At 38.2% G+C, this 144179-nt stretch overlaps 1 protein-coding gene across 3 annotated transcripts; it reads left to right on the top strand.

Moving 5' to 3' along the window:
• Nucleotides 1–32144: 32144 nt before the first annotated feature.
• On the top strand, nucleotides 32145–131842 carry GOLIM4 (golgi integral membrane protein 4). 3 transcript variants are annotated; one of them, XM_074298143.1, is made up of 17 exons: nucleotides 32145–33112; nucleotides 97174–97248; nucleotides 98763–98812; nucleotides 100744–100797; nucleotides 102134–102284; nucleotides 104466–104548; nucleotides 107238–107321; nucleotides 110505–110660; nucleotides 113605–113952; nucleotides 118072–118313; nucleotides 119404–119486; nucleotides 121232–121335; nucleotides 121766–121933; nucleotides 122256–122324; nucleotides 127032–127112; nucleotides 128338–128485; nucleotides 131706–131842. In XM_074298143.1, the coding sequence occupies exons 1-16, from the start codon at nucleotides 32926–32928 to the stop codon at nucleotides 128479–128481; spliced, it is 2079 nt and encodes a 692-aa protein (XP_074154244.1). In that variant the 5' UTR covers nucleotides 32145–32925; the 3' UTR covers nucleotides 128482–128485; nucleotides 131706–131842. The 3 variants fall into 3 exon arrangements, with proteins under 3 accessions (XP_074154244.1, XP_074154243.1, XP_074154245.1); XM_074298142.1 differs by lacking the exon at nucleotides 131706–131842 and having other exon boundaries at nucleotides 128338–128727; XM_074298144.1 differs by lacking the exons at nucleotides 107238–107321; nucleotides 131706–131842 and having other exon boundaries at nucleotides 128338–128727.
• The last annotated feature ends 12337 nt before the right edge of the window (nucleotides 131843–144179 follow it).

The raw sequence follows: 144179 nt of genomic DNA, 5'->3' as shown, positions 1-144179 counted from the left end.
GGCATCTGGCATCTCAGTTCCAAGGAACTATACAAGGAAAGGAAAGAAGTATCCTTTTAGCTAATGTTCTCTCTGTTTCTTTGTCTTTCTCTGTCTCTATTCCTCTCTGTCTCTCTCTGCATCTGTGTCTCTCTGTCTCTCCTTGTCTCTGTTTCTGTCTCTCTGTCTCTGTCTGTTTCTCTCTCTCTGTCTCTCCCTGTCACCAAGCCCTATCTCTGAGTGTGCTGTTTCTCTCTGTTTCCATTTTGTCTCCATTTCTGCCCATCTTTGTTTTTCTTCTCTTTCTGTTCTGTGTTTTTCTATCTCTACATTTCTCTTATAATAAATCTGATTTTCACCTAAGTCATGTGACACTAATTGCTTATTGGCAATATCTAGAATTTTTTTGTCATGTCCAATTTTTTTTTCATGTCCAATTCTTCATGACCCCATTTGGGGTCTTCTTGGCAAAGATACTGGAGTGGTTTGTCATTTCCTACATCAGTTAATTTTACAGATGAAGAAACTGAAGCAAACAAGGTTAGGTGACTTTCTCAGAATCATACAGCTAATAAGTATCTGAGGCTAGATTTCAATTCAGGAAGATGAGTTCTCCTGATTCCAAGCCAAGAGCACTATCCACTGAACCACTTAGCTACCCTTCTCTGTTAAAATACTAAACTTGTTATCACTGGGCCACTTGACCTCTCCTACATGCAATGGAATCATGGGAAAGATATCATAAGATCACATATCCAAAGGTTGAAAGGACCTTATAGTTCATCTAATTCACGCTGCTCATTTTATGGATGAAGAACGTAGAGAGGGCAAGATTTAGGAAGGTCATGATTTCTCTCTCCACACATGAATGAATGAATGAATGAATGAATGAAAAAGGTTTTAGTAAGTGCTTCCTATGAACCAAGAATTGTACAAAGTGCTGGAGATACAAATGGAAAAACAGTCCCTGCTGCCAAGGAGCTCACCTCTAATAGGAGAAGATAATTCATCAAAGAAAATTCACCTGCAAGGTAGATAGATGGGACTAGGAATCCTAAGGGTTTTTCAGGAGCACCTAGTCCAAGGCTCAGAAGTTCTTATGGTGGGTTGTCATGTGGAAGAGGGATTATATTACTTTAGTTTGCAGGATTATTTAGTGATAAAAGTCACAGATACAGTTGGAACCCATGCCCTCCTGCTGCCAAATCTGAACTTCCATTCTTCTCCTCTACCTTGCTTCTCAATGAGTGGCTGGAGTACAGGTTCTCTCCTCCCCTCTCCCATGTAAGGAAGACAATTCCTAACAAATAAATCTACTAAAGAATGGAATGGAGACAGGTGGAAGTTATGGATACCTCCAGAAAATTTCAAGGAAAGATTGGATTGTCAATTATCAGACATGCTTCAAGTAAGAATCTAGACCATGGCTATAATTTTAAGGCCATAAATTCTTCATTTGTAAAATGAAAATGTTATACTAAATGGTTTCTATGGCCCTAAATTTCTGATCTTGATATCCCAGGTGATCTTTGAGGTCCTTCTGGCTCTGAGAATCTGAGAACAAAATTCAGAGAGAGGAAGTGATTTGCCCATTATTTTTTTCTTTTTTTTCCCCTAGGGGGAGTCATCTTTTCCTAGGGTAAAAATAGGTCTTGCTCTATATTAGTAAATTTTGAAATGCCAACTGTCTTTCTTTCCCACAATTCTTAGAATGGAGGCTATAAAATCCCAATTGATTCCTTTTCCTGAACTGCTACATCTCTGAAATCAACAGGGTAAGCCTCCGTGCCCTTTGCAAAAGAAGCTGTGCCTTGTCAGCCAAAGAGAGCCCAGAAGGTTCCCAGCAATAGTTCTGGGGAGCTCATCCAGCAAGAACCACATATCATAAAAGAACAAGGGAAACCGTGTTTCATTCACCAAGGGAATTCTGACAAACAAGACAGAGGTGACTAATCTGCTCTAAAAATCAATGAGGCAAAAATGGGCCAGCAGGAATAGGATCTGAAATGTAATTGTATCTAAAGTGAGCTACAAAATGAATGCAGCAGTATTTCAATCTGCACTACAGCGTGCAGTCGTATTGACATCATTCCCATAACAAAATGCCTTTGCTACCCCTATCTCTCAAGCCCTGCCACTTCTCCCCAAGATTTTAATGCCTTTTTAAAATTTATGTTATATTGAACTTAAAAATAAAACAAGCATTTCTATAACATTATAGAATAGGGGAGAAAGGTGATTATACACGAAACTGCAAATCTATTTTGTACAATTAGCCATGTTTAATTATATAATAAAGTTATCATGCAATATTATTTTTTTCTTTTTGCTTCTCTCCCCATTCCCCCAGAAGTGACTACCCTTAGACACAAATATGTATGGATGAGTAGATATGGGTACATATATGTGTGTGTGTGTTGTGTGTTTATATATGTATACATATACAAATATGAAAACTCATTCTATAAATACTTCTATTTGTCAGTTCTTTCTCTAGATATAAATACCATCTTCCTTTCTATGTCCTTTGTAGTTAATTTCAGTATTTATAATAGTCATAATGGCAGCCACTCAAAGCTGTTCTTAAAGCAATATTCCTGTTACTGTGCACAAATTCTCTTGGTTCTGCTCATTTTTGCTCTTCATTATTTCATGCAAGCCTTCAATGTTTTTTCTAAGATCATCAAGCTCATCATTTCTTATAGCATAGTAGTGTTCCATCAGGAATCATATACCACTTGTTCAGCCATTTCTCAATTGACAGGTATCCCATCTGGCTTATCCAGTCCAACTTAAAAAATATAAAAAAAGATGGTTGCAAGTTTGAAGTTTTCTCTGTGAGTAGATACACATTTTTATTCCAGATTTGTCTAGGCCTGTGATGTCATTGGCATAGGTATTGGCATTGGCATTTCTAATGTAGAAACCCTTTTCTGTTCAGCACATCTACTTGTGCTTTCAACTCAACTCTGAGAGGCAAGCACCTTTCCTGTCGTAGGTCTTACCAGTATGTTTCCAAGGAGGGAATAAAACCAGGCCTTCTTAGCAATATTTCTTCAAATCATAATTAGGCTATATGATCAGTTGGATCATGTTTTGAAAGGGCATTTTAGTATGGAGATATAAATACAAGAAATACAACTATTGGGATTTAGAGAATTTTTTAGAAAGTGTGGCAACAAGAGAAATGGGGAGAAAGAAATGGACTTGGAATCATTAGATTATAAACTCCTTGAAGATAGGGACTATTTTTTGGTCGGTCTTTGTATCCCCAATGCTAAACAGAGTACCTGGCATATAGCAAGCTTTTAATAAAAGCTTAATAACTAACTGAAATTGAGAATGTCATCCAAATGCTGAATTTGACATTTACTAACTCTATGGCATGGGCACAACTTTTTAACCATGTGGAACTAAAAATAATAATATCACTTTATTAAGCACTTCACAAGATTGAAGTGTGTAAAATGATATATTATTAGCTATTATAGTAGGAGAGAGGGCACAGATTATTTATTAGTATGGAGCAGAAGTAAATGAGGCTCATTTGGATTCTTCTGTTCTGAAACAGGTAAATTTGGGGCAGCTGGGTGGCTCAGTATATAGAGTGCGGGACTTCTAGTCAGATAGACTCATCTTCCTGAGTTCAAATCTAATCTCATATACTAACTAGCTGATCAAGTCATTTGCCTCAGTTTCCTTATCTATAAAATAAACAGGAGAAGGAAATGGTAAAAGACTCCATTACTTCTATTAAGGAAACCACCACCAATGGGGCCCTAAAAAGTGAAACAATTGAACAACAAATTTGGAGCCAGTAAGCTAGCTTGCTCTCACTACATGATGGCCCCATATTTTTCATAAATTTTATAGATTGAAAACTGAAAGGGACCTCAAAGATCATTTAACCCAATCTCTCCATTTTCCAATAAGGAAACTGAGGCCTAAAAATATCAAATGACTTGGCCAGAGTCAAACAACGGAGAATAGAGAGTATAATAGAAAGCCCAGGCTGTTGTCCAGTGTATTCGATCATAAATGTGGAGCTGTAAAGGACTTCAGAAGCCATCTGACCTAATTCCATAATTTTCCAGATGAGGAAATTGATGGCCAGAAAGGTCAGAACTGAGTCAGTGGACTTGGATTCAAATGCAACCCCTTGTGGCATTTAAAAAAGCTCAACAGGCATAGTTTCTGGGTAGTGTCATCATTTTAGTAATCAGGCTAGAATATTTATTAATAAAAGGATGGTCATTTGGCCATCTCTTAGAACTAATGGTGGTAGGCTCACAGTATACATATTCTTGGAAGAGCAGGTGTTTCTCAGAGTAGCAATCAACTCTGATTGTAAAGTAATCAATGAGAAAATTAATATCAAAATAAGAGGCAACAGTATTACAATGAGGGTTTGGGGGTACCTAACTTGGATCATCCAAGTCTTGGTCAAAAAGTCATTAATTTCCATATTGCTCATCTGACTAAAGGGAGAATCTACATTTTTCCAGGTCTGTTGGAGCAAACAGAAAGATCAAGAGTCCACTCATTAGCCCAAACTTAGAATTTCTCTTATTCTCTGATTTGATCTTGACCTGGTAAATCTCTGTCTAAGATTTCCCATATTGGTTGATTCTGGATGAGGAAGTAGAAAAGAAGAACAGCTTTGGCCATAATATAATATAATTAATATAATATAATAATATAATATTGTATTGTATTATAAAAATAATAAAATAATAATAATTAGCTATTAATGTCAGAGAGAAATAATCATTTCTCCCATTTTGCCACTTAGACTACCAGTATGACCTTCAGCACAGAGTTTCATTTTTCATCAGTAAAATGGGGGAGTCAAAATACATGATCTCTGAGAGCTCTTCTACCTCTATGCCTAGAATCTGAAATGGCAGATCTGACCTGTAAACCCAGGGCCTCTGACTTTAATCAACCAATCAATCAATACTTATTAAGTGCCTACTATATTCCAGGCACTATGCTACAATGCTCACTTGCACAGCTTTCTCCCATCATGCATTTCTCTGATGACACCCTTTAAGGCACAGTAAAGAGAGTCCAAAAATAAAAACAAAAACCCTTTCTTACGGATGACAACATAGCCCACGAAGAACTAAAAAGTGACTTTCTTCATTGCCCCAGTCCCAGAGTACAAGTACAGTACATGTGTTTTCCCACATACCCTTGGCCTAAGGGTATCTTGTCTTCCTGTTTCTTCCTCCTGAGGCTAAGACTTTAAAGTGAACAAAGCTCCTGGCAGTTTTCTCTGCTCCCCAGAGTCATTATTAGTCTGCTGAGCTGGGCCTGAAAAGGAGAAAGCTGCTCCACCCTACAAGGAGCAGGTCTCAATCTCATTCTTGTTTCATCTTGCAGTCATGATGGCACCTTTCCAGGCCAGCAGAAAACACGGGCTATTAAGCCGAGCACTTCAGCAAAGAACAACTTATTAATAAACACAGAGAAGAGGAGCTGGGAACCAGAAACAATATACCAAGGAGGGCAAACTCTTTAGGCTTCCTTGTCAACAATGAAGTTCCTGTTCCCTCCAGCCCCTCAGAGACAAAGATATCTTTCCCACTGGTCTCTAGCCTCTCAAGTGTTAACATCCTCTTTTAGCCTTGGTTCATTCCTAGGTGAACAGGCCCAGATTGTTGTCTCTGCTTCCTTTCCCCCAGAGGAGAATGGCACCACAAGAGAATAGAGTGGAGGAAGGCTGGATGGTACTCACTGAACTGAGCCCCAGCAGGTTCCCTGCTCTGGAGATAGCAAGGGAGTTAGAAGCAGCCTCAGCCTGCTGAGCTCATAATATAAATTAGAACCTTCCAATAAAGCAATAGGCAGCCTGGTGAGTTGGGGAGCTGAAGGCAGAGTCTACTCTGCAGAGGCCGGAGGATATGGAGCATATACCTCAAGCTGGAAGAAATTTTAGAGACCATCTTGTCCAATAAACTCATTTTACAAATGAGGAAACTGAGGCCAATGGAGCTCATCAATCAACAAGGATTTATTAAGGTCTCACTCTATGCCAGCTAAATGTTGTGGATACAAAGAAAGAGCCCAAAAACTCTCTTCCCTCTAATGAGTATATATGGGTAGTGTCAAACTCAGAGAACTGGGGCCACTAAATGACATAAAAGAATCCTTATGGGTCACATTTTGACTTTGAAAGCCATACATTAGTATAATCTAGGCTTTTATTTATTTTGTTAATTATTTCCCAGTTACACTTTAATCTGTTTGGGCCTCACTCTGACGAGTTAAGAGCTGATGCTGCCCAAAGGTATTTGATATCTCTGGTGTATATTCAAGATACTTTGAATAGACAGAAGGCGCTAAAAGGGAAGGAAGAGTTCACAGACAGTGGAAATATAAGAATCAGAATCTGAATCCAGAGCAATCAAACAATCAGGGATGATAAAAAGAATCCAGCATGGTTGGCTTTGTTTGACCTAAGATATTCTTTGATTCAAATATCTTAATGATATTAGATATTGAAATCCCTCCCCTCTTTTATCTTCATCATAGAAGAATGATTCACAGGAGTGAATTTCCCACATCATTTTATCTTTTCCAGATCATATCTTAAGTTCCTCTTTCAAAATTTTTGGTAATGTGAACTTTGTAAAAATTATTAATTAATCGCCACTGATCATTGATTTAGCACTTCCATGTCCCAGGCACTATCCTAAGTATTGGCCATTCTTGACTCATATTTTCCCACTGGATTTCCATAATTCTGGAGAAAAGAATGACATTGATGGCCTTTTGCAGCTCGGTCTCCCCTGAATCCAGTTCATGACATCACTCTCCTGATTTCATTGATCTTCAGGAACAAAGGGCAAACAACAACAAAAATAAAAGTCCCTCACCTCAAGAACTTCCATTCTGGAGGAGAAGAGATAAATGCAAATGAATGTATGCAACATAAGGCAATGTATTAGGAAGAGGAAGCACTAGCTAAGGGAAATCAGAAGAAGCCTTATGTAGGAGGTAGCATTTGAACTGAATTTTGAAGGAAACCAGAAATTCTAAAAATGGGAGTTGAGAAAGAACCATATGCTAGACATGGAGGATGGTCTTAGCAAAGATGAAAAATGGGGTGGAACAAGAAAATACACTGGTCAAATTATGTAGAGTATGGGAATCATGGATATCACATGTTTTTTCACAGAAGAAAATCTTGAGCTTAATTTAATTTCTTTTTGGATGACCATAAGATATATCAAATGTCTTCCTATTTCAAAGTTTTTAATAGCCTAATGCCACCTTTGCTATATTGGCCCATATTTTCTTTTAATGCAACATGGGGTGAGGCAGCCTGCATATATACAAAGCATCTCAGAGGCTACTTGCCATATAGAAAAACTAGAAAGTTGTATTCTGGGGGAATCATGAAAGAAAGAGAAGTAAAGAGAAAAGAAAACGAGAGAAAGTTTAAAAAACAGAGAGAAGAACAGAAAAGTCAAAGTATCTTAGAGAGTTTTGGGCACATTTGTATACATTCTATAACTGCTTCCAGTCTACTAACTGGATAGTTTGAACAAGCTCTTTGGATTAATTCCTGGATCCAGCCCATTCTCAGAACTTTCTCTTTCTTAGTGGAGGGGAAGCGAAATACCTGGGAAAATAAGGGCAGAGAATTCTCACTACAATAATATAGTGGAAAGAATATGGAGTTTGAAACGGTAAGAAGGGGGTTAAAAAAATAAGACGGGAACAAGAAATCTTTAATTTTGTATATCCTCTATAATTACAAGGCCCGCTTTCTTCTCTCCAACCATTAATTCCATAGATCCTATATAAAACCTAACTTAAAAGCTGCCTCCTCATCCTCCCAACTCGATTGCTAATGAACTTTAGCCATTAAACTATTGTCAGTTGCACATAAAATAGTGTGTTTCTTATACCTCCCTAATACTTATGCATTGATAATTTTTCTTCTACTTTTTTTTTATTTCCCAATTTTCCCTCTATTTTAAAAATTCTTTTTAAGTTCTTCCAGGGAATCTTTTTGGGCCTGAGACCAATTCATGTTTCACTTTGAGTCTTTGGATGAAGCAATTTTGATTTTGTTGTTGTCTTCTGGGTTTCTGTTTTAATCTTCTCTGTCATTATACTAACTTTTATGGTTAGATTGTTCTTGTTTGCTCATTTTCTAACTTGTTTCTTGACTTTTTATTTCATATTAAAGTGGGACTCTGCTTCTAGTGTGGAGGGGGCACTGCCCCAAGCTTCAAGTTTTTTGTGTAAGTTTTGTTTTGTTTTGTTTTTTTCCTGAGGTAGTTCTGTGGATCTGTAAGTTTATAGTTGTCCCAATGGAATGTTCTAAGGAGAGGTGTGGTCACTATTCTCCTGTTTTGTGCTCTGATGTGTGCATAACCCTATTCATTTCTACCCCTGAAACTTTGACCAAGTTCCGAGTTCCCCTGCAACCACAGCTCTGATGTGATAGTGCTCCTCCACTTTCTGGGATTGTGACCCAGGACCACAATCCACATATGGACAATGTAACAGAGTCTTGCACCCAGTTCTAGCAAAGGAGCCTGTATAATCTCCTTCTGACCAATGTCTTATCCCCTTATCATCTGTAGGCTGAAACATGATTGCCATTCCTTATTTGGTCATTCTCAAGGTCTATTTTTTTTCCCCTATGGCTCAGTTTACTATGGCACAACCTGCTACAGGCTGTGCTTCTCACTCTGGTACCAAAAACCTTTTCTGCTGACCTTCTAAGTTGTGTTAGGCTGAAAAGATGTTTTGCCAAGTCCTTTTGTGGATTCTGCAACTTTAGAATCTATTTTGAGGCATTATTTAAATTTATTTAGAAGGGAAATTTGGAGAGCTCAGACAATTCCTTGCCTTTACTCTGCCATCTTGACTGTGCTAGGTTGTTCATTTCTAGTGCATTATTATGGTTTTGAGCTGATTCTGGTTTCTCAAAGGCTATGTTTATAGAAGTCAAGGTTCAGCAACTCCAACCAAATCTGAAGAACTTCAAGAATTCTCCAATTTGTGATGGTCGGTCCCTTGCCCAAAGATCATTGTAGCAACATCACCGGGTTGGCCATATGATGATGACTTTTTAGTCACAGATTCCTTAAAACTAGTGAGATATTGCAGTCAAGCAAACAGAGCTGATCTCTGGCTGTGAGGTTATTATCCATCTATTTTATATGTATGGTATATGCACTTATTTATGTACATGTTTCCCTGATTCAAAAGTAAGCTCCTTCAGAATAGGACTTTTTTTTTTTTAATAGCACACTGTTTGGCATATAGCAAATGCTTAATAAATGTTTATTAAATTATTGATAGGAAAGTGATGATCCTTATATAAACCATGTGTGGACTATTGTATCTTGGTACTAATTTTTGGAAATGACATTACATAAGCTTATTGAATAAACATCTATTAAACACTTACTCTATGCCCTCTAGAGCAAGGCTTCTTAAACTTTTCCCACTTGTGACTTTTTTTTCCAAAAAAATTTTATGTGACTTCAGGTATATAGATATATGAAATATGTATACAAATCAAACATTTATTAATAAAGCATATTTTCACAAACCCTTTGTTCAATTATGAGACTCTTTTATGTGGGTCACAAAGCACAGTTTAAGAATCTAGACTCTACAGGAGGGCAACCATAATGAGAAAAGTTCTAAAGTGCACATCATATATTATAGAGGGCCTGAACTCTGGAAAAGTATACTTGAAACAAGGATACTTACAGTAGGGTGTTTACTCAGTGTGATTGATAAGATAATGATTCTCTAGTTTACATATTCTTGGTACTTAGTATAGTGATGTAATGGTTCTACAGTTGACACATGCTCAGTGTGCTGTAGTAATATAATTGTACTAAGATATGTAAAGGCTGAGAAGACTTGAAATAAGCAGAGTTAGAGTGTGTTCGAGTGAGAGTGTGCTCGAGCTCAATTTCAGACTCCAAACTCCAGAGAGATCCTCAAGAAAGCTAGTCTGGATATTATAATATATAGCCTATAGTTTCTTATTGGTTAAGAGCTCCCCAGAACAATCCCTTATACATAGGAGAATCATTTGAATAAACTGGAATTATTACATAATAGCTTGTAATGTCCTGTTGTCTCTCAAGTTAGCACCTTGTAATCCTAACAATAGCTAACATATATATATATATATATAAAACCCCTACTATGTACCTAGCACTGAGCTGAGTGCTTCACAATTATTAGCTCATTTGATCCTCACAACAACCCCGGGAGGGAAGTGCTATTATCCTGATTTTACAATTGATGAACTTGAGGCAAAAAGAGATCACAGAACTAGTGTTTGAGAACTTGCGTCTTTCTGACATCACTGAAAAGAAAAACCTTGAAGTAGGAGGACATGTTAGTGGTTTACAAGTATTTTAAGGGATGACATATTGAAGATTAGACTCATTCTATTTGGCCCATTGATGTAGAATGAGAAGTGGGAAATGGAAGTTATAAAAGTAACTTTTTTAAAAATCAGTTTGATATAAAATAAATATAAAGTATGAAACATTTTTTAATAATTAGAGCTATCCCATAGTTTAATGGAGTATCACAGTTTCTTCTCTATAGAAGGTCCCTAAATAAAGGCTGGATTATCATGCCTTAGGTATATTGTAGAACAGAGGAATCAAACAAGCTGCCCATCAGTCCATGTAGCCCACAACACTCCCACATAAGACAGGAATTAAATTAATATTACATGGGAAATATTTAACAAAATAAATAAAATTACAATAAAGCATAGAGAATGTCACATTTAATACTAAGGCAATGGACAGCTTTTTTTAAATTAAGATTTTTAAAATATTTTATTAAATTTATAATTATAACATTTTTTGACAGTACATATGCGTGGGTAGTTTTTTTTTTTTTTTTTTTTTTACAACATTATCCCTTCTACTCACTTCTGTTCTAATTTTTCCCTTCCTTCCCTCCACCCCTTCCCCTAGATGGTAGGCAGTCTTAAACATGTTACATATGTAATAGTATATAATGGACAGCTTTTTATAAGATTTTATGGCTCCTATTTCTATTTAGGTTTAACATTACTATTGTAGATATTGGAGGGTTGCCCTCAAGCTCACGTATAGGGTAGGATGAATGTGCTTTGAGATCCCTTCTAACTTAGAGTGATTATGTGATCATTGGATAACAGATATGTTACTGGAAGGGGCTCTGGAGGCCATTGAGTCTAGGCCCTTCATTTTATGTTTGACTAAAAGTAATTTGTCCTTTGTGTCATAGAAGAATTGCAATTAGCACCCTTCCCCCCTCCCCAAATGAGAATATTCCAACTGGCGAAGTCACCAACCTTTGGCATATTGAAAAAAAATTATATCCCAAATTTCATCCTTTGTGGGTTGGGGGAATCAACACTTAGAATATACTTTTTAACTAAAAATCAACAATTGGGAACTATTTAGTTCAGGTGATGGTGAGGTCTTGGATTGAATGGTTGAGACACGTAGCTCCATTGTTTTCCTTGATGAGAAAGGGAAATGATAAATGGAAGCAGCAGAGAAGAAGATTAAAAAAAAAAACAAGTATCAGCCCTTAAATCAGAGTTCCTAAGTTTAAAATTAGATACTGAATATGTGATCTTGCATAAATCATTTCATCTCTATGGGTCTTAGTTTACCTCATAAAGAGAAAATCAGAACAAATGAGAGCCACTGTCCTTTCAAACTCTAAACTTATAATCTTATAAAGATGAAAGTACAGACTTTATCCTATAAAGATAATTGATCCAGTAATAGACTTAAGAATGCTCATATATAATTAACTGACCCAATATTTTGCTTCTGAAAGTGACAGTAACCTGTGATAACCTGTGATGGTTATCTTCCTTTATGACTGCTTCAGATCTTAAACATGTATATAAAACCTATCAGCTTCCTTTAATGTCTCAACATGACGCTGTCATCCATGCATTTATCTAAACCTGTCTTGACTAAGTCCAGAGGTGTAACCCATATATCATGTCTTGAAATAACAAATTCCTCACTTTTTAAAGAACTTGCTATGGGAAGCAATGAGGGGTAATCTGACAAAGTAATAGAGTTATTTGGAAGATCAGCATGATATGGGTTCAAGACCTGTCTCTGATATTCTTCAACCTGTGATTGAACGAGTCACTTCACCTTTAAATGTCCCAGGCAACTTTTTAAGACTGTTAGATGAATTGCTGACCTTCATCGGCTTTGGAAATTTCCATTCTGGGAGTTCTCAACATACATGAAATCACTGATGTGGACACTCCCTCCCTCCTCCCCCAAAAGAGAAATAGTTTTTCTTTTTTCTTTTTTTTTTGGCTTTAAGCCTTTCTCTCTTCCAAGAGCAATCCCTAGCTCTGGTATCCTAGGCCTGAGTGAGCAAGCCTGTGCTGACCCCATCATTCCACTCATTATATAAGAACCTCTCAGGAGGCCTCCTCTGCTCGCCTTTGCCTTAATTAGGAGAAAGCTGCCCTTTGGGGGTTCCTCCTGTTTCTCTGTTTAGCAGCACACCTCTACATGCCCTGGCTTGCCCATTTACAGCAAAGGCTATAAAATAGGGCACAGTGCAAATAGCTTCCTGCCTAGCAATAAAACATAGTCTGGATCTCCAGCTAATGAGAACTAGCTCTGGCTCTTGGCTTGTGGACTCTAGACACCGAGGATTAATGGAAAAGCCTTTAGATTTGCAGTTAAGATGAAGTGGTTTGAATTTCAGTCCTTCCACTTATATACTGAAGAAGATACAATCGGAAGGGACTGCAGAAGGCACCATCTCTGTCTGGAAAAATCTCCCTCTATAATTACCCAATGAGCGATCGAATCAAATCAACAAGGATTTAATAATCATTTGCTATGTGTCAGAATTGTTATCAAGTTATCAAGACTTTGCCTGGTAATATCTGATGTGAAAAAACAACCTACTTGTTTTCAGGGCATCCCAATCTATTTATTATTTATGAATCTTCAGAAAATTATATCTTTTATTGGCTCCTCATTTTGCTCAACTAGATTGAGAAGAAATTAAGACTACATCTCTCTTATTTTCTTTCTTTCCTTCTATAGTAACTCTGCCCAGACTCTTAAATCTTTCACGGCCTGACATGGCTCTCTGATATTGCCAAGCTTATCTGCCTCCCAGAAGCTTTGATATATTGCCTGCCTAACCTGTCCTGATAAAAGTCAACACAGCAGAGGGGGGAGAGAACTAACCTTGACATCAGGGAGACCTGGGTTCAAGTCCAATTTTTGAGACATCCTAGTTTTGTGACATTTGTGAGTCATTTAACTCCTTCATATTTCAGGGTATTTTCTAAAAATTTTAAGTAATAGAATTGTGAAAGGAATCTATAAGGGCAATCTCTTTAGAATTCCAACTGACACAAATCACACCCATGTACCAGCTAGAAGAATTATATGTTCTTGGGCACCAAAAGAAGTGACAGGTATGACTGTTGATCCATGGGAAATCATTGATGAACAATCAAGGAATGGGAGAAATGTCTTAGAACCTAAAAAAATGGTCTAGATATCAAAAAAGGGAAGAAAAAGGTACAAAATAAAAGACTAGTGAGCTTGACTTGAATTCCTGACAAAATACCAAAATGGGTTATTAAAGATGTGAGTAGTAGACATCTAGAGAGGAGAACACTGATCATGAAGCGTTAAGGGGCAGGTCAATTCTCTGAGAGCCTCCACAGCTGGGAATCATAACATCTGAAGGAGTTGCAAAGCAGCCTTTTGCTGACACAGGAGTTCCAGACTGGGAATGAGATAAATTGGAGGCAGAAGGAAGAGGAGAGAGGTCAGAGAACAGCAACTGCCTCTGAGTCTTCTTATATCATCCTCTCACAAAAGGAGATCCATTCTGCAGGTCTGGGTGGGATCTCCAGCAGCTACTGTCAGGTAGCTCCTACATATTCCAATAGCTCCCTTGAATCCCAACAATGAAGAACTAGAACGATTCCTTTGAGAGCATGCCAGACTAATCTTATTTCCTTTTTTGGCAAGATTGGAAAGAGGTAAATATGTGCAATCCTTTTAAATATATTTCCATGTTTGTCATGTTGTACAAGAAAAATCAACCATGTTAAATATATTTCCACATTAGTCAGTCTCATGCACTTATTGTGGGAAAAAGATAGATTGGGGTGAGATAATAATAGTGTGTTTGGCTTCCTATATCTTTGATGTCCAATTCGTCCTCCAAAAAGCTATCAAAATAATTTCCCTAAGGCAAAGTTTTGGCCATATCCTGAAAATTCTTTAATGCTTCCCATTGCCAATACTATCAAATATGAACTGTTTCCTTGGCATCTAAGACCCTCTATAATTTGGTAGGGTGGAAGGAAATAAATAGTAATTGTAACTGCAGAAAAATGCACAGAAAGTTTCTCTGATAAAGGCCTCATTTCTCAAGTTTATCGAGAACTGAGTCAAATTCATACAAATTCAAGTCATTCTCTAATTGATAAATGGGTAGAGGATATAAACAGGATATAATTCAGACAAAGTAATCAAAACTAGCTATGACCATATAAAAATGCTCTAAATAACCATTGATTTGAGAAATGCAATTTTAAACAATTCTGAAGCACCACTCTATACCTATCAAGTTGGCCAATGTGATAGAAAAAGAAAAAGTCAAATGTTGGAAGGGATATGGGGAAATTGAGACATTTGATGCATTATTGGAGGAGTTGTGAACTGATTCAACCATTCTGGAGGGCAATTAGGAACTATACCCAAAGGACTATAAAACCATTTTTGACCTAGCAATATCAGTACTAGATCTATATTCCAAAGATATTTTTATAAAAGAAAAAGACCTATATGTACAAAAATATTTATAGCAACTCTTTTGAGGTAGGAAAGAATTGGAAATTGAAATAATACCCATTAATTGAGAAATACCTGAATGAGTTGTGGTATGTGATTGGGATAGAATACTTTTATGCTATGACAAATGACAAGCAGAATCCTCTCAGAAAAAAATCCTGGAAAAATTTGTCTGAACTGGAGCACAATCAGGAGAACATTGTACCCAGAAACAATAAATAATGACCAACTATGAATGATTTAACTCTTCTTAGTTATAAAATAGCCCATGACAATTCCAAAGGATTCATCATGAAAATATTCTATCCACCATCAGAGAAAGAACTATGGAAACTGAGTACAGATTGAAGCATCCTTTTTTAAAACTTTATTTTTCTTGTTTCTTGTTTGTTTTGGTTTAAAATTTCTTTTACAACATGGCTTATGTGGAAATATGTTTTGCATGACTCCATATGTACAATCTATATCAAAATGCTTGCTTTCTAAATAAGGAAGCTGTAGAGAGAGAGAAAAAAAAGTGGAAATCAAAATTTTGAAAATTAAATTGTTTTTACTTATAATTGGGGAAATATTTATTTTATTTTATTTTTTTGCTGAGACAATTAAGTGACTTGCCCAGAGTCACACAGCTAGGGGAATTTTTTTTTTTTAATAAAAAATATAGTTTACTGAGTAAGGGCTGGGTTTGGACTTGATTCAACAGGGAGTCAACTATTAAAGCTTTTTCTGAATTATTTTATAATGGTTCATTAAAAATTGATTCATATGCAATTCCTTTGATGACTCATTGTTGACTGGGCATGACCTGGGTTTTCAAAGGCTGTGTCAGTGTTATGCAAACCACAGCAGGTATGGAAATGCTTCAAGGTGGCCCTGAATAAGTAGCAGTGTTTATCTTCAGGCTACTTTGGGAGGTAGATTCCTTCCTAGATTTCCATATAGGGATCCACACCCATGCTAGAAGCTTGCAAATTCAATGGGTATGTAGATGCCAAAACACATTTATGATATCTTAGGTCACCTTAAGAGACATTCAGCTTTAGGAATAAGTTCTATAGTTCCTTTATACATATACCTGATCATACCATACCCAGAGCATTGTGTTCAGTTCTAGATGCTACAGTTTAGCAAAAACTGGAAATCATCCAGGAGAGGGTCTTTATTTTATAATGTTAATTGTTGCTAGTAGCATTTATGTAGCACTTTAATGCTTATAAAGTACTTTGCAAATTCTGTTTCTATCATGATCTTCAATTTACTTTACACAAGAGTAAACTGAGGCTGAGAAGTTAAGAGACTTGCTCAGATATGTTTAAGAGAAAGAATTTAAATTCAGGTCTTCCTCATTTCAAATTGAGTGCTCTGTTCACTGCATCACCTACTTGCTTTTCTAGTTTATGCTACCTAAAGACTTCTTAATGAAGAAGAGAAGACAGCAGGTTGTGATAATTGTCTTCAAGTATTTGAATGGCTATCATGGAAAGAGAAATTAGGGAAATTGAGTTTGGCTCCATAAGGCAGAACTAGGAGTAAAGGGAAGAAAGGAAAAGATGTAAAAGGGTAGAAAAGAAAAGGAAAAGATGTAAAAGGGTAGAAAAGAAAAGAAAAAGATGTAAATGAAAAATTATTGCTGACTATCACACAAATTCGAAAGCAAAATAGTGACCTTGAAAAAGAGTAAGTTCCTCCTAAATGGTGATTTTTAAGTAGAGGTTGTCCAACCATTCATCATCTTTATAACAGTATACATTCCTTTCTGGTGTAGACTGGGCTAGGATGAGCTTAAACTTCCCTGGTCAGTTATGTCCTACTCTTTGTGACTTCATGGAGCATAGTACACCAGGCAGGCCCTTCTAACCTCCAGTACCTAACAAGATCTATCCAAATTCATGTCTGTTGTTTCCATTAAATTTTTTCATCTTATCCTCTATCTTCCCCTTTTTCTTGCAACTTTGAAATTGTATATTTCTCAAATTATGTGTTTGGGGCAGGTTCTCCAAAGTGTTCTGGTACTTATTGCCTTTGTGATGTTGGGTTACTCAAGAATTGGATTTTTAACTGATATTTTGGAGGATGACATCAAAATTAGATAAGTATAGATGTTGAGAAAGGACATTCCAGGAAAGGAAGCAGCAGCTTGGACAAAGGTACAGAGTCAAGAAAGCACAAGATATACCTGGCAAACAATAGGGCCACTGATTGGAATGAAAGGGTTTTTTTGGAAAAAAATGATGGCTGATGTAGCTAAAAAGGCAAGTAGAAATGAAATTGTAGAACTTCATGAGAAAAAAAAGACTGAAAAAAAAAAGAACTAAGAGTTCTATAGGAAATGGAAAATGATTGAAAATTTTGACTGTGGGGGTGAGGAGAGAAGAATGCTCAAAATATTATTTTAGGTAAAAAATGTATGGCGGCTTAGATGGACTAGTGGAGAAGAGTCTGAGTTAAAGGAATCTGTTAGGAGAAAGCTATAATGCTTTAGGATGAAGTATCATAGACTTGGTTGTGAATGATGGGAACAGACAGTAATGGAATTACAGTCATCATTTCTTAAGCACTTCTTATGAAATAAGCACTTTACTAAATGTTATGAATAGAAACTAAGAAACGAAACAATAAGTAAACTAGGCATAGGTCAGGTAGGATCTGCCATATAGGGTTTTGCTTTTAAAAATTCATTCTAATTTAAAGAGAAAACATATTAATAGAGTTCAGTTGATAGGTGGATGGATGGGTCCCAAGGACATTCGGGAAGAAGAGATCACAGTGGGATGTAAGAGGGCAAGGTGTGGAATAAAACTGAGGGAAAAACTCCTATTAGTCTAGCAGTCTCCTGTATGGTCTTTGGGCAGGTGGGATTCAGACAGGCTATTCTGAATGAAGAGACAAATGAGAAAAATTATAAAGAATACTCTATGAGCAAGAGGGCAGAAATGTGATTAATCATAAAGTTTAAGTATGCTAAACAAGGCCTATATGGAGAAGATGTACTGAATCATGTCTCTGTCAAATCCAAAGAGGGCCAGACTAGGAGTCAGAGAGTCTAGGTAGAAATCATGGCTCTTGCATTTATTACCTTCCCATCCTTGGATTACTCAAATAATCTCCTCAAGCCTCAGGCTCCTCATATATAAACTGAAGTCAGATTAGATGACCTCTTCTATCCTTCACACATTATTTCCATGATCCATATGCATCATTTAAAGAAAAAAGGAAGGCAGAGACATTTTAAAAATAGAAAGCACAACCTTTTATATTTTCTAAACTGCTTCAAGTATAAATCGATAATGTGTAAGGCCAATTAAAAGTTAGGAGATTGAATCCGCTAAAGGTAAATGGGATGTTGCTCCAAAGTATCGCCATCAAAGGGAGTTCATTTCCTTCTTATGGTAACTACTATCTTATGCAGGTCTATATCATCATGGAGTACAACCATCCACTCCCAGAGTTCCATCATTATGGTACCCTTTCCCATGCTGTACCACCAAAAACCAGCATATAGTTTCCAGGAGTTGAGGATCCCTGTCCAGAGGATCCCTTTCCCAGAATGCATATATCCTCTTCAGCCTAACTTCTGAATGTTACATATTTATCCGCCTCACTTCACCCAACAACTATTTTTTCTCTAGTTACAACTCTGTTAAGAATGAATGGACATCAATATTTTCCTAACAAAAACCCTCTTTATATTCTCTAAATATTCCAGTCAGAGAGACTTTCAGTAACATCACAAATTGGAAGAGGAATAAAAGTTTCCCATTAGAAGCATTCAGGGTAGAATAAGAGGCCATCTGTGGCTCTTTAAAAATGTTGTGTTTACTCTAGTCTGAAGGTATTTTTCTCTTCAACCCATTTGCTAAAATTTACCAGCTGGGAAAGAAATAATTTGCCAAACCTGAATTAATTCATTGTTTTTCCAACACAGCTAGCCTGTCCACTTTGACGCTTACTCTTAGCCAGGTAATGCCAGCAGACTGTCCATCTGGGGATGTGACACAACAATATCCATTTGTCCAGGCTCGACAGACAGATCAAAGAGATACTCTGAGCCAAATGTCCGAGCAAAAATGTTATCTTGCCTGAATTACCCAAGTAATTGAGTTAACATTCTGTTCTGCAGCAGCTGCAGTAGGAAACTTCCTGGGCATTGTACCCATAACATATAATAATTTAAAAGAACAATGCATTGCACGTGTACAGGCCTCTAGAGTTCACAAAGCCTGTGCATGTATAGGCTATTGTCTGATATATACAACAACACAGGGAGATTGACGTGTTCCCATTCACAATCTAATACCACTTTTTTTTTTTTTTTTTTGCTTCCTATCATCTTTATTTAAATAAATGCATCAGGACAACTTTTTTTGTTACTATTATAATCAAAAGAATGGAAATCTGGATTAAATATGACAGGATAAAAAAACTGTCTAATTGTAAATCAGTTATGGAATGGTTTACAATCAGATACAGTCAGTCAACAAGCAGTTATTAAGTGTTTATCATGTGCCCTGAACTGTGCTAAGTACTAGTGATTCAAAGAAAAGCAAACAAGTCATAAGGAAACAAGGAGAAGTCTCACAAACTGAGGAAGAAGACAATATGCTAACAAACAACTACATACAAATGATGCGTATGCTGGAACAATTGAGAATAATCAACAGAGATAAACACTAGTCAGGAAAGGCTTCCATTAGAAAGCAGTATTTTAGGAAGGTAGAAAGGAATAAAGGAAGAAAAGGAAGAAAGGGACAAAGGAAAGAAAGGAGGAAAGGAGGGAGGGAAGAGAGAAAAGGAGTTAGGGCGGAGGAGGAAGGGAGGAAGAGAGTGAGGAAGGAATGAAAGAGGGGGAATGGAGAGAGGAGAGGAAGGAAGGGAAAGAAAAAGAGGCAGGAAGGGAAGAGGAAGCAAAAAAAGGAAAGAGGAAAGATGGAAATTTTTAGTAAGTGCAAATAGTTTCTCATTTTATCCTCACAATAACCCTGGGAAGTTGGTGCTATTATTATCCCCACTTTACAGTTGAGGAAACTGAGTCAAGGAGAGGTTAAATGACTTGTCTAGCATCACCAAGCTAGGAAGTATCCAACATCAAATTTGAACTCAAGTCTTCTTGACTTCTAGCCAAGATCTTTTTACTCACGGGGGCCACCTAATTGTGCCTCAGTGCCACAGCTTTTCCCTTTTTGTTGTTGTTTTTTGCTGAGGAAATTGGGGTTAAGTGAATTGCCCCGAAATATTAAAGTATTTGAGATCAAATTTGAACTCAGGTCCTCCTGATTTCAGGAGTAGTGCTCTATCACTACACCAATTGCTTTTCCTATTTCTATATTCTACTTCAAATAAAACTAGAAAACAGGTTTCAATCTGGAATAGAAAATCAGTTTAATTTTAATGATTTAATCATCTTGAATCAACTGAAATGTTAAAGGAGAGAAAATGAAATTAACTGAAAGAAAATCTTAATACTATATAAATCTAGTCTCATCAAATTTTGACTGCTGCACATGGTAAAGTAGATACAAGTCAAGAAGGCTTGAGTTCATAGTCTGTCTCTGAGAACCCTAGCTGTGGGACCTTGGTGCCTCAGGGAGCTCCCTGGGACTTGCTTCTTGAATTCTACTATGACAGAGGGAATTCCCGACAAGAAGTTCTCCACACTGACAAAACCACAGACCCTTCTAGCATTTCTTTGTGCAAAACCACTTTTACAATTAGAATGAATACAGTGTGATCAACAGGCCACTATTCCCCCAAATATCATATATCTCCATTATGTGCCTACACTAATTTCAAAAATTATGTCATTGGAGAGAGATATTAACCTATTGCCAACTCCAAACAGATATCTTTAGAAGAGATAATATGTTATATATCATTACCACTTGAGTATAATTAATTATTTCCTCTAATTAAACAACTAGCTGAGAAAAGGAAAGGAGATAATTTGGGAGTTTGAGTGAAAAAAATTGAGGATGAGGAGTTGAGAGAAGAATCCATCTTGATTATGACATGCTGCCTTGAGAAATGGTATGTTAGGTAGAAAATTAAGATATGAAGAAATAAGTGAAAGGGAGAAAGAAAAAGTAGGAGATCACTAAGATGTTCTGCTAGATTCATAGTTTTGTCTAGAGATGACTTTAATACTGCTCAGTTCTGAAGAGCTTTGGGATTTTAATGACAATTTTGTAAGAGATCATTTGATTTTTCTTTTGCCTTAAATTTTATCCACTTTAATAAAACATGTTTAAGCACCCCAAGGATTAGCAATAATATGATCTTAGAAGTCCTCTATAAGAAGGTCCCCTGTAAAGTAGAACAGATTTTTCCCATAAGGATAATAAAATTATTTGGGGAAGAAGGGTTATGTTACTGACCAAGGACCAGAAACTGAATAAATTAAAGCCATGACTGGCAATGTGTTATAAGCATAATGAAACCACTCTCTGTTTCTAAATCATTTTGAATGGTATAAGTATTTTCCAAGTACAAAACCATGTGGATAAATGAACTCTGTTCAGATGACTAGGATATACATATATAACACACAATTCAACTTATGTCATAAATTTTACTTAAAACTAATATAGCATCTACTGTAAACATTTCACATTTGATGAAGACTTTGCTTGCCTTTTTAACCTATGATAGAGTTTATGGTGCCTGGTTCAATAGTCCAAACTAAGACAAATTTGAGTTATTTACTTCCTTTCCCCCAATAATATTTTTTGTTTAGTAATTCAGTTCCCCCAAATAAATTCCTTTTAGTAATTAAAATTCAACAAATATTAAATATCTGAATGCAGAGTTCTATAATAAGGCTATAGAACCATAGGTTTAGAATTATAATGAACCTTAGAGGCTATTGTTTGTAAACATTCATTTTACATATGAGGAAACTGAGGCACAGCTAGATCTAGGAAGTTGTCCAGGGCCATATGAATATTTGAGGTAGGATTTTAACTCAAGTCTTCTGGATTCAAATCTTGGACTCTATTCATTTTTCATTTGGTGCTAAGACAAAAAGATAAGTAAAACACCACCCTTAAACTCATCAAAGTTTTGAATCTTCAAGATGAGGTGTATCCATAAATACTGTAATCAAAATAAAATTGTATAAATATATAAGAAAGATTGGTTGTGGTATTTCACTCAGAGGTGGGAATAAGGGGTATTCCAAAAGTCTTAGTGAAGTTTTGAACTATTAAAGCTGTTAAATTATAAAAATACACTTAGATTTTAATGGGGCACCCTACATAATTTGTGGCTGAGAGTATAATAATATATTGAGAAAACCAGTTTAGCAGAATCTTTGAAATGCAAAAATGGCATACAGAAGAAATGTGAGAAGAATAAATAAGTCCAAATAACCTGAAAGGATTAAATGATGATTTGGGGGTTACTTAAAGCTAGGAGAAAATAAACATTGTCTTTTGGAAATCCCATTTTAAGTATGGATCATTGAGGGAAAAAATAAAGACCATAGGCATTGGAATTTAAAAAAAATATCCTGGAGAGAGTAGAGAAATGGGGGATATAATGTGTTTTCAAATCAGAGCATCCCATCTATAGCTAATTCAGATTAAAGAAATGTGGGATTGTATATAGTACCAGCAACATTGTGTGATAATCAACTATAAATGACTCAGATTTTCTCATAACACAATGATCTAAGACAGTACAAGGTCTCACAAAGGAAAACGTTATCCATTACCAGATAAAGAACTGATGAACTCTGATTATAGATTGAAGCATATGTTTTCATTTACCTTATCCTTTGTCATGTTTTTTCCCTTTTGATCTGTTTCTTCTTTCAGAACAGTGATTAATATGGAAATATCATTTACATGATAGCACATGTATAAACTATATCAACTGCCTACCATCTTCAGAAGAAGGGAAAGGAGGGAGGGAGAGAAAAATTGGGCACTCAATATCTTGTAAAATGAATGCTATAAATTTTCTTGACATAGAACTGGGAAAAAATAAAATACTATTTAAAAAAGAAATTGTGTGTGGATTGGGAGATGCATTCTTATTTTAGCTGGGCATGGGATAGGAAAAAAAATTATAAGCTATAGGATTTTAAGTTGTAAGGGTAAGATAAATGAACAACATGCTAAGGCATCCTAAAAAGGGGAAAGTAAAATCTGAGTAATCTGAATCTGAAAAAGGAGATAGTAAAAATAAACTATCTTTAGTTTAATGGAAGGAATATTAGACTTTGGAGCAACAGGGACCTGGATCCAAACCTGCCTCTGAATCCTAGTAGTTATATGGACCCAAGGAATTCATTTAAACTGTCTCAATTACAAGATTGTGATCTATGAAATGAGGACAATGATAACTGCATTACTTAGCACACAAGCATTTTGTAAAGATTAAATGAGATAATGTATATAAAGCACACTGCAAAACTTAAAAGGTTGTATAAATCTTATTACTCATTGCTAATAAAGGTTGATTTACAAAAAAAGGAGATCTCAGAATAGAGCTTTGTGTTTTCATGCAGAAGGGGTTGAACAAGGATGATGACACAGGAAAGGAAATTGAAAAGTAGCCATCAGAGGGTGATGAGGTGACTGGGAAACATACTTTTGTTAAAACACAAAGAGGAAAGAACAGCATCCAGGAGTAGCAAGTGGTCAACAAAGTTAAACAAGACTCAAGAAATGATGAGAGGAAAAGGTATTGATTTAGCAATTAAAAGACCTTTGGTAACTGTACAGAGAACATTTTCAGTCAAAAGAGTGAACTCATAACCCAGATCTCAAAGTGGGAGCTGAGGAAGCAGAGGTAAAATGTTCTCAATCTCTTTTTCTAAGACTTTGGCTAACTAAGGGAAAAGGGAGGAGGCAAATATGGGATAATATACTGAGAGGATTTAAAGGTATAGTGGGGTTTTTAAAGGAGAAATCTGGACATGTTTGTTAGTATCACTGAAGGAGCCAGTGGAAAAAAGAAAAGCTTAAGATTAAATAGGTGACAAAGATGGTCAAAGGGCCAAGGTACAGGAGAAAGGTGTGTGTTTGTATGCGCGTGTGTGAGAAGAGATGATTTTCAGTTAGGGGAAGCAATATATTGACAAAGTTGTTAGATAAAAATGAAAGATATCCACACAATTAATTTTTCAAATAAATACTTATGCTAGGAAATTTAAATAGAAAAGGAAGAAACATGATAGAGAATACTTGATTGAAGATCAAAGGAAATAGTAAGAAAAACACCATTGTCTTTGGAGTATACTATAGACCACCTGTACTGAAAGGAATGAATGACCAGTTTAAGAAACAGACCAAAATGCCTGATCTATAAGTATAATATGTAATGATGGAGAGGGCCAATTATCTATACAAAGGCTGGAGCTCTCTTTCTGTACAAAGCAGAGGAGCCAATAACTTCTTGATTTATCTTAATGATAATTCTATATTTTAAAAGATGGAGGCACCAATGAAAGAAAATTATTATTGGGTTCTCTTTGTTTCCAGGATGATTAGGCCGTGCAGTGGAATCAGGGAATTTTGTGTTCAATGTAACCTCAGACAAGCTTCTGGGCACTTTACCCTGTTTGCCTCAGTTTCCTCAACTGTAAAATGAGCTGAAGAATGAAATGGCTGCATCTTTGCCAAGAAAATCCCAAATGGGGTCATGAAGAGTTGAATCCAACTGAAACACTGATGAACAACAAAATTGCCTACTTACAACAGACAAAAGCTGGTTTCTAGAATGTGAATGATAAGAACCTATAAGGGAAGCAATCATTTACAAGTCCCCCTGATGGCAGGTAGACCAAAACATGTTAAATAGAGCATCCACTTTATTTCCTGTTTTTTGTTTCCACAAAAAAGGGATACCAGGAAAATTTTGGTGCATTTGAAACTGAACAGGGTGCTGGTAGCAGGCCTGCCCCTAAAATCCTCCTTTTTGTAGAGTGTATCCACTCTAGGTAGGGTAAATTGTGTTTTGTCCAAATTCACACAGGTAGTCTTTTCATGGCAAGGCAGCAAATTTACCCTATTGCTTAGAGGAAGAAGGAACATATCAGTGCAGTGAATAAATCATGACTCTTTAAAGAAGAGAGGAAGTTGTATTCATTTAGGGGATTCAGGAAGGTTTTCAATTCAGTAGTCAACATGTATTAAGCACTTAAATTTTTTTTTTTTTTTTTGCATAATTCCAAATTGTTTTCCAGAATGGCTGGACCAATTAACAGATTCATCAACAGTGTGTGTGTGTCTTTCTGTACTCCCTCCAACATTGACCTTTTTCATCTTTTTATCATCTTTGAATGCAAGTCCATCACTCTCTCTACCATGTCAAGTTGCCATTAAGTATAGTGATGTATGTGTAAAATTCACTTCATACATTAGATGTTGAGCTTTTTGAAAGCAAGTATTTTATCGCTGTTTCTCTTGAAATTCTATAGATAAGCAGTGGACCTGGAGTCAGGAGAATCTGAATTCAAATCTGACCTCAAGCACTTGATATCTACTAGCTGTGTGACCCTGGGCAAATCACTTAACCCTGATGGTCTTGAAAAAGAAAGAAAAAAGGAACAGAGGGAGGAAGGAAGGAAGGAAGCAAGGAAGGAAGGAAGGAAGGAAGGAAGGAAGGAAGGAAGGAAAGGAGGGGAGGAATGGAAGGAGGGAGGGAGGGAAGGAGGGAAGGAGAGCTAGAGAGAGGGAGGAAATAAAGGGAGGGAGAGAGGGAGAGAAGGAGAAATGAAAGGAGGAAGGAAGGAAGAAAAAAAGTTAAAAAATTCTATGGATAGCAAGTATATGGAGTGACCATTCCATACATTCAAAATATAATTGTTAAGTTATTAATCTGATGTTATTCTTTATTCACTTCTCTCAGATCTTTGTTTGCAATGTGTTATAGGCTGTTCTCATCCACATGAGCCTTTCCTTTGCCAAGGGGGGGTCTCACATTTAATATCTCAAAAGAAACAATTCTGATGACTTCTCAAATTATCAATATCAAATGAGAAATAAACAAAGAATATGTATGCTCAATGAAGAGGTTTGATATTACATGAAGGATTTCCAACAAAGTTCAAATAGAAGGGTGATTCCCTATAGGTCAGTGGTTTTTAACCTTTTATCTTGGATTCTTTTGGCACTGATAAATCTTATGTATCCCTTTTTCACTTAAAAAAAAAAAAAAAAAAAAAAACTAGGGAAATTTTAGCTAGTGGTGGGTGAGAATGAAGATTTATTTATGCCAGTTCACAGACTGCCCCTCCTTGTAATTAACTTTCTTGTAATTATATTTAATTCATCCTGTGTAAATCTTGTTTGCAAATAATTGTTTGCATATTGTCTCCTTCAAATGACTCTGAGCTTCTGCATAATAGGGACTGTTTTTTACCTTTTTTTGTATACCCAACATTTAGCACAATACTTGATATATAGGTACTGACACTAGCAGACATAAGGCATACCAGAAAGGAAAAAAGAAAAGAAAAAACAATAAACTAAAGAACCTTGTCTCTAATAGCATTACACTGACTATACAGTGTTAGTCTTAAGCAACAAAATGCTGAAAAATCCTGATATTTAATAAACATATGGCTACTCATAGTAAATCTCGGGTTCCTTATCCAGAGGACTGACAGATTATCCTTTGAACTCTATCCACAGATTTAATGAAGATTCATGGACTCCAATATAAACCCCCCCAAGAAAGATGGTAAGGTCTTCCAAATGCTTCTGTAGCTAACATGATATCTGTACCAAGTGCTAAACCAATGCAGAATTTCCAAAATGAGATCTATAATCACTTAAAATGGTTTGATCAAACTATCCAGAAACCTTTCAGAGGGGAAAAGCCAAACCAAACCAAACAGAATTAAAGCAAAGAAAAACCTTGGCGACACCACAAATGAATGAAGAATACCTATCATCCAGACTATAATATGTAATTGGATAGATACCTCAGATAGCAAATCTAGCAGCAATAGGGAAGCTTATTGAATCTACATATCCATCTTCAGTCATAAATGGCCTCTATGTCGAATGTTATTATATTCATCAATATGTATTTACATGGCTTTTGTCATATTTTGTATATTTCATTTATTCTATTTTTAATAAATTTACATGAAAATATATCTTATAATCATATAGATTGTCTTAAAGGCAAGAAACATTTTATATTTGTATCCCAGTGCCCAGCAGAATGCATTGCATATAACAGATCCTTAATATTTCTTAAAAGAATAAATAAATGCAAATATTCTACTATTTGCCATATTATAAAGGAAGGAAGAATAGTATCAAAAGTAGAAATATTCTTATCATGAATAATAATAAGCTCAGAAGAAATCATAAAATATGGCTCAGGCCCCCACCTCAAAGCACAGGTGTGTACACACAATTACTACCTTTAATAATATCTTGGCTCCCTCCTTCGGTCTCCAAAAAATTCTTTTAAAAAATTGAAGAACCTAACAGCACGCTTCACCTTTGAGTTTTAATATTCTAAGATTGCCATAGGCAAGTTTAAATATTTCTTACATTTGAAATAATGGGATTCCTCAGGTAATAATTTTTGTTCTCTTTCAAATTTTATGACTAAAATATTGAATGGAATTTTACCATCTGTCAATTCCATTCTGTATAGTCAGATAGTCAGCTCTAGGCAACCAACATTACTGAGTCAGGATTGGTGGCTAAGGAACCAGAGGTTTACTATGAGTAATCATATGTTTATTAAACATCAAGATTTTTCAGCGGTTTTGTTGCTTAAAACTAAGAGTGTATAGCCTAATGCTATTAGAGACAATGTTCCTTAGTTTGTTATTGTTTTTTCCTTTTCTTTTTTCTTTTCTAGGATGCCTTATATCTGCTATTGTCAGATGTCAGTTCCCCTGAGATTCTCAGGCTGCTTGTGATTGGGATTACTTGTCACTATTTTCATTTAGCAATAAAAAGTAATTCATTAGGGAGAACCAAATTAGAATTTAGATATCATCTGATAAATTTCAAACAAAACCTAAATAAAAGATAATCTAAATAAAGTGATAGGTTATAGCAATTATTCAATTAACAGACACTTATTATGGGCCTACTATGTGCCAAACTACTGTGCTAGTCACTGGTGATACAAAGATAAAACTAAAACAGTTCTTTGCCCACAAAAGGCTTAACTTACATTCTATCAAGAGACAGAAACTATAGTTCTACAGTGTTTTGTACATATATGTGTATATATGTATGTATTTTAACTATATTTAGATAGACAATGCAGATAGACATAGATAGGCAAACATGCATTTTGAGGGAAGTGATTATTAATAATCAATTATGAGGGAGATCCAGGCTTTTTCTCTTTCTTATTTCTTTGTTCAAAGAGCAACCTTTGAAAAAAATTACTAACCTCTTTCTAAAATTTACCCCAACTGGATTATTTTGTCCAAAGTGAATTCCTGCCCATATGTAATTTTGGGGGAATACCTTCCTTTATCTAGATTGCCCATAGTCTGGACCTAATGACAGTATCTTTGCCAAGTGACATGATATCACTCTCTCAGTCCCTTGTTGGAACGAACCTACTTCTTATTGTAATATTCATTCTCTCATTATTTGTTAACCAATTGGATTTGGACGCCATCCAAACTCAGGAACATTGACTCTTCCAGGTGTATACCAACTGTAAGTTCACCATTTTGAGGGGCATTTGGCATTGAAAAGTACCACCACCCTTCTTATTAATAAAATCTAGCATTATTAATAAAATAATTATCCAGAAATGATGTCTCTTTAACTTTTTAAATGTAACTATATGTACAAAACAAATACAAAGAGATCTTGGGGTATATTGGCATCTGGGGTTGGGGAAAAGTTTACAGAAAATAGTTAAAAATTCTTTATTTTTAAGTAGAAGAATTAGTTAAGACAAGATCTTTTGTCAAATTGTCAATTCAAAATATCAGATAAAATTTTGTTGATTTAACTAGTTTACTAAGCTAATGAAAACTGCTATTCTAGCCATAAATACCATAAGCAGTATAAGAGAAAGTATTTCATCACAAATTAATATGTAACCTTGAGCTAGCCCCTTAACCTCTAGATCTGATTCTATTGAAGGTACCGCTATCTTACTAGTCAGCCATGTTTGCAAACTGAAACTCTTCTTTGACCCTTTCCTCTCTCTCATTCCTTTCCCACATATAATCAGTTGACAAGTCTTATTCTCTGTTTATACCTCTCGAATTTGCTCTTTTTCCCTCTATTAAACCTTTGACCTTATTCAGGACTTTATCACCTCTCACCTAGATTACTGCAATAGAATTTTAGTCTTTCTGCATCTAGTCTCTTCTCTTTCCAATCCCCTCCACATTGCTGCCAAAACAAAAAACAAAAACAAAAAACCAAAAAACCCCCAAACTTCTCAAAGTTCAAAGATGCTTCAGTAATTGCCTATTGATTCTAGAATAGCATGCAATAGCATGCAAACATATCCATTAGTACATTAAAACTCAGTCCAGCTCAGCTTACTTTTCCAAATTATCTCAAGTTTCTCCATTTCATCCACTGTACATTTCAGACAAAAAGGTCATGCCGTGCTAGGACTTCCACATTTCATCTCTTCTACAAGGTCTTTCTCTTCAGTGCACCTTTTGATATCTCTAACTTCCTTCAAAGCTTTACTCAAGTGCTGTCTTATACACAAGAGTTTTCCTGTCCCAAATCTGGGCCCAATTACTAGTACATAGAACTTAATTCTTGTTAACTGATTTGCTGACCCTTCCAATTATAACTACTCCCCCTCTCTTGAGATAACTTTATATTACTTTACATTTACCTGTTCACATGTACTCTTCCATAAAGGAGAATGTAAGCTTTTTGAAGAAAGGGACTTTTTTTTTTTTTGGTCTTTTTATTTCTAGCATCTAGCATAGGATTTTATTCATAGTCCTCCCAATGCCTCCCTTCACAGAGGGCAGAAACTAGACTCTTAACTTACTTCTCTTTGCATTTACTGCCTTGTTTTCAACTCCATTCATCCCAGAATAAACAAACTCATCATTTAAGCAGTCTCATTCTCATGACCCTAATTTAACTTGACTTAATTGCTTCAGCTTCCTTTCCTTTCTGATTGGAAGTCTGAAGTGTGAAGTTCAGGAAGGCTCCTAATCCCTTCCTTTATAAAGGGCAGAACCTGGATTCTCAGCTCATTCCACTTTGCATTTGCTGCTTTTCCTAGTTACAAATGCAGAGAACAAAATGCTCTGATATTGGGTACTTTCTAGAATCCAGTCACTGCCATCCTTCTGACTCCTGTCTTCCCCTTTAGATTGTAAGTTCCTTGAAGGCAAGATTCCATTTTCCTTCAATTCATTGTGTATCTCCAGTGCTCAACACTGCACCCTTAGTATTTTGTTTGTTTATTAAGTAGACACTTAAAAATAAATGCTTGGCAATTACATTTAGGTTATACCAATATCATTCATGTAGCATCTGTTTTTTTCTTGTTTTTTTTTTTTAAGTTCCTAGCAGATTTTGAGTGAATTTATATCCAGATAGATAAATATTTGTTTATATCATTTGATATTCATAGTATGTTATAATGTATGATTATTTATAGATGAAATTACAGAAAATACATATCCCCATATATTATCTAATGAGGCAGCAAGGCCGCACAGTGAATGGAGTTCTGTACCTGAAATCACAAAGAGGCAAGCTATGTGACCTGGAAAAGCCACTTAAGTTTCTCTTTCTGCCTCAGTTTCCTCATCTATAAAAATGAGATAACACCAGAGGATAAAATAAAATAAAATTTATAATGTTCTTTGCAAATATTAAATTATTATATAAACGTTTTAAAAAAATGTTTGGCAGCTAGCTTTCACAGTGGTTAGAACACTAGGCTTGGAATCAGGAAGACTTTTCCTGAATTCAACCCAGCCTGACATTAACTAGCTATGTGACCCTGTGGCAAATCACTTAATCAAGTTTACCTCAGTTTCCTCATCCGTAAAATGAGCTGGAGAAGGAAATGGCACACCACTCTACTATCTTTGCCAAGAAAACTCCAAAATGGGTCACAAACACAATTCAACAATGACAACAAATTGCCTTTGTGTTCCAAACAGTATCCTAGTGCTCACTACAAACAATTAATGATAAATAGTAAAATCCTGCCAGAGTGTAATTAAAATGATGGGGCATATAATGAATTTCACTAATAATAAGGAAGCATCTGGGAAATAGCTCACTTTCCTTAGAATTTAGGTCAAGGGCAGAAACATAATTATCATTTTATAGGTATGCATAACCTGAATTCCCCTTCCCCATATACATCTCAAAATATGCCTGCACTGCAGATTTGATTTTCTTTTTGAAGTAGTGAATGCTTCTCAGTTTTGCTAATGTTTCAATTATTTTTATCTAAATAGATACTCCTTTCCTTTACAAGGTAATTTAGAAATGTTTCAATGACTTGCTTTTCTCGCCACTAATAAAATAAATATACATGAGGAAGGGAATATAAACTCATTTCAGCCGGTGAAGTTTGTTTTTAAAATCGTTCTGTTGGGGGTGGGGAAGCTCTGGGTAACGAGAGCTTTTTTTTTTTTTTTCCCTTCCTCTCTTCACTAACAGGCAGCTTTCCAAGGGCCGTTGTAGACAGCTGACACGGCACTTCCAGTTCACCTGGATGCGGGGATGCACACACCTGGACGCGGGGATGCACACACCTGGACATATGTAGTGCCCACTCCGCATGTGTGTATGCTCAGATGGGATGCTGGTGCCGAAGGTATCGTACTCCACGTGCGTGAGTGCAGCATTTACACACCGTGTGTAGAAGGCAGAGAGGGTCCCGCATTCCCCAGCGTCCTCTAGGCACTCGGGTGTCTGCCACACGCCCTCTGCCCCTCCTTCCCTTCCACGTGTGCTCACACTTGGGATGCGCACCCTCATTCACCGTGCCTGAGGTTCGTGTCTCGGCGTCCGGACCGCATACATAATAAACACAATCACACCCCCACACGGTCACACACGTGCGCTTAGTTCCACGCCCCTGTCCAGCGACAGCTAAAAGTCCCCTCAGTTCGCCCTCCTCCTCCCACCCCGGACAGGCTCCACGTGGGCACCCCGCGGTTCCAGGCTTTTTCCACCTCTCCACGCGAAGTAGCCCCCCTCCACCCCGCGCGGGGGGCGGGCCGCCAGAGCCCTCCGGCCAGACAGACAAAGCGGGCGCCCAATGGAGCTGGGCCCTGCCTCCCCAAAGGGAGGGAGTGGCCGCTCGGACCAGCCCAATGAGCGCCGAGCCGCGCGCGGGACTTCCTCCCGGAATCCCGTTGGCCGGAGGAGCGGGACTGGTGGGTGACACGTAAGTTGAGTGGGAGGCTGAGGCGGCCCCGGCCCGGCCAGAGGCAGCGGTCGAAGCGGCAGCGGTCACCCCCTCCCGGCCCTGCGCGCCGTGCCCCCACTCTAGCCCAGCCCGGCAGCGATGCGCCCGGGCTAAAAGGAGCCGGCCAGCGGACCGGGACCAGCCTCGCTTCCCTTTGTCCTACTCTCACCCTCCTTTAGGTGGCAACAAAGTAGCGCCCGGAGTCCAAGCCGGCCTGGCCGGACCCTGACCTGTGTGCTGCCGGCCAGCCCAGCCCAACCTGCCAGCACCCCGCGTCGGCCGGATCCCGCGGGTGGGGGAAGCGGCGGTTGGCCGCCGGCTCGGCTCGGCCGGACCAGGGACCGAAGCGGGCTGGGCAGCCGGCACCGAAGCATGCGAAGGGCCCCCGCGCGGGCGCCAGCACTCGGGGAGAGCGCACTCTGGAAAAGTTTGCTGCTCCGCCGCCGCCCCAAGGAGTTGGAGTTGGAGCGGTCGCGGCGGTAGCGGTGGCGACGTAGATGGCAGCCCGCCCCTCGGTGCCAGGGGGCTGATCGCGCGCCGCTGTGCCTGGGGGTCCTGCGCCGCCTGCGCCTCCTCCCTTCTCTCGGACCCGTGCCCGATGCTGCTACTGCTGCGGGGTGCTGCAGCCCCCTCCTGCTGCGGCGGCTGCAGCTGTTGAAGCGCTTGGGGCGCAGAAGAGAAGGAGGCGGAGGAGAAGGAGGCTCGGGGGGCCGAAGCGGGGACTATGGGAAACGGGATGTGCTCCCGAAAACAGAAACGGATCTTCCAAACGCTGCTGCTGCTCACCGTGGTGTTCGGCGTCCTCTACGGGGCCATGCTCTACTACGAGCTGCAGAGCCAGCTGCGCAAAGCCGAGGCGGTGGCGCTCAAGTACCAGCAGCACCAGGAGGCCCTCTCCGCCCAGCTACAAGGTACCTGGGGGCCCCCGGGGCGGAGCGGGGCCGGCCGGGGAGGCAGCGAATTCACGCAATGTACACACACTCTCTCTCTGTCTGTATCTCTCTGTGTGTCTCTGTCTCTCTGCCTCTGACTTTCTGACTTTCTCTCTCTTTGACTCTGTCTCTCTGTCTCTCTGTCTGTCTCTGTCTCTGTCCGGCACAGGAGCACACAGCCACCCTGACCGCTAGCGAGCACAGTCCCCCATCCAATTCTGCCTTTCTGCCTCTGATCTAGGATACAGTCATGGGTGTGTTGGTGACCGAGGCACCGCCTTTGACCTTCAGCATCAATATTCCTCACTCTCCGGTTCTATCTCCCTGCCTCCTTTTACCTGTTAAGAAATGGGACCATCCCTCCCAGAATCCCTGCATTTCAAGTAGCTTCGGAGAGTGTCATTGGCAGGTCACTTACAAAGTCAGGCTGAGGGTTAGAATGGGATTTTTGATCTGAAGCTGGAAAGGTTCTTCCTTAAAGATCCAGTTAGTTCAAGCCCCTTATCTCTTTCAAGCCCAGAGAGAGTAAGCAGATTTAAGTTTCTGCCCTGGACTTGAGATACTTTGCCCCTTACATTATATCATAAGCAGAGATCTAAAGCTGGCAGGGGTCTGAGAGATTATCTGCCCAGTAGGGAAACTGAGCTTTAGAGACATGAAGTGGCTTGACCTATGTGAGATTTGGAAATGGCTCTGCCAGGATTTGACCTGAAATTTTTGGAGGGGGAGGAGAGAGAAGGGTTCATAACATCATCTTTTGCTTTCCTAGTTGAATTCCAGGTTTTTATCACATTTGTTACTATGATATTTCAGAGTTCCTGGACTTGTAGTCAGGAAGAGCTAGACTACAATCTTACCTTCCACATTTACCAGCAAGTGACAAACTATTTTAAACTTAATTTTAACTTAAACTCACTTTTTTCATCTGTAAATGGGGACTCACATAACCTCTTAATCTCTTCCAGTTCCTTATTTTTGATGTTATGAGATGGTTACTATATGCTGAGTACATAAAGAGCAAAAACAAGCAGTCCCTGCCTGCCCAGTAGGAGCTTCCATTCTATCTACTTTGAGGGAATGAGGAGATAAATAGATATAGAGATAGGTAAATACCTCATATATAAAAATTTAGTTAAATGCAAATTAAAGAGAAAAAAAAAAAACAGAACAAGCAGGAGGAGTACTAACATCTGGCCAAGGGGAGAATGACCCCTTGTTGAAGGTCACCTTTGAGTTGAGCCTTGAAAAGGGAATCTAGCAGTTTGAATGCAGTGGATGAGGAATAGGTTGAGTTCTCATTCATAGAAGTGCCCTTCCCATCAGACTCTCAGACAGGATTAGTATTTTTCAAGAGTGATGTTGAGGAAATTTGGTGGAATAGAAAGGGATCATTGCCACAAAGCTGATGGAAACTGATCTAGCTAGTAGTTGAAATTTTCAAAATGAAGCCCTGATCCCCTGGTGTAAGCAAACGGGGGAATCAGCTGTGGATTGTGTCAGTGCAGATGGATTGGAGAAGCTCGGAATGTTCACAGTGTATATGCCATACGACACTTAATGACTTGTTTACCTTCACTGGTTGCATTTGGTGCATCCCATATGGCTTATTTTCAAAAATGTTTCTTCTGGACTCAGTGCAATTGATCACTTTTCCAGCCTCAGCAAATACCAGTCCCAGCCACACCATAGACTCACTCAGCTACTATCTATCAATATATCTAATGGAAGTGTCAGAATCACATAAATAATGCATGGATTCAAAATAAACACTATGTATGGTAAATAGTCCTATTGGGAAAGTCATTTAACCTTTGGAGACTTTGAAAGTCTTAAACTATAGTTACTTTTGAGCTGGTTTGTACTTAGTGTCACTTAAACAAAGGAGTCTAGAATTTGTCTGGAATCTTTTGAGGTAGTGTTTCCTGCAAAATAACTGTCAAATGACCATTGTATACTCTGGCTATAGCATATACGGATCTAGATAATTACACATTGTTTCCTAATTTGAATGTCTGGGTTGAATTTTCCCTTCTCTTTTTATCTCCAGGACTTCTATAGTATCTGGGCATAGTTAATAAAAAATTTGTTGACTGAATATTGGCTGTCTAATATCTTAAGTATATGGCCTCCCGGGGCAGGAACTGTTTTGGTTAATTAATGTTCTCATCTCCCCAACCCAAGTTTTCACACCAAGTAGTTGCTTAATAAATATTGGCTTGAAGATTGTTATAGACACATTAAAGCAATGCCTTTAGGTCACTTTAGTTCTTTTGGATGCTTTTTCTAATTTAAAAAAAAAAAATTAAGGCTGAAGAGAAAATTAAACTCACCCATTTGCCTGCATGTTTGCTATGACCAATTTAGAAGAAAATAAGGTATTTTTAGCAAATAGAAACTTCATAGCTATAGGCACCATCCATCTGTGTGCTCGGCTGGACTCTGAAGAGATCTTGCTTTTTGCATTCTGGCTTCTGACTGGGGTTTTTTCCCCCTTTCTGTTTTAACTGGGTGAATTGACCCATGAGTTATTGTTGGTATGAGGGGTGGGGATTTATTAGTCACCAGCTTCTTTCCGGCTTGCTTCCGCATATCAGGTTGCACCAAACTTATCTTAGAAGTCCAACTGGTGCTTTAGAAATAGATTTTCATAAAAGTAGAGAAGAGGAAGGAAAGGGGAGGGCTGTAGGTGCTCTTGGATTCCTTGGCTGAGTTCCTCGAGTGAGCAAAGTGAGCCCTCTTTCTCCCCCTCTCGCACCCCATTAAAAATTCTGCACCCAAGTGAAGACACTCAGAAGCCCTCTTCTGTGGGTTCCTCTTCAACTCACTGGATCTGATTTGGCTTTGAAAGCAAAACCAACCAACCAAGGAGGGACCCCAGTTCCTCCCTCTGCCCAGCTAACTAAATCTCCTTAACAGCTGCTGCCAGAATTTGATGACTGAGCTCTTAATTAATGAATTGGTGCTTTCTTCCTGTTTGCACTATTGGATTTTGGAATATAGATTTGATTTTCTTTCTCACCCTTGTTCCTTCATTTGTGAAGTGAGACGGGGAACTTAGCATGATGCAGACTGGTATGGGGGGGGGGTATTTGTAGGACAGAAGTGGGATCAGAAGGGGGAGAAATATATCTTGAAAAAGTTTTGAGTGAGGTGCACTTAAAGCCCAGCCTTTCATTGAATCTGTTATTTCCTTCTGAATTGGGATATTGTAATAGTTACAACAGGGTAATGGAAGCAGCATTGCAAAATTAGGCCAAAGTGTTTGGGTAGCCCATGTGCAGCTAGCTCACTGTTAGCTGCAACTCTGGAACTGTGCTTCTTGTTTATTTTTCTTTCGTTTATTTATTTAGATTAGTGAACAACCTGGTTTATGGGCTTTCAGTAGATTATGCTTTGGTTTTTCACTGCCTCTGGAAAAATGCATTTCATCTAGAGGAGTCAATAAGGAACTACCCAGGAGGATCCTTGGTGCATTATGCTCTCAAGCTTCTCTATAGTTTAAATTTAATCTTTCTTTGTGGTTTGACTAGATGAAGTAAAAGGAGATAATTGCATAAACTTTCTTAAAAAAAATACAAAAAAATTCAGTCCGAAAAATTGGTGCTAGTTTGTTTTCAGCCAACAGGATTATAGACAATCCCTTATACACACCCGTGCTTTTGAAACAAAATTCAATTGGAATCCTATTATAGTGGAAGAAACACTTGCATTTCCAGGCAGATAACCTGAGTTAGAAATTTAGCCCATTTGCTACTACCTGTGTAATTTTGGACAAATCACACTATCTCTGGGTCTGTTTCCTCTTCTGTAAATGAGGAGATTATATGAGGTAATTTCTAAACCCCCAGCTCTGGGTTTGGGTTTTTATGTTTGAGTCTTAGGGCCACTAAAAATCCCATTAGGGATTTAGTAAGAAGTGGTGAAAGTCAGAAGTTTGGTACTTGAAAAGCAAAGTATCATTGGGAGATTGGATAAAAGACTTGGAGAGTGGGTTCCCACTAGTTTAAAGATACCTTTAATATAGGAAATTCCATTGCACCTCTTTCAGGCACTTAATATATTTGATTTTTGCATTCTAGCAATTTGTTCTAGAAATAGAATAGCATAATTGAGAATTTGTATTGGGAGATAGGTAGACCTGAATCTAGATCCTGCCTTTGACCCATACTAACCATGTGACCTAGATCAAGTTATTTAAGTGTTCTAGGTGACTATCTAATACTATATGTTACAGAAAAGGTGCTGACTTGCATGGATCAAGAATATTTCTTATCTTGGAGTTTCCTGTGTGAATGAACTAACTCAAGGGTCCAATCTTTATTCTGTTCTTGTCCTTGGCCTTAATTATTTGTCTTGGGAGCAGCTAAGGTGGTGAAATGGATAGAGCACCAGCCCTGAATTCAGGAGGCCCCGAGTTCAAATCTGGTCTCAGACACTTAACACTTCCTAGCTGTGTGACCCTGGGCAAGTCACTTAACCCCAATTGCCTCAGCAAAAAAAGAAGGAAAGGAAGAAAGGAAAAAAAAAAATTGTCTGTACTTTGGAATGTTCTATCTTCATTGTCTCCCCTCCATTCTCCACTAGCTGTTAAGTCCTTTGAAAGCCGGGGCTGAGTCTTCATTAAATTTTGTATTTCTCTGTGTGCTGAAATAAGAAACATGTCATGGATGTGTCTGGTAGTAAAATATTCCCCTTCATTACCCATCTCTGCCTTAATCTTTGCCTCAAATGTCTCTATTGTCAATTTCTCTATTACTCGCTTATCTAGCAAGAAGTTTCCCCCCAAAAAATTCTCCTTAAACTTCCCCATTTCTATTAAAGGTACTGACATTTTCCAAGTTACACTCAGGTTTGCACTTTGAGAATTATCCTTGACTTTTTCTTTATTCTCAATCCCCAAATCTAATCAGTTTCTTTTTTTCATTCTACTTTCACAACATACCATTTATCCATTCCATTCTTTCAGCTCACATGGCTAATACATTGATTCATCTTTTATCCAAACTATTTTGATAGCCTCCTAAAAGGTCTCTCTGACACCAGTCTCTCCCATCTCCACTTCATTCTTCAAATATCTGCCAAAAGATACTTATTTTTTTTAAAGGGGCTAAAATTCTACTATCAGCTATACCCATTTTCATATTTATATTAAAGCTTTTTATTTATAAAACATATGCATGAGTGATTTTTCAGCACTGACCGTTGCAAAACCTTGTATTACAAATTTTCCCTTCCTTCCCCCTACTGCTTTCCCTGGATGTCAGGTAGAATACATGTTAAATATGTTCAAATATATGTTAAATCCAATATCTGTCTACATATTTATCAGTTAACTTAGCAAGCAGTTTTGTGATTTGTTTTATTTTATACTTGTCTTGGATTATGAGAATGTAGAGAACTGTGTATCTGTCATAGGTGTGATATTAACATTGAATAGATATTAACATACACAAAAGTTTAAAAGTATCTGTCCTCCATGAAAGTATGCTCTACAAATTCATTGCCATTGCAATAGCATAAATTTGAGATTCAGGATGAAGAGGTACTTGTTGATAATGGGGGGGGGGTGTAGATTATCCAGGGTATCCAAAAGAACAGGAGGGTTTAGGAGGTCAGGAGCTTTCAGAGGTTAGAACTGAGGTGGATGGGAATATCCAGGTGTGCTGGGCGAGATGGAGAGTGGAGATTGGTTTTTGCTTCAGCAGTTATTGACTCTGAGTCAGTGAGATAAAGCGATATGGCTTCTGGTAAGCATTTTACCTCTTCTCCTCTGTCCAACTTCCAACTGTAACTCTGAAAGCAGTAATTAAATCAATATTACCTTTTCCTGGCAAGACCTTCTCAGGGAGTTGTCCTATTAATCCAATCACTCTCCTGACTTCCCTCTCCTTATATACCCTTTCCTAGCTACCATTTCCCTAAAGTGGTTGCCTTTCCTATGAAAATGTAAGCTGCTTGAAGGCAGGGCCCATCTGGTTTGCTTGTATTTATTTCCCTAGCTTTTAGCTGAGTGCCTGGCACCTAGTAAGCACTGAAGCTTTCTAAAGTGGTGATTTTGGTCTCAGGTCTGTCTTCTTGGAGTCACATCCTAAAATGGCACACTCAGGAGATACCCTATGTGAGGAAAAGACCCCTGGCATCTCATCTTAGACTCTTTGAGAGCAGAGTTTACTCCAGTCTAATACAACACTGGAATTGAGTCTCCTTCAAAACAGTCTTTTTGATGTACCAGGTACTACACACTGAAATCTAAAGTGGATATGGAGAGCTCTTTGGAACTAGCTCTTGGTATCTCTGGTTTTCAGAGGCCAGGTTTTCTTCTAATTCTGAAATCCTGGCAGTAGTGGTCCTTGGTATTCTAAAAGTGTCTGCTTCTCATTTCTTTCCTTTTCCATCCCATCTTGTATGAACAAGAAACCAAGAGTAGGTAGATAGGAGCCCTAAAGTATAAGAATCGTAAAGGATCCCCGATATACTTCCATGGCTTATCATGCTTATCATGCCAGTTAGCTACTTGAAAACCCAGTAATGGCTGTCTTTTCCTTTCCCAAGTCCAGACTGTTCATTTTATTATCCAAAGCCCTTCATATTTGGCCCCATATTCCTTGTAACATTTTCCTCTCTGTTCTCTGTTTTAAAGAGAATCTGATTTAATTCTAACTTCATTGAAATCCTAACGATTTGTTACCTTGTCTTTGGCCAAAGTGTTCTTCCTACTTTTTTTATCCAAAGACTGTGACCCTCTTAAGGCTGTGAATCCTAACCCAGACAGTCTAAGACAATACTGAGTCCATTACAAAAATTCAGTAAATACTCTTTGGGGTGAATCTGTCCCATGATATTTTTCTGTTGGATGTGTACCCAGTACAACCCAGCAGCTGTGTTCTCCCATGAAACCCTCCAACCAACATGCTTACTGGCCTTTCTCTTGGCCTTTTGTTATTCTGTGGGTACCAGTGCATCATTCATGTTGCATATCTTTCATCCCTCTGAATCCAGGGTTGGCTCCCTTCCTTTCATAATCCTCCTTCTCCTTAGGATCTCACGTTTGGGGCTGAAAACAGACTATACAGGCCATCTGGTCCAGCCTCTTAAAGATTACAGATGAGAAAAGTGATGTACTGAGATCACACTGGGAATACGTGTCAGAGATGGGATTTGAACCAGAAAAGCTGATTCTAGAATCAGTCTTGTTTTTTTTGTTTGTTTGTTTCCGTAACTGGGTGATTTCCTTTTTCTTGTTTGTGTGCAGGTAATTGTGGTAATATGCTTGCAACACTGTGTTGTAAATATTAGGGTCCCCAAAGCACTGAGTTACTTCATATTTCCTCTGCAATTTAGATATACTGTGGCTGTTATATAATTATTAAAAATAATAGCTCACATTTTTATAGCTTTAAAATTTTTACAATGTTTCACTACTCATTTAATCTCTCAACCCTATGAGGTAAAGGTGCTTTGATTATTCCATTTTATAGATGAAACTGAGTCCTGGGACAGGGATGGTGATGGGTAGTGGTAAATGATTTGCCCAGCATGAAGCTGCCAGTGTGTCTAAAGAAGGAATCAGATTCACATCTTAACTGACCACTAGCTTTATCTGTTCGACCAGGTTCTAAGAAGTCAACACTGAAAGGGCCAGGTCTAGCAAATTGAAGAGAATGGTCCTAGCTATATCAATAGATATGAATATCATATCATATCTATCTATCTATTATGTATGTGTGTAAATATATACACACCTATGTATGTACACACAGATGTAGTATGTTTACATATGTATTATTTGTTTATAAAATTATATTTAATTTACATTGAAATATATATTTTGTTTAAAATCCCATACTTTGCAAAATATGATAATTATTAATATAGTGATAAACATAATATAATATATTTACAATTATTATAATATATAATTTTATTTTGAAATGAACATTTTTATCTACTATCTTTATTTTCTTTGCCTCAGGATGAAAACAAATGCTTTGTATCAACTGACACAGCTTGGTCTCTTAGTGTTAACTTAAATTCACATGAATTTGTTGTTGGCTTTTATCCTTTTCTAGTCTGTTTTTTGTAGTCTTCTTCATCAGCATCATCAAGACAATTTGAGTGCCAAAAAAGTGCTTACTAGGTCAGGCAGCTCAACCCTCAAAAGAAGGCAGACATTTTCTTCTGTTTTCTTTAAAGCTGGGACCTGAACCCTTCTATTTGGAGCCTTCGTGCGTGCGCACGCACACACACGCGCACACACACACACACACACACACACACACACACACAGAGGCAAATTAGACCTGAAACTAAGCCTCTTGCTTGCCATGCTCTGTGCTCCTGTTAGCAGACAGATCACTCTCTCCTCCAACCTTGTCTCAGTTCTACTGCCTCATTAAGCTCAGCATTAGTGTTCAGTAAAATCCCACACCCTGCACAAAAACAGCTCCACTAGACTCTTCTCCTTGGGGGCAGCAGTGTAGGAGGTGGTAGTCCTAAGATTCTCTTACTCTGATAATTTATAAGATGGTTTCTGTATTGCTCAGAACCAAATAGTCTTTTGAGTACTGCTATTTGTTATATTTAGTCATGCTTTGAACTTAGTACTTTGGATTATCCATCTCTTTAAGAAAAGAATGTGCATTGACCCTTACATTTTTTCCTTTGAGGATAAAGAGGGGAGGGATTAGCCACATAGTAGTTCTTTTTTATTTTTTCTCACATGGGCTGAGATGAACAATTTTTTTTTTTTGTAAAGTTTAATATTTTTCTTTTTCATGACTTTCCCTTCCCAGTGACTCCTCCCATAATACATAAGTATCATCAAACCAAACAAATCAATGTGTTTATGCCCTATCCCACACCTCTGGCCTCCTATCATAAGTTTGCCAAAGGCAGGATTAGTCAGTCACTGAATGAACACTTAGTGTTCTGATGGCTTTGTATTCCTTATCTTTCTTGTGGTCACCAGTGGAAATTATTCTCTTCCTTCTACTCATTTTTTTTTTTTTCTGAGTCTCCTCCATCATCAGCCCTGAATTCTTTATATTGAGGATAAATTATTTGCAAAGTATTGTGGGAAGTATACACAAGAAGGATCTTGTGCTTCCCCCAATGTGGCCTAATTGTGGACCAAGGACTCCTTTTAGGATAGGAATATAAAAATAGATAACATCTGTATCATTTTTGAGGTTTGCAAAATGCTTTACAAATACTATCTCATGTTATCCTCACACAACTCTAAGAGGTAGATGTCATTATTATCCCTATTTTAACAGAGGAGGAAGTTGAGGTTGAAGGTCAGAGGTCACCCAGCTAGTAAATTCCCGATGTCATATTCAAACTGGGACATTCCTATGTCCAAGGCTTCAAGAAGGATGTAATTCCTTTTGTCAGATTTTTACATTCTAATAGCTGTGGATGAAACTATCAAGAGAACTATCCTCACCTTTTCAAAATGATATTTTTTAAATGAAAGGATGAAGATTAGACTCTCAGTGTTTAAATTAAAAACAGTATTTTTTATTTATATATTTAAAAAATTTTGTTATGTTTTACAAGATTTTACCAAAAAATTGTATTTTTTAAATAGAAAACAAACCAAATCTCTGAGTTGATGAGGCACTGTACCAACTTGTATTGCTGCAGACTGGAAATGGAACACGCTGCATATCTTTTACACATCAGTTATTGAGGGTAAATTGTAACTGGCTATCTCTGTAATAGAAGTACCTGATATCAAGGCTTTTGCATTTTCTTAAAGCTACGGCTGAGTCTCCAGGGAGCAGGCAGTGCCTGTTTATGTATTCTCTTCAATAATAAGCACGTCAGTACTTGGGAAATATTAGTCAATGATGTTACGATAATGGCTTACTATCCACGGATCTTTACTTCAGCCCAAGGTCTGCTGGGATCTCCTTCTGCTATGCAGCCTTAGCTACTATGATAGAATAATATTAGCTTTCTCTGTAGCAGTGGTTCTTAAGCAGAGGTCTATGAACTTGTATATTTCTTTTAAAATACTTGGCAATTTTATTTTAACCTAGTTGGCTTCCCTTGTAATCCTAAGTGGTTTGTTTTATGCATTTATAAACCATCTTCTGAGAACAGGAACATAGGTTTCATTATCTTGGCAAAAAGGTCCAAGTCACCAAAGGATGAAGTGCATTTGCTTTTTAGGTACTTTAGCCCCCAATCAAGAAACACTTAGTTGTGTGTATCATAATATAGTGAGTAAATTCCTGGATTTGGAGTCGGTCTTACTTGGAGTCAGAATAACCAGTCAATTATTCTCTTTGTGCCTCAGTTTTCTCATCTGTGAAGTGGGGGATTGGTCATGACAGCTTCTGAGATCCTTTCTTGTTCTAAAGCTAAGATCTTCCAGTTGCCTGCCTCTGCTTTTTGGCATCTGTGACTCTGAATTCTCAAAGTTTCTGCTCACAAAGAATCTTTAGGGTGCACAGATTTTGAAAGGTTTTCCACAGTGTCTGTATGAAACCTCATCGGCTTTGAAAAGCTTATCTCTAGAAGGGCAGCTTCAAGTGAGAACATTTCTGACCACCTTCTAAGGTGTTAAGGGGTTGTGATCTGTGGGTTGGAGGTGTAAAAACTCATGTGAATCACAGAATTTTAAAGTACTTGTCTTTTTGGATCTAGTCTTGTGATCCATTTGGTATAAGGAAACTTCTAGTGTGATAACTCTCAACAGCTTCTCTGTTATTTGTAGTTACTGGTCACCTGGATACTGAGAGGTGACTTGTCCAGGACCACAAAACCAGTACAGACAAAAAGAGAAGACTCGATCCCTTACTTCGAGACAGACCTCCTTTTGACTGTGTCATTTAGTAATCCAATAGATGACACTAGCTGTCAGTAGTTATGATGTCTTCTTGTTGTTACTGCTGTTCTAAGCTAGGCTTGTGGCTTCATTTAGTTAAGGAAATCTCCCTCTTCCAGTGGAGATTGGCACCTACTTGGCATCGGGTAGGATTCCTGAGGGTTGGCTGAGATGTAAGGCCAGATATGTAAGGCCAGATTCTAATCCATGGCTTTCTGACTGAACCTCTCAGTGGAAGGTCAGCCATCTGAGATGGATATTTATTAATGAGGATAGACATTATAACAATTTTTCATTTGAACAAGCTGTTCATTTGTTTTCGGTTGTGTTAGATTCTTCATTACCCCATTTGGGCTTTTCTTGCCAGAGATACTAAAGTAGTTTGCCATTTCATTCTCCAGTTTATTTTACATTTAAGGAAACTGGGGCAAATAGGATTCAGTGAGTTGCCTGGAGTCACATGACTAGTAAGTGCTTGAGACCAGATTTGAACTCAAGAAGATGTCGTCTTGATTTCCTAGCCCAAAGTTACATCTGCTGTGTTACCTAACTGCAATCACTTATGGTCTATTTACAACCTGGATTCAATGCAAAATATTTAAGCACTTGATGTTGAAATGATGATAATTTTGTTGGAAATGTTCAGGCCAAGGCTTCTCTAGTCCTGTGAGAATAGCATTGGGCATGTGCCCACCCTACTCAAGGTCAGGAAATAGAATGATTGTTTTTGACTCTCTCTTTTTATAGTAACATTGCCAACACATAGCATAATTCTTGACAAAGCAGGTACCGCATTTAGCCAAAATTAATGACGAATTATAGTTTAGAATAAACCAGAAACTATTGTTCATCTTTATACGTGAAGATGTGGGTATTCAGTTAGATAGTAATTTGTTCAGTATCAATGTTTTTGGTTTAAATTGAAATCCCTCTCCTCAACTTAGTAATAAAAACAGTTGAAGTTATAAGTATATAGTTGAGACTATGGTGTTAATTTTGATAATTGAATAGCAGTTGATCATGGGTGACAAAATTCCTCACTGCCACTCTGATCCGTGGGTGATATTTTATTAAGAAGTTGTGTAAAGCAGTGATTTTATGATAGAGAAAACAGAGGCCTGGGTCTAGGTCCACTTATCTCTGACACTAAATATGGAACCTGGAACACCTTTAATCTTGGAGGCACATTTGAATAGATCAGAAAAATTATATGCAGTCTTAACTAATTTTGATAGGACACTACTGTTTTATTAGAAGATTGAGAGCTATTGGTCAAGGGATAATGGTGTTTAACCTAATGATTGATGATTTGTGTCCCCCCCCTATGTAGAAATTTTATATCATTTAATCAATCTGTAAAATCAAAATAGAACTTTTGAAATATTAACATCCTCTACCACCTACCTCCTATCCCCCTGGAAAATATTGAGGTTACAATATAAGAAATGGAAAAGAATGTGGAACATCAGAAGGTGACAGATTGGGAATTGGAAAACTTTGAAAACTGTCTAGTTTAAGCCCCCTCCCTTTTTTATTTTTAAAAAGAAGAAGAAACTGAAACCGAGACCCAAAGTAACTTGGCTAGTGTCACATAGCCAGCCAGTGTCTAAAGTGAGATTTGAATCCAGGTCTTCTTGATTTTAAATCCAGCACTTCATCCACTAGGCCATGCTGCTTCCAATTCTGGCTAATTGTGAGTGATGCTATCTGAGGAGCACTGATGGAAGTAATCTGCCCCTACATTACAAAATGGGCATCTCTGAAAAGCTGAGGACCAGGTTGGAAGGGCCCCTCTTGTCATTTCCCATTGCTGTTAATTCTGATTTCCCATCTATCTTTCAGTGTGGAGGATGTTGCCCTGACATCTAGTAAACACTCCAGAGACAAAGTGTGTTATGCCTTTGTTTGGGAGGTGATTCATAGAATGAATGTTAATACACGAGTTCTTTGAGGTTAGGGATTATCTTGTTTTTCCTCTTTATATTCTCAGTGGTCGGTGCAGTTCCCTGTAGTTGGGTCACATAATGAGTAGCACACTGGGCTTGGAGTCAGGAAAATCTGAGTTTGCATCCCTTCTCAGATACATACTGGATAACTTACTTTAGGCAAGCTATTGCTTCTGTTTCCTCATCTATAAAATGGGAATAATAAAGGGACCCACCTCCCAGAGTTGTTGTGAATATCAAATGAGATAATCTGTGAAAAGTGCTTTTTATATTTTCTATAAGTGCTCATTTTTATCTTCATCATTAGTCATCATCATTATTATTGAATAAAATAGAATAATATTGAACATTATTGTAAAATTCACTATTGAATAATATTGAATAAAATTGAATAAAAAAAAAAAAAACTGGCCTTTGAGGTTATTTCCCACAATATGGTTTAATCAAATGGGATTAACTTACTTTTGTAACCTTAGTTCTTATGGGGTTGGATAAAGAAAGGGAACTGGGGTTGGATACAGCCTCTAATTAAATCATCTTTTCAGGAGGCTTGCTAGCAAGGAAAGTGGAGACTTCTTTGGTGTAGATAGTAGACTCTTGGCTGGTATAGCCAGAATGTTCTGGTGATCTAGAGACTAGCCATCCAGTATTGAGCCATTCCTATCTTAGCTGAGCTGGCCATGGCAGGTCATGACTTCAGCTATCATAAACTGGCCAACTTATGTTTGAGTCTCCTGCAGGAAACAATAACAAACTTTTAACATTATTGTCCCCTATTAACTGCTTATGCTCAAAAAGCTGCTACTTAAGAGTTGATCTTGCTTATTGTTGTTATTATTTGTCCTTTGTTCTCCCAGAGGACCATTGTATTAGGGAGGACATGCAATTGAACTGGATTGAAGTGAGGGACGGCTGTGCAAGGTCCCCTGCCTCACTTTCCCTCTAGAGCCATCTGGGTCCAGTCACCAGACATAGAACAAGATGACTGGAGATGGCCCTAGATAAGAGGGGAGACTTTGGCCATTTAAGCATCCCTGGGAGGATCTCTGCAGAACACTTTTTAACAGTTTGACTTTGTTTTCCCAAATAATGAAATCTGAAAACCTACTGTACTTTATTGAAATCTTCTATAATTTGGAGTTTTCCTTAATTCAGATTTTCCTTCCCCTTTGTTACTTTAAATGAGTGAGATCTTCTGAAAAGCTGGCCAGATCCTCTTGACTGAACAAATTCCCCTGTAGGAAAAAAAAAAAAAACAAAAAAAAAAACAACTCCTTAGTCTAGAGTTCATGTATAGATTTTGGAGGAATCTGAATTTTGAAAAAAAAATGTTTATTTTGATAATCTTTCCTTTACATCCCTATGTATTTTAATTTATACATTAAAAACCATCATTTAGCCACAGAGTCCAGACTTTCTTAGATTATCACATGAACCCATGACACAAGAAGGTTAAGGGGTAAGAACCCCTTTCCTGTGGTGATGTTGGGTGCTTTTGTGAAGCTACCTTACTCTCAGTCTAGTGAAGATTCTGAGTAAACAATGCGATCATTTAGGGTGCCTAATGATGCTAACTTATTAATTCTATTAATAATTACAAATACCATTAGTTATAATTATTAATGCTCTTATTACTATTGACATTCACTCTTTAGAGACCTGATATTGGCATTACTTTGAAATTATAGTGTTAGGTTGGGTTTCTAATACTTTTCCTTTTAGGTGTATTTATTTTTTGCAAGAGATTTTGGGATGTGTTTAACAAAGTAATGGCAAAAGCAAGTGGTGAGGAGTTAGGGGTGTCCTCTAACCAAGTACAGCTCCACTGAAATAAGAATGCCTGGGGCCCCCTGTTTGGAGGGCAGACTTCAGGATAGATGTATCTCTGATAGATAAAGCCAGAGATGTACTTGGTGAGCAAGAGACTCCTTCCTGTTTCTTGGAGTTCTGGCTGGCTCACTTGCCACAATGTAGAGAGTAGAGATTCCCTTTTTAAAAATGTATCATATCAAAGTAAAATGTTGGTTTCTTTTATTTGTTTCTCCAGAGGAAACTGATACAATAAAGACCAGTTCAAAGCTACTAAAATAGCCCGGGAGGTTCATTTTAAGAGATTTAATTCAAATGTAGACTTCTTGAAGGCAGGAACATTATTGTCCATATATCACTCCTATACCTAACACTTAGATGATTAACAAGTGCTTATGGATCAATTGCTTCCTTTATTCTGAAATCAAGAGTTTGTTTTTTTTTTAAATCATTAAGAAATGGACTGTTTATTTTTTACTCATTTCCTAGACACATAGGATTGTAGAGCTGGAAGGGTCCTTAATAATCCAACCCAATTTTCCAGTTGAGGAAACTGAGATGAAGATGCATGAAGCCACATTTTCCAAGTTTCACAGCTAGTGAATGGTAAAGTTGATGCTGAAACCCATGGTTCTCATTCCTTCCAAGGTGCCTTCCTCTTCCTTTTCTCCTCTGTCCCCCAACTGCCTTTTGGATTCAATGATTAGTTTCTTAGGATGGGAGTTGTGATACAGTGGACCAATTTTGTATCAGCTTTGGGCTTTTGGAGTCAGAATCATTGATTTGGATTCTGCTGTTTAGTTCCCATATGACTTTCCCTTTCTAAAACTTAATTTTCTCCCCTGTAAAATGAAGGGGCTGGGTTAGATTTTCTATCATCCCTCCACTTCTACATTTTTTCTTATACAATAAGTGACTATGGACTCAGACCCTGGGTCTTCAGGAAGTACTTTTGATTTTAATTGAAGTGAACATTTAAAGCTAAATGCCATCCCATAGAATCTTTATGATTCAGATTTTTAAAATTACATTTGTGTGGGTGGAGTTTTCTATTAAAGGGCTCCGGGAACCTTGGGATACTGCTTTGAGCCTTGGAAACGAGGATTATAAAATGAATGTTTTTGTGTCGCAGCTTTTTTATATAAAATTATAAAGGTTTTGACATTTCTTTAAAAAGGCCTTAATGTGTCTCTTAAACTACTAAAGAAGGAGATGAAATGGTATAAATTAAGGCCTGACATTAATTATAAGGTCTAGTGAAAGAGGTGGGAAGAGAGAAAAATGGGAAAATAAAATGCCAGTACTTATTAACAGTCACATGCAGGGCTTGGATTTTTTCCCTTTGGTTGCATAATTAGATTCTTTCATGGGAAGTAAAGTAACTTTATACTACCAGGAAGGTAAGTAAAGGTACTGATAACCATTCCCAGTCCATAAGTCCATTTTGAATTTTGATACCAAGAAGACCAATCAAAAATTCTTGGGGACCATAAGCTTGTCTCTCTTTTGTAGGAACTTGAGTTTGAAAATATATTTTTAGAACTAACAGCTTTTTGTTTCTGTGATTCCAGCCTGCCCATTGCAGGCTCATTATGAAAATTATAATGTATTACTGGTCTTGGGTCCATCCCTTTTATTGGATTCTTTGGGCCATGACTTAGAAATTCAAACAAATAGACCTCTATTATGGGCCTACTGTGTGCCACTAAGAATAGAGATTTTTTTTTTTTTTTCTAAAGCCCCTGTCCTTAAGGAGTATATATTTTAGTGGAATAACTCAGCCAACAAACATTTATTAAATGGGTGCTGTGCTCGCTGCTAGGGGCATCAGGACACAATTTCATTATTCTCTCCCACCCCCTCACCACTCCCCGTGGCCAGTCTGTTGCTGGGGCTTGGCTATTTTGCCTTTTAACACAACACCATCTTTTCTCAGGTAGGGCCTCCACCTTAAATTATTGCATCAGCTTTGTGCCTCAAGTCTCTCTATTCCACCTCCCTTCAGCCCCCAAAGTGATTATTCTAAAGCACTAGGGTGACTATGGCACCCCTTCCCCCACTTAATGAGCTCCAGGGGCTTCTTATCACTTCTGGGATTAAATTACAAATTGCTCAATTTGACATTTAAAGCTAGCCTTCCTTCCCTTTCCAGTCAGTCTTTTTACACACACTCTTGGATTGTGTGACCCTGGCCATTCCTTGAATAAGGATACTCCCTCTCTCCCCCTGTGGCTTTTCTCAGGCTGTCCCCCATGTCTGAAATGATTTTTCTCCTTCTCATTTCTCTTTCCTAAAATCCTGTCTTCTATAGGGGAACTTCTTTATTCTAGTGCCTTCCCCTCTTTTATTTACTTCCAGTTATTGATCTCCTGCTTCTATTTGTTGGCTCCTTGAGGGCAGGGTCTGGATTTTGGCTCGCCAGCACGGTCCGGGGCACGTCACAGGCACTTAATCAACGTTTATTACTCCTCTATTTGAGTAGCTAGCGCTTGGCCAAATCCTGCTGATCATCTATCTAATAGCCAGCCAGCTGGTGAGAAGCTTCCTCTTCTCATTCACTAGCCTCCAGGCATTTCCTCCCAGGACTGAAACTGATCTGTTTTTGTATCTCTCTGGATCTTTATTTACTGTGGAGCTGTAAAGCTTGATGGGGATAGTTAGTAGCCGCTGTTTATGTAGCGTTTGAAGATTTACTGAGCTCTTGCTACAGTATCTTCTGAGCCTTTCCAGAGCATCCTGTGAGTAAGTCCTCTGGGCTTTTTAATGGAATCTCGATTTTAAAGATGAAGATACTGAGTTATGGAACTTGATCATGCAACTAGTAAAATGTCTGCAGCAGGATTGGAACCTGGAGCTTCTGGCTCCCAGCTCAGAGCCCTCCCTTCTGATTAGATCTCAGGGTAAGAAAGATCTTTTTGCTTTGAGATACCCAAGTCACCTCCAAGGAAGTCCTTTGTGCCTGCTATCCTCCTAAATTGGAATGAAATTGAATCAACAGTCTCCTTTTCTGGATTCTAGCAAAAGTGAAGGAAATCCATTTCCTTATATTAAAAATCTATAGCCCCAGCAAATAGTGTTTACTTGTGTTTGTTTATTCATTTTATAATAAACCGCTCATTGGGCAAATTGTAGCAAAATGATGCCTTTGTTTCTGCTAAGAACTGGTTAGGAATAGTTTTAATATCCGAGTGTGTAGATTCTTGTAGAAATGTTCTTGGTGAGGGGAAAGATAGGGTCAGGTGAGGAAATTGGTGAATAGCCTGGCTATTCTGTGGTCAGTCATTCAGAGCCCTGGGCCAAAGGAAGCTGACCACCTCTCTCCTTTAGAGAGAGACATGTCTCAAAGATCACCTTTAAAGAGGAGCTGATTATTAGCAGTTAGGACCTTCTTTGTCTCTCATTTTAATTCCTGAGTTTAAAAAAAAAAAAGCTTAAATAAAGTCAAACACTTAAAAAATATTTGCAGATATTGGAACCTGGAAAAGATAAAACTGTTTGCTAATTGCCAAGACTGGAGCTGGGCTAATTCTCCTTTGCCCTAAGCAATTCCATTAGGTAGAGGTGTCAGCTTGTTTTAATTTTCATCTTAATCATCAATAAACAGGAGGACAAAAAAGAGGATTACATATGAAGCTGTAACTTCTGTTACAGTATAATTTGTTTAAGAAGTGTAGATCAAATTTAATGAGGTTAAAAAAAATTTGCTGTCTGTATTCCTCTCTGAGCTCTGTTTGCTTTTTAATCTCTCTGTCTCTTTCTCTCTCTATCTCTCACTGTCCCTTTCTGTGTGTGCCTATTTCTTTTTCTTTCTGTGTGTTTTTGTCTTTGTATCTATCTCTTTTTCTGTCTGTCTGTGTATCTCTGTCTCCCCCCTCTCTCTCCCTTCTTTCTTTCTCTGTTTCTCTGTGTGTCTCTATCTCTGTTTTTTCTTTGTCTCTCTGTGTGCCTTTCTTTGTCTCTCTGTCTCTGTCTCTGTTTTTTCTGTGTTCTCTCTCTCTGTCTCTGTCTCTGTCTCTCTCTCTCTCTTTCTCTCTCTCTCTCTCTCTGTCTCTCTGTCTCTCTCTGTCCCATTCTCTGTCGCTCTGTCTCATTGTCTCCCTCCTTTCTATCTGTGTCTGTGTATCTATCAATCTGCCTCTCTCTTTGTCTTCTCTCTCTCTCTCTCTGTCTCTCTGTCTCTCTGTCTCTCTGTCTCTCTCTCTCTCTCTCTCTCTCTCTCTCTCTCTCTCTCTCTCTCTGTGTGTGTGTATGTGTGTGTGTGTGTGTGTGTGTGTGTGTGTGTGTCTCTCTCTCTGTCTCTCTCTGTCCCATTCTCTGTCGCTCTGTCTCACTGTCTCCCTCCTTTCTATCTGTGTCTGTGTATCTATCTATCAATCTGCCTCTGTCTCTCTTTATGTCTTCTCTCTCTCTCTCTCTCTCTCTCTCTCTCTCTCTCTCTCTCTCTCTCTCTCTCTCTCTGTGTGTGTGTGTGTGTGTGTGTGTGTGTGTCTCTCTCTCTGTCTCTCTCTGTCCCATTCTCTGTGGCTCTGTCTCACTGTCTCCCTCCTTTCTATCTGTGTCTGTGTATCTATCTATCAATCTGCCTCTGTCTCTCTTTATGTCTTCTCTCTCTCTCTCTCTCTCTCTCTCTCTCTCTCTCTCTCTCTCTCTCTCTCTCTCTCTCTCTCTCTCTCTCTCTCTCTCTCTCTCTCTTCTTTTCTCCCCCCCCCCCTCTCTCTTCTTGCCCATTCTCTCTTCCTCTCTCTCTTCTCTCTCTCCTTTTCTGGGAAAGACATTTTTTCCACCAGACTTTCCTATCACCTAATCATTTCATAGATTTTTCAGGCCCAGAGGTAATTCTCAGTGGAGGCTTGACCATATCTACTTTCCTATTGTTCAGTGTCTGGGTCTGTTTTTGGGATTGAAACCCTATGTTAACCAAGTCACCAGGAGTAAGAGCTGGGTAAACTGAAACTGCCTCTGAGGAGCTTTCAGGGAATGAATGGCTCCAGATTGCCCAAGTTTACCAATTTAGAAGCTTTCAGTACATTGAGCACCGACACTGCTTTTGATTTTTTCAGCTTAGAATTTCTCTCATTTCAAAATGTATTGCATTTCCCCTCATCTCTTAAATGTACAAAATGAAAGTTAGTTCTTGTTTCCCTTTTTTCCCATGTGGCTTGAGTCATTATCAATGAATGTCAGTATTAATAATAGTTATTATCAATCAATGCCTTTATTGGGCACTTAGGTGCCAGACAGCATCTTTCCTGCAAAGACAAAAATGAAACAATCTCCCTCCTCCCTCCAAAGGAGCTTATATTCTATCCTGGACACAGGATATCAGATAGGTTGGGACAATTTAGGCCTGGAGAAATGTTTGACTGATTTTTTAAAATATGTTTTCCTTTCTTCCTCAGGCTGTCACCTGCCCTTTCTTGAGGCTGTGATTGGATCTGCTCAGAGCAGCCCCTTCCAATTAGCTGCTTCTGATCTACTCTGGCAGAAACAGCATGGTGACTGCCTGGAGTGGGCCTCCAAGCTAGGGAAGCCCAGTTCCAATCCGATCTCTTAGAGATCAGTCCTGTGACTCTGGGCACATCTCCCTGAGTTCTCGTGCCCGAGGCCCCTCTCTTCTCTGAGACTCTACATTTCAGAGAAAGCAGTGTTGCTACCTTGGCAGAAAGTTTTCTTCATCTGGGAGTCTTCTTTCACAAGAAAATTATCCATTCAGCCCTTATTTGTAATCTACTGTGGTTTTACAAACTGAATAAAGTTTAGTATAATTTATTCAAAGTAAGAATCACAAGAGCCTGAGGGAAGGCCTCAATGATTTTCCTGTGAGTAAGTGGCTGTCTTGGCAGCTTCCTGCTTCTCTATGTTTGCAGGCTGCCTGCTCCTTAATAGGGGACATGTCTCTAAATTGACTTCCATTTCCCTCTTTTTTTTTTTTTTTCTTCTGGTATACACTTCCCATTTGGGGTGGAATGAAATGAGCATTAATAAGCACCATTTATTAAACAGTGCCAATACTAAGAATGACAAAGGCCTCATTAGCTCCTCATCTCACCTCTGCAAGATAGGTGCTAATTTTTGTTACTATTTTACAATTGAGGTTCCCAAAGGTTCACTGGGACTTGTCCAAAATTACAAAGCTGAGAAGGGTCTAAGGTTAGATTTGAACTTGGGTGTTCCTGGCTCACACCCAGCATTCAGTGCTCTGTAGTGTCAACCAGCTGCCTCTATTTTGTTCTTGTGTGACAACATTATGAACTATCCTAGCCTAAATGAAGTGATAGGACATCCTGAGGGGGCAGGCTGGAGGCGACATATGCCAGGCAATTAGAGTCACCACCACCATCTGCTGGTGGTACTTGGACAACTTTTGTTGCTACCGGTAATGGAAAAGATGTGCCCCTTCTCCATAATAATTTCTTTCCTCGGAGATGACAGTGGGAAGGTGGGCAGAAAGCAGTGCTTTGGGAGAAAACCCTGTTCCCCTGTTTGGTGGGTTAGGACCCAGGCTGCCTTTGTCAAAGCCGAGGATGGCCAAAGAAATGAAGGAGGTGTGGTTCTATTGGCCTAGCACTTCTGCCTCTCAGGTACTCTTTCATTCAGCCTAACTCATTTGCCCTGGGTGTGGGCAAGGTAATTTGGGAACTTATCAGAGATTGGTTCTTCTCTAAAATGTGTTCCTAAGAAACAAGGCTCAAAACTAGAAGCCAGAGTTTATCTGAAGTCCTAGATTGTCCCAAGAAAAGTAATTTATAGTGCTTCAGCACCTCCAGGTTTATTTTGGTGTGGTGTCCTGTGGCTTAAGCAGAGATAACCCTTGAAAGAAGGGGGCCTCGTCTTTTCTGGTACCCTGGGTGCCTCTGACACTCTGAAGCTTATGGAGCTCTTTTTCAGAGGGCTGCTTTTAAATGCACAAAACAAAACATGTAGGATGCCAAGGAAACAATTCCTATTGAAATGCAGTTATGAAAATATTTAAAAAACATAAGTGAGAAGAGGAGGGAGAGGGGAAGAGAGAACAAGATTCAGACACTGAGCTGTGAGCCAGGGAAGACCAGGAAGGCAAATTGCACAGGAGCTAAGCCTGGAAAGGCCCCAAGGTTCCCAAGAAGTGCAGGTTAAGGAGACAATTCATTCCAGTCTTAGGGAACAACCTGAGCAAAGGCATGGAAGTGGGAAATGGAACGTTGAATTCAGTTTGGCTGGAAGGGAGAGTGGATGAATGTGGAATAAAAGAGTATTCAGCTGCAGCAATATCGAGAAGAGATTTAAAATGCCAAGTTTGAGGTTTTATTTTGTGTTAAAGGCATCAGGGATCCAGTGAAGCTTCCCTAAGTGGGGCATTATATGGTTAGAGCTCTAGACACATTACATTAGTACCCATGGGAAAGATAAGTAAGACAGAGGAGCTGCTGGCCACTGGGAGCCAAAATGTCAGCCTGGGATACTCTTCTGATGTGTGAGATGAGGGGAGCCTGGATTACACAGTGTGGATGGGTGATATATCAAGAGATGCTTTGGAGGGGAAATTTAAATTTTGCCAATTTATTGGATACAGTGGGTGAAAGAGAAGAGGAGGCAAGAATGTGTGTAAAATGACTGGAGAGATGGTGATCCCATTGAAAGAAACGGGTGAAAAGTTCTGACTGAGGGATGCTGAATTTGAGATATTCATAGGGCCTCCAAATGGACATGTCCAGGAGGTGGGGATGGAGGGGCTCAGCTCAGGGTAGAAATGAGGGCTGGATGTGGAGTTTGGGAATTTATTTCTTTAGAAATTATTCTTGAAGTCGTGATAAGTGATGAGATCAGAGAGAAGAGAGATGTAAAATTCTGCCCAGATGCTGCTTTTTTAGTAATGAACAGCCCTCTATGGGTAACCTAACCAAACCATGTTCAGTGGAAGCTATTTCTTAATTTGAAACACACACACACACACACACACACACACACACATACACACACACACACACACAAAGATGGAGCCCACAAAGACAGTTTTGTGAAAAAGCTCCCAGAGTCTGCCCTTCGGTATATATTCTGCTTGTCTATTCAACCCTGTGATTCCCTTAGTACAAAAATAAGCTCCACTGACATTAATATGCTTGTTAAATATAAACTTATTTACCTTCTGGCAAGTTAGGACTTTCTCAGACCTAATTGTAAATAATGTGGCTCAACTTTCTGTCTCATAATGGTAGAGCTGGAGACTTGCAGTCAGAATGATCTGAATTTAAACTCGGTGTCAAACATTTACTCACTGTATGACTTAGCACAAGACAGTCTGCCTCAGTTTCATCATCTGTAAAATGGGCTAATATAGTATTTACCTCTGAGTTGCTGTGAGGACCAGATGAGATAATATCTTCCACAGTGTTTGGAAAACCTTAACATGCTAAATATTAGTATTAACAATAATAGCATTAACAGTGATAATCCATGCATGTGAAGAAGCAGTATCCCTCTTTTACTAATAAGATAGCTGAGGCTCAGAACAGATCAGTGTCCTCTTTATTTCACTGTTGACTCTTTCATTCTTCATTTTTCTTGTTTTTCACCAGTGCCAGCTTAGCGCCTCTAATCCTCAGTCCTTCATAGTTCTCCTGTAACATAGGGCTTTTTTAATTGCTGAGTTGTTTCTTTATTGTTGCCTGTAAACATGCTCTGGATTGTAATGTGTGCCTTTTCCCAGCTATTAGTTTCTTTGCTGTTGCTTGTAAACATGTTCTGGACATTCTCTAACCTTCCCGTCTCCCTCCCCTAGCTCTCCTTCCCTTCTCCCTCCTCCTCCTCCTCATCTCTCAGTTGCCCTCCCCTTTTCCCTCCCCCAGCTCTCCTTCTCTTCTCCCTTTCCCTCTTCTTTGCCATCTTGCCGTTATATGCTATCTCCACCTCCACTTCCCAATACCCACACACACATACACTCCCCCCCCCTCGCCAATACTCCTTTGATTTTCATGGTTTCTCATTTTATCCTACCTGTCTGCATGTCCTTTCCCAGTGTCCTTTGCTCAGTTATCACTTTGGTTTCCCGTAATTATTTCTCTCCTTAACCCTGAGCAGTTTTTTTTTTTTTCCCATAACCTCTTCTCTCCCTATCCTTACCTTCAAGAATGATATCAGTTCCCATGGGATCAAAAATTCTCTATGCAGATGACTCTCATCTTGACATATCTGAAACCTCACTTGATTCTTTAGTTTTAGCCCACATCACCAACTGCCGGAGAGACCCTATTTCCTTGTTAGGCACATGGGATCCAATGTGTCCAGAGCACAGTAAAGCTAATCCAGATCTCTCTATGGGGTCATTGCTTTTTCTTTTCTCTTTGTGTTGCCAGCACATGGGGCCATGCATGTAGTAAGTGCTCTATAAATGCTTTGGGGAATGAGCAAAGAAGAGCAAGAATATTTGGATGGTGCCAAGTTTAGTAAATATTTCCATTACAAATCCCAAAGCCAATTGACCCAAACCTTGTCTTTCTGCATGATAATTCCTAGAGGATGGTGACAGAGACTTTAGATACTATGCCAGTTGCTACCACAGGATTGCCTAATGAGAGAGAATGTGGTGGAAGGTGGGAAGGGGAGGAAGAGGAAGGTTCCTGAATTTTTACAAAGGGGAGATTTTTATTTATCCTCAGAAAATCAAACAGATGTCATAAAGCCCTATGTTATTTAAATCGTTGATACTGAATTTGGAAATAATGCTTGCTAGGGTTGTGATTTTATGTGGGTGTATCTCTTAGGTATCTAAGTAGAATATGAATAAAATTCCTGACTCAGAATTAGGAAGGTCCCAGGTTTCAATCCTATGATCAGCTACTTCCTAGCTCTGTAGGCCTGGACCACATCATCATACTCTTTGTGGCTAAGTTTTCTTATCTATACAATGGGGACAATTACATCTGTCTTCCAGGCTTGTTGAGAGGATCCCATGAGAATAATCTATAATAATGGAATTATTATTGTTATCACTTATTATATAATTACTATGTTATTGAATTATTATTAATTATTGTTATTATTTTATTCTACCAAGTTAATATAAAGAAAACAGTCCCAGCAAAAAGATACTCTGGAGAGGAACAGGGAGGCAAGCTGTGGAGTTTCTTCCTTTTCTGTTTTCACAAGGGATACAGGGTATGCTAAAATTAGTGATCTTTTCCCAGCCAGCCAAGAAGAAAAGACTTTTCTAAAATATTCCCCAGGGGAGAAACTTGTTAAATATTATGAGATGCAGAGGACAACCTTCTTCCCTACAGAGTAACAATAAATGCTCTGTCAGAGGGTAGCAGAAAAAGGAAGAAAGAACACCAGTCTTGGATTTGCAGGTAAAAGGCCATCAAGTTGTAGCTCCACATTTTGCAGCAGAGTCACAGAGTCCCAAAGCAGCCCTAGAATGATTTATCATAATTCAAAAATTCAATCCTAATGCCTCCTCACTGCAATTCTACTTAAAAAAAAAAAAGCAAACAAACTAAAAAAAAAAAAAAGAAACAAAAAACAATCTTAGTCCAAAGTTCCAATTCAGATAATGGATATATGAGCATGATTGTTCATGCTACAAAAGGATTCTTTATTTTGTAAGAACAAATATAACCAAAGAATGTGTGTGTGTGTGTGTGTGTGTGTGTTCCTAGATAATGACTGGATTTATTGAGCTTTTTTATAATTTAGCCTTGCTGGACAGCTGGATTTGCTGGGGACCAGAATGAAGACGAGCTACTTTGGGGAGAGTTGAGACTTTATTATGTATCCTGTTTTGTTTTGTTTTGTTTTCCCCACATCCGCCCTTTTATTTCATATTTATAATTTATAAGGCTTTTGCGTTTTGTTGTAGTTACAGACATTGTGGGTGAATGCCTGAGTAGTTTGGCAGAGAGCCAACCAAAATGTTTACTGGGAATACAAAAAAAAAAAAAAAAAGAAAAAAAAAAGATTGACTTTTCTTTTTTTTCCTTTTTTAAAATAAAGCTTATTATGCTCAAAACATATGCATACATAAAGAATGAGATTATAAATAAATTAAAAGAACATAGGATAGTTTACCTCTCAGACCTGTGGAAGAGGAATGAATTTATGTCCAAAGAAGAACTAGAGATAGTTATTGATCACAAAGTAAAAAACCTTGATTATATCAAATTGAAAAGTTTTTGTACAAACAAAACTAATGCAAATAAGATTAGAAGGGAAACAATAAACTGGGAAAACATTTTTACAGTCAAAGGTTCCGATAAAGGCCTCATTTCCAAAATATATAGAGAATTGACTCTAATTTATAAGAAATTAAGCCAATCTCCAATTGATAAATGGTCAAAGAATATGAACAGACAATTCTCAGATGAAGAAATTGAAACTATTTCTAGCCATATGAAAAGATGCTCCAAGTCATTAATAATCAGAGAAATGCAAATTAAGACAACTCTGAGAAACACTACACACCTGTCAGATTGGTTAGAATGACAGGGAAAGATAATACGAAATGTTGGAGGGGAACATTGTTGGTGGAATTGTGAATATATCCAGCCATTCTGGAGAGCAATTTGGAACTATGCTCAAAAAGTTATCCAACTGTGCATACCCTTTGACCCAGCAGTGTTAGTACTGGGGTTATATTCCAAAGAGATCCTAAAGGAGGGCAAGGGACTTGTATGTGCAAGAATGTTTGTGGCAGCCCTCTTTGTGGTGGCCAGAAACTGGAAATTGAGTGGATGCCCATCCATTGGAGAATGGCTGAATAAATTGTGGCATATGAATGTTATGGAATATTATTCTTCTGTAAGAAATGACCAACAGGATGAATACAGAGAGGTTTGGAGAGACTTACAGGAACTGATGCTGAGTGAATGAGCAGGACTAGGAGATCCTTATATACTTCAACAATACTATATGATGATCAATTTCGATGGGCGTGGTCATTTTCAACAATGAAATGAACCAAATCAGTTCCAATAGAGCAGTAATGAACTAAACCAGCTACACCCAGTGAAAGAACTCTGGGAGATGATTATGAACCACTACATAGAATTCCCAATCCCTCTTATTTTTGTCCCCCTGCATTTTTTATTTCCTTCACAGATTAATTGTACACTATTTCAAAGTACGATTCTTTTTGAACAGCAAAACAACTGTTTGGACATGTATACATATATTGTATTTAATTTATACTTTAACATATTGAACATGTATTGGTCAACCTGCCATCTGGGGGAGGGGGGGCAAGGAGGGGAAAAATTGGAACAAAAGTTTTGGCAATTGTCAGTGCTGTAAAATTACCCATGTATATATCTGGTAAATAAAAACTATAATTAAAAAAAAACATATGCTTAGATGGTTTTCAACATTCACTCTTTTTTTTTTAAATTTTAATTATAGCTTTTAATTGACAGAACATAATCATGGGTAATTTTTACACCATTGTTCCTTGCACTCACTTCTGTTACAACTTTTCCCATCCCTCCCTCCACCCCCTCCCCTAGATGGCAGGTAGTCATATACATGTTAAACATGTTAAAGTATATCCTAGATACAATATATGTGTGCAGATCCGTACAGTTCTCTAAACATTCACTCTTGTAAAACCTTCTGTTCCAATTTTTTTCTTCCTCCCTTTCTTTCACCCCCTTCTCCTAGATGGCAAGTAACAAATATATGTTTAAACATATACAATTCTTCGATACATCTTTCCACAATTATCATGATGCACAAAAAAAGTCAAGTAAAAAAGGAAAAAAATGAGAAAAAACAAAATGCAAGCAAACAACAACGAAAAAGTGAAGATGCTGTGTTGTGGTCCACACTCAGTTCCCACAGTCTCACTCTCTGGGTAGAGATGGCTCTCTTCCTTCACAAGATCAGTGGAATTGGCTGAATCACCTCATTGTTGAAATTGATCATCTTGTTGCTGTGTACAATGTTCACTTGGTTTCACTCCCTTCACTTTGCATTAGATTATGTAAATCTCTCCAGGCCTCTCTGAAATCATCCTGATGTTCGTTTCTTACAGAACAATAATATCCAACATTGATATATCATAATTTACCCAACCATTCTCCAATTGATGGGCATCCATTCAGTGTCCATTTCCTTGCTACTACAAAGAGGACTCCTACAAATACTTTTGCACATTTGGGTCCTTTCCCCTTTTTTATGATCTCTTTGGGATACTAATCCAATAGATATACTGCTGGAGCAAAGGGTATGCACAGTTTGATAGCCCTTTGGGTATAGTTCCATCTTGCTCTCCAGAATGGTTGGATCAGTTCACAACTCCACTATCAATGTATTAATTAGTGTCCCAGTTTTCCCACATCCTCCAAAATCATCATTATCATTTCCTATCATCTTAGCCAATCTGAGAGGTGTATAGTGGTACCTCAGAGTTGTCTTAATTTGTATTTCTCTGATCAATAGTGATTTTAGAGCATTTTTCACCTAAGTAGAAATGGTTTTAATTTCTTCACCTGAAAATTGTCTTCATAACTTTTGACCATTTGTCAATTGGACAATGGCTTATATAAAAGATAGATTTTTCTAGTATTTGGGTAGGGAAGCGCTCTTCTGAATCATCCTGTCCAAACCTCTCATTTTGTGAGGAGACCAGTGAGTTCATCCTTTGTGAAACTTCCTTCTATGTGTGGATGGCCTTGATGACTGGGAGCTTTTGTACCTTAACTAGGGTCTACAAATGTTAAGTGGCTTGTCCAGGCTGACAGAGTCAGTTAATGGCAGAAGCAACACTTGAATCCAGGTCTTATTGATTCCTGAGCTTGCCTTATTTTCATTATGCCACACTTTATCTCTCCCATTTTACTGGTTAGGATACTGAGGTGCCAAAGGAAAAGAGACTGAAAATGTGACTTATTCATATGGGAAAGGAACCATCATCCATTCACTGAGCAATGGAATCAGAATCTTGGAGAAGTGTTTTTTTTTTATTTTTTTAAATCTAAAAAAAGGTAAAGGAGCTATACTCATGTATTAACATTGAATATATAAATGATGATTGTAGTTAGATTTCCTTCATTCTAATATTGAGAAGCTTACCACATGTATTTGGAGACATTTTAAAATGATTTTATTTGTTGAATGACTCTAAAAATTGGTGATTTAACTTTCCCTAACCAAATGATAGGGAGTCTGGGTAATATGCAATAAATAACATCTGGCATTTATGTGCATTTTTACAGATTGTGAACGTCGACTGTTTCTCAAAAAATTTCTGAGATAGGTGCTTCAGGTCTTGGTGTCATTGCAGATGAAGAATATGGTTATTAAAGGTCTTGTCCATGATCCCATCTGAGCAGCAGAGGGCAAATTTAGACTTTGGGCTTTCCTGATCTCGAGGGCAACACACATTGTCAATATAGGGGAATAGGAGTGTTAAATCCATGCCTTGCTTTCATAGCAGCTGCTTTGGGCCCCATTCCAACATCTGTATAATGAGACTAGATTAGAGAATCTAAAGTTTTATAAAGTTCTGGCCTAATTCTTTGGAAAGCAGCACTAGAATGGTTTGTCATGAATATGTGCAAGAGCCATCAAACAGTTAATGGGAGATGAGTGAGCTCCAACATAATTCTGCCCTGTGTGAATGCAGGAACACACCCATTTATTATTTACAAAGAAAATTTAAAATGAGATTTTGTAAATCAAACTGGACTTTGAAAAATGATCGAAAATTTTCATTATAGATTATTTCACTAAATTTGGATTCACTTTATTGGAGTCACTGTCTGTGATCTAGTCAAAGTCCGCCACCAAACTACCCTTGTGAGCTTTGCAAAGATATATATGCCTCAGTTTCCTTATTTAGAAAATGAAAGGTTGGATTTGATGATCTGTTAGAAAAAGGCCTTTAGCTCTGAGATTCTGTGATTCAATTCAAAGGAGAGATGCAAAAGTGAACCTAAGAGATGGCCTGGGGCTTGCTTACCTTCTGTCTTTATGCTTCTGTTATTGCAGATTTAACATGAAGCAGTTAATGCCCAGCTGTGGAAATTCTAACAAGGGCTCCTTATAAACATTCTCTTGGAAAAGCAGGCTATAACGGACCTCACTCACCAGGAGAATATCCAATGGCCCAAGAACAGCTCTGATCACATGATTATTGATTCTTTAGAAGGAAAACAATCCCCTTGATAATGTTCATCAAGAGTATTGAAAGAAATAGCCGGGAAGCTCCATCTTGGGTCATTGCATAAAATCCTTGCTACCAAAAGGAGCTGCCCTTGTTCCACTAAAATACTCTGAAATGACATTGTAGAAAAAAATTGATAGTGATGTTCCCCAGTCCAGTGACTTACTACAGACTCATTCCCCCTGGTGTAGGATATTAGAAAAAGCAGTGAAAAGATCTGGTCCCAAATCCTGTCCCTGAGATTTGCCAGTTTCATGACATTGGGCAACTCCCATTACTTCCCTCCATTTTAGGTTCTTCATCCGAAAACCAGGAAGACTAATATTTGTGCCTCCTACATGACTGAGTGCTTGTGAGTCTTCTCACAGGAGAGGGCAAAGGACTCTTATAAAGGTGAATGATTTTCAAGTAGGCATCAACAGAAATTCCCCTTGCCCTGGGAGGAGGTCCGTGAGCTGGTTGTAGATTAATACCCTTCTTAATGAACACATTGGTCAGTCTCCTGATGTGAAGTGTCTGTGATTTTAACCATGCATCTCTTTTACACACTGTACATTTGTGGGCTCTTACCTGAGGCTTTGTAGCTTGGATAGTTGTCAGAGCTTGCGAACTTCAAGCACCGGGACTCACCTATCTGCCATGATGAGACAATTGGGCAAGACTTTAGGAGAGGGTTACTAATACTACCACGTTATTATTGTTTTTCTTTATGCCTTGCAGAGGCAATCAGAATCCACCCTAGTTAGCCTGCTCCCAATTCACCATGCTCCTGTCCTCCTACCTTCTTGCTATGGGTTATAATTCTACTCTTCCCTGTTCTCCTCGTCCATGTTTCTTTAATCATTAATAAAAACTCCACACTAGCACTTTTTGAAAGAACATGACCATCCATTGTCTTATGATTCCGTTTATCCCTTTGACTTCTTAGGAGACCTTGGAATAATGGTATGAGTGCTGAATTTGGTAATCGTGGGAATCATGGGAATTGAATTTGAATTTCAGCTCTGTCATTTTCTTCCTCTATGGTCTTTGAAATCCCTAAACCTGTTCATTCATTTTCCAAACTGTCTTCTTCCTTTCTTCTTTCACTAGAGAAGGCCACCACTTGACACTGAGATAGGTAAGTAGATAGATACATAGAAACATAGGCATATATAGATGCAGATAGATCTAGATATGTGCATGAAAGCTTAATATCTATACTTAATCACTTCTTTCTCTAGATATGGATAGCATCTTCATAAGTCTTTTGTAGTTTCTGGAATATTTATAATCACTCAGAACAACTTTAGTCATTCACAGTTGTTCTTAGAACAATATTGCTTTTACTCTATACAACATTTTCTTCATCCTGTTTATTTCAACATTTCATGTATTTCCATGTTTTTCTAAAATCAACTAGCTTATTATTTCTTATAGCACACTAATATTCCATCATGATCATATGCTACAATTTGATCAGCCATTTCCCAATTAATGGGCCTCCTTGTAACTTCCACTTCTTTAAGACCACAAAGAGAGTCACAGTAAATATTTTAAAACATTGATGTGCTTTTGCTTTTTTCCCCTGCTCACCTAATAGTGGTATTGCTAGGACACATACAGTTTTAGAAATTTTTGGGCATGATAGGCTGACGTTTAAAACGAGAGCCCAGATTAGATGAACTTTGAGGACCTTCTCACTGCCCCTCTGTTTTTCCATGATCTTCTCCTGGGCCTCCACTCTCATATTCGTTGCCTTTCTTAATGAGAATGTGAGTCTCTTAGCATATGACACCTGGTATATGGTACCCACTTAATAAATTGTGGTTGGCTGACTGAATTGCTTTCAGTATTTTTATCCCCAGCACATAGCATAGTGCTTATCACCATCACTATTTAAAAAATGTTTATTCCTTCATCCATTCCTTCTCATTCTTATCAGGGAAGTTCAGATAGAATAGTCCTAAGGACAGGATGCTGTTCTGTTATTCTTTTCAGTTTAATGATCTGTGTGTCTTGCCTAGGTGGGTTCACTGATGCCTTTGTGAAGCTGAATAAAAGTATGAGGCTGTACGCTCAAATCTTTAGTCTCCCTGAGAGTGGCTCTGGAATGATTCCAGGGCAGGCTAAATGACAGAAATGAAATGCTTCTCTCATTCTTCCCACATGACCTTAGTTAACTCTTCTAGGGCCTTATGTTTGGAGAGCCTTAAATATTCCGCATCCTTCTGCTGGGAGAAGATATTGTTCCTAAGTGTTATTATTCTAATGATTAATTTAGTAAACATTAAGTGCCTACTCTCCTTGGTGTTAGAGATAGATAAAAATAAAAAAAGCTTTTTTTTTTTTTTTCCTTCAAGGAGCTCATATTTTACCAAGAGGTGGGAGTGGAGAATGTTCTGTATGTAAATAATGGCCAACAAATTTGGGAGGTGGGAGAGCATTATCCCTTGGAGACAGCAAGATGACTTCTTGCAGGAGGTATAGTACCTGAGCTAAAGAAACCTAAGGATTATATGTGGGGAGGTGAGTGGGTGGAGCCAAGTGGAGTGTATTTCTAGCTTGTGATTGGCCAGGGAGCTGTGAGGGTGGGAAGGTAGCTAGTCTGAGCAAAACCAATTTGCAGAAGTTGGGGGGGAATGGTTAAGGTGATGTGGTCAAGACTCCATAGCAGTTGCTTGTAAATAAACTGCAGGTGCTCTTCTACAATGCAAGTGACTCTGGGATTCTCCAATAGTTAAGTGGACTGAAGACTTGGACAGATAATTCTCAAAAGAAGAATTGAAAAATAATGAGAGCCACATGAAAGAGTGCTCCAGATTACTAACCAGGGAAATGTAAAACAAACAAAAAATCTTGAGGTTTCATCCTATCCCCAGCAACTTGGCAATTATGACAAACAATTGGGAGAGTTCATGATGAGGGAGTTGTGGAAAAATGGGGATACATTAGAGCCTTGTCTGAGCTGTGAATCAGGCTAGACAATTTGTAGTGACGCAAATCTAGTAACTAAAACATTCTTGCGCTTTGAGGCAGAGGCTTCGTCACTGGACTCATAACCCATACAAATAAGGCTTCAGAATCATCAGAATGTTTGCTGTGGTTCTATTGGTGATAGTAAAGAATTGGAAACAAAATAGGTGCCCACCTGCTGGGTGTGGCTAAAGAAGGTGTGGTTCACGAACATAATGAAATATTGCTGTAGTGTTAGAAATGATTATATAATGGAGAGGGAGAAGCAAGCAAAGATTTACATGAACTGATGCAGAGAGAAGTGAGCAAAGCTAAGGAGACAATGACTACAACAATAGAAACTGAAAGGATAACCATTTGTACCTAAAATAAATCAGAAGTCAATGTCACAAAATTATAAAGAACCAGCATGACTCATGAAAAGAAATAGGAGAAGATACTGCTATGCTTTCCCTTTGCAGAGGGGCAAGGTCTGTGAGTGTTGCATACAGCATATTTTTGATGAATTCATCAATTATGCTGATTTTTTTTCTTTTTGTTAAAAGATACCATTATATGGGATGGCTCTTGGGGAAAAAGAAATCCTAAGGGAATTTTTAAAAATAATTTTTGAAATACATTAATAAAAACTTATTTTTTCAAAAAAAGTTAAAAAACAAAAGAAAAAAAAACTCAGTTCAAGCATCACTTCCTATGTGAGATCTAACTTGGTTCCCTGCCAGAGACTCTTGCTCTCTTCTATTCTTACTCGAATTTGGTTCTGTTTTCATTTGGCTTTGTTTCTCTAATTGGATCTGTTTCCTTGAGGGCTCTATGTGTCTAGCACATTGTAGATACTTAATATATGTTTGAACAAAGTAAAACCAGTGGATTTTTATGTGATAGGACTGCTGGCCAATTGACTCAGTTTTTTTATTCACATTTCAACATATGGAAACATTTATGAATGGGAACTGTACTTGTAAACCTCTTGGGAATTCATGGAATTTGCATTTGAGGGAATCTGAGCTATGCCTCCTTAGTTCCACAAAAGTCAGGTAGTAGGTAGGTCCATTGGGAATCATTAACCTATCTTGGGAGCTCACTGAGCCTTTAGCACTACTGTTCTCTGAAGAGTAGTTCCAAATGTAAATGAGGTATGTAATGGGTCCACGGAGGACTTTAATAACTTCCTGAATTTATTCCTTGTTGCATGAACAGAACTCTGCTGATCACACAAGAGCAACCTTTGACTTCCTGGTCTTGCTCTTGGAAGTGGTTGGACTCCACCAATCCTGTGCTGAGTATCTTCCTGTAGCTACAGGCTTCATAAAATATGGGATTTATACCTGATGTCTCCTCTAGTTTGAAAATTTGCCGGAGGAAGCAAGGAGAAGGAATGGCTTTCTGGGAAAAGAAAAAAAATAACAAACCAGAAACAGAAAGTCATGGGAATCCTGACTCTTTTGTTCTGAAAAGTCAACCTATAGTCTATTGAAAAGGAGATTCCACTGGGAGGAAAGAGCCCCCAGGTTCTATCCCAACTGTACTGATGACAGATGAATCCAAGGATCCTGCATTTGGCTGACATCTTTGTGACTGGGAAAGTAATAATAATGAATAAATAAAAATAATAGTTGACATTTCTATAGTACTTACTATATGCCATATACTAAGCATTTTCACGATTTATCTTTTTTGATCTTTACAACAACCTCCCAAAATAGGTGCTGCTGTTATCCCCATATTATAGGTGAAGAGCCTGAGGACAACAAAATTTAGAACTTTTAGGGCCTTTTAAAGACAGATTGAATGCTGTACTTCTGGAGTATTGTATTTAATTTCAAGGGGCATGTTTTAGGAAAAAACATGGGAAAGCCAAAGAGCATGCAGGGGGTCTCCAAGGTCAGCAAGCTTATTCAGTAGGATGACTGCTTGAAAATGCGATTGTATAGTTTGGAGAAAGGAGATTTAGGATGTACAAGACATAAGTGCTATCATCCAAGTATGAAAAGGCAATCATGTGTAAAAGGGATTAGATATGTTTTATTTGGCTCCAGAAGGCAGAACTCAGAAAAGTAAGAAGGAAGATCCTGGCTAACAATTGAACCTGTCCCAAGTGGAATGGACTGCCTCAGGAAGGGCTGAGACGTCAGGCAAAGGCTGGCTGACCCATTGTCTGGGATTTCTTAGGAGAGTTTTCTTTTTAAATATAGACTGGGGCTGGTGGTCACTGAGATATCCCTGCTTCTCAGGGAGATTTTTTTGAATATCAGTTCTGCTTTTATGATGGAAGAGTGTTAACAATATAGAGTTGAATGTGTTCTGAGATTTGAACATCAGTAGTCTGGGGCAGTGAGCTTCTAGGGAGATGGAATTCTGAACCTGGAGTTGGAAGGATGTGAATTCAAATCATATCTCTGTGACCATGGGCAAATTACTTTCTCTCCCATTATCTGTGGAATGGGGATAATACCATCTTGTAGAATTGTTGTGAAATCCATTGAAACAATGGATATATGATGTTTTGCCAACCTTAAAGTACTATATACATGTTAATCATAGCACCTATCTCCCAGGGTTGTTGGGAGGATCAAATGAGATCATTGTAAATGGCTTAGCACAGTGGCTGGCTCAGAGAAATGTTAACTATAATTACTACTACTACTACTACTACTACTACTACTACTACTACTACTACTACTACTACTACTACTACTACTATTGTTGCTGTTGCTGCTGCTATTACCATTACTACTACCGTGGCTATTACTATTATGCATTTGTTGAATTTGTCAGTATCTAAGATATATATGTACATATATATATATATATATATATATATATATATATATATATATATATATATATATATTAAACACACACATATACGTTATTGATGCAGGTCAGTATGTTTCATATAACTTAGAAATATAGGTTCTAGAGAGTCCCCTCAAAACTTAAAATGCAATTGGGAAATTGTTTAACAGAGTAAAAGTGCAATAAAGTATGAAAAATGTTTACTTTGTGGATTCTTGGTATGTAGCCAGCAGGGCTCAGTGGCTATTTGTTTGACCCCACTTGACTGAAGCATTAAGAAATTAAGTGACTCACTTGGGATCACACAGCTATTAAATATGAGGTGAGATTTGAATCCAAGATCTTCCTGACTTTAGCCCAACATCTGTTTACTATATTCTGCTCCCTCTCCAGCTATGGTCTGGTCTGTATGATTATAGTAACTGGATTTTCTGATGTCTACATATTTTTATGTTATAACCCAGATATGGTGGATAATTAAAAAAAAAAAAAACTGAACTCTTAAGTTTACTAGTATAAGAAATAAATTGATCTGAGGAAACTCCCAGTGTAAATACCTTCTGTAACTGCCTAGACTAGAGGTTAAGTGATTTTCCCAAAGTCACTGAGCCGAGGCTGTCAGAGGTTGGCTTTGAACCCCAAGTCCTCTTGGATTCCCTAAGTTGGGCAATCCCTGCTACACCCTTAATGTTAGTTGAGCTCAGTGTAAGCTGTGGAAGTACAATAAAAGGCAAAAAATGTCTCTGATCTGATTTCCCAGCTTTTCTCCATCAATAACAAATAATCTAAAATGGAAAGGAAAATAAGATTGAAAATAAATCAGTTCCCTCCTACTGTTTCCATTCTCCTGGAGGTCTCCATCTAGATAGAATCTCTGATGGAAACTGACTTTCTTGGGCTCAGCCTCAGAAGTAGATGCACCCAAGTTCCCTCCTTGCCAAGAGTATGATTTTTTGGTTAGTCAAAAATTAACAGAGAAGGAAAGTATTATTATTGTTATTATTATTATTATTTTGGGGGTTTCCAGTTGATTGGAAGCTTGCATACCATTTCAATTTCATCAATCAAAAATAATGCAAAACATTAGATGACCCGTTTGTAATCATGTAGTGCAGAAATGTATTTTGCCTAAAGAATTGAGTGTGTGAAGATTTCAGTGGAATAAGCACTCTGTATTACTCATAAGCTGCTCTTGCCCTTATGCATTCAAATTTCAAATTCTCAAAGCAACTTCAAGAAAATGCAGATGACAAGGGCAGTCTGGCACTGGGCTAATGTGTGCTGCTTCTTATGCTGGCAAAAAGAAGCCTTCTGTCTTTTTACATTAAGCAATATGGCAAGGGGCCCCCTTGGGTTTGGGCAAGAAAGGCAGCAAAGTATTTTGGAAACGTTCCTTTACCAGCAGTGGATATGGGAATAGTAAAGGGAAGCACAGACCTATTTTCAGAATGTCTGTTCAGAAAACAATATGGCTCAGAAAAGGAAGTCATTTTAGAACCCAGGCTTTGGAAAGGGGCCTTTTGGGTTGCTCTGTTTTCTTACTTGTAGTTATAAGAGAGCAATTTTATCAAAATAAAGAAAGCTAACTTTAAACAAAAATCCTTCCAAGCATATTCTTTCCTAATCCCTTCCCCTTATAGTGCGTGTTCTCTCTCTCTCTCTCTCTCTCTCTCTCTCTCTCTCTCTCTCTCTCTCTCTCTCTCTCTCTCTCTCTCTCTCTCTCTCTCTCTTTCTTCCCCCCCCCCAGCTTTTCTCTCAAAATTTCTCCATATCTGTTTCTGTCTCTAATTATTAATCTTGATCTCTCCCCTTCTCTGATTCCCTTTTTCTATCTCTCTCAATCTCTGTCTCTATTTCTGTCTCTTTATTTTTTTTTTTTTTCCTCTCTCTTCCCCCTTGCTCCCTCACCAGGACCTTCTTACAGTTCAACCCCATTCTGATGTGCACCAAGCTTTAACCTGCTCAGTTTTTGATGATTTGCCCCTTATTAGGCAGTCCAACTTAGGCTGGAAGGAACCCCTTCGGTAATATCCCAGACAAGAGGTCATCCAGCCTTGGCTTGAGGATCCCCAAAGGAGGCCAACCAGCCTCTTGTCCCCTGAGGCAATCCATTCCACTTGGGAACAGCTCGAATTGTTGAACAAGGTTTCCTTTCACCCTCCTGCTCTGAGTTCTGCCTCCTCGGTGCCAAGTAAAACACATCTAATCCCCTTTCACTTCATCATTTTCCTGCACTTGAAGACAGGGCTTATGTCTTTTCCACCTTAGATCTTCTCTTCTCCATGTTGAAAATCCTCCCTTCTAGTCAGACCTCCTATGGCATGACCTTGCTGCCCCTCGCCACCATGCTTACCTCTTTCTCTTGGTCTCCAGTAATGACACCAACTTTTTGGATGAAAAATCAAATTATAAATAGGTCTAGAAATGACTTAAAATCCCAGCTCAGAGAATGCTAGTTAGATGTGAAAGTGACCTTTATATCACCCTGCTCCCTGCTCCCTTTGCTCCCTCTTTTCCTGTCTGTTTCTCTCTCTCTCTCTCTGTATCTTTGGGTCTTTTTCTTTCTCTCTTCTCTCTCTTCACATGTGTACATACACACACACTTATGTATTTTACATATAAGGAAATTGAGTCCAAGGTAGAATGTTCAAAGCTTGTTCAAGGTCAACCCTCCAGTCTATAAGAGATGAGTGACTAGAGTCTGTTCTCCCAGGTTTCAATTCAGGGCTGGTTCTGGGACATTTTCATTTGAAGCTATTATTTGAAGCTGTGGAACAGGACAGAACATTCTCAGAACTCTTTTCTAGATATAAAGATATTAAGGTAAAGTATTTTCTCCAGCCTTTTAATTTTGAGGGCATTATTTGTCATACAAATCTCTGAGACTTTGACATGAATCTTGGCCCTAATTTTATCCCTCCAGTCACAGAGCTGGATACTTTGACACCTCGTGTGTGTGGGGATGATTTACTGGGCTCTGCCAAAATCACTGCTGGCATTTACTTTTAGCCCCAAGATGGTATTTTTGGAGCCTCAGAGAGAAAGTGTTGATGAGAGAAGTTTTGGATTCAAAGATATTGTTACTGAGCACTCTTGGTGCTATCCTCATTAAAGAAACAAATGTAAGAAAAAAATTAATATTTGTATAAATTAGTAAAATTGTTAATTCACATATATAATTTGTTAGTAACAAGAATTAATTATTCCATCTTATTTTAGACAAGTTAAGGAAGTAATCACAAAAATGCCTTCTTTAAAAATAGTAACTAAAAGTCAGCACATTTCAATGGATTTTTTTTTTTTTTTTGGTTACTATATGGAAATATATTTGAAGAAGGTGATAAAGGCTGAATAAGCAAAAACACTCCAACATGTGGCAGCCAAGAGATCAAGTATCTTGTTCAGGAAATGCCAAGAAGGGCAGGGTCAGTGTAAGAGAAGAAGAGGAAAAGTGTAAGAAAATGAAAAATAGTCAAGGAAGGGGAATCTAGAGGTGACTGGGAGCTACTAGAATGTTCAGGCCAGACCTGGCCTTTAGGAAAATTATTTTGACAGCTACATGGAAGATGGATTGCAAAGATTTGAGGCAGAAAGAGCAACTGACAGGCAGTTGCTATAGTTCGAACCTTAGGAGGTGAGGATCCAGACCATCAGGGTGGCAGTGTCAAAGGAGAAAAGGGGACATATCCAAAAGGTGAAATCAACGGGCTTTGGCACCAGATTGAATAAGAAAACAGAATAAGGAAAAATAAGATTTGAGAAGTGTCGGACACATGGCCTGATGTGATCTACCAAACTCCTCCGAGTTGGGAAATATTTAATGACATAAGTAAAAAAATACCGCAAGAGAGATTAAATTTCACATGTGGTTTATAAGTCAATATTATCTCACAGGAATTCTTATCTACAGTACAGTGACCCTGTTTACCTTTTAATTTGACAATACTCACCTAAAAATAATGAGGAAATTTGGAAGACGAAAAGGTTTCTGTTTTTTGTTTTTTGGAAAGATACTGAGTTCTAATTGTTGACTTTAAAATAGAGAAACAGTGGGAGATTTGAAATTGGAGGTCAAATCAGAGGTTAGGACTAGATAAGAAGATTTGAGAATCATCCATGTAGAGATGATGATTAAATCTATGGGAAATGATGAGATCACCAAGTAAAGTAGAAGAGACTGTTGTATTCCTATTTTCTATGATTTAAAAAAAATGATAGCAATATTATCCATATTTCTGCAGTGAAAAAATTGAAATATGCTTAGTTCACTTAAGTTAACCTTTTCTCTTTTCCTATTCCCATTTACACTAATAATTCTAATTTCTTTACCTCTTGAAACTTCATAATTGCTATTCCACATATGTCTGTGGATTATTTGTCTCCCTTTTACCCCTATTTTAAATGGATTTACAAAATTACTGTTTTCTCTTTTTCTAATCGCTCTTAATACTCATGCCTCTCTCTCTCTCTCTCTCTCTCTCTCTCTCTCTCTCTCTCTCTCTGTGTTTCTGTCTCTGTCTCTCTGTATCAACCATTGTACTTTAATTTAAAATTTAATCCCCCCCGCCCATTTTAACAATAATTTATTTTATCTCCTTCCCTCTCCTTCAATGGAAAATAAAACCAAATCTTTGTAACAAATATGCACAGTTAAGCAAAGCAAATTCCCACATTGGCTGGTGCCCAAAAATACATCTCTCATTCTGCATCATGAGTCTATCACCTACTTCTCTGTCCAGATATGGATAGCAGAGTTTATTATCAGTGCTATAAAATTGTGGCTGGTCATTGCATCATTCAGAATTCTGAAAATCTTTTCTTTCTGTGTATCTTTACAGTGGTGTTATTAGGAAAATCATTCTCGTATTTCTGCCTCAGTTCATATGAAGTTTCACAAAGTATCGCAAAAAACATCCCTTATACGTTTCTTATGACATGATAGTACGCCATGAGATTCCCATACCCTAATTGTTTGGCTGTTCTCCACTTCTCTGATTTTTGTAAGAACTACTGTGGGTATTTTGACATGTCTGAGTCCTCTTTTTCCTTTTCTTTCTTTTCTTTTTCTTTGATTTTTTTTCATTTCTTCTTTGATTTTTCTTGGGGGGGATAAACAGTTGTTTGGGAAACCAATCAGGTTAGCTAACAATTACATTTTCAATGTGATCATTTACACTCCAGAAACAAATCAAGAGTTGATATATTGTTTTGTTGTTTGTGTATAATTTAACTAAGTTAGGAAAGTGTTTAGAGAAAATTTAATAATGTAAATTAAATTTAAAACTGTGTCAAGCCCAACATTCCTCCCCCCAGAGATAGTCATTAAACATTTCCCAGTCCATCTTTGAATATAGGACTAGTAGTGATATTGATCAAACTACTTCCTGGCCTTAATCTGGACTCCCTACTTCTGGTCTTTCTTCTCCTCCCGTCATTCTTGTACTCACCTCTTTAAGTTTTCTCTTCAAGAAACAAGCTTTTATTGGGTCATCCCTAAATCCAAATATTATTCAATGGCTTCACATTGTTTCCTGAATAAAAAGCCACACTCGTGAGTAGGAGGTTATAGACTTCTAATGTCTGGTGTCCACCAATATTTCCACAATGGTAGTCTTCCTCTAAGAAGATGAGATAGAGACACCTGCCGCCTCCATCCTGTTGTTTGAAATACTTTTACCTTCGTTTTCTATCTTAATCCTACCTTCTCTTTGAAGGTCCCATCTAAAATAATTCACAGGAATTCAGAATAACTGAAGAGAAAAACCATTCTGAATTTGTCCAGGATTTTTAAAAGAAGTCAAATTTTATACCCTGATTATGGAATCACGCGAACGAACAAAATATTGCAAAGACTGTTAATGAATATATATAAGGAATTATTTGTAATTAGCACCTGTGTAGTTAAATGAGTGCTCTTAAGGGGAATTTCAAAGTGCATGGAATGATTGGTTTTAGCTTCCTGGGCATCTGGCTTTATGGTACTCCTGTACGTATCCCTCCCCTATCCCATATAATCCTGGGGTGAATGTCAGTCTAATCCGTGTTCAGAAAATTAAAAAGTAAATAGTAGATCTCTGAATTTTTTCAGTGACTAATGAAACTCCTTGTTCTAATTGTTTCTACCCTTCTTTACTCACTGTGTCTGGCAAAAGTAATATTCCATTGGTTTATGAACATTCTTCAAGTACACACACACATACACACACACACACACACACACACGCATCTATTCGTTCTAAGTTTCCAGGTCTTCCCTTATCTAACAGTCATTCAACCAGCCAATATGTATGGAGTACCTGGCACCAGAATCTCTTGGTGCTGTCAAGAATGAAACAATAGGAAGAAACATGTGGCTTGGGCTTCATTTTTTTGAGGTGTCTGCCTATACATACCCTATTCCTGCTTCTCTCAAGGGGCACCTTGTCCTATGAAGGAAAGTAGACAGAATACAGCAAAGAAATCAGGGTTTTCGAAGGGATTGCATTTTTTGTTTGCTGGTTGTTTTTCACTTTTACTGCTGCCAGGTATAGATGCTAAAGGCAAGAATGTTGTTTTGTTCTATCTAGCTCAGTGCTGGCCCTCACTTTGCCTTTCTGCCTCATTCATCTCTGAAATGACCTTCCTTGCCAAGCCCCCACAGCTAATTAACCATTATAGACTTGTGGAGCAGGAAGGAAACTTGGCTTAGGCCAACCCCTATCATTTTAAAGATGAGGAAACAGGTGTTAGGGAGGTCATGTGACAGAATTATAATAATCCAGGCCTTGTCCCTTGCTCCCCTCTTTTCTCCTTTCCATTGGGCAGGATCACTTTTTAAAAAAATTAATTCATGAAAAAAATGAACATTTCCATAACACAATACAATAAAAAGGTGATTGCACATGAAACTGTAAATCTACCAAGTACGACTTGCTATTATCACGAAAATTCTTTCCTTCCTTCCTTCCTTCCTTCCTTCCTTCCTTCCTTCCTTCCTTCCTTCCTTCCTTCCTTCCTTCCTTCCTTCCTTCCTTCCTTCCTTCCTTCCTTCCTTCCTTCCTTCCTTTCTCTCTTCCTTCCTTCCTTCCTTCCTTTCTCTCTTCCTTCCTTCCTTCCTTCCTTTCTCTCTTCCTTCCTTCCTTCCTTCCTTTCTCTCTTCCTCTCTTCCTTTCTCTCTTCCTCCCTTCCTCTCTTCCTTCCTCTCTTCCTCTCTTCCTTCCTCTCTCCCTTCCTTCCTTCCTTCCTCCCTCCCTTCCTCCTTCCCTCCATTATTTTTTGATATCATCAGAGATCTTATTTCTTCTTGAGTTCTCTACCCATCTATCCCTTCTTCTGCCTCTTATGTCCAGACCCATCACCTAAGAACCAGTTAGATATTTACCAGGAGATAGTAGGTAGTTCTTGAGTGTGAAGAACAAACAAGATCTCATATTTATAGCTCAGGAAAAAAAAAACTAAGCACATTCATTGAAGAGCTCTGTTTACATTGCCTAAGAAAAGCAATTATTTGCTGAACTAAGTGTTCTTGATTAGATTTTCTGGAGTGAGTAGTAATATGTTTGCATTGTCCCATCTCCTGAGAGCCGTGGGGGACCCTAAGGGAACTGATTCTTATACTAACAATTTATAAACAAGCATCAGTGTGATCAGCTAACAACTAATTATCATTCACTGGTTAACATGACTGAAATTAAATGAAATGTTGCTTAGTTGAAAGATGTTGTTCAGTCGTGTCTAACTTCCTGGCTTTATTTGGGGTTTTCTTGGCAAAGATACTAGGGGTGGTTGTCCATTTCATTCTCCAGATCATTTTAGAAATGAGGAAATTAAGGCAGACAGGGTGAAGTGACTTGCTCAGGATCACACAGCTGATAAGTGCTTTGAACTTGGAAACATGAATGTTCATGACTCCAGGCATAGCAGTCTATCTGCTGGGCCACCTCGTTGCCCATTTAGTTGAGAGTAGAAGAGGATAAGATGAAGGAATTGAGGATGTTTGATCCCAAAGGTGGATTTAGGAGGGAGTCATGGAAACAGACTTTCCTTTCAATAGCTGCCACACAAGAAAAAAATATGATTAAACTTGAATCTCATGGCCCCTGAAGGTAGAGTTAGGAGCAGTGAGTACAAATTACATAAGTATTTAGGTATGAAGTCAGAAAATATTTCCTAAGCTATAGGACTAACCCATTATGGAATGGGTCGTTTTGAAAGGTAGTGAGTTCCCTAGTCCTGGAGATCTTCAAGCAGAAATGTACCATTTTCTGGCCTTGGAGTAGGGAAGATTCTTATTTGGAAGCCATTTAGACAAGATGGTCACTTAGATCCATTCCAGCTCTGAAACTATGTGACTGTGTTAAACTTGGACTTTTTATTTTGAGCCAGAATCTCTTTGTAAGCCCACGGGTACATATGATATCACTTCCTATTAAGTCTCCCTGAATTGTGAGCCAAATTTTCCATTATCAGCTCCCGTTCCAATCTATTCACTTATTTATTTGTTAGTACTTGAATGTCTTAGACATTTATAATAATTATTAGATGACTTAGATGACTCCACATTAAAGTAGATGTGTGAAAGGTGATCTACACCAAGTTCTGTAGCCTTTGTTCATTTGTTCCTCTGCTCTCCTCATCAGCCACCCCTGGCTGCTTGATCCCCCTGCTTTTTGCCCTTAACTCACTCATTTTTAACACACATTTTGCAGGGAGTGGGAAGGGGAAGCTCTTAAGAATTTTGTGAGGCTGTGATCCAAGACAATTCCAAAAATGATTCAAGACATTTTCAAAGGACTCATGATGAAAAATGCTCTCCACCTCCAGAGAAAGAACTAGTGGAGTACACATGCAGATCGAAGGATACTATTTTTTACTTGATTTTTTTGTGTGTAGCTTTTGGTTTTGGTCTGTTTTTTTTCAGTACATTACGAATATGGAAATGGTTTGTATGATTGCTAATGTATAAGCTGTAGCAAAATGCCTACTCTCTTAGGGAGGGGAGAGGGGAGAAGACAGAGAATCTGGAATTCAGAATTTTTTTTAAAAAAGAAAAGTGTTAAAATTGGGTTTTTGTGTGTTTAAAAAGAAAAAATAATTTTTAAAAAGAGAATCTTTGTGTAGCACAGAGCCTGAGCCCTGATGGGAACAGTGGATTGATTTTTCATGACTTTTGCAGCAAATGGTTCATTCTTTGTTGCTCAGACAGTGTGGATAATGTCAGTTTCTTTCCCTTCTCTTAGAGGAAGCAGCTTTGTTAGCCATCACTGTTGCCCACACATTTAAGGAGACTTCTTTAAAAGCAGCACTTAGTTAAGAAAGCCAACTCTCACTCTATTAACTTGTTCTTGAAAGAGTCAGGACTTTTAGAGTCTCAGTACCAGTGCTCTTCTCTAGGGTGATTTCTTCTCCAGTGACCTTGTGGTGAAGAGGAGCTCTCAGGACCTTTTTTGAGCATAGTTTCAGTTTCTCAAAGTTGGGGGGAATATTGGCAGAATAGACTGGTCATTACTACCCCCCCCCCCCCGATCCTTATGCATCTCTTCTATATCCTTTCTAACTTTAGAGTCTTTCTTCCTCCCTTCATTCTCATTCATTTTCTCTGTCTCTTCTCTCTATCTCTTTCTCTATCTCTGTCTCTGTCTCTGTCTCTCTGTCTCTCCCCCTCCTTCCTTCTGTGTCTCTGTCTCAGTGTCTCTGTCTCTCTTTCATTTTTCTTCCTTTCCCTGTTATGTCACAAAATGCTTTCCAGGGAATGCTGCCCAAACATTTTCAAAATGAAATTTGTAAATAATTGAAAGGTCAATTCCCCCCAAACATTTCTCAAGCCTTTACCTTTAGCCCGTACAGTTCTGTGCCTCCTTTCCCTCCTCCACAAAACCCTGCTACGTGCCAAACACTATCAGTACAATTATTTAAAATGGATTCTGGTCACATTGTCAAACTTGGCCTTTGTATGGTTTACAAGTAAGTTGCTATGGATTCTCCCCTTGTTCCATTTTGCTGGCATCTGTATTAGAACCTTGAGGCTGGCCCCTTGTCTATTCTTTCTGAATGCTGAGTTCTTCAGACTCAGCATCCCCTTCCTTTATGATGGCAAGAGCCTCCAGTGTACACTCCCTCCCACTGCTTTAACCCCTGATGTCCATGACTATTGCCTGACCCCCAGCCCCCTTTGTGTGGTTCATCCTTAGCCAGTTCGGGACCCCAGCTCTGCATGTAAGCGCCATCTTGCAGCTGGGCAGCATCTCTTAAATACTTGGCTACATTTGAGTGGATGCAGGAGGCCACAGCAAATTACAGATGTGTCAGGGCTTGTCTGCACTTGGTTGTTAAGGGCTTTAGGAAGGAGGGGGTAACCATTAATGCACACCAGCCATCTATACAGGTTTCTTCTCCTGGAACTGTTCCTTTTCAAATTTATGGTTAGATTTAGTATTTCTTCAGACTCTTTACCTCCCGGAACCTTTCTTGGTGTTTGGGATTGGGACCTGGCTGAAGCACTTTCACCCAAGCACTCGCTGCTCTTTCCCTGGATGGGGAGAAGGAAGAAGTGGATGCTGTGTATAAAATAACCTCAAAATACATTTTTAAGTTGGAGCCCAACATGATCTTCATAGCCTTGCAGGGAGATGGGCAGGGATTGCCTGATAAATCCTTTTTATGCACAATGAAGATGTTTCATAGAGCTTGGATGACTTCTCCAAGATCTCACAGCTATCAAGGGGCTAAGCTGGGTTCAGACCTCTGGACGATGCCAGCCCCTTCTCCAGGCTCCGTATCCAGAGAACCTCGTAGAACATATTTCCAAGCCAGTCATCATCAGTAATTCTATAGGTGTCCAGTGCCAACATAGGTGGGGCATTGGATAAAATGCTGGCCTTAAGAGTCAGAGTTCAAATCCCCTCCCACTTGTTACTTCCTAGCTGAAGTGAATCTGGATAAATCATTTCACCTTGCCTAGCCTCAGTTTCCTCATCTGTAAAACAGAGAATAATAGTATTTATTTTATAAGATTATTGTGGAATTCAAATTAAATAATATCTGATAGGTTATAGAAATCTTAAGTCATTGTTACTACCACTAACACTACTGCTACTACTCCTACTATTGCCACCACCCCCACCATTAATACCATCACTTCTATTTTGCTAGGTACTAAGAAAAAGTACCTCATGAATTATGAGAGAGATTCTGGATAGAAATAATAGTCCCTGTCTTCCAAAGAGCTTCCATTTGCTTGGGGAAAATTGATGCTAGATGTACTGTATACATGATGATTTAAGGCTAGGAGAGCACTGTTACCTCAGAGACCTTGGGAAGGGATTCCCCCAGGAAGTGACTTTGGCCATCAGCTGAGCTTTGAAGGAGATTTGGGGTGCTAAGAGGCAAGGATATGGAGGCAATGCATTCTAGAAACATGGGCTGGGATCCTAGGAGAGGTCCCACTGAATTCCACTCATTTTCTTATATAAATCTGGTCATATTGCACATAGAATTGATGATCTTAAGTGTCAATAAATGTGGTTAAAAATGAACTTCTTCTGATAATTATGTCAGCCATGAAAAGAAGGCAGGTATTGCATCTAAAGAGTTTATCACCCTGTTCATCTGAAGGCTTCTGGCAATTTTTAACAATAACATCCTTAGAGATGAATCCCAGCATTTCTTCAAAAAGTGAATTTAGGTGGAGAATCCCTGGGCCACTGGAAGTCCTCTGTATGGTATAGTGTAGTGAACAGACTTCCTTAATTATGGGGCACCATGGAGCCTTTTTTTTTTAAATAACTGCTTATCTGGGCTAATTATTTAGCAACATAGTCTAATAGAAAAAAACCTGTTGTGTTAGAAATTTAAAACCCTAGTGAATAGTACATTGTCTTACCCTGGACAGATATTTCCTTCCCTCCCTTCACTTCCCTACCAATACTGCTTATTCTAAAGCATTTTGGAGTTTAGGTCTTAAAATGTTGGTAAAATGTTTTCTCATTCAACACAGCTCTCATGGTATAGTAGATGTCCCAGAGGAGTCAGAAGAGAGCTGTCTGGTGATCTTTGTGTCACTTACTTGCTATGTTACCCCATCCATAAACTTTCTGAGCCTCTTTTATATTTATGTATATGTGTGTGTGTGTGTGTTTTTCTCATCAGCAAAATGCTTGTACTAATAATCTTTCAAATCCTTCAATGTAAGGATAAACATAAAATCTGGAGTCAGAGGCCATGGGTTCAGATGTGGACTTTTCTACTTATTGTTTGAGACTTCTTGGGCATTAGTTTCCTCATCTATAACATGAGAATGTTATCAATTAAAAATAAGAAGAGATAAAATGATGGAGTAAAGGCAGGAACTTGCCTAATCTCTCCCCCAAACTGCTCCAAATTCCTTTAAATAATTACTTTAAACAAATTTTAGCCAGTAGATGGAGTAGAACATTTTCCACCCAAAGAAAACTTAGCTCAGCAGAAAAAGTCTGGGGTGGGAGTCCAGTATAAAGTCCCTGTACAGATCATATCAGCACAGTGCAAGCCCCAGACTGGAGATAGCAAAGCAGGACTTTGATGCTCTAGCACCCTAGATCTTGCATATAGAGAGGCCAAAAAAAAAAAAAAAAAGTGTTTGTTATAAGGTCCCTAGAAAGATCTTTGAAAACAGCTACAGAAAACTCCTGAAGCTTGGGACAGTGCTCCCTCCACCCTGGAAATGGAGTACTACTTTAACAAAGAGTTAAAAACCAAGTAATAGAGTAGGAAAACAAGCAGACAAAAGAAAAAGTTTCTTACCATTGAAAATTGTTATGGTGACAAGGAAGATGACTACACACATTCAGAAGATGATAAGAAAGTTAAAGCTCCTACATCCAAAGCCTCCAAGGAAAATAAGAATTGAGCTCAGGCCATGGAAAAGCTCTAAAGGGATTTTGAAAATCAAGTAAGGGAGATAAAGGAAAATTTAGGAACAGAATTGAGCGGTGCAAAAGTAAATACAAAAAGCTAATGAGGAGAAGATGCTTTAAAAAGCAAAATTGGCCAATTGGGAAAAGAGATACAAAAGTTCACTGAGGAAAATAATTATTTAAAAATTAGAATTGAGCAAATGGGAGCTTAATGATTTCATAAGAAATTAAGATACAATAAAGCAAAACCCCCAAAATGAAAAAAATAGAAAAAAGTGAAATATTTCATTGGAAAACCAACTGATCTGGAAAATAGACGCAGGCAAAATAATTTAAAGAGAAAGTAATGATCAAAAAAAGAGCCTGGACATAATTTTTCAAGTAAAACTGTCCTGATATTCTAGAGCCAGAGGGAAAAATAGAAATTGGAAGAATCCACCAATTATCTCCTGAAAGAAATCCCAAAATGAAAACTCCCAGGAATATTATAGGCAAATTCTGGAATTCACAAATCAAGGAGAAAATATTGCAAGCATCCAGAAAGAAACAACTCAAGTGTAGTAGAATTACAGTCAGGATAACACAAGATTTAGCAACTTCTACATTAAAGGACCAGAAGGCTTAGAAAGTGATATTCTGGAGAGCAAGGGAATATGATTACAACCAAGAATCATCAACCCAGAAAAACTGAGAATAATCCTTCAGAGGAAGACATGGTCAGTGAAATAGAAGCTTTTTAAACATTCATGATGAAAAGATCAAAACTGAATTGAAAATTTGATTCCCAAATATAGGACTCTGAAGAAACATAAGGAGATAATCAGGAAAGTGATATTCTAAGAGACTCAATAAGGTTTATCTGTTTACATTCCTATATGGGAGGATGATACTTGTAACTCATTAGAATATTCTCATTATTATGGAAGTTAGGACTATATATATAGATAAAGGACTTAGGTGTGAGTTAAATATGAAGGGATAATATCTTTTTAAAAAAATGATGAAATTAAAGGGTGAGAGAAGAATGTACTGGGAGAAAGGGAAAAGGAGCAATGGAATAGTGCAAATTACCTGTCATAGAAAAGAGACAAGAAAAAGCTTTTATAATGGCAGGATAGAAGGGAGAAGCGAGTAAGTGAGTATTCTCATCAGAACTGATTCAAAGAGGAAATACATATTGTATACTTAATATGGGTATAGAAACCTATCTTATCCTGCAGGAAAATAGGAGGGAATGAGATATGGGAAGGGGGGAGGGTGATAAAAGAGAAGGCATATTGGGGGCGGGAGTAGTCAGTACCAAAACACTTTTGAGGAAAAATAGGGTAAAAGGAGAAAGATAATAAATTAGAAGGAGAAATACAGTTTGCAATAGTAATTGCAAAAAATTCAAAAAATATTTTTTGATAAGGTTTCATTTCTCAAACATTGAGGGAACTGAGTCATATTTATAAAAAAATAAAATGAGCCATGCTCCAATTGATAAATGATCAAAAGATAGTCCAAGAACTATAAATTTGTACATATTCTTTGACCTAACAACCCTAATATAAGGCATGAATGCCAAAAGAGATTTTTTTAAAAAGGAAAATGATCTATATGTACAAAAATATTTATAGCAACTCTTTTCTCTGGGCAAAAAAAAAAATAATTATCTCTCCTCTTCCTCACTCCTCTCTCTCTCATCTTCCTCTCTTTCTTTCTCTCTCTTTCTCTCCCTCTCTACCTCTGTTCCTCTCTCTTTCTTTCTCCCTTTCTCTCTTTTTCTTTTTCTCTCTCTTTCTGTCTGTCTTTGTACTCTGTGTCTCTGCCTCTGTCTCTCTCTGTATGTGTATGTCTCCTCTTTTTTTTAAGCTTAATTTTTCTTGAGGGTTTTTTCATTAGGGTGGGAGAGCTATGTTTTCTTTCACAACTTGACTTTTATAGAAATATTTTGCATAACTTCCCATGTGGTTTCTTAATTGTGGGTGGAAGTAAAACAGAGAACCTAGAACTCAAAAATTTTAAAAACAAATGTTAAAAAAGCATAGAAAAGCAGAAAATAAGTAATTCGAAGGTATTTATTCCAAAAGATAAAAATAAAAAAGGATAAGAGCAGCTAGATGGCATAGTGGATAGAACACCCGCTCTGGAGTCAGGAGAACTTGAGTTCAAGTCCAGTCTCAGGCACTTACCTAGCTGTATAAGCTTGGACAAATTCACAATCCCAATTGTCTCATTTCCCCTAAAAAAAAAAAATGAGAAGAGACTTTGTAGATTATTTCATCCAGGAATCTTAACTTTTATTATCAGGGACCCATTGTGCAGTCTGAAGAAATCTCTGTTTTTTATTTTGCAAAAGATAACACATAGATTATCAATTAGATTGGAGTACAATGATCAGCATACTTTGTTTTAAAAAAACTATTCTAGTAGTCATTGAATCCAATGCCTTTGTTTTATGGTTGAGAAAACTGAGGGGTAGGTGACTGCTTCCAAATCCAGAACTCTTAAGACTCAATGACTGGGAATATAAAAATATAAATAAACAAAAATGATAAGCCCTGTCCTCAAGGACCTTACCTTCTACTCCAGGCTAAGATATAGATAGCATTCAGCTCAGCAGATGGAGATGAGGAACAGGCCATAGATACCTGGACACTTGGACCAAGAGAAAAGAGTAGCCAAGAAGAGAAGAGGTAGTAGAGAAGAAGATGTCCTAGAAGGTGGCATCCGGCGAACCTTAAGGATGATAAGGACTCAAAGAGGTATCAGGTGAAGTGAGATGAGCCTCCTAAACTTAAGGCATAGACACAGATTTTTGTATTTTGTTGTTGAATTATTTTTCAGTCGTGTCCAATTCTTCAATTGGGATTTTCTTGGCAAAGATACTAGAATGGTTTGCCATTTCCTTTTCCAGCTTATTTCACAGATGTAGACACTGAGGCAAACCAGATAAAGTTACTTGCCCTGAGTCACCCAGCTTGTATCTGAGCTAAGTATCTGAGGCTGGATTTGAACTTAGGAAGATAAATCTTTGTGACTCCAGAGCTGGTACTCTGTGCACCATGCTGCCACCAGCTGCCCTAGATTCATGGATTGGAGAATGGACATTTCTAAATACATAGTACACATTTTCACTTGGATTATCTACTCGTACCTCAAACTCAATGTTTTCCAAATTATGCTTGCCCCCTCTACTTGCTAATAGCCTCCTTTCTGTGGGTGATAGTCCCACTCCTTTCAGACTGAGAATACTAAAATCATCTTCATCCTTTACATTTCATCTGTAATCAACTGCTGTCATTTTTCCCCTTTATAATGTCTCCTTCTCCTTTTTCACAATCTATGGTCTTCATCATTCATTCCCAACTAGATAGTAGCAGTGACCTTGCCTTTTAGATCTTTCTACTCAGTCCATTCTATATACATCCTCCAAATTAACCAGCTTAAAACTCTGCTTTTATCATGGCATTATGGTTTTATATTCCCGGTATTCAAGTTCAGAGGCCTTTCTATTGCTTTCAAGATTTCAGTTTGGATCCACTCTCCATATCCATTTTTGTTCATCTTTTTTACTACCTCATCCAGACCCTCTATTTCCAGATTGGCCAGTTACTTGATACTGTCAAAGCATTTTATGCTCAGTTACTCCTGCTTTCTGATCTTCCCTGCATTCTTTCCTTCAGCCCTAGAAAGGTTTTATATTCTCAACTCTTCCCCCCTCCCCCCCCAGGCTGGGGTTCAGTGACTTGCCCAGGGTCACACAGCTAGGAAGTGTTAAGTGTCTGAGGCCAAATTTGAACTCAGGTCCCTCCTGACTTCAGAGCTGGTGCTCTATCCACTGCACCAACTAGCTGCCTCTGTATTCTCAACTCTCATTACTACTGAAGAGATTTGTCCATAAGTAGCCCCTCTTAATTGTGCAATTCTGTCAATACCGAGAGTCCCAGCATCAGTTTGTTCAACTTACAATGTCCAGAAACAAGTGGGAAGAGGAAGCCCAGCAGGATTCTGGCCCTTGGCAGGTTCAAAATGTGCTGCTGCCTTCCACTGTGAACCCTGAAGAATAGACCACCCTTTGCTTCCAGCTAGAGCAATAGAGGCATTGGAAATAACAAGTTATCTCATGGTGCATCTGGGGAAGGGGGATTTTTAAATAAAGATCTGTTTGTATAAAAGAAAAAAAAGGCACAGCAGGTCTGTTACTCTTTGACTTACTAAAGAATAAACATTTAGTTGGATCAACTATTTTTAAATCCAGATGAAAAAGAGGTGTTTTTAATTGCTTTATCTTGCTTTTCAATGTTAAATTGTATTCATATTTTAAAATATAAACAATAGTTCACTTGAAAATATGCCAAAAAAGAATGAGTGGCGTAGGCCAGACTGTATTTAAAAATATTGCCAAGTCTCAGTCAGTGTCAGGAGGAAAAGACTGGGTGTGTATTTCTGAGAATCAAAGCTAGAAAAGACTGTCAGCCCCAATTCAGAGCTCCATGAAAATTTCTGTTTAAATCTTCAGAGGAAGCTGGATGCATCTATAAATGCATAAATAAATAGTGGTGTAAACAATTAGAGAAATCGCTGTTATGTTTCTGAGAAAAACAGACCCACTACAGGAGAATATTGTTTTCTTTTCCAGTGAGCCCTCTAAAAAGTCTTAAAACTGGGTAGCACCTGGATTGAGGGTAGAATGTTTAGTGATTAACACTGGTCTCAGGAAGCCCCAGCCCATCAGAAAAGATTAACTGAAATATAACAACCTCCATTTTATAACTGGGCCCACATCCTTTCTGGAGGGCAATGTCAATGGATGTACATGTGGTCAAAGGGTGGGCAGGCAGGTGGAGAAAATGGCAGAAGGGTCACTGACTGCTTTATAAGTTTAACAGGCCTATCCCTAACACTTTGGAGATAAGAGTTCTGCCTAATGAAGCAAGTTAACCTTTGCCTCCCCTGCCCAGCCATCCACCCACCCCCAGGTAGACACTCATGAAACACTGACATTAGCAAAAGAAGGCAGTCTGTAGTGGGATGCAATGGAGTGAGTATGGGTTGCAGATTTGGGTGATTTGGGTTCAAATTCTATTTTTGTCACTAAATGACTTACTTTTTCAGATCCTCAGTTGCCTCATCTATAAATTGAGGGCTTTGGATTTGATGGTTTTTGAAGTTTCACCAACTATAAATCTCTGACCCAAAAGGCAATATAACCAACATTTCTAAGAAGTTAGAGGGAGAATGAGATCACTACAGATGCAGAAAGCTTCAAAAAGGAAGTAGCATGGCTAGGATTTACATAGGCTCTATCAACAAGCATTTATTTAAGCACCTACTAAGTGTCCAGCCAGTGCTAAATACTGGGAATACAAAACAAAAGGGAAATTGTGGAGGAGGGAGGAATAATTCTTTTATGGAATGTTTTAGATCCAAAGCATCTTACCTATGGCATTTCAGTCACTAAAACCATTGAGGCAGGTACTGACATTGCTCCTTTTTTTTTTTTTTTTTTTTTTCCCAGTGACATAACCGAGGCTGAGAGAAGTTAGGACTTGCTTAGGGACAGACAACTATAGTGAGTAAATCGGGAAGATAATCTAACCACTGTACCATGTTACAGAGATGAAGATGGAATGGGAAGAACATTCAAATGAATGTAAAATGGGAGGAAAGGTTCGATTCAACCAGTCTGGTTTAGAAGAGAGACTTTTTGTGGGTTAGCATTGAATGACAAGTTAGAAAGCTAGAGAATCCTGAAAGTCTGGCTGAGTTTGGCCTTTCCCCCTGGCAATAGAGAGAAAGTAGACATTTTTGGGTGGTGAGGGACCTGATGAATCAGTATTTCAGGAAGAATAATTTGGTAGTGACTTACAATGTAAAAATGGATCCAGGGGCCCAAGACTAAATAGGAGAGTGGCAGCAGTGGGAATGGAAAGTGAGGGGATGAGAAGATGGAGTTGAAAGCCCTTCTGTAGCAGTGACAGCTGGTCTTGCTGCGTGATGGGTTGGGAAATACACTGAGTGAGGAGAAGGAGAGAGAAGTTATTGTTGAGGAAGGTTTGTTGAGTACCTACCTTGAATTTCACAGAAGAACCGGAAGTCAAAGATGGCTCTGAGAGTTCAGATCTGAGATGTTGGCGCCATTAATAGAAATGAGGAAGTTAGAAAAGTGAACCGTTTAGTGGTTGGATCTTGTACTTGAGTATGAAGTAGAATTTCTGAATCATCATTTGGACAGAGGAGACTCTTGCATAAGAGCTCCGGGCATCAGCTTAGAGGGTATTACTGAAAATTGACCCACGAGCATATAGAAATATGGATTATGGGCCAGGTACTAGGGAAACAGCTATAAGAAGGGAATACAATCTACCCAAATGGAGTCTATTTTACCAAGGGAGACAACAAGCACGTATAAAAGTATCCACAGTGGAAGCATCAAATGAATAAATAGTAATATTGACAATAATAATTGTTTTTGTTAATTGATTCAACTTTTCATGACCCTGTTTGAGGTTTTGTGCAAATGTACTATGGATAAAGAATGATCCACTTTGTTCAGAGAAACCCCCATGAGGTTTCTCACAACTGATTCATTCAACTATTAACTGCCATTTCCTTCTCCAGCTAATTTGACAGAAGAAGAAACTGAGGTAAACAGGGTGAAGTGACCTGCCCAGGATCACCCTGCTGTTAGTGATACCAGATTTGAACTCCAGAAGCATCTTTCTGCCTCCATCTGGCGCTCTAACCATTGCGGCACCTGATGGCCTATATGACAATTAGTAAATAGCATTCCTGAAGCTTGTTAAGGTTTTTGTGGATCTCTTTATATATGTTATACAAAATTGTTGGAAGAAGGGATGGTACTAACAGTTGGGCAAATCAGAAAATGCTTCCTGCAGAAGATTGTGTCTGAGCTGCACCCTAAAGGAAAAGAGGGGGTCCTCTGTTAGGTAAAAGTGGGGAGGGAGTGCCTTTCAGGTATGTGGGAAGGCAGGGGCATGGACATGGGGAATAGAGCGCTGTGACAGAGTAACACAGAGGGCAGGGCAGGTTGTTTGGATCAAAGAAAGATCAAGAAGAAGCATAACGAATGAGGTTGCAAAAAGCTGTTTTAACAGCGTTTCCATAAGGCATCCCAAAGGTCTTGCAGTAGTTTTCAGCCAAGCATAAATAGTTTTAAGCTAGGACTTTGGGGACACCTTTTAGAAGTCTGAGAGCCAGAAGAGTTGGTTAGAAAGGGGAGTCACGTGCACTTAAGAACATTCACTTTGACATCTCTGGATGGAGTAGACTGGAGTGGGAAGAGGCTTGAGGAGAGATCCAATAGGAGATAGCATTGTGGGAGGAGGTGATGAGGGCCTGAACCCTGTCCTTGGAAAGAAAGGGTTGGATGGAGAGATGCTCTGAATCCTGAAAAGGGATGAGCTCTTGCAGGGAAGAGAGAGAAGAGGGGAAGCCGGGGACTTAGTAGAGCCAGTGGTGAGGATCCATCCAAAGAAGCCTTGAAGGTTGGCTGGGTCCAATTAGCTGCTTCTTCCCAGATTTGCTTTGTATGATTTTGTATCTGGGGAGCTCTTGTGTCCTCCAGAACAATGAAGTACTGTCCTCTTATGTACCTTGGAGGTAAGATGATGGAAGAGGAAGGAAAGGTACTTGCAAAAGTGCATCTGTGTTTTGTTTTGTTTTTTTCCATTTACCAATGCCAGCTGTCATTTTTAGGTCTTTAGTAAAGAATGCCCACCTTCCTGCCTCCTCCTGTATTTTTTAAAACAGGGTAGCAAAACCCATATGCACTTTAGCAATGTGCTACACAGAGAGACAAACAGGGATGGTTACCGCTAAGACCTTAAAAATAAAAAGTAGAAAAGGGGAAGATGAGAAAAACAAAAGAACACACGGACACTTTTGTTGAGACAAATCTCTTCCTTTTTGACTTGCCTCAGTAGTTTTTGCAAGTTTTACCATTGAGTATTACCATACCATAGTGTCAAAATATAGGAAATATATGGTCATGCATAAGTCCTGTGTTTGATAACAATACTTAATAATATTATCAGTGAATGAATAGTGTCGTGCAAGACATCGCCAGCACAGTCATGTAAAAGCCTTTGGCAAGCATGTATTTTCCTACTGTAACAAGGAATGGTTGGTTGAACAGGTATCTCTGTGGTTTCATTTATTAGGGATTTTATCTGATCTTAACATGCATGAGAGACTTCTTGTTGGTGGAGAGCCTTTCAAGCTGAATTGGTGTTTTGACCAGTCAAAGGCTTTTTTTTTTTTTCCTTCCTTCCTTCCTTCCTTCCTTCCTTCCTTCCTTCCTTCCTTCCTTCCTTCCTTCCTTCCTTCCTTCCTTCCTTCCTTCCTTCCTTCCTTCCTTCCTTCCCTCCTTCCTTCCTTCCTTCCTTCCTTCCTTCCTTCCTTCCTTCCTTCCTTCCTTCCCTCCTTCCTTCCTTCCTTCCTTCCTTCCTTCCTTCCTTCCTTCCTTCCTTCCTTCCCTCCTTCCTTCCTTCCTTCCTTCCTTCCTTCCTTCCTTCCTTCCTTCCTTCCTTCCTTCCTTCCTTCCTTCCTTCCTTCCTTCCTTCCTTCCTTCCTTCCTTCCTTCCTTCCTTCCTTCCTTCCTTCCTTCCTTCCTTCCTTCCCTCCTTCCTTCCTTCCTTCCTTCCTTCCCTCCTTCCTTCCTTCCTTCCTTCCTTCCCTCCTTCCTTCCTTCCTTCCTTCCTTCCCTCCTTCCTTCCTTCCCTCCTTCCTTCCCTCCTTCCTTCCTTCCCTCCTTCCTTCCTTCCCTCCTTCCTTCCTTCCTTCCTTCCTTCCCTCCTTCCTTCCTTCCCTCCTTCCTTCCCTCCTTCCTTCCCTCCCTCCTTCCTTCCCTCCCTCCTTCCTTCCCTCCTTCCTTCCTTCCCTCCTTCTTTCCTTCCCTCCTTCCTTCCCTCCTTCCTTCCTTCCCTCCTTCCTTCCTTCCCTCTTTCCTTCCCTCCTTCCTTCCCTCCTTCCTTCCTTCCCTCCTTCCCTCCCTCCTTCCTTCCCTCCCTCCTTCCTTCCTTCCCTCCTTCCTTCCCTCCTTCCTTCCTTCCCTCCTTCCTTCCTTCCCTCCTTCCTTCTTTCCCTCCTTCCTTCCCTCCTTCCTTCCCTCCTTCCTTCCCTCCTTCCTTCCCTCCCTCCTTCCCTCCCTCCTTCCCTCCCTCCTTCCTTCCTTCCCTCCTTCCTTCCCTCCTTCCTTCCTTCCCTCCTTCCTTCCCTCCTTCCTTCCTTTCCTCCTTCCTTCCCTCCTTCCTTCCCTCCCTCCTTCCTTCCCTCCTTCCTTCCCTCCTTCCTTCCCTCCTTCCTTCCTTCCCTCCCTCCTTCCCTCCTTCCCTCCTTCCCTCCTTCCTTCCTTCCCTCCTTCCCTCCTTCCCTCCTTCCCTCCTTCCCTCCTTCCCTCCTTCCCTCCTTCCCTCCTTCCTTCCCTTCTTCCTTCTTCTTTTGGTCATCATAAACCAACAAAATAGAATTGTGTTAATTGCAAGGCTGTGTGATCTACCATATAGAAGGATTTTTTAAAGCATGTCTACACTGCCTCATAGATTGTTTGTCAAGGGAAGGATGGCAGTTAATAGTTGAATGAATCAGTTGTGAGAAACCTCATGGGGGTTTCTCTGAACAAAGTGGATCATTCTTTATCCATAGGCTTTATAAAAAGGACAAAGTTTGAATTGGTCATGGTGGGTGTTCTCTTTTTAGGGTAAGCTCCTTGAAGGCAGTGATTTTTGACTTTCTATGTCTCGCTAATACTTGACAGCATTTATGCTCTGGCTCATAGCAATAAATGCTTGTTTATCTTTCTTGCATTTACCACGTGGTAATAAATGCTTATTGATTTATCTTTTCAACAGAAATTCTCTCCTAGTGGATATGTAGAGTTGGACATCTTGGAAAACCAAAGCCCCGAGAAGTCAAAATTGGGATAGCTAAGAGAGTGATAGATTAATTCCATGGTAGGCTCAAGTGGTTGGTTCCATGTTTCCAATCACAATTTCCTCACAAGAAGGGGGATATATCAAAGCTTCTTAAACTGTGGGTTACGACTCTAGATAGAGTCACAGTTGAATGTGGGGTATTTTGATAATTTTAGCAACAGTAAAAGGTACCAAATCTGCCAAGAATGAATTCTTTATGCTAAAATAAACAAAGCCATCCCTTTCATTAGTATGCAAACTTACTTTTGTCATAAATGGCAAAGTCTGTATATGTGTGTGTATACATACACACACACACAATATAAGAATTGTTTTGAAATGAAAATCTCTATGCTTTATTATCTGTAAATGTTTGATTTGTATGCCTATTTTGTATATCTGTATATTTGGGATTGGGTAAATTTTCTCAAGTGAAAGGGGGTTGCAAGTGGGAAAGTTTTCAGAAGCCCTGGGATATATGATACCGAGGAAATCCATGATGATAAAATGTATATGGATATCATGGTAAGACTAAGGTGGTAGTGGGTGAATAGTTCTACCATCTGTTGGTACCTACAAAAGGTAACAAGTCCTATAGGAAGACCTCCAGAACACAGTGTCTTTTTAGGAAGATTTTTTGAAATATGGACATGGCAAGGGCATGGATGAAGCGGATATCCATATCAGCCGAGGGAATACTCTCTGAGATCACAGGTCTATATTACTGATAGTAAGGCTGATGAATATTTTTGACACACCAGGAAAAAATGTATGTATTTTCAGAGCTCTTTGTTTTTGCAAACAGCACTGAAGTTTGTTTCATGCAGAGTTCCAAATTTCACTGCAAATATATTTTTAAACGATGTTGTAGGCAAAATTATGCCAGTCAGAGAATCCCATGGGGGAATTGATCCTGGGTTGTTGCTGTAGATGAAAGAACCATTGCCCTCTTCTAACATTTTTTAAAAACCCTATAAGAAAATTTGTGTGTATAATGTTTAGAGAGTTATAGACTAAATGCAGTCTTTGAACTCATCCTCCCTAGGCAGAATTGATGGGCTGGACTGCTTTTTGTTTTCAAAACTGATCTATGTTTTGCTGATTGAGTAAGTATAGTGCATTTAATTGATCTCTTGAGATTTTATGATGTGAGTCAAAGAGATAAAATGAAAAAAATATTGCTTTAAGAAGCTGGTACATTAAAAAACAACAACAAAAACCCTCAAATACTTGGGAAAGTAGAAGTCTGCTTCCACTCCTGAATGCACAGAAAACATTCAGCTATGTTTCAGTAAGCAGGAGAGGAGATGAGCATTCTAGCTTTCATCTTTGCTCCTGATTTCCAAGGATGTGAGCAGAGAGAGCATGCACTGGAGTGTGGTTCTGCCTTTCCAAATCTCGTAGGTTCACGATCGAAGCCTTATCACTTTTGTCCTCATTTCCTGGGAAGCTTTTTTGATGATTGAAGAAAAGTCATTAGGGACTGCTTTTGGGTACAGGGGTTCTTGTAGCATCACTTAGTCCTGGCAGATGCCTTTGTCTTTCATATATAAATAGAAAAGTGGATATGACAAAGGTTGGCTATCAATCCTTCTTCTACTCTGGAGAAAAAATCACTAGCTAAAAAGCCCAGTTCTGTTAGAATTAAGAATGATTTTTTAAAAAATCTATTTTTGATTTTTTTTAATGGCCACAGAGCTATTCTCTAGAACAGCAGATGGAAACATTGACGCAGAGCGGCTGGGTTTTTGATCTGCTGTTCTGCCCCTTGCTCAAATTTTGTAAAAAACAAAAAACAAAAAAATCTTTTTATCATCTATCTGCCTGGAAAATGAGGACAGTCATTTACTTTTGTGATTTTTAAAAACAGATTTCCATTTCAAGAGTATTAAAAATCCAGGAAAAAGAAACAGTGATCTAGCCCAAAGCAGGCCGCCTCAGCTTTGCTCTTGCTACACTTTGCAAGGGCTCAGTTAATCTTGGTGGTTGTACTGTAATCATGGGCTTTGGGAGGGATCAGGAGAGGTTGGCTGGATCATTGCTCTGGCATCAGGTGGGATTGCATTTAACCCACTACAAACAGATGGAAATCTGTGGGGGTTTTCAAGGTTCCTGGGGAAAGAATTTCCCATATCTCCTTGCTAGTAGGAAAGTTTTCCTTCTGTTTTTTTGGAGAGACCCAAAGTCCCAGCTCAGTGGCAGTTCCTTCATCCCAGTACCCCCAGCTGCTAGATTCACGCAGAATCTCTCTGTTTCTAGACGTAATATTATAGAAGAAGAACTAGAAGGGACCCTAGAAACCAGCTAATTCAAATCCCCCATTTTTTAGATAAGCTTAGATTTGAGAAAGTAACTAGTCTCTTTCTGTAGCTATTGTGTTTACTTCTCTGTTGGGCCATTTCTCCCCAATGGGACATAAACTCATCGAGAACAGCTGGCACCAGATGCCTATTAAGTGCTTGTTGAATTGATACTGTAAACCTGTTCAGGTGTTATTTTTGTTTGTTTGTTTGATTGATTGTTTTCCTGACTTGAGATGTAGACTGACTGTCACTACCCTCTATGTCAGAGGCACCTCAGATTAGGGCAGCTAGGTGCCCCATCAGATAGTACCAGACCTGGCGTCAGGACAAACACGTTCAAATTACTGGCTGTGTAACCTTGACCAAGTCACGTAACCCTGTTTGCCTCAGTTTCCTAATCTGTAAAATACTGATAATAATAAGTACCTCTCTGCCAGGACCATTGTGAGGATCAAATGAGATATAATAATTATAAAAGCTTGCTTAGCACAGTACCAGACACATAGTATGCACTGAAAAAAAGTTGTTATTGTTGTTATAAAGGAATTCATGTCCAGATAATCATGCTCTGTTTTGTATTTCTTGCCTTTTCCTGTTGATGTCACTGAGGTTTTGGCTTGGATAGTGGCTCCCATTTGCCGGGCACTTCTGAATTTCACTGTTGTCTTACAGCTGTGCTAGTCTCTCTGGCAAAGACTGGCCAATTCCTTGGTCAGTTTATTTATGCAAACATCCCGGCCTAGGAGTGGCCCTTGTGGTCAGGCCCAAGGATAGTGGTGGTGGTGGTGTGTGTGTGTGTGTGTGTGTGTGTGTGTGTGTGTGTGTGTTAGTGGCTGAATCATTCTACCCCTCACAGGTAATTTATCTCTGCTTTCAACTACCTAAACCTGGGAGGTAAGGGCTACTCTTTGATCGACAGTTGAGGAGACTGAGGCAGATTGGTGACTTATCCAGGATCATACAACTACTAAGACCAATTTTACTAGCAGCTCTTCCTGACTCCAGACCCAGCTCGCTTTCCCTAGTTGTATCACCTAGTTGGGGGAGGGAAGGGAAGAGCGTATTGACTCACTTGGGTAGAATATGTCTTTCCAGTTATTTAGTACCTTTGAGCGTGCCAGATTGGAGTGAATCAGAAAGCCTCACTTAAGGTAGATTGCAGGGATTTCTTCCTCTCAGAGCTATTAGCTTCCACTCTCTCAATGAAGATTAGATTACTCTGATAGGCTTTGTCCTTGCTGAAGTCAGGCTGCAGTACCCAATGCCTTGTTCTTCTCAGAGCCAGAAGGGAAGGAGGATATATATTTATTAAGCATCTGTTGTGTGCCAGGCACTGTGCTAAGAACTTCACAGATATTATCTCCTCCTCTTTCCTCCGCTCTATCCTTTCTTCAGCTATACCTAGATATGGCTGCCATTAGAACACAGTTCCTTTTTCCTAGCAGCTTCCTGGTGGTTTCTTTCAGGTCCAGGAAAATATATTCCTCCGGTAGGGATAGGCTAGAATATTGAAAATGCTGTTTCTGCCACATCATGGAAATCTCACCCAGTTTACCTGTCTGCTACTTCTGATGGACCATAGTGACAGGAAAATGAGACATCTAACATCAGACCAGGTATAATGCTATTTGGGCCACATTTAGTCCCACTAAACATATATCTTTTCAAAGAGTATTGGAGTGGCTTATGACCCAAGTTGTATATAACTATCTCAGGGTCCGAGAATCTGTGCACATGGTTTAGAAAATAAAACTCAAGTGTGTGTCTTATGAACCCAAATAATGATAAGGTTTATGGAGCCTCATCCTCCCTAAGAGTGATCGTGATCTTACCGGTTTTCTGGGGCTCAACTCTGATATCAAAATGACGGTCAAATTACCTGTGATTATCACCAGAGATTTTTTCTAGCTTCTTAAACATTCTCCTTTTTCTCTAGTCAGTCCTGAATACCTCAGCAAAAATTGCTTTATTGAAGCAATGAGTATTTTTTGAAAACATTTTAATTTTCGGTGAAATTTACAGTAAAACCAACAAACAATTTAGCATACAGAGTAGAACAAGAAAGAGGATTGAATCAGAAACTAGACTTGTTACTGTTTATTTTTAAGAATCGTATATTACATTTAAAAGAGAATATATTAAAATTGGTCTATTTGTGTCTATTTTGTGTTCTATCCATTAAAAATGTTTTCAAGATTTTTTGATGGCAGATCTGTCTTTAAAAAAGCAAAAAGAAGCTTCACTTGTGGCAAATGTAAATATTTTTGATCATCAAGATAGATCAACCCAGTGGCCACATCTAAAGATACGTATCTCATTTCACATCTCTATTACCTCTTTACCAAGAGATGGGACGTGTGTTTTGAAGTCAGTTATCATCTACTTTGATCAGAGCTCTGAGATGTTTCAAAGTGGTTTTCCTTCATAGCATTGTTATGGTCACCATGTAAATTCTCTTCTGGTTCTTCTAATTCCTTTTTATATCAATGCATTTATGTTTTTCCAGGTTTTAGCATTCATTTTCTTGATCATTTTATACAGTATAACCACATTCCATTATATCTCTGTATCACGGTTTTATACATTTTATTATAATGAAAAAACCACTCTCTATATTATATTTATGGGGGTCCTTTCCCTCTGTCCTTGATCTTTTTGGGCATTTATGGCTGCCAATAGTTTTACTAGATTAAAGAGTATAAACAATCTAGTTATTTTTTTTTTGAGAATAGTTTCAAGCTATTTTTCAGAAGGGATGAAGCAATTCACAATTGCAACAACTAACAGTACACTAGTGTGCCTGTCCACACCTGCTGTAACAATTGCTGTTTCCCCTTTTGTCTATTTGTTCATTAGTCCAATAAATCATTTACCCTTTAGAATCTTCCAGTATCTCCTTAGTGGCTTGTTTATAGTTCTACAGCTCTCATTCTCTAATTAAGCTAAGTGACAATTTATTAAGCAGAGTAAATGCAGAATAGATTGCTTTTATATGTATTTATAGATTCAGTCTCTCCCATCTAACCTTGTGAGGCTTTATGTCTTGCTACCATTTTTTCATGTCTTGATTTTTCCTGTTCTGGAAAGGGATGATCTTGGGGATGGAGGTGATCTAGTCCAGCCCCATCATTTTGCAGATGAGGAAACTCAAGCCCAAGGACTTGACAAATGGGTAAGAAGTCAGAAAAGCCTGAACCAGGGTCCTCTGACTCAGGATGCCTGCAGAATAACCATTGGTGCATGAGAGTGTAGCAAGTTAAAAAAAAAAAAAAAAAAAAAACTTAATGGATAATAGCTCTTTACTCAGCTGAGGACTATATGAGAGGTTGTTTATAGTAGGAACACTTTCCATAGACTATGTAAAATTCTGTACTCTTTCCCAGGATATTCCTGTTTCTAGAAAGTGTACTGAATTTGTTTGAGAATGGACTGTTCTTACAGGGATTGCTTTTTCTTTCTTTCTTTGCAGTTGTCTATGAACACAGATCAAGACTAGAAAAATCTTTACAGAAGGAAAGACTTGAACACAAGAAAGCAAAAGAAGGTAAAAGCACTTTTTTCATTTGGCTCTAATATAGTGGTCCTCACGCTGTTTAAATAGGGGCCAGTTCACTGTCCCTCAGACTGTTGGAGGGCCGGACTATAGTAAAAACAGAAGCTCACACTGTCTCCGCCCCTCAGCCCATTTGCCATAACCCGGCGGGCACATAAACATCCTCAGTGGGCCACATCTGGCCTGTGGGCTGTAGTTTGAGAACCCCTGCTCTAATGTATTGCTAAGTATTCTAATATTTGATATGTTGGCTTTCCATTTATTTGTTTTGGGGTCTTATATCTGAAATTGGCCCAAGGTCATTGTCAGAAAGTAGACCTACTAGGTTCATTCTTAAACTAAGAATTAAAGGAATCAGGATTAGAATATACAACTGTGAGGTTCTAGTCTAATATAGAGTCCTTCTAGCTAAACTTATTTTTCAAAGTTTTACTATAACAGGGAGTGACAGTTTTGCAACCAAAAATGTTGTTGGCTGGGCCCTTGGATGATCTAGTCCATCATTACATCTGTGCTCAGAATTGACTTGTCATGTTTAGTACAAGTAATAAGTTTTTCCTTTGGCAGAAGCATTTTTGTTTGAATGTCCTTTGATTGCACATGTGCTTTAGTTGAATCTGATCATTATTGCTCAAATGCACAGAGCAGTTCTGCTATAAGAAGCGATTGTATAAATGCCTTTTATTTTTTAATGAAAACTTTTCAGAAAGCATAGCTCCCTTTGGGACTTTTGCCATTTCAGCCACATGGCATTTCCCATTTTCTTATGGTCAGCCTAAGACTCAAGGTCATAAAAGTTCTTGCTGTTCTTTGGTAACTTGGAATGGTAGATGACAAATGTCGTTAGTTGGAATAGTTTATTAAAGCCTCCAGGTTGTCTTCTGAATATTAACAGTTTTTTAAAGTTTTCAAGGTGTTTAAAAAATAGCACTTAATCCTCAATAGGAGGTAGATATTATTCTTTACTTCATTTTAAGTCTAAAGTTTAAAGTGCATGGTAAATTTTTGAGGAAAACAATGTACTAGCTTTCTGGTTTTGTGATTCTGAATGATTTTATGGAGCCATCTAGTGGACAATAAAGCTTAAGAACCGTTAAGGACTTTTTGATGGCTCGATGTGGGGTGGGCTGAGCTGGCCTTCCAATCTTGAATGATTTTATGGTGCCATCTAGTGGCTCTTGATAAATCATTTTGTTTCACTTTCTCTAATAAAATGACAATTAATCCCTGAGATAATTTGCTTTTTTTTTTAATGTTGGAGAATGTTTTGATTTTTTTTTTCCCCAGATTTTTACGTCAGTAGAAAAGAAAAAAAATTAGTTTCCTTCAAATTAGTAACAAAGCTAGCTTGACAAAACTGCCTTAAGGAAGTGGTTTTTTAAAAAAAATGTAGAATCTTTTCTAGGGCTTTATGAGATGAGCATTTTTCCACTTAGACTGGCATCATAAAACATCCCAGCACTCACTGCCTATTTATATGTCTCTCTTCTTTTTTTATTTCCTAGATTTTTTGGTTTATAAATTAGAAGCACAAGAAACACTAAATAAAGGAAGGGTAAGTGTTTGAGTATGAGTGTCTGTGTGTGCTTCAGTTAATAAGAATGTTTGGTATGCAGCCATTGGTACAGGAAAAGCCAGAAAATTTATTTCATTTCAATCACATAAAGATTTATCCAGTGCCTACTATATGAAAGGCACTAGGGATAACATGAATAAGTGGCCAAATGAATAGTCCGTGCCTTCAAAAAACTTATATTCAACATTTCCTTGGGGCAAAGGAAAAAAAATTCTGAATCTAAGAAAATAGCATTAATAATAATAATAATAATAAAAACTTTGTTCACTACTTGAGTTGGAAGTTCTTGAGTAGTTAGTAGTTTGGGTGAATGATAGTCACAGGAAAATCCCCTCCAAGACTACCAGGTACTCTGTTGCTACTTGACTGGCCCAGTTTCAATGTTCTAATCAAACTATTATTTCCTTGACTGTGGATAACGATGGGTAGTTCTGTGCAACATGGGCTCAGGACATCCATAGTGTAGGAACTTATGGTGTGCAGACTCTGGGAAACTGAGACTTGCTCTTGATCCAAAAGGTATTAAAAGACCTATTTAAACTTGAGTTTTCTTGACTCCCAAATTTTACCTTTTATGCACTATGCCATTTTGGCTTACCTGAAAAACAAAACCAAACAAAACAAACTCAGAGCAGTAATTGTAAGAAGAAAATGAAATGTGTGATTTATGTGTTGCTTGATGTAGTTATGAAAGGCTAGGCTAGAGATAATTAGGTTAAAGAGAGAGGAAGAAAGCAAGATAAAAAAATAAACTCTGAAAGTTGATAATGTGCTCGGGTGCCATTTTTAGGCAGGCGAGTCCCAGATGCTGAGTCTTACACATTTGGGATCATTCCATTTTGGAAGCTCAACCTCCCTGGATAACACAAAATGTGAATTTTCTTGGACATTGTTAAAGATAGAGTAGCTCTAAAACATGTCAGATTGTTTCCAATCTCTGTTTATTAATTAAAAGAGGGACACTTAGTGTTTGAATAACCTTAGTTATGTGGCTGTAAATTTTTATTTTCAGACTCTGGGTCTATTAATGTAGAAGCCAGATGTAAGTTGGCTTGGTCACTTCCATCATGTGAAAGTCTTGGCAGTTCTGGGAATAAGTTTGGCTGAGCTCATGGGCAGTTCTCCCCTCCCTACCCCTGGTCTCAACAGAATGGAATGATTTCAAGCATCACCATTTTCTCCTTACATCTTGACCTGAGTCTTGAGCCAATTATCGCCATAAGCTTTTTCCGTGTATTTTTAGCAAGGCCATTACTGTCTATTAAGTGTGTTTCCAGTACATCCTGATAGAATGTCAATTCCTTGAGGTCAGGAATTTTAGTTTGTTTCTTCTCTTCATATCCTCCTTATGTCTAAGGCTGGACCCAGCAGGTGCTGAATAATTGCTTGTTGCTGAACTGAGTTTGAATCCTAGTTCTTCTTCTTGCCACTTCTTTCACCTGGGGAAAGACTCTTCACTCCTGAGCCTTATTTGGTTCATTTGTGAAATGAAATAGTTAGGCCTGTTCCATACATAAAACAGGTTCATGGATTTTGAGCTCAAGAGACTTCAGCGTCCACTCCTCCAACCTCCTCATTTTACAAATGAGACTCAAAAAGGTTACATTGCCTATCAAGGTCACTCCTTCAGGTAGCAAGCAACGGAGGCTATAATTGAAACCAAGTATTCTGAGGACTTCAAATCCAATACTGACTTTGACTCTGGCTCCATTTTTTTCATCACTTAAATATGACAGCCATACCTGACCCTTTGAGCTTTACTGCTAGCATGAAATAAAGAGACACTCTGTTCTAGTCCTGAATTCAATTTAGAAGCAAAATCATTCTCTTAACAGCTCAAGGCTGAGTTTCACGTGAGCAGATCTGGTGGCTTTGCATTGACTTTTTTTTTTTCTTCTTCAATTTTACAGCAAGATTCTAACAGTAGATACAGTGCATTGAACGTACAACATCAGATGCTGAAAGTGAGTATTTGATAAAACATGGCCCTTAAAAATGGCCCCTCTCAGTGGGTGAAGGAATGAATTAGCTGCTGCTTAAGATCATTAGTGATGCTGTTGCATGGAGTGATTAAGGGAAAGTTGGAGAAGATCAATGGGCACGAATCTGTGGTAGATAAAATGGGACGTGGTGGGAAATGTTGCATGCGCCTCAGGCCCCTCTCTGTCATTTCTGAGCTAAACTCTCCATATTTAGCTTATTTTATCTTTCCTCATAATTCGAGCATCAAATCCCCTCATCCTTATTACTGTCCTTGACATCGATTCAGGTTTTTTGTTTTACACTTATTGTTCCCCGTGGTGGGCTTTCAATGTACTCTTCTGGACAAAATTGTCATCCATTTAGCAAAGTATGCAGAGCTCTGTTAAAATGAACTTCAGGGTACACAGTCCTTAATGTGCTTACTTTGTGCTTACTAATATGCTTAATTTGTGCTCAGAGATTCCCTTTCTCCAGTCCTTTTGCAAAATTCATTCATTTACATCAGGAGGGAAAATTGTGGGTATCTCACCAATAGAAGTGACCTTTTTCCCACCAAAGGACATTCGTGGTGACACACAAACCATGAACTGCAGCCATTAGATTTGTATTTCCTCTTCACCTGAATGTTGAAGGTTGGAAAAGAAGTACAAAAAACTCTATTGAAACTGAAACCTCGGATTTTTCCTGAGGGTATATCAGGTGGATTAAGTCACACCATTCTTTGAGAGAGGATTGCTGAATGCAGTGGGATTACTATCAGTTGAGAGCATGGGGCAGTAAAAGCTCTCACAGACCTGTAGAACCTATCAGTGTTGCCAGTGAAAATGAACCCCAGGGGAAACATCCTTGGCATTTACAATTTGTGGTGCCAAATAAAGCAGAAGGTGGGGGAGGAGAATTTGAGAGTGAATTGGTAAGGTGATGGAGGTACTATGGAACATGGAGAGAGGATATGCAGACTTCACTATATGTTATTGATAGTTTTCTGGTACCCCAGATATCTCAGTGATTCTAACTTTTTCCTGGTCACCCCCTTAGAACTTCAGAGATTTAGCAAACATCATATTTTTACGTGTCAGTTATTTGTTGGCCTTAGTTCCAACACATTTTTCTGGTTCAGAGATGTGGAAGGGAAAGGTTGGGCAGAAAGAAAAAACCTCGTCCATGGCTGTTCTCCCAAGGATTGGATTCAGGGTAGTTTTTGTTGCATTCCCTCTTGCTGTGAGCTAGAATCAGGGCAGCAGAGGACAAGTTCTCAGAAACACGCCATATTCTACCCCCACCATGTTTTCATGGTTCATATTTTTTCATTTGCAGAGTCAGCATGAGGAGCTAAAGAAGCAACACAGTGACCTAGAGGAGGAACATCGAAAACAAGGCGATGACTTCAGCAGAACCTTTAGTGACCACAAGCAGAGATACCTCCAGCTTCAGCAAGAGAAGGAGCAGGAGCTGTCTAAGCTAAAGGGTATTTCAAAGTGGAGGGGGAAATGCTTCATTCTGGGCTCTTTAATAATAACTAGCATTTATATAGCCCTTTACATAATTATATCATTGGAACTTCACAAAAACTCTGTGAAGTAAGTGCTATGATTCTCGTACCCATTTTACAGATGGAGAAAAGGCTAAATGTTTTACTGAAAGTCACAGAATTAGTATCAGAAGCTGGATTAGAATTCAGGGTTTAACTTTAGGTCTGGCATTCTATCCTCCTGGCTACCTGCCTGCCCTGACTCCTATGAGCTTTCAGGTTGGTTACACTAATCAGCAGAGCTTGAGACTTTTAGTTAGTGTAGAGAGCAAAAGTGTTGGCTCAGCTCAGTCTCCTCATCTTTAACACCCTCTTTTCACAAAAAAAAATACAGTCCTGAAAGTTGCTCTGTCCCTCTTCTTATTAGAGAACTTTCTTTCTTTTGGCCCTCTCATTTTTTCCCATGTATTTCTCCCTTTCCTCTTTTAATATCAGTGGTGTGGGGAGCCCCTCTTCTGCAGCTTAGCATCTGCTGGGCAGCCTGGTCCAGTGAAAAGGGCAAGGCATGGGAAACTAGTGTCTCTTGCTTCCCATTCTGGCTGTGCTGCTCACTCCCTGCCTGGAGAACCTCAGGCACTTCAGCCAACCATCTGGCCCCAGTTCTGTCATATGTAAAATGAGAGGCTAGAAATGATGACTTTTAGGGTCTCTTCAAGTTCCATATCTATGCGCTTTAGGACACTGAGAGATAATGGTTATGGTCTCACAGCCAGCGTCCTGTGTAAGAGACTGGAGTTTAGCCTTGATCATCCCTGCTACTAGGTTATTTCTGCTTAATATAACATACTCCTTTTTAATACTTCTATAGCCTAGCATAGTGTGTGTGCGTGTACACATATGTATATGTGTATATATATGTATGCATAGTGTAGATGATTTTATGTATATATAAATATATAAGCACATGTAAATATCTATGTGTACATATAGATATTTATATATGCACATATATAATGGATGCATACACATATATGCACATATATATATATATATATATATATATACATATATATATATATACATATACATTATATATATTTAAAATGCATGAATCAAGGATCTTTTCATTTTTGGCAGACAATAACCAGAGTATTTCCTGTGAATCAGCTTCTGGAGCTATCAACCTCTCTAATATTAGATTAGATTGTTGGTGGCCAAGTTCACATTCCATCTCTCTTCTTGACTTGGTCTTGCTCTATTTCTAAATTCTGTCTGGGATAAGTGCATGTTGCAAATAGCCACGAAAATAGATTTTTACATTCGAAAGGGATATATAGGTTGGTGAGGAGAGTTCCTTATAAGGACAGATAATACTTGACCTTGGCTGCCCTGGTAACATTTCAAAAGACTCTCCTCTATCTGTAAAGGTAGAGATGGAGGATTTGCTTTAACTAGGCGCAAAGCAGCATGGGAATAGAGTAGATAAAAGCTGGTCTGGGTTCAGACCATCCCTAGCCAGGCATTTGACCCATCAGCTAGCCATTCTTTCTCTGTGTAAGTTGAGGAGCAGGTTCCCAGCTATATCAGTAGACAGAATTTCTTCACTAGAAGTATTATCTACCTATGAAATTGCAAGTTGAGTTGTTGTTTTGTTTTGTTTTGTTTTTTGTAAAACGAATAAATTGATATATATTAAAACAGATCATTTACCAAAAAAAAGGGAAGATGACCTAAGAATTGCTTGAAGAATCTGCTCAGAATCTAAAGGGAAAGGAAAGACCACCTAATTAGTCCAAATATGAACAATAATTTTTTAACATAGCCTTTATTTTGGTTTTCTTAATGTTTATTATTTGCTTTACATGTGAAACTTGTATTTTGAGACCAAGGAGAATATGTATGGATGACAATGAGAAATGCCCCTCAAAAATAAATATGGCTGCTTCCTTCAATATAGAGATCATGTATTTAAGACCAGCAGATACCCCTATTTTGGGTTTCGAGGTGAATCTTTGCCAGTTATCTTTATGTGGAGAGTAGTTTTTCCTATGTATCTGATCTATAGAGAAACCAAATCTTAAACAAGTTAGCAGAATTTTGTGCTGTATGAGATGTTAAAATAACTTCATGACATAACTTACTGTGTGCATGTTTTGTTTTGTTTTTTTTCTAAAATAGAAACCGTTTACAATTTGCGAGAAGAGAATAGACAGCTAAGAAAAGCCCACCAAGACATGCACACACAGCTTCAAGATGTGAAGGTAAATGCAGTCAAACTCTGAGTCTTTTGGTTGTTTTTCTTCTTAGCATTATGGAGCATACACGCCCAAGAAGCACCTGTTTAGTAACCTGAGGATCCTCTGGAAAAGGCAGCCCAAGAGGTCATGCTACACAATCATGGGCTGAAGGAACCAAGGAGGTCTCAACTGCCTGGGGAGATGTGACAGCTTGAATGGGGATTGAGGGCTTGAAGGGTCATCCTATGGTTAGAATTGTAGGGAGCTCAGAGGTCCTCTATCCAGCCCCTCAGATGAGGATGAGGAAGAGGAAGCCCAAGAGAAGAAAGTCTTTGTTTGGTCCTTCCATTGGTCATGAGAGTCAGAAGCAGGAATCAACCCTTGGTCTTTGGACCCAGGCCTGGAACTTTTGTTCACTTGAGCCACAGAGGCCAACCCGGATACAATGGGTAGAAGTGGCAAAGAAGCAAATTTAAGTTTGATGTAAAGACAAAGCTCCTCCCCCCAATGAGTATCCTCATAAATTTAGAGTTGGACCTCAGTGCTATCAAGGCCAGACCTTTTATTTCCCAGATGCAGGCACTGGACTCAGAGATACTAAAGAATTTGTCCATGGTCACAGGAGATTGGCAAATGTCCAGGGTGGGGATGGCCTGGTCTCTCTGACTACAACCCTGATCCCTGTACTGTGGAGTGTCCAAGTGGAATGAGTGATTCGGGAAGTCATGGGCTGCCATTTTGTGCAAAGGCTGGAGGGCCACAAGATGTTATAATGGGACCTCCTTTTCAGCTGTAGCTTTGGCTTGATGGTTGTGTTGCTGAAATACGTTTCAGCTCTAAAACGTCAGCTATCCCTGGGCTTATGGCTGAGCTTTGCATTTAGGTGAGATCAATACAACCAAAACCCATTTGGTTCTTTTGCCTCTGCTGTAGAGTTTCATCATTGCTTTCTTATTGCTTGAGAGCCTCGGGGAGCTTGTCGTACTAAATGGTCATTTCTGGTTATACAGAAGAAAAATGTGCTAAGCAGGAAATTCAACATCAGTGTGAACGTTCCTGAAGTGATGAGGTTACACTGTTGGAGTCAAATCAGTCCTTGTGGGGAAAAGGGAAGAAGGAATTGTTCAAGTCTTGTGCCCAAACACAGTTGATAGGCAGGTGCTGGTTGGATTTCTTTGAAGGGGACTTAGGACCACTTTGCACAGTATTTTGTGCATAAGAATAATTGAGAACTCTGCTTAACACTTTACAAGTTAAGTTCAATTGTTGATTAAACACCTACTTTGTGCCCGGCACAGTGCTAAGTGCTGAGGATGCGAAAATAAGCAAAAGGCTGTTGCAGCTCTTCAGGAGCGCAGTCTAATGGATGAGACAACATGCAAATAACTAGGTAGAAACAAGCTGTAAATATGATCAACGTGATTACTGACAGAGAGAAAGCATTGCATAAAGGGAGCGTGGCAATAGCTTCTTGTAAAAGCAATAGTTTATATCCACATCCTGAGGTGGGGAAGGCTCTGCGTCCTCCACACATGACCTTTCAAGTGAAAGAGAAGAGGTTCTGTTTTGTGCAAATGTGCCTTGCTTTATATATTAAAAAAAAATTTCTGAAAAAATCAGCATCAGTGAAATTAATCAGAATTGAGTTCTAGTTGTGTGGTCCATGTTAGAAGAAATCTAGGTCATTACATTGCACTTCTTCAAGAAGAATGCACAGACCCCTGGGAACTTCACCCCAAAATTATCCTCCTACATTTGGACACATCTCCAAGGATGTGTCCTTTAGTCCTGATGTGGCCTTTGCTTTTAGGAGTGCATTATGTTAGCAATCCCAGGCACAAGCCAGAGTTGTTCATGAGAGATCACAAGCTCCTAGGTTCAGCATGAGAAGGAACCTTAAAGACCATCTAGTCCAGGGTTCCTAGGTTTTAAGGGGTCATGGAGCCCATCTGATGAAGTCTATGCATCTCTTCTCAGACTCATGATTTTAAAAAAAATATTATTCATCATCAAAGGAAATGCTGAATTTCAGTCAGAGGTTGGTGAAAAGAAGGATGTAATTTCCCCTCCCAATACAAATTCATTAATCCCTCATAAATCCATCCATAGATCTTCCTCAGAGCTCTGGGTTCACCCTTTTCTAGTTTCTAGACCATCTCTAGTTTTTATAGATAACGATCTCAGAGGCAAAGTGACTGATGAGGTCACACAGCTAATACAATGGTGAAGTTGAGATTTGAACCCAAAGTCTTCACATTTCACATTTAACTGGTGTCCCCAGCTGTTTCTGTTTTGGTTTTGATTTCATATTCTGTCTGTAGTCTTACTGACTGTCAGAATCTCTAAGTCTTAAGAATATAGACCAATGTAAATTGAACTAGAGAGGGACCCCAAAGTCTTCACATTTCACATTTAACTGGTATCCCCAGCCATTTTTATTTTGGTTTTGATTTCATATTCTGTAGTCTCACTGATTGTGTTCAGAACTCTCCAAGTCTTACAACAAAAGTATAGACCAATACAGATTGAACTAGAGTTAGTTTTTTCACTGGGGGATTTTTTGGGGGGGGGGGGAATGGGGAGGTGTTGGAGGGGGTGCTGAAAAGCCAGTTTGCAAAGTTGAGCACAATGTTTGGTCTTGTAATGATCAGCTGGAGAAAGATGTGCTTTGAGATCTTAAAGCTCAACATGTAAAAATTCTTTCTTTATGTAGCAACAGCATAAGAATTTACTCACCGAGCACGAACAACTAGTAGTGACTTTGGAAGACCACAAGAGCGCGCTAGCTGCTGCGCAGGTTAGGATGTGGCAGCCTCTAACGGATGGATTCTTTTCAAAGCAGCTTCCTTTTCTGAATTCCTGTATGCATGTAACCTCTTGCAATGACTCTCCCATGAGCTGCAGCGTGGGCTAGCCCAACTCTGTACCCATCCTGGAGAATTATGCATGCGTAAAGGTTTCCAGCTCTCTTTTCTTCACTGCCCCCCCCCCCCTCCTCTGCAGAATGAACGAAGCTAACCCCCGTGGCGGTGCCTTTGTCCTGGGGGTGCTGTGGGTATCACTGAATCGATAGGCAGGAGGAGCAGGTCAAGCCCTTGTCTTGCCTTCTTGTTCTAAGACGTGAAATTTTCATTAACTCCCCTTTTAAGATCTATTATGTTCAAGAGACCCGAGAAATTATCTACTTTTGAGGGGGTATTTTCTCCCTACTGTGCAGATGATTTATGATCATTAATACTCACACTGATGTTATTAGATTCAAGGATTGTACTTTGTTCTGACTTCGTAAATCTATTAACTTTGAAAGCAAAAGCCAAGAGCTGCAGAGACTTCTTAGCTTTGAGAGGAAAGCTTGAATTAGTTGCCATGCGGGGTACTGCAGTGAGGGGCAGTATTAGAATTAGAAATGTACCTGAATGGAGGGGCCGATATATCTCTGGATCTCCCATTTAGCTCAGGAAAGAAGCAGAATGTTGAGCTGGGGGACAGGGGGAAGGAGTGTCAGCTGATCTCTAGGAAGCAGGAAGGAGCTAACAAAAGGATAAGGGACTAGAAATAATTTTTAAAAAATATGGAGATCATGCTTACAATGGAGAGGCTTCTTTTTGCTTTTCTTATACTCTTTTTCAGAATGTGGCAGATAAGGGAGAAGCAGAAATGCTAGACACAATCTTGCAGAAGATGCTGCTACATGTAATGGCCCCCCCTCACCTAATTCCAGAAGTTATCTGTGTGTGCTGATTTTTTTTTAAGTTAAATTAGGTTGACTTTAAGAAAAGTCCCCGTCATTTAACTCCTCAGAAAGGGAAATCCTGCTAAGGCGAGTGGGGAATGGAAGAGGGATGAATATGTCATCCTTGGTGTAAAACCAAGGCCCACTAACTTCTGATCTTTTCTTCTCTCTTTTCTATTCCCTGTACTTCTCTCTAACAAAAGGGCCTTATGAAAATTTTGCTTGTTCATCCTATTACTTTGGCCCTTTCACATTCATTCCTCAAAACTTTCTTTCAATTCAACATTTAAAAGACATGTTCTGTGTCCCAGACACTGTATTAATTGTTGAATATACAAAGAGAAATATGAAAAAGTCCCTGACCTCCAAGAGCTTATATTCATTTGGGGGTCATAAACATTCAACACATAATAATGTTCTGTAAAGCCAAGAATGGAGTTTGTACTTTATCCTAAAGGAAATAAGGACTTTAGAAACTTCATAAACAGGGTTATATCCTTGCTTTGGCCCTTGCGTAGAAGCTATGTTGGAGAGGAATGGAGATGATTACTTTAGTCCAGGGATGAGGCAATGGAAGTTGGAAATAGGAGAAAAGGCAACAGGTGTTATGGAGGCAGAGATGACAGAATTTGAAAACTGATTGGATGTGGAGGGCAAAACTTAGGAAAGTGAATGATTGGAAGATTGGAGGACTGCTTCACAGAAATTTCAGAGTCAGGATACAGTGTGTTTCAGGAGGGGAAAGTCATGAATTTTCTTTTGACCATGATGAGTTTGAAGTACTGACATGTCATATAGGTGGGGATGTCTAGCAGGTTCTTGGTAATGGGGGCCAAAGCTCAAGTGAGAAACCAGGGCTGGTTAGGTAGATTGGAATAGTAGTAGAGAACAGTTGAAGTCATGGGAGGTGAGCATAGTGAAAGAAGAGAAGAGGGGGTGCAGGACAGAACCCTTGGTTAGGTACATTCATATATAAAGAGTCAAATGCAGATGGTGTTCTAGTTAAGAAAGTGAAAAGAGGGGGCAGCTAGTTGGTGCAATGGGTAGAGCACCAGCCCTGAAATCAGGAGGACCTGAATTCAGATTTGGCCTCAGACATTTAACACTTCCTAGTTGTGTAACTCCAATTGCCTCAGGGAAAAAGAAAAAGAAAAAGAAAGTGAGAAGAGGCCGCTGAACAGACAAGAGGAGAACCAGGAGAAAGCAGTATCCCATAAACCCAGGAGAAGATTTCTAAGAGAATGTAGTATGAGGAAAGATCACTGGATTTAGCAATGAAGAGATGATGAGTCACCTTAAGGTGGCTAATTCAGAGGCTGTGGTGCAAGGTGTTGAGCAATGAGTGGGAAGTGAGAAGGATGAAGAAATGAATATAGACAGCTTTATCTAGGAAGTTTGACTATGAAAGATAAAAGAGGAGGGCAACTTGAGGGAATGTTACAGTCAAGAAATGGAGATGTTCTGGGTATTTTTGCAGACAACAGAGTAGGAGTCAGTGATTAAAAGAGGGGTTGAAGTTTATAAAGAGAGGAGATAATCTAAAGTACATGCTCACAGAATAGATGAGAAGGAAAGGGAACTAAGGACATATGTATAATTGAGAGCAACTCAGGAACGTAAAAAAATTAGTGAGCCGGGAAAGGTAAAAAAAAAAAGGAGAAAACAGGCAGAAACTAGGTTGTTTAGATCCCAAGGCCAAGATTCATTGTCTCCTTTTGCCTGTGTTTCTAACTGTGTCTCATGCTTTCTCCACCTCCTTTCAGCACAAGTTGACTTGATATCACAAAATGTATTCACAATTTAAAATACCTGATTGTTTTCAATTGAAGAAAAGACCATTATGGATGATAGAAATGGATCGGCATTTGGCTAAGCATATTTTCAGTAGATTTTTATGTCGTAGTATAAGAATTATACAGCTGGCTCATTTATAAAAGTGGTGTTTATTAGAAAATAGAGGAAAATAGCAAGAATTCTGGCTTCTTTTGTATATAGCTTGGGAAATTAACATCTGTCTTCAATAATTTTTCCATGTTTTCCTTAGAGTTCTAATTTCTAATTTGCATGTACTCTATAATGGTGAAGCATGTCAAAATAAGACTGTCTAATGCATGGAAACCATCTGCATATTTTGCCAAACTGGAGTCTAGTTATGCTGCGTATGTGATGTCGGGAACTCAGATTCATAATAAGCTGCCTATAAATGACATATTTTTCCTCTTCTCAAATTCTACAATTTGCATCCAGACCCAAGTGGCTGAATATAAACAACTGAAAGATACGCTGAATAAGATTCCAAGCTTCCGAAAACCTGTGGAGGAACAAAATGTCATCCAGGAAGCACCTTCTCGCCAAGGTGATTTCACTGCCAAGGAGAAGAAAGTAATTGAGGAACCAAAGGAGGTAATAATGATGAATCCTGAAGAATTCTATTTTTTTCAATGAACAAACATTTATTTTTTTTCTATCTTACCACCCTTGAAAAGAAAAAAAAAATCCTCATAACAGATAATCATAGTTAAGCAAAACAAGTTCCCATATTGATCATGTCCAAAAATCCATGTGTCATTCTGATTCCTTTGAGGAGGTAAGTAGCATCTTTCATCACACTGTAATCCTGCCTGATCATTGCCTTGATCATAGTTATCAACTTGATTTTCTTTCCAATGTTGTTGGTTTTTATATAAATTGTCCTCCTCAATGGTAAATGTTTAATGTGTGGATTTTTGTTCATCTTTGACCAATCAGGTTACCATCTGAGTGAGGTGATTAGTTTTTGCCAAGTTTGCCTATCATCTCCAATCCAGCAAAAAAGGTTAAAAAAAAAAAATTAGGGTTGGGGCAGCTAGGTGATGCAGTGAATAGAGCACCAGCCCTGAAGTCAGAAGTACCTGAGTTCAAATCTGGTCTCTGACACTTAACACTTCCTATCTGTGTGACTCTGGGCAAGTCACTTAATCCCAAATGCCTCAGCCAAAAAAAAAAAAAAAAAAAAAAAACAAAAACAAAAAAAACCTAGGGTTGCAATAACAAGATAAAAGAATAATCTTTCAGAATGTTTAGTCTTTATCCATTGATTTTTACCTTTGCTCTTATCAATTTGTCATGATTTAAAGTTACCTAAAGCATAATTTAGTAATGCATGAGAGTGATCCAGTTAGTCTTTGAGCTGCTCCTCAATGTTTATACTTTTATTTCTTGAGATGCAATTTTTTATGGTAGTCATTACTGATGTTTGCCCTATTGATTTTAACAATCTTGTTTGGATTGGCGTATAGCAACCATTCAAGGGCATTAATTAATAAATTAATTAATAAAATTAAAATTTAACATCTCAAAGTGATGGAGTGAAAAGATCCGAGTTTAAATCCTGCTTGGATACTTACTAGCTTTGTGACCGTGCAGTAATTCACTGTCTCTGTGCCCCATTTGCTTTCTATAAAATGGGAAGATTAGCCTTCATGGCTTTGGAGTCATCTTTCACTCCAGTCTGTGATCCTATGATATTATTTACAGCCATGTGCTAGTTTGAAGAAATTTAAAAAAAAATGCCTTCATTGCCTTCAAGGAACCTCTATTCTACTAGAGTGCATGAGCTGGGCTTGTTCATGGCAGATCCCCAGAGGTCTGGATTGGCCCTAGAGGTCAATCTGTGCTCTGGATAATTGATTCCCTTGGGAATGTGTCTCTGTCTGCACTAGAAGTAAACAGTTTTCTTCCAGCTACATAGTTCACTTCACCCCAATTATTATTGTCTCGCTTTCTGTCATTTCCTTGCCCCCTTCTTATATAAGGCAACCCAGTTCAGTAAATAGAGAAAATAGGGGGTCAGGAGACTGGGCCCCACTTGCCATTTAACCTTGGTTCAATCATTTAACCATCCAATTCTTCAGCTTCTCCATCTGTAAAGTGGAGATAGTATTATCTGTTCAGAACCACTTCACAGGGATTTTGTGAAGATAAATGAGATATTTGTGAAAGCACTTGGAGCTCAAAGAAGGAAAAAACACCATAAATCCAGGGTATTCTGATGTCAGAGCTAGACTAGGTGTGAAGAGGGAGAATCTTCCAAAGTTTTTCTTCTTCCTTTCTTCTTAGAAAATTGTATCAAAATACCTTCCTCACACATTTGTATGGTTCCATAAATGGGATTAAATTGTGTTCATTTAAAACTTGTTAGATTCAAGAGAAAGTTGGCTTTACATTGGAAGAGTAGAAATTCCCTTTAATAGCCAGAGAGCAAAGCACATGATCTGGCTGTTCCTGTGTGGGAAGAGATGTGCAAAGTGAGTCCTTGGCAGAGGAGGGAGTGATGAGAAGTTTTTTGGTTCCTTTTTCTCTTCCTTTTTCCTCCCTTTTGATGAAAAGATCTCTGTTTCACCTCTATCTGCTTCAAATGAAGCCATTTCTGAAGGGATGGGAACCACAGGGACCACATTTCCACTTCAAATTTCACATTTCCTGAACCTTTTCAGATTAAAAGTGTGTATTGTTCTGGAAAGCCTCTAGCTAATTGGCTATAGCTAACAAACACTACAGACAAAAGGACGCTGTGCTTTGAAATCACTGACATTGAATTGATATTTCACTGTTTCCATTATTTTTATTAGCCACTATTTTTAAGCAGCTGGGCTGATCTAATTTCGTACTTGAAATTTTTGCTAATGCTGTTATTTTCTTGAAGCCAGAGCATTAGATGAGAATCAGTGTGTTTTCCATTTATTTTTTATTATTTCCTTTAACATTAATTATTTGAGAACCTTTTAAAAACTGGATTGAACAAAAGGACATAAAAGGACTTTTTTGTTCTCAGAATTTGCTGTTTTGTTTTTATCTCATGGGAAAAAGAGTAAAGAAATACTCACTTTGCAAAATAAAGTAAAAGTAACCCTGTCATGTGGGGCATTTGGACTAGACCTCTATCATCAGTGTCAGATAGTTTTCTGAAGTGGGCATTTTATCTACAAAGCGTCCCCATTCTGCCAATGAGGAGGTTAATGAGAATTATAGGCTCATAGATTTAGAATTGGAAGAAACTTTCAAAGTCATTAAATATAAGATCCTCCATTTACAGATTGAAAAACAAGAAAAAAACAAAGGCCTGAGGCCCAAGAATTTGCCCAAAACACCTAGTTAATAAGTAGGAGTAGGCAGAATTGAACTCTGCTATGTTACACAGTCCCTATGCTCTGACTTCCTTGAAATTTCCCAGCAGGACCATGCCGCAGATGTCTTGGCTTTCCCCAGGCACGTGTCTCCATTTGATTGAGTAAACTTGAGGATGGTGATGTCCACCATAATATAGTTCTATAAAATCAGCATTTTTTTCATATTCTCTTTGGCCTAGGGTCCCCACAGTAATGAAAAATGGCAAGCCCAGGAGCAGCCTGTTGGGGAAAGGATAACAGAGACCAAACCCTTGCATCCCACCCCAAAAGAGATGGAATTTCACCCTGGAGATGCACTGAACCAGCCACATGAGGAAGATGCCAGAAAACAAGAGGAACAGGAGCATCAGGTGGAAGAGGAGAATAAGAGGGAGCTTGAAGAGGAAGCGATGGAGCAGGTGGGGCAGGCTGAGCACCTTGTGGAAGAACAGGATCAGGCTGCAGATGAGCAGGAGCGGGCATGGAAGGAGCAGCAGGAACAGCAAGAAGAGGAAACCAATGTGCTGACAGAGCATGCTCATGTGGAGGTAAGGGTCTCTGTTCTAGACCATCTGCTGTGGGAGGAAGCATTAGAAGTAGTGGGAGCCCAGAAACCCTGGATTTCCATTCAGCTTCTGCCTCATCTTGGCTGTGTGACTCTAGCCAAGTCATCATCTTCTTGGCAACTCTGTCTGTTGCAGTTTTGCATTGATGGAGGCTGTTCTACAGAGAAGAGGGCAGGTGAAGCACATTGGCCTGAAAGCATTGGTTATTTCCAGAAGCTTAGTTTTATTTTTAAAGGCTCAGTTGGTCAGCTGTATCTGAGTCTTCATGATCCCATGGACTTTGGTGCACCATGCCCTTCTAGCCTCCCCTATCTTTCCAAGCTCATGTTCATTGTTTCCTTGCCACTCTCTGCCTCATCCTCTGCCAACCACCCCATCTCCTTTTGCTATTAATCTTTCCCAACATCAAGGTCTTTTTCAATTATTAGAAGTAGGAATGAACTTCTTTGTCAAAGTCATTCTTTCTAAAGATTTGGAAAGTGAGGGCCAAAGTAGCAAAGATGCAATTTGTAATTTCATCTTCTGGCTGCTGATCCAACAAGCATATATAAGCACTAATTTCGCACCAGGCACACCAGGAGTCAGGACTCCCTTCTGGGGACAGCTCCTGCCTATGGTTGACTTGGGTCACCAACATATACTTGGATAGCCAGATGCAAGGTCATTGAGAGGAAAGAAGCATTGGCAGCTGGGGGGATCCCAAAAGGCTTTGTGAATAATGTACTGCAGGTGAGCTTTGAAGAAAATCAGAGCTGCTTATAAAAAAAAGAAAAGAAAACCAGAGCTTCTTACCGGAGGAGATATGGAAGGAAGGTATGGAAGATAGCACAAAGGCAAGAATTAGCCCATTTTTGCATTAAACACATAAATCTACCCTTTTATCCCTTCAAGGGAACATGGAAAGGGCTACTTTCACTTTATGGATGAGGAAATTAAATTTCTCTGTGCCTTAGTGATATACTTAAGCAATTAAATAGTACCTAGATCTCTTTCTTAGCAGCCTAATTCTGCTTTAGTTTATGCCAGCATTCCCAGACTATCAGTGCCCTACATCTTGTTACAAAGTCAGCCTACATATACCCATACAATCCATGACATAGCGTGGTTTCCCACCACCAGCAGCAACAATAAAATCATCAAAAAAATCACTGAGCATGTGGTCGAATTTTTCTTTTCTTTCGATAACATTTGCTGTCAGTGTATTTTTTTTCCCATCATGGTTTCAGCATTCTATGAGCTGAGGTTGCTGTTGTGCTTTGTCACCACCAGGTGGGGGGCCCTGAGCATGTAACTTGAATCAATGAGATATAACCTACAAAAGCATTTGCCCGAGACTCATGGGTAGCAGCTTATTGACACTCCCAAAGGATTAAATGGTTCATCAATTTCTGTAATAAAAAAATATAACTTTGAAAACACCTGAATTTCAGCAGTGGCTATTTGGTTTTTAAAGATGCTATTCTATAAGAACTTTTTTGAGTTAACCTTTCTCACTAATCCTTAATGATTATCAATCCCTTCTTCTCCCTCAGACTGATCTGTCACAGCAGTGTCTGAAACATTCTGTGACTTGTTTGCAGTTTAGATAAATCAAGTGAGCACTCAGATCACAGTTGATAATCAAACTAAACAGAACCAAGATCCAGCTCAGGAGATAAGGATTCTAGTTCTTTGTAACCTTAGATAGAACATTTAAAAGCCCCATACTCTCTTTTCTCATCTGTAAGATGAGTATGTCTAGGATGTAACTTGCCTACCCCATAAGAGTACTCATCTGGATTAAGGGGTAAAGTTCTTTGTAGCTTCTTCCCTTGACTAATGGGGTTATAACATTACAAAAGAGAATCCTTCTTAAAAAAAAAATCAGAACTCTGGGAGTTGACTATGAGCCACTACATAGAATTCCCAATCCCTCTATTTTTGTCCACCTACATTTTTTATTTCCTTCCAAGGCTAATTGTATACTATCTTAAAGTCCTATTCTTTTTGTACAGCAAAACAACTGTTTGGACATGTATACCAATATTGTATTTAACTTATACTTTAACATATTTAACATGTGTTGGTCAACCTGCCATCTGGGGGAGGGGGAGGGAGGAAGGAGAGGAAAAGTTGAAACAAAAGGTTTTGCAATTGTCAATGCTGGAAAATTACCTATGCATAAAATGTTTGTAAAAATTAGTTAAATTAATTCATTAAAATTTTCAGGCAGCCTTACATAAATGTAGTTGAACTGTGAAGATCCATTATTTAAAAAAAAAAATAAGTACTGTTAAAAAGCTACTGTGAGTGACCTCCATACAATTTATAGTAGATTTCTATTATGTTTATAAAAATAGATTCTATATATACTAGAAAAATAACAATACCTATATATGTGACATACTTGAATTTAGCAAAGTGATATTTTCTTAGTAATAGGTTTATAGGCCCCTAGTAATAACTCTTTTTCCTTCTGGGATTCATGACCTACAATTTGATTCTTCGGTCCCTGGCTTTGAAAGATCTTTGCTATGATTGTCTTCCTTCAAAGACTACATCAGGAGTAACTTCTTATGATTTTTCAACTTTTCTGCTATTTCAAGTCTTTCTCCTCTTTCTACTGAGGGAAATGAGAAGTAACTTTAAAGTGGTGCATTAAGATGATCTTTTGTGTGTTGTTTTTAAATAGTAGAAGGCAATCATTTCCCCATCCCTATTTTTTGAAAAAGAAGATTGCTTTTCTTCTTCTCTTTTCTCCTAAGACATAACTGCTAGTTGATTTTTTTAGCTGATTATGCCCTAATTTTTATGGCCAATAATAGAATTAATTAGCATTCCCTAATACACGGCCATCTTGAGGACCAACAATAGCTTCTGCTCACAAACTCTTTTTAGTTTTTGTTTTTTTTTTTTTTGATAGGATCTTAAACTCTACATTTCCTTTTGAAGGAAATGGAACTCCCATTAAAATTATCAGGTGGAAAAACTTTCAGGCAAATTCTGAAAATAAGACTTACTTGATAGATGAAAATATATTTGCCCCAGAATAATTTAGGATACAGAACTCTTTCCATGATGATTTTCGTTTAATATGTAAAATCCCTCTTATTTGCTTACTTATAAGGTGGATACTGCTAATGCTTTCCTTGACCTTCCCTGCCCACATCGGAGTTTCTCTGAATTGAATGTAGGCATGTGTCAGCTGGACTGGAACTGGATTTTAATGTGTTGAGTGACAGGAACCTCACAAAGCAGGTCAGAGACAGAGATTTAGGACACAAACAGAAGTATAATTAAGGAAAATGACATTTACAAATAGATGTCCCCCCTTCTCCAAAAAGGAGAGCTTAATACTTTTGATGCTAGCACCATTCATATACGTGAAAGTGGTCAATCAAGAACTCAGTCATTCTTAGATCTTGAAGTAAGTCTCATGGTTACAATTCTTGGAACAACACAGGTATTCTTGGATCTTGTGAGAACAGCCGTCGTCTCAAGTCTTAGGGGTCATGGCCACCCTGGAACCAGAATAGGGTGAAGGGAACAGGAATGTATTACCTGCCAGTGACAAGCAACAGATTGTGAACAATCTTCACAAAACATGGGGAGCTAAATGCCTTAGTGATACTTTGCCAAGGAGTGAAATTGTTCCGGGTTGTAAAGGATTACTGTTTATGCAAACTCAGGGCACAACCTGCTTGCTGAGCAGAGTACAGAGGAAACAGAGTATCTCCAAATATTTTGATACATAACTTACCAAATATTATTCATTATTTCTGGGGAAAAAAGTTGCCAATGGGTGAAACAACATTGCCAGGATCACTTAGGGGCTAGATTTATGTAGTAGCATTGTACAAAATGGCCACCATAAGAAGTCATCTGAAATCCCTCTTAAGTTTCTAATGCTAGCTTAACTTGTCACCGTCTGGGTTATTTGAGTGCTATCTTGGCCTTTTGCCTGGCATTCGGAGTTTTATGAATCACAAATTAATGGTATTATCATGAAATTGCCAACACCACCTTATTGGAAGTTACAAGTGCAATCGATAGGGAAATAGAAAAATATAAAGAATATGGTTAATGTGTCTCATCATCCAAATAACTTTGTGTCTTTTGTAGGCACTTCCCTCAGAAAAGGCTGTGACAAAGGTTAAATCAGCTTATGAAGAACAGCTAGAGCAGCAACAACTGGCGGCCAGGAGGGCTGAAGAAGCCCAGCAGCTAAGAGAACGACAGGAGTCTTTGCATAAGCAAAGGCTGCAAGAGCACTTGTTAAGGCAGCAGCGACTTCAGGAAAGAGAATTGGCTTTGCACCGGCAGGCCGAGCTCGAAGATGAGCAGCATCGTCAAAAGCGCCTACGGTTGGTGTTCTAGCACGAGGAGCTGGGAGGGAGACAATGGACAGTCACCATGTGCTTGCTGCCCATTAGTCAGGAGACTAATGATACTTAGTATGGAGCAGAGATATAAACAATGAATTTAAAAGGGAAAAGTCAATATCCCAAATCTTTTTTTTCCCCACTTATATACATAAATTTTCTTTTCTTTCTTTTTTTTTTTTTTTTGAAAGAGCAATTCCAATGGCATAGCGGATAAGAACATGGGCTTGGACTCAGTAACACCTGAGTGCAGACACACTTCTGACACTGACTGTGTAACTTGGGGCAAGCCATTTCATTTCTGTAGGCCTCAGGCCAGCACCTGAGGAATCCTCCTATGGCCTGGTTGGGTTATGATCAGCATTTGCAGAGGGAGATCTCACTCCGGGTTTTCCACACACTCTTGAAAACCCAGGGTCACATTTTCAAATTAGGGAGCCATAGGCCGGAAAAAATACTTTAATTATCTCCATCAGAATCACGTTTAGATATTACTACTTTTCTTTTTTTTTTTTTTTTTTTTTTTTACATTGATGTTATTTCTCAATATCCCATTATGGCCCCCAATAGAATCCTCCTTTGTAACAAGGTACAGTTAAGCGAAACAAATGAACGCATTGACCAGAGCTGATGATATGTGCCTTAATGAATGCTTGCAGTTTACCCCCAACCCTGAGAAAAAAGGCAAGTCTGTTTCCTTACCCTTTGGTGTCAAGACCATCCATCATAGAGGTTTGAGATCTAATTGGAATTACATTTTAAAAGATTGTACCTTATATCTTTTTAATTTTTCTGGCAGGCCTCATGGTAGCCATGCATTACTGGTTAGATTTTTCCTTCTGGTTGTTCACATTTTTTTGTTATGAAATGTTTTTTTTTAGATATGGCCTGGCCTGGGGGATTCTATATTTATCAGACCCTACTGCATGTGTTTTGTCTGGTTTCATTTATAAGCTTTTTATACTTGTTGACAAACCTCGTTTAAGGCTTGTCTGCTTTGAAAAATAGTCTGTGTCAAATTTGAGTTTTCTATTGAAGTTACTGAAAAAATGTATTCTTGTTTCCCTCCCAGGCAGCAATCACGTTATGATGCAATGGATAATGATATTGTCCAAGGAGCAGAGGAACAGGGTATCCAAGAGGAAGAAGGTGGTGGTGAGGACTCATAAATGGCTAATGTCTTACTATATTAAAGGCTAGATTACAATAGGATTAAACCTTAGGTCATGGCCTCTTAACTGTTTTCTACTTACGACCCCTTTTCACTTGAGAAATTTTAATGTAATTCTGAATATGTAGGTATTTACAGTAGGTATATAAATTAAATATTCATTGACAATAAATCATAATTTTGCAACTTCCCCACATTCAGTTATAAGACCCCATATGGTATCACTACCCACAATATAAGAAGTTGGGCCCTAGTTAGATATTAGGCATTGTCATATTTTATTCATATATTTATATATATATATATATATATATATATATATATATATATATATATATATATATATATATATGTACATACATATATATATATGTGTGTGTGTCTATACATATATATCTAAATGTATATATGTATCTATATTTATATCTATATATTTCCCCAATAGATATTCGCAATCAGTCATTCAGAAATCTCTTCCCTCTAAAACTTTTAGGTCATTCATCTAAATTAATTATTCATGCAAAGTTTTACTAAAAGAAATTTGTACTTTTGGAGAATTTCCATATGCATTTCTGGTTGGATATATTAAAAAATACGACTAAGACATGTGTGCTCTTCATTTATAGTTATTAGTAAGAGAGCATTCTAGAAGGTAGCCAATTCCACATTGCCTTGGGGTGACCGTAGAGTAGCGCTCTCAGCCCTTCTGTCCCTTAGTCTTGAAACACACTGATTTTGCTGTGGAATCTAATCTCCTGTACCTTGAAAGGAAATTGGCATGTGCTATCTCATCAATATATTTCAGTATATGAGAATTTGTTATTTATAGTTAAGAAATGATTTTCCTTCTGATCCTCCTTTGACATTGGAAGTCCCTTTGTTCTTAAATCATTGGGAATAGGGAGAGTTGATTACCCCCCTCTGCTCAACCCATCATTTTATGTACTTTGAAGACTAATGTTGTTATCCCATAGTTCTCTGTTTCTCAAGCTTAACTAATCCCCAGATGTCTTAATCTTCTTATATCTTTTCTTTATATTCACTAAGCCTGAGATCTAGGAGAAATCTTCTTCAATCCCATTTTATGCCATAAGTTGCCAGAGTCTTTATCATCACATCATAGAACATGTTCTGGATGTATAAATTGGTCCCTAAACCCCTAAAATGAGGTTTAATCTTTGACTTTTCTGAGACATTTTTAGCTTTCTGGGTTTCTTGGTATTTCTTTCGATAGGGGAAAAATGATTTATTTTTCCAATTTCATTAATTGTCACTTTTAAATTAAAATTTTATTCATTTCCAGTTTTTATTGGTCTTCTGGAGTGAAAAAACTTGGAAAGAAAATTTTGTTTTTCTCAAATACCTTTATTTAAAGAAGGGAGTTAAGTGAATTCATTCTTTCTTCTTTTCTGTTTCTCTTTCCCATTCCCTTTTTTGCCTTTCTTTTTCTTCTCTCCTATTTTTCTATGCCATACCTCTGTTTCTTATTCTATCTTTCTCCTTTTTTCTCCATCCCTTTCTCCTTTTCCATTTCTCATGCTATCAAGCCTGAAAAGTGTTCTGGACAGAAGCTAGACAAGAGGAAACATTGTTATTTATGATCCCATAGACTTGATGGAGGATTGTGGGCAGCACTATTACAGGAAGGAGAGCGTTACCATTCTTGAGGGCTCACTAGGGAAAATTAGGCTGACTGTTTGGGAAATTTGTAATTTGTTTCACTTTCCAGCCTATGAAAGAGACAACCAGCATCAAGATGAAACTGAAGATGATACACATAAAGAGAATGAGCCCCAAGAACAAGTACAGCAAGAAGATAACCCTGAACCAGACGTGAGTACCCCCTTTGTCCATTTCTGTCCCACAGGCAAAGCTACGAAGCTCTAGAGAGATCCTGGGGAGACAAGTGGGAAATCAACTAATCCATGCCCTGGATGCGATCAAGATGTATTCCCAGTGAGACAATGAGACATTGTGGAACAGATGGCTTGAAAAAGGAGAAAAAAGGCCATTTAGGAAACTGCCAGGTGATAGCTGATGAGACCTTAACCTAGGAGATCTCCAGAGAAGGCCAGAGTAACAAGGGATTTCTTAATTGTGGGTGGAGATAAGGGAGAGAACCTAGAACGCAAAAATCTTAAAAACAAATGTAAAAAAAAAAATTGTTTTGAATATAACTGAGGGAAAATATGGTTCCTCAGTTGTAATTTCTTTTGACCTGAGAATCTTTTAAATGTTGCTTTACTTTTCTTTGGAACAACAGCAAGCAGCTGGTGAGGATGTCAATCCTGCAGACGATCCGAACAATCAAGGAGAGGATGAGTTTGAGGAAGCAGAGCAAGTAAGGGAAGAGAACTTGGCTGAGGAGAATGAGGTGCCCAAGCAGAACAGTCAAAAACAAGGAAATGCTGAGGTGGAGGAGCATTTGGTGGTGAGGAGCTCCCAGGGGCTGGGACTTGTTGGAACCCACATTTTGTAATGGATGATGGGCATAAGCCAAAGGAGGAAGAGTCAGCCACACATTCAGAAGGGTTTTAGCTTGGCTTTGCAATATTCACTTAGCTGCCTGAGGACCATAAGAGATACTGGCATTCAGTGCTGCTTGTTATGAATTATTGTTCATCATTTCATGGCCACTGAGCCATTAAAAATGCTCTTTCCCAGGGATGGAGAGCTCAGCTTGAGATCCCACAGTACTAAAGGATGCATCTGAAATGGACAGTTGTTCTAGCTGCCCCATTTTGTTTTAACAGATGGCAGGAAATCCAGACCAGCAGGAAGATAATGTCGATGAGCAGTACCAGGAAGAAGGCGAAGAGGAGGTAGGAGTGTTCCGAGCCAGGTTTGGGTCAGAGGATTGAGTTTATGAGGATGGCAGGTGTGGCTGAAACCAAAAGCTCTGGACATATTTGTAGAGATTTCAGGCACATCCTAAGGGATAGGCGAGAAAACCGTGAACAATTCAGAGTGCGCAGTCATATGGTGGCTTCGGCTCTCATTCTACAACGAGGCCCAGTGGACAGAGCTGACCAGAAAGACCCAAGTTCCAGGGATGTTGGGACACATATTTTTGTGTCTCTGAAAAGGCGTCAGCCTCTCTGAGCTGTAATTCCAAGACTCATAATTTGAAGAGAACAAATGGGGAGGGGGGGGGTAAAGGGAAGAGGGATGGAAGAAGATTTGTCAAGTGCTTATTATGCTAGAAATATCCAGGTCCTTTCTAACATTTAGAAATCCAGTACACTCTCAGCAGTCCTGGGAGAGAGTGAGAATATTTGGGAAAGTTTAGGAGAAGGGCAAGGCTTAAAGCCCTCATCAAACAGCGAGGGTTAGTAGGTGGAGGCAGAAAAAACAAGGATTCCCTTCTTCTGTTTCCATGGACTAGCATTCTCCTTAATTTCCTCATTTCTAAAATGAATGTATCTAGAACCTCCTTTTCTTTGAAGTATTGTGAAGTTCAGATGAGATTGTGTTTGCCAAATGTTTTACAGATTTTATAATACTATATATTCTTTCTTATTAATTCATATAATATCCCTGAGCATGGGGTTATTATATCTACATCCCAAGGTTTTACTGAAGCTTAAATGAAAGTAAGGTTTAAAAAGGCCTTTGCAAACCTTAAAATGTAAAAAAAAAATAGATTGATAGATTAGATAGATACATGTAAAATGTAATATATTGCATTATATATTATAATGTGTTGTATGGGATTAGCCATATTGATGAAGAGGGCGTGTGTCTATTTCCTCTCCAAGAAAATAAATATAAAGGAAAAAGTAAAAGAAGGGAAAGGAAAAAATAAAATAAAATACAATCTAGTTTAACAAGGAAAGAGGTCTTGAATAGTCCCAGTAACACTGATCTTAAGTGACATTTTTAAATTCCTATCCTTTTAGTTGAAACTTATCCCCTCATTCAGAAGAATTCATTGATACAACTAAACTTAAATATAAAGAGAAACAATTAGATGGGTCCAGCTTTAAAACAAAAAGATTAATTTCCTTATTTTTTTATTTGGATAAAAGTTATTTGTCATAATTTTTACAAGCACTCATTGTTTTGGAGTGTTCACAACTCCACTGGTTATATCACTTCCTTTGGTAGTGTTGCACAGCCTAATCTGAGTTTAAAAAAAAAAAAAAAAAAATATATATATATATATATATATATATATATATATATATAAATATTTGTAAATATATACAAGTAAATATATGCATAAAATGTAAATATAAAATAACGTACATATAAATTTATAGGTCATATGCTCATATTTAATAGAATATTTATATGTATTTAAAAATTTATCAGAGCTTCTGAAAAGAGAAAATAACATAAGTCCTCATAGTCATTCATAGGGAATTGCCAGTCAAATTTATTTAGCCTAAATCTACATGTCTGCTATGACCCAGTTTTTATTTGATTTCTCTGTTAGTCATTATAAAGGCAGTCAAGTCAAATAAACACACATTTATTAATCACTTATTATGTGCAAGACTCGATGCTAAGTACTAAGGATCTGAAAAATGGAAAAACTGGCCCAACAGTCCTTGACAAGCTTGGTCTGTAATCAAGTCTTTGAAATACGTAATTAATAGAGAACATTGGAGATACTCAAATTAAGCCCTTAGTTTAAAAATGGTATAAATGCATAAATAAAATACATATATATAATATGTATAGTATGTGCAAATGTAAATAGGTATGTAAGTATACATACATACATACATACATACATTTATTTATTTAAAAAAAACAGAAAAATTGGGATAGAGAATCTGTTTAAATCCTAGTTTGTTCATATACATCCTGAGAAAGAGCACAGAATATGCACAGGATTGTGTTTGTGGATTGGCAAGTGGGCCAGTGTCATTAGATTACAGAGTAGGTGGGGAATGGGAAGGGAGAATATGATGTAAGAAGACTCAAAATATAGGGAAGAGCACAGATTATAAAGGATTTTAAGAGCTAAATGTGGATTTTTGTTAAAAAACTGAAAATGTGGAGAAGATCAGATTACAGAGGATTTTGAGACCAAATGTGGATTTTGATTTTGATATTGGGAATGGTAGGGAGACACTGGAGTCTTCTAGATCCCTGAGAGGTGACATGGTCAAACCTGTGCTTCCTTTAGGAAGATGAGTTTGACAGCTGAATGAAAGATGGGCTGAAGTGGGAGGGAGTTGAGGTAACAAGATCAACATGCAGGCTGTTGCACTAGTTTAGTGTGAGGTAATAAGGGCCTGCAACCAAAATGGTAGCAATAGAGCAAAAGAGAAGATGGTCACAGAAGGTCATTTTTACACTAGAATGAATAGAGAGTAATCAGGATATTGAGCCATGTCTTTCTAACTCCAAGGTTAGTCCCTTTATTCATCACTCTTGTCTTTTCTTCCTTCATATGCTTTCCCAATTATATATTTTTTAATTGTTCTCCTAGCCTCTCAATTTCCCAATTAGTTTGTCATTTTGAAATTTTAAGAGATTTTCAGTGATTCCATTCTTTTAAAAAATATATCTTTAAGGAGTATATCATCAATGCCTTTCACACGAGGGGCAAGTTCAGAGAAGTCAGATTTTCTCTGAGTAGATGTACGGTAGGTTGTACTGGATTTTTTTAAGTGACTATGGCTTCCTTTACTATCATTTTCCTGTCACATCTCAGTGAAGCACAGAAGGCATTCTGGTTTCTTGATGGCCAGGCCAGGGAAGCACAAGTTCTGATACGTATCTCCAAGCTGGAATGACATCCAATATGGATCCATTGGTGGACTGTATGTCTTTTTCCAAAGCCTACTGGAATCTTGTCTGTAGAGAGACCGACTCACCCAGATGGGGTGATCTTGGGTGAAGAATTCAGAGAAACCATAGCAAGTCATGAATCCTTGCCTCCTTGCCCCCCTACACTGGGGAAATTATAGGTAGCCTAATTTAGTGGATAGACTGTGGTATTTGGAATTAAGATTTGGGTTGAAATTGTGCCTCAAATATTGACCCAGCTCCCCATGAAAATATAGAAGTTTGACGTAGCTCATTTCTTACTTTAAGTCTATGTTCTTTTTAAAATTGTCCTTTAGGTCTGAGTTTTTAACCTTGGGGAATGTGAAATTGTGGGGTTAAAAAAAAAACCTATTTTGATAATTGTGTTATAATTGATTTCATCTTACTCTTATCTATTTTACTCATTTAAAAATATTCCAAAAAGAAGTTTCACTTTAGACTTCACCAACTGTGAAAGAGGGTCCATGATACAAAGATAGTTAAGGTCCTTAGCCCCTATTCATCTCCGAAATGATTTGCAGCGTGAATGTGTGATTGCAGGGCTGGAAAAGCTTACCCTCAGCCACCTAGGGACTAACCACACTAGAACTTGGTGACTGCTTCTTGCACAGATTTACAAAAGAAATTTGTTACATAAGCCATTTCATTTATAATTTAATTTTTATTAAATCATTTATTTCACACCTGGCTCTTCATGCCAATTTAATCAGCCTGGGCTTTTTAATCCACATCCACCTTCCCAACAAATTTGTTTCTAATTTCTATAATTTTATGTAGATATATATTTTTTAAAACTAGCAAGGCCTTAGGCTTAGTCACCTTCCCAGATAAATACATTTTTTTGTAGTTGGTTATTATAAATGAAGACTGAGAATTGTTCTGGAATAAAAAAAAAAAGTATTGTTAAAAGGAAGAAATCCTTTTCTTTACTCTCATTTGGGTGTTGAAGATTGACAAAGAAATATTTTACCATTTCTGGCTTATAGTTTGCCTTAAGGTGAATTTCGTGAGATCCATTTATTGTTGAGTCATTTCAGGTTTTTCATAACCCCATTTGGGGTTTTCTTGGCAGAGATACTGAAGTGATTTTCTTCAGATTGTTTTTCAAATGAGCAATTGAAACAAACAGGATTAAATGATTTGCTGAGGGTCATATAGCTAGTGACTGTCTGAAGGTGGATTTGAACTCAAGAAGGAATCTTACTGATTCAAAGCTTAGCATTTTATCGCTGTGCCATCTTGGTTCAACCAAAGTCTATCACCCCTTACAAGATATGCTATAGAGGCAGACCTGAATGACACTCACTTTAGGCACTTGAGGATTTTCACTTGACTAATGGACTTTTATCATGGACTTCTATTACTGTGACATCTTGGTTCAACCAAAGTCTATTGACTAACGTTGACTAATGTTGACCAACGTTGACTGACGGGCTTTGATTGAACCAAGATGACACTGTAATAGAAGTCCATGATAAAAGTCTATTAATCAAGTGAAAATCCTCAAGTGCCTAAAGTGACTGCCATTCAGGTCTGCCTCTACAGCGGTCCAGTTAGAGGCAGTGCGGTCCAATGGACAGCTCACTAGTGACACTTGCAAACCTCTGTGGTCTGGGACAGGTAACACTTGACCCCTCTGGGTTTCATTGGGCTTTTAGGTGATAGGGAGGAGCACCATATTCTTTGGTTTGCTTTAAAATGAGAACAGTCATACTGGATTTGTAATTTTTATTTGTTTGTTTTAGGGTCAAGAAGACTTGACTGAAGAGAAGAAACAAGAACTGGAGCATAATGCCGAAGAGCCATATGGGGAAAATGATGAAAATGTATGTTTCATATGTTTCATTTTTATTGTAATCATTTTTCTGAATTTTGAATTATGAATATGAAAAATTAATTTTTCATTTTAATTAAGAGCCAGCATAGCTTCCTTGAGATGGAATTTGGCTGCTCATGGCTGTCTAGAATGCTTCTGTTGCCTTGTCATGTTTAATAGATTCATCATCATCTTGGAAAAGAAGAGCAGCAGCAAGAGAAATGATAGGGGATGGATGAGGACCTTATCGAATCCTCCCTTGGAATCCTCCCTACTCTCTTGTTGCCTTTGCCTTTCCCCTTTGAGGAGCAATTTTTAAATTTAATTGCTTTATTACAATCATTTAACATTTCACATTTTAACTAATTTCAAAGGAAAAAGTACCTATCAACTTTTCCATCCCTTATTCTAAGTCCGTGTTAGGATTCCTTTTATACTTGTTTACAAGAAGTGTATACTCTTTTTTTTTTTTTTTCTCATTGCCTCACTTTTTACCACTTGCCCTTATTTCCATATGTCAGTTGGTGGTCAAATCAGTCCTTTGCCTCTCAGTGCTCCAGGAAACTTTCAAGGGCTAGAACTTATGGGGAAGGTCTCATCTGCTTTGGTGGAGAGTATTTGCTCTCCAGGGAGATGCCCCTACCAAGGGTCTTAGAATTCCTTTATGGGAATAGTATTATTCCCAATGGGAATAGTATTATTTCCCATTGTTATTTCCATAACACTTGTGATCCTTATATATGTTGGCTATTAGTGCATTAGATCAACATATCCCAATTCTGCTCACTTTCCACTATTGTGAGTAGTTATCAATTTTGTCACAATTATATATAAAGTTGCTATGAGAATCTTTGAACAAATAGCTTTTTAATTTATATATTTATCTATTTGTTGTGTTTTTTTGGTTTGTTTTTTTAGTAACACTTTCAGGATAGAGTCTTAGTGGGGGGATTATTTGATCAAAGCATATGATCTTTCTGGTAACTTACTAAATAGTACCAGATTGCTGTCAAAAAAAAAAAAAAGTTATTTGGTGGCTTTTACTTATTTTTTTGCTAACTTAATGGTGGGTCCTCAGTTATTACCCACTTCATTTCTTTAGTTTCCTCAGGGTGAACAGATTATTCTAATTATTAGTAGCACTTAATGTTTCCTTTTTAAAAAGTTATCAAGGAGTTTGCTTACCATCATTTTTTCTGTTCCCACTCTTTTGTTTGTTTGTTTGAAACTTTCAGATGGATGATAAAAACAATGATGCTCAAGAACAGGCAGCTCGAGAAGTAAATCCCCGAAAAGACCACGAAGAAAACTATGAGGAGGAAGAGGAGGAAGAGGAAGGCGGGGCTGTGGAGAAGGCTCATGGACGAGCAGAAATGTGATTTGGTAGCTCTGGGGAGACTTCAACCGAGGGTTCTTCTTTAAGCTGCTCACAAACAATATGCCTACTGAACTCTAGGGTATTTAATGATAATTCAGAGCTGCAACTTTTTTTAACTTTTGTATTAGATGCCCTCATTCCTTTATACGAATATAATATTTTGATATTCTAGGTTTTAGTGCTTCTTTTGTATCCAAGCTAAACACAAAGAAAGAAAAACACATTCAAGATAAAAGCATAGGGCTCTGACTCGAGTGTTCCTTGCTTTCTTTGTTGGGTGGTCAGTAGAGGTGGGTAACATTGTCAAGCTTGTTATTGTTGTACTTTTTTTTTTTTTTTTTTTGCCAAGACAATTGGGGTTATGTGACTTGGCCAGGGTCACACAGCTAGGAAGTATCTGAGGTCAGATTTGAACTCAGGTCCTCCTGACTTTAGAGCTGGTGCTTTATCCACTGCAACACCTAGCTACCCCAATTCTGTACCTTTTTTTTTTGTCAAATTATTTTCTAGGTATCTTACTTCTGACATGTATTCCATTCCAACAAGCGATCTATAAGAAAGTGGCACATAGAGCATAGACCAGGGGTTCTCAAACTACGGCCCACGGGCCACATGCAGCCTGCTGAGATGTTTATGGGGCCCGCCTGGCTATGACAAATGGCTGAGGGGCGGAGACAGAGTGTGAGCTTTTGTTTTTACTATAGTCCGGCCCTCCAACAGTCTGAGGGACAGTGAACTGGCCCCCTATTAAAAAAGTTTGAGGACTACTGGCATAGACGTTCAGCTCAGTAATCATGTTGCCAAGTTCCTATGTACAACTAGGCAAGAATTTGAAGACTCTTTAAGTTATAGGGAAGCTGCTGGCCTCCATTGATGAAGAGTATTTGGTCTTCTGGAAATCCATACACCAGTGACATCCGTATTATTTCACTTTAATCTTTTCAGAATATTTTATTTAGCTCTTGTCTCATTCAAGTACCAGATGCCCGTGCAGGGTAGTATAGATTTTACCAAGTCTCTAATTCTTGTATATGGCCAATGTCTTTTTTGGACAATCAGGTTTCATCTTGTGTGCATGTGCGTGTGTGTGTGTGTGTGTGTGTGTGCGTGCGTGCGTGCGTGTGAAAGAGAGAGAGAGAGAGAGAGAGAGAGAGAGAGAGAGAGAGAGAGAGAGAGAGAGAGGGAGAGAGAGAGAGAGAGAGAGATTGATTGATTGATTTCCCATTGTTTCTTTGGAGAATGTGCAACGCTAAAATTACCTGGGTAGCAATTGGGCCAAATAGCAGGAGTATCCCAGCACTAGACTGGTGGGAGATCACTGTAGACCACTGACCTAAGTGATTTCAATGGTCAGGTGAGGCAGAGTCAAACTGCACTTTAGAGATTTTCGTTTTCTTTTGTTTTGGTTTTTTATAGAAAATTGCTTAGTGCATTTCTTTGCCACAGCTTTCTTTTGTTCCTCAGTATTTCCGTTGAGCATTTTGACCTCATTCTTTCTGGAGTTAGCTGCTAGCATCAGGATCATCAAGGTTGTGCTCATCCGTCTATGTTGGCCACTTTTCAAATTGCTTTGCTATCACTTCCTTAAGAACCCATTGTCAAAATGTAGTCCATCAGATTGAAGATAGATTTCCCTAAGCATACCATTTAACATAATCATTTTGCATGGAACTAAATATAGCAAGGCATTATACATTCAGATATACTCGTGACTTTTGTTGGCAACAATTAGGTCTGCTTTCCCTCTTCCCTCTGACCCCCATACATAAGGAATGATGGTAATTCTGAATTAATGAAGCCCTTTTAAAAAAGTCAGAATTTCCCAGAACATTCTGGTTTTTGGAAATTGGGTGTTTATACATTCAATGAATACATCCTGCCATAAAATGAATCATCCTTTTAGAGGTATGGGTCAGTGTTTCCTGAATTTGGTTGTGGGCTATTGAGATTTTTTTTTTTCCCAAGGGGACTGGAAAAAAAAAAAAGCACTTTTTAAGAGGGAAAAATTGCCAAAGGGAGAGGGAGGCTTGAGAGCTATGATTTTCCTCCTGGACGATTGTCAACTATTAGTGACATATTCATGGTAATGTTGACTTAGTTCAGAAAAGAAAAACAAAAATTAACCATCTAATTAAGAGCCTCTTCCAGTTCATTTCCTATTAAGTTTTGTCTTCCATAGAGGACTACATTTGTTTCAATGCTGGATGCTGGACATGAACGCCCCAGCAATAAGGGGTTAAATCATAAAAAGAAATAAAACAAAAACAACAACATATACTTTTATAATTTGTATTAATCCTTTCAAAGTAAGAAAAATGTTCTGTTCTTACAATTTTTATATTAATGTAATTTACCCTTTATAAGAAACAATCAAGCCTAACTTTATGTTCATTTCTAGTTTTGACTATTCCTGGCTGAGTGTTTTTATAATTATGCATAGAAAAGTTTCATTCAAATGTATTTTGAGGTTTTCTAGGAATCATAAATCAACTTTTACCTTATGTATAAAAACTGTGTAATGTAAAATGTATAATATTGTACATAATCTTCAGAATACAATTATTTTGGTAAATTAGTTTGTATTTTAATGTCCCAGTGGCAATATTTAATTATTTGAGGCGTAATAGAATTTGGTTACAGATAATAAAATCAAAAGACAGATGGTACATCTTTCTGAAGTGTGATATGTCTAAGAAGGGGCTTAATTTTCATAACCGTTAAACTGTGTCACAACCACAGCAAGACCCAGACTCCATCTGCTATCTGGCAGCCCATTGGTAACAGAACCACACTCCTGGAATCTATGGTCACATTTTTGTGGTAAATTGAAGGTCCACTTCTCTTTGGGCCACAATTTACTGGTTCAGTTCTATGTTGATGGTGAAAGAGCTTCTGTAAAATTCTACTGTCGTGACATAGACAAAGCCACAAGATAGTACAGTATTCCAATTTTATCCCAAAGGAGCAAAGAAAAATTATTTCATTAAGCACCCAAGTAGCAAGCAACACACTTTGGAAAGGCCCCTGGTTTTCAGTTCTCTCCCAACTTCCCTTTCTTCTTAGAGGATTGTGAATCTATTTGACTGTTGTGTCTATTCCCCATTATCACACCATCATCCTAGGATATGCTCTTTAAGGACAGATTGGAGTCAAAAAGTTCCTGGGGTACCACCTCTCTAAAAAGTAGTTAGAAAAATAAGAATTCCATTTGAATTTATATTCTAGGAGTCTGCAAACCACAATGGAGTTTAGAAGGACGAATGTGCACAAGAACTTCATGGGATGAAGAAAGGATGAGTAACAAATCTTTACCCCTGGAAGGAGTGCCCCATCAAATGATATATCTAAATGGAGGATCAGTGGGCTTTGCCACCTATCCTGAATTATGCCATTGAAAATAGATGCTAGACACTGCTAACTGGCCTACCAGTATACTAAGGAGCTGTGGACCTGGCTGTCTCCTCCACCACCCTACCTTAGACTTTGGGTTCTTTCCATCCACCCTGCTGCCATACTCCTCCCTCTGTGTTGTCTCCTCCAATTAGAGTGTGAGCTCTGTAAGAGCAAGGACAATCTCGCTTTTCTATGTGTATCATCGGTGCTTAGCACATTTGACATGGAGCACTTAATAAATGCCTATTCATTCATTCAAGAACTAAAGTATGAATTAGCTGACATATTTACAGAGCAGGTACAATTAAAGAGATGGCTTGGTATATTGAGCTGAGCTTGGAGTCAGGAAAACAATTGAAATACAACATCTGAAACTTGCTAGTTGTGTGACTTTGAGAAGTCCCCTAATTGTGGATTCTAACTCTAGGGTTTATCTACTCACGGAGAGGTTTGAATTTGGTTTGGGGATCGGAATTCCCACAACAATGATTTACCCCTGATTAAATTATTAGTCCGTCTATTAGCTTATGTATAATTTTCCAAATGTCCCATAATTGTCAGGAGCCTTTATTCAGTAACATGTCCACTTAGGATTTCTGATATTTCGAGATGGGATGATAATAAGCTGAATGTTCAAGCTGAATTATTTTTAAGGATATGATACCAAGAAAGAAGTTCTCCAGTGAAGTACCCCAATAATCTCTACTGGGACCTAGATTCTGCAGAGTTTTTTAAATAGAATTTTGATATCTTTTGGTTTTATATTGGCTAGATTTCAATTTCTTTCTGTGTTTCTTCCCACAAAGAAAAACAAAGATTCAAGAAAACAGATTAGTATGACAAAAAATTGGACATGTACAACATTCCAAATTTGTAGGCCCTCTACAAAAGAAGTCATCATGAAGTTAATTTTTATCAGGAATTTGAATAATAACAGTAATCACAAAATGGCATTATTATGTGCCAGGGATTGTGTTGTGTTTTACAGTTGTCTCATTTTATCCTTACAATAGTTTTAGGGAATAGATTATTTTATCCCCATTTAGTAGAAAGGAAAACTGAGGCAAAGGCTAAGTATCTTGAATCTAGATTTGAACTCGGGTTTTCCTGTAGCACTCAATCCACCACCACCTAGATACTCTAATTTCAAGATAATCAGCAAATAACACAGAACTGGGAGATGGGGGAGTATAATCCACTGGAAAGTTGGGGTCCAAATTTTGACAAATTAAGATTTGGCTAAGTCAAGGTAAAATTCAGTAGGGATCAAATTAAAAGTATTTGGATTTAAAGAAAAAAATTAAATGCAAGTTGAAGAAGGCACAGTTAACGGTCTGAAAAAGATCTAGGTGTTTTCATGATCTGCATGTGCATCACTGTGGCAGTCAAAAATACTGGTGCCATTTTGGCTGCCTTAAGAAAGGGTTAGATTCCAAGAATAAAGAGATGATATTCCCTCTCTGCAATGTACCCTGACCAAACTACATGTAAAACATTGTCTTCAGCCTGGGTAGCATCATTTGAGGACATTAATAAGCTGGAGAGAGGATTTGGGGAGCAATCAAGATAAAGAAGGACCTATCTAGAGTCCATGCTGTATGAAAGTTGGTTGAAGGAACTGGGCATGTATCACTTGGAGAAGAGAAGTCTGAGGTGAGAGGTGGGGAAGAGAATGAGAAAAAGTCATATTGATAGCTATGTGGCAAGTATTTGAAGGGCTTTCTTTGAAGTGTTGTTATATTCTAAGCAGTTAAATAGTACATTCTGAAGAAGTGTAGTCCAATGGGTTTGTGGAAAATGCACTATCAGTCAGTAGACAATTATGAATCTACCTGTTTGTAATTTTCCAAACCTCCAATTAACGTGGGGAAAAATTATTATTATTATTATTTTTTTTTAAGCAGCCATGTTGTAGTACTAAAGTAATGGTGACCAACATTGAAAATTAGAGTGGTGCAATGTATGAAGTCCTGCACTTGTGACCATGGAGACAAGGGTTTACATTCCATCTCAGACATAGTGAAATCCTGGGCAAGCTGATTGATATTATTCTGCCTCAGTTTCTTCATCTGTAAATGAGGATAACAGCACCTACCTCACAGGGTATACATGAATCTCCTTCCCCTCTTTCCCCCTCTATTTGTCTCTCCCTTTCTCCCTCTTCTCTCCTTTCTATTTTTCTCCCCCATACCTATCAATCTGCCTATCTGTCTATCTATCTATCTATCTATCTATCTATCTATCTATCTATCTATCTATCTATCTATCTATCTAATCTTCCATAATGTCTTATTGCTTCATTTCTATCTTTTCCAATGGGATTCAGAGAGAACAGTTCCAAAACAAGTTAACTTAATTTACATTTTTTTTGGTAAACTATGACATAGATGGGGGAAATAATAGCTTTTTAGGTTAATAAAATATTATAAACACACCTTCTGTAGGCTTGCTGAAAGCTTCTTCAATACAATTCTGATAGTGGGCAGGAGGAGAGGAATGATTCATCATGTTCTAATGTGATTTTGATCTCTATATTTTGAAAGCTTTTCATTTCATGAGGCTTGGAGATTGAGTATAATTTAGTGTAGCAGTATAGATTTAAAATAGTGTTACTCTTGGGTTTTTAATGATTCAATGTTCTGTCCAGGTGAATGTGTAGGTATCAGTTTATTCTGTGATAACAGTCTGGTTCCAATATAATATATTGACAGAGCTCTCCAGGCAATTTCAATCTTTCTGTAGTATGTGGATAATTTATTGGGGAGGTACTACTGTTAACTTGTGTTAGATATGTTGAAAATGTGGACTTTTCTTCTCTAATTTCCCCTGGCAGTAACTTGATCCTGAATTGCCATCATAACTACTCCCACTCTCTTCAATTCCACATTCACCTATCAATGTATTGTTGGACAACTTCATATATATATCTCCCATGAAGGGCCAATTATTATTGATTCACATTTTCCTTTGTTTCTTTTTCTAATTTTGAGAGGTTTGATGATCATAAATGTCCCACACGCTTCTTCTTCTACATTCCTTTGCTTTAAGCTCAGCTCTAAGCATGTCTCCTCCACTTCTTCCTATTCAATAATATCTAATGGATCCCTATTACCTCCAAGATCACATGTAAAATCCTCTGTTTGGCTTCCAAAAGCCTTCATAACTCCATTATCTTCATGTACTCTACAACCCAATGACAATGACTTCCTTGCTGCTACTAACACATTTCACACTCCGTCTGTCTCTTGCCTCTGAGTATTTTCTCTGGCTGTGTCCATGCCTGGATTTCTGTCCTTCCTCATTTTTTTTTTTCTTCCTGGCTTCTTTTGCAGCCTTTCTAAGTCTGAGCCAAAATGCTATCTTCTGTAAGAAACCTGTGCTGGTTTCTCTTAATGCTTATGTCTTCCCTCAGTGGTTATTATAATAATTATTAATTATAATTTATAATATATAAATAGATTTGTGGATAGGTAGCTGGATCTATATGCATAGATGGATAGCTCTACCTTTATTGATACACAGATCCACATAGGTATATACAGAAAGAGATGCATATATGTAAACCTATAAATGCCTCTCCTTGGCATTGTAAAATGGTTCAACATGAGAAACTAGTAGGATTATTTTTACTGATAAGGAAGAGAAATTTACTACTCTACCTTAAGAACCATAGAACTTAAAAGCTATAGAATTCGCAGCTTAAACCTATTATATGTGTTTTCTCCCTCATTAGGATGGGAGCCCTCTAAGAACAGGAACTCTTTCTTTTTTGCTATTTACATCCCTAGTGTCTAACACTGCTTTACACAGAGCATACACTTCATGCTTAACTCATTCAGTTAGTATTCATAGTTTCTTTTCCATTAGGTTGTGACTTACTTGAGGGAAACAGGAATTACTTTCTACTATTATTATTATTTCTTCGTAGCCCTAATGTTTAGCACAATGCCCAACACATAATAGATACTTCTTAAATGCTCGTGGATTTGACTGTATATCTTCAGTGTATTTCCTTTTCATTTCTCTTTATATTTCGTAGCTTCTTTCCAAAGTAATCTCATGTCATTTCCTATAATGGATTTTTCTTGAACTCAACTTTCTCTGTCCCTCCTTCATGATCACCTCATCCCTAGCCCCAATTATCGACACTGTCATGTAAGAGGTCTTTGTTTCTCCCCACCCCATCCCCAGTTGAATTTAAGCTCTTGAGGTCAGAGAGTGCTTCATTTTACCTTTAGATACTCCATTCTTAGCCCAGTATCTCATCCATAGTAGATGCTTAAGAAGTAATCCATGCATTATATATTTGAGAGACTGCTGGAGTGAAGATATCAAACATTCCTTTATGAACATTTTCATAACCTACATCGACCTAACGTTTACAGAAAATTATTTCTGCAGAAAATAGAGCATTTTGAGATGTGTAGGTAGCGACATAATTGTTTTGGCCTGACCTCTTCTGTTTCAAGGAGGTAATGACAAGGATCGATCACCTGTTGCTTAGTTGCCATGTTTGTGAACCTTCTTAAATGAAATGAAATACCCTTGTCCTTTGACATCTTGGCAAACCTTGTTCTCACCCATCTAGACGTGTTTCTAATGGAGCTTGAAATTAAATGTCATTCCTGTTTATTTGTTAACACATGCAGCATTCTGCTTAAAATAAGTATCATCTGAAGAATTGGTTAGTGAAAAAGCATGGATTTGCCCCAGAAAAGGAGCCATTTTCAACCAGGAATTTTTAAAAAATTATCATTACAAGAGAAGAGTTCATATATGTACAAGATTAAATAAGCAATTTGTGGAAACATAAGCTTATATTGGATTCTACTTAAATTATAGATTTAGAGCCTGAAAGGAAAGTCCACCCCCCTTTCCCTTATTTTATAGATGAGGACGGATCCCAGAGAAGTTGTGGCTTGCTCAAAGACAAAGATGGGTAATCGATGACCAAATCCTCAGAGCAGATATTTTGACTCTGATGGCCTTCCCCTTCGAATCAAGCTCTTTATCTCTACTGAGTGTTCTTTGTATCCCAAAGGCTTAGTCCCTACATGCATTTTATCCAGTTGAACATGCTGTATTCTGTAGGCAGACATTTAGAGGCATTCTTTTTCTTCCTCCATAGGGTTTTTAGATCTATAATGATGGGACAATGAATCCAACTTAAGGATTTTGTTGTTTGTTTTTTTTTTGTTTGTTTGTTTTGGTTTTTTTTGTTATTTTTTTTTTCCAGAAAGTACTAACACATACTCCTTATCTCCCATGCTTCAGCTCTTGGCTCTCCTAGTACCATATGCATTTCTTGCTTGCATAATTGTTCTTTCTTTTCTTAACTTCACTCTTCTAAATGTTTGTTCCCTCTTGGATAATAATACTAACACAAACCCATATCTTTGGAACACTTATTGTTTCCTTCTCAGCTGGGGACATAGATAGTGTTCTCTATTGCCTAAAGAGGAAATTAAGCATTTTGTACCTAACATAATGAAAAGTGTTTGTTAGGAGTTTTCTATACCAAGTTCTGCCTAAGGGCTGATGATAACAATTTTTTAAAAGATGAGAGTCAATAAGCATTTATTAAGGACTTACTTTCTCTAGCCTATAAACTAGGGAGACAACTAAAAAAGTGAGACAGTTAAGTATTAACCAGAACCTTGGTTTCAATTGGGGTCAGCTGGATAATACAGTGGCTAGAGTGTCAGTCTTGGAGTTATAAATACCTGAGTATTCCCTGAGACAATTACCATCTATATGATTTGGGCTAATTCACTTAACCCTGGTTGCTTCAATTTCCTTATGTGTAAACTGAGATAGAGAAGGATATGGCTAAACCACTCCAGTTTCTTTGTCAAGAAAACTCCAAAAGGAGTCATGAAGAGCCAGACATGACTGAATAACAAGTACCGTGCTAAGCTCTGTGGATAGAAAGAAGGGCACAAATGTCCCTGCCCTCAAAGGAATTACATTCTAAAGGGGGGAGCAGTAAGCATATTTCGTGGATTGGGGCCATTGAAAGGATTGTTTTCTCTGGCCACTTTGACACAGTAGAACTTATCGACACAGTCTTTCCAGAAGCAATGTCAGGATTTGTTTTGAGGAGTTCCAAAACTGAGTGTATTAACACTCCCAAGGTATGGTCTTTGGTGGATCCAAAGGGATAGTCCAGAGGGATCACTAGCTAAAAGAACAGATGACAAGAAGATAATCTGGTGGGGAGTGAGAACTATCTTTGTCTTCCCCTCCCAGCTATCCATATTGTTATATTTGATATTATAATTTTTTGTGCTTTCCCTACGAGATAATAAATACCATGAAGGCTGAGACTAGGGTTATATTGTATTGATCTTTGTATATCTCTTGGTATTCTCTGCACATAGTAGTCACTTCATAATGGGTGATGAATTGTTACATATGCTGGCACAGACCTATAAATCCTGTTGCTTAGGAGACTGATAGTAAATTGCTTGACTTCAGGAGTTCTGAGCTTTAGTAGGCCTGACTATTGTGTGCCTTTGTTATAGCCAGGCTCAATAAATGGTGAACCCCTAGAAATGGAGGGCCATGAAAATGCCCAAGGAGAAGTGAACTGACCCGTCAGAAAAATGGAATTGGTGAAAGATTCCATGCTGATCAGTATAATGATTGGGCCCACATCTGGCCGTTGTACTTCCAGGCTGAAAAAGACATGGAGACAAGTCCCACTCCCTTCCCTCTTCCTTCCCTACAATTAAAATACATGTTGTCATTTGCCTAAGGTCTCACTATGAGTTAGAACAATGGTTCTCAAAAGGAAGTCTGGGCATCTCCAGAGTAATCCCCAGCCCTTTTAGGGTGGGGTCAAGACGGACTACTAAAATATTTTAATTCACAATATGATAAATCTCAGTAGACATATCCCAATTGAACAAAAATTTGAGAGGAGAACTCAAAAATTTTTAGAAATAGAAAAGGTTTCTGAATCTAAAAAGTTTGAAAGCTACAGAGATAGAGGATGTAGTATAAAGATCGCTAGATTCAAAAGCAGCAAAGACATGGGTTTGAATGTTGTTTCCAATATTAGCTGAGACCACGGGTATGTCATTTAATTTCCCTATTTCAGTTTAATACTCAAATGGATCTGTGATTTGATGGAAATGGATACAACCCACTCATAACCTTCTATCCTTTGAGTCTTGTCCATATCCTCCTATAAGTTTGTACTGAGGACAACTCAACTTATTAAGAACTTTCCTCAATTTCTCATAACATTAAGAAGATACCAGTAGAGTAGATAACATAATCCCTCTGTCTCCTAGCATGACCAACCCATCAATTGCCTTTTTTCATCATGCATTTTTTGATAATATATCTTATCCTATATCTTCATAATTTCTTCTTTGTTATGTTGAAAGCATCCTCACACCCTTCCGTGTGACTCATTAGTATCTTCTGAGCAATCTTCACTCATTTTAAAAGTTGTTCAGAGACTGCTGTTCTGTGACTCATTAGCCATAAACAAGCATCATTAGTAATATATTGGTATTAAAAAGATGGGCCTTTATTTCCGAGAGAAGCTTAAAGGAGTTGTGCAATTCACAAAGGTGACATTGTCTGCCCTGCCCCTTCTCAAATGATTTTTGGCTCCAGCTTGTTCCTTTTCCCCATCTTTTCAAGATGTTGTATAGATGAGCTCTTTAGGCTTTCAATCTAACTTCAGACCCTCATCTAGAAAATAGGTGTTCATTTTTTTTTCTTCCTCTTCTTTTAGGAAATTATTTTTCTTAATCAACAAAAATTCTTCTCTCTTATCTGCCCTGCTCCTCTTTCTACACGTCTCTTTCTAACTGTGAATGTGTCACCTCTCTGGCAAGAAGAAGGCAACATTTTCCAGTATGAATTTTCTTGAACTGTATTTGGACATAGATTCGATTATAGTTTCTTTGTCTTTCAAAAATGGTTTTGCCTTATTAGAATAATTATTCTTTATCAATTTTATTTTTTTTTGTGGATGGTCAGATCAACTCTTCTAAATGGCTGAAGAACTTGTTCAAAAGACTTTTGAACTAGAGCTTAATGCAACTTATAGGAGTTCTCAAACTATGGCCTGTGGGCCAGATGCACCACTGAGGACTTTTATGAGGCCCTCCCGGTTATGGCAAATGGGCTGAGGGTCGGGACAGAGTGAGATTTTGTTTTTACTATAGTCAGCTCTCCCACAGTCTGAGGGACAGTGAACTGGCCCCCTATTTTAAAAGTTTGAGGACCACTTTCCTAGAGGTTATCCATACACAATGAAAAATTTCTTGTTGCCTTTGGGTGCATGATCAATCAATTGATGAATACTTGTTAAGCACCTATTGTGTGTCGGGCACTCTGGCAACTGCTGGGGAGGTAAGCCCAGAGAGTTTACAATTAAGAGGAGAGACAATTTGCAAACAATTATAAAGCAATTTATATACAGGATAAATAGGAAATAATTAATCGCTTTTAATTTTCTTCCCAGAAAGAGCCAGCATCACATCCTTCTATTTAGATGAAACATCTTTTTGTGTTCTGGTTTCACTTCTAGCAAAAATGCCAATATGGCTATAATTCCATTTTTCCATAGAATATTTAAACACTGGTTACTGGAGAATGGTCTATTTAAAATAGCAGTGGCTCAGTTATAGCTTATTCAAAAACTGTGACAGTCTTTAATACCTTCTTCCCTCTTTTCTATGATTTTATGTCCATCACTAGACAAACAGAAAGGAACCTCACAGCATAGAGGGACATTTTAAATTTTTCTTAGAATCATGAATCAACAGATATTTATTAAGTTCCTACTACATGTTAGGATAATGTTGGGTATACACAGACAAATATAATGTTATGCCACAGTCTCCTTGAGCTGTTCTACCTCAGTTTCCCTGCACTAGTTTCCCTTATTGTCCTGACTGAGTTTCCCTGAATTGTTCTATCTCAGTTTCCTTAACTGTTCTGCCTCAGTCCCTTAAGTTGTAAAACCCCTCTGGTTCATTAAGACTGAGGACCATTTGCTCTAAGGTTATAAATTGTCAATGGGAGATGAGGAGCAGATCAGACTTCCTGGCTCCTAGCTCCTTCTGCCCTCAAGAATTTATGACACTGCCCCTCTAAAATATTCCAAAAGATAAGACTATCTCGCATACTTCACTGACATCTTTACTTCTGTTTATTCGAACATCCTGAATCTGACTTTTAGTAAGAATTTATAGCCTCCCCCCATCCTGACAAAACCAAACAGTTCTAATTTTTCCCGCTCTTCTTCTTTTCTTTGTCTGAAAAGCTATAAAAGGGTTTTTCATTCCCCCATTCATCACTGGATACTTTGAGACAAGAGTCCTGTCCAGTCAATTAAACTCTCCAATTAATAAAATATTAAAAACTCTCTAATCTCTATCTTGCCTCAGTTTCTCCATCATTACAATAAAACATATTTAACTCAAATAGCTTCATTTTTATTGGGGGAGACAACATGTGCATATGTAAGGGAATCACATGTACATGCTCCAAGTAATTTGAAGGGAAAAGTAAAGGAATAAGCATTAGTACAGCATCTACAATGTTCCAGGAACTGTGTTAAACTCTGTCCCAATATCCCATTTTATTCTTACAACATCCTGTAAGGTAAGTACTTTATCTGTATTTAACAAGTGAGGAAACTGAGATAAACACAGGTTGACTAACTTCCCAGGAATCATATCATTAGTAAATAGGTGACATTTTAACTCTGGTCTTTCTGACTGCAGGCCTAAAGTTCTAATCGTTCTATTCCTAGTTGCCTTTGCATTAACGATGGAAATAAGGCACCTCATGTAGGAGATACCACTTGAATTGAGCTTCAGAAGAAATGAAAAAAAAATGCTTAAGAGACATAAGTATGGAGAAATAGTTGATTCCAGGAAAGGGGTGCAACAGATACAAAAACCCAGAGATTGAAGATGGAATATTATTGTCAGAAAACAGCAAATTATGGAGCTAGGTGGGAACATAAGACATGAGAAATGGAATTGTGTAATTATACTGGAAAGGCAATCTAGATCCAGGTGAAAGGCATTAAATGCATTTTATTTTAAAGGTAGTAGAGATCTGGTAGAATTTTTTTTTTATTTCAAAAAATTTTAATAATGGCTTTCTATTATCAAAATACATGTGAAGATAATTTTCAATATTCACCCTTGCAAAACTGTGTGTTCCAAATTTTTCTCCCTCTTCCCCCCACTCCTCTCCCCAAACAGCAAGTAATCCAATACAGATTAAACATGTGCAATTCTTCTAAACATATTTCCACATTTATCATGCTGCACAAGAAAAATCAGATCATAAAGGGAAAAAATAAGAGGAAAAGAAGCAAGCAAACAACAAAAAATATGAAAATACTATGCTGTGCTCCACATTCAGTCCCCACAGTTTCTTTCTGATTGCAGATGGCTCTCTCTGTCACAGGTCTATTGGACCTGAATCATATGGTAGAATTTTTAAACAGGCAAATGACACGACCTGACTTGTGCTTGAGTACACTCTCAAAATGGCGCTGGAGTCAGAGTTGAGAAGGGGAGCATTAGTATAGTATCTACAATATGGGGATCAAACTTGGTCAAAAATTATTGTTAATTATACAACATTAGCTTAGTGGTACATAGATTGCCTTCCATGTTACATTTTTGGGAATGGAGGGTGTCCAGATTTCATAGTGTGGAGACTTCTTGTGAAAATGCCCTCTATTGACGCATATTGGCCATTCATCTGTAACTTCTCTGGGACCACTTGAAGGTGAAGTGGTTTGCCCATGGCTTCACAGCTACCATGGATCCTCCCTAATAATATGCCTCCTAATTAAGCATAGCAATTGTTAACATCCATCATTACTCTTCATATTTCCTAATTGCCTGGTAGTAAAGTTCAGATGTGAATGTCAGTAAAGTCTAATTTTTTCAGTCTGTTGATTTCGGAATATGTGCCTATGGCTGGTGGTCATTGACACTAATAGGCAATAACTCAAGATAAAGGAGGATTAGAAATTATATACACCCTTGCTAAAGGTCAGATTTTCATAGCCATGTATAAGGAATAGAATGATTGAAAGCACTAAAGATGATCTTATTCTTTATCCCCATTGGAAGTCTGTCACAGAAGAACCAAAGAAAGGAAATGAATTGAATATAAATTTTAGGACTCATGAATGAAGGTGTACTCATCAATGGGGGAACTTTAATTATGCCATTATGGATCCTTGAGGTGAAAGAGTGCTAATGGATGGCTGGTATACTATTAACTTGTTAATGATATTATAATACCATGGGGAGGAATTAGGTCAGTCCTAAAGTACATCTGAAAGATATTCACTATTTTTGCTTGTTTGGACAGAATTTTCTTCCTGATGATTTCTATTGGCTATCTATTTTTATTGATCCCTCAGGAAAATATTTGTTCAATTATGGATTTTTCCATTATGGAAAAAGTTCTTCCTCTTATAGGACTAGGAAATTAGGAATATTCCCTGTTTTGGAAAAGTGATAATTCTAATTTAATAGTCCTCTGTAGTCTCAAGGCCATTAATGATTCTCAAGTTATTAGAGACAAAGGTCCTTTTTGTTTGTCTTGAGGTAAAGTATATGGGAGGGGAAGAAAGAAAGAGAAGTTCTTGAATTACTCTTCTGAAATGTTCAATTAGAGATTAAACCACTATTTGCCAACCTCTTATACAAGAGCATGATTATGAAGGTCCCAGATTTCTGAGAGCATAAATGAAAAGAGACATGTATTGGGTGAGAACAGGCTTAGGAGGAAGTATAGGCCCTTTAAAATAATATATTTGATTGCAAAAAGACAAAGGAAAGAGGAATGAGGGAGAGAATATTCTACTATTGAGAAAGAAACTGTTCTACTGTCACAGAAAGACCTGAACAAAATAGGACTAGCAATTTTTAAAACAAAATAAAAACAGAACTTGGGGCAAGCATGCAAGTGTACCTCAAGAAATTGGGTAGAAATGCTGAATCATCTTCTAGGAAGAGGAAATATATCCTCTTCAGAATCACCAAATGTGGAAGGAGAATCTATTAGTTTCCTATTTTAGATAATTATTACCAAAAATTAAGGAGTAAGCAAAAATGATATAAATTTCCATACTTTGAGCAAAGGCCTTGTTGCCCCACCATAGTTATGGCTCTGGATCTTGACTTCTATATTTGGGAAACATAAGGAAGAGGTGTTGATGAGAAAAAAGGAGAGTTGTTCCGAGTACATGGGGAGGAATGCTATCAGTGCCAGTGTGAACAGAGTGAGCAGCCAAAACTACAA

This window comes from Sminthopsis crassicaudata, chromosome 3 (assembly GCF_048593235.1).
Source record: "Sminthopsis crassicaudata isolate SCR6 chromosome 3, ASM4859323v1, whole genome shotgun sequence".
Classification (NCBI taxonomy): Eukaryota; Metazoa; Chordata; class Mammalia; order Dasyuromorphia; family Dasyuridae; genus Sminthopsis; species Sminthopsis crassicaudata.
Note: the sequence above shows the minus strand (reverse complement) of the source record. Positions and strands in the feature narration are given on the sequence as shown.

Excerpts from the sequence above, each read along its gene's own strand:
- GOLIM4 (XM_074298143.1), top strand. The coding sequence starts at position 32,926 with ATGGGAAACGGGATGTGCTCCCGAAAACAGAAACGGATCTTCCAAACG. Across the intron at positions 118,314-119,403 it reads CATCGTCAAAAGCGCCTACG|GCAGCAATCACGTTATGATG; the intron begins GTTGGTGTTCTA and ends TTTCCCTCCCAG. Across the intron at positions 121,336-121,765 it reads AAGATAACCCTGAACCAGAC|CAAGCAGCTGGTGAGGATGT; the intron begins GTGAGTACCCCC and ends TTGGAACAACAG.